This window comes from Nycticebus coucang, chromosome 5 (assembly GCF_027406575.1).
Source record: "Nycticebus coucang isolate mNycCou1 chromosome 5, mNycCou1.pri, whole genome shotgun sequence".
In the NCBI taxonomy this organism is placed as follows: Eukaryota; Metazoa; Chordata; class Mammalia; order Primates; family Lorisidae; genus Nycticebus; species Nycticebus coucang.
This window is the reverse complement of record NC_069784.1, coordinates 76,298,515-76,442,693: the sequence shown is the minus strand read 5'-3', so window position 1 is coordinate 76,442,693 and position 144,179 is coordinate 76,298,515. Positions and strand designations below refer to the sequence as shown.

The 144,179-nt window shown below is 37.9% G+C and overlaps 1 protein-coding gene and 2 pseudogenes across 2 annotated transcripts; 2 read left to right on the top strand and 1 right to left on the bottom strand.

Annotated features, from left to right (window-relative positions):
• Positions 1-2,362, top strand: part of LOC128585527 (ubiquitin carboxyl-terminal hydrolase 1-like) — a 2,379-nt pseudogene extending 17 nt beyond the window's left edge.
• A 36,635-nt stretch (positions 2,363-38,997) lies between these two features.
• MCHR2 (melanin concentrating hormone receptor 2) lies at positions 38,998-89,568 on the top strand. Its single transcript, XM_053591876.1, has 6 exons — positions 38,998-39,116; positions 65,629-65,835; positions 73,859-74,068; positions 77,584-77,778; positions 86,379-86,498; positions 89,095-89,568. Exons 2-6 carry the CDS (start codon positions 65,648-65,650, stop codon positions 89,393-89,395), a joined length of 1,014 nt encoding a protein of 337 aa, XP_053447851.1. The 5' UTR covers positions 38,998-39,116; positions 65,629-65,647; the 3' UTR covers positions 89,396-89,568.
• Positions 89,569-126,504: 36,936 nt separating this feature from the next.
• Positions 126,505-127,666, bottom strand: LOC128586148 (protein PAT1 homolog 1-like; annotated as a pseudogene). The gene has a single exon (XR_008380191.1). The product of XR_008380191.1 is annotated as a protein PAT1 homolog 1-like (transcript).
• Between the last annotated feature and the right edge of the window lie 16,513 nt (positions 127,667-144,179).

Sequence of the window (144,179 nt, the reverse complement as noted above, 5' to 3'; positions counted from 1 at the left end):
TAGTGAAAATAATGGACTTTCAAGAGGTAGTCCATCTAAGAAAAACAGACTTTCTTTAAAGTTTTTTCAGAAAAAGGAAACTAAGAGAGCCTTGGATTTCACAGATTCTCAAGAAAATGAAGAAAAATCTTCTAAATATAGAGGATCTGAAATTGATCAAGTTGTTCCTGCAGCAAAATCCTCACCTATAAACTGTGAGAAGAGAGAAAACTTATTACCATCTGTGGGACTGAATAATCTTGGCAATACTTGTTATCTTAATAGCATACTTCAGGTACTATATCTTTGTCCCTGTTTTAAGTCTGGAGTGAAGCACTTATTTAATATTATTTCAAGGAAGAAAGAAGCTCTAAAAGATGAAACCAATCAAAAAGACAAGGGAAATTGCAAAGAAGATTCTTTGACAAATTATGAACTCATAATTTACAGTCCTTAATCATTTACAGTAATTTACAGTCCTTAATCATTTCAGTTGAACAGTTTCAGGCTAGTTTTCTCTTAAATCCAGAGAAATATACTGAAGAGCTTGCTACTCAGCCAAGGCAACTACTTAGTACACTCAGGGAACTCAACCCTATGTATGAAGGATATCTACAGCATGATGCACAGGCAGTACTACAGTGTATTTTGGGAAACATTCAAGAAACATGCCAGCTCCTAAAAAAAGAAGTAAAAAATGTGGCAGAATTATCTACTAAGGTGGAAGAAAAACCTAATCAGACAGAGGAAATGAGTGGTTTTAGTGGCATGGAGGTTGACAATGTTAGGCATTTTGAAGAGTGTAAAGAAAAGCTCCCCAAAGGAAATGGGAAAAGAAAAAGTGACATTGAATTTGGCAACATGAAGAAAAAAGTTAAAGTATCCAAGGAACAACAGTCATTGGAAGAGAACCACAGACAAACTAGATCAAAAAGAAAAGCTACAGATGATACAGTAGAGCTTCCTCCTAAAATAATCCCCAAGTACATATCTGAAAACGAGAGTGCAAGACCCTCACAAAAGAAATCAAGAGTTAAGATGAACTGGTTAAAGTCAGCAACTAAGCAACCCAGCATTCTTTCTAAATTCTGTAGCCTGGGAAAAATAATAACAAACCAAGGATCAAAAGGACAATCTAAAGAAAATGAGTATGATCTTGAAGAGGAGTCAGGAAAGTGTGAAAGTGGTAACACAGTTAATGGTTGTGGACTTGAATCTACAGGAAATAATGTTAAACCTACAAATGTTAATGAAGCTAAGCCCATTGACAAAAGTACAGAGCACATTGGTTTTCAGCTAGGGGAGAAATCGTTTCAAGGTCAACTGGTGTTAAGAACTCGTTGCTTGGAATGTGAAAGTTTAACCAAAAGAAGAGAAGATTTTCAAGACATCTGTGTGCCAGTGCAAGAAGATGAGCTTTCCAAAGTAGAGGAGAGTTCTGAAATTTCTCCAGAGCCTAAAACAGAAATGAAGATGCTGAGATGAGCAATTTCACAATTTGCTTCAGTAGAAAGGATTGTAGAAGTTAAATATTTCTGTGAAAATTGCCATTATTACACTGAAGCTGAACGAAGTCTTTTGTTTGACAAAATGCCAAAGTTATAGCTATTCATTTGAAGCGCTTTGCTGCTAGTGGCTTAGAGTTTGATTGTTATGGTGGTGGACTTTCCAAGATAAACGCTCCTTTGTTGACAACTCTTAAATTGTCACTGGAAGAATGGAGCATGAAGCTGACCAGCGGCAGCTATGGGTTATTTGCGGTCGTGATGCATAGTGGCATTATGATCAGTAGTGGGCATTACACTACTTCTGTGAAAGTTACTGACCTGAACAGTTAAGAACTAGATAAGGGAAACTTTGTGGTTGACCAAATGTGTGAAATAGGTAAGCCAGAACCATGGAATGAGGAGGAAGCAAGGGGTGTGGTTGACAATTATGATGATGAAGAAGTGTCCATTAGAGTTGGTGGAAGTACACAGTCAAGTAAAGTTTTGAACAAAAAAAATGTAGAAGCTATTGGACTTCTTGGAGGACAAAAGAGCAAAGCAGATTATGAACTATACAACAAAGCATCTAATCCTAATAATGCTGCCAGCACAATGTTGGCTGAAAGTAGAAACTCTGAGACTAACAGTACTATGGCATCCATGAATTTGATAGCAAAAAGGAGTCCAGTGACCAAACAGGCATTAAAATTAATGGATTTTAGAACAAAATTTCCTATATAGTGCAAAGCTTAAAGGAGTATGAAGGGAAGTGGTTGCTTTTTGATGATTCTGAAGTGAAAGTTACAGAAGAGAAGGACTTTCTGAATTCTCTTTCCCCTTCTATGTCTCCTACATCTACTCCTTACTTGCTCTTTTATAAGGAATTACAGAGTTGAGTGTATTTTCTTTGTGTATATATTAAACAGAACTGCACAAACATGGCTAAAGTTGATTATTACATCAAAGTTTATAGCTTATCTTTTGAAGCTACTGGGTTATTGGTCTCTCTAGGTTTTTATATAAATAGTGAAATTTAAATTACTGAAAACCATGTTAATTTTTAGAATTCCTTAGTAGAGACTAGTGATGCGTTAGCTCCTGGGAACAAACTTGTATAGGTCCTTAATTGAATTATCCAAAATTGAAGCATTTAAACACTTTTGGATTCACACCAATCTTTTGTGTTTGCTTTTGAAAATAAAGTGCTTGTATTTGTATTCTCCATATTATGGAGTAAATATCTACATGATGTTTATAGGTCCTGTGGTTTTTCACCTACAAAGCAGAATCTCATTCAGTACTTTTAATTTTACAAGAGTCGGGGAGCCAAATCTTGGATGGGCTGTGTCAGGCAAAAAGTCTGGAATGTGTGTATTCACAATGGTGTATGTTTTGTGCCTTGAGGCACTTTGAAAAGTGTCGCAGAAAACTTGAAGAGACCTCATCTATCTTCACAAGAATTTTATATGTATCTATGAAGATGATTCTGTATTCCAGTAGATCTCTTTGGGCATGGACTAATTTGTATCTCTTCATACTTGATATTCTGCATGCTCTGTATATAGTACCTCAGGCTTAGAGGTGTGACCTTAAATTTTAACTTTTTTTTTTTATTTTTATTGTTGGGGATTCATTGAGGGTACAATAAGCCAAGTTACACTGATTGCAATTGTTAGGTAAAGTCCCTCTTGCAATCATGTCTTGCCCCCATAAAGTGTGACACACACCAAGGCCCCACCCCCTCCCTCAGTCCCTCTTTCTGCTTCCCCCCCATAACCTTAATTGTCATTAATTGTCCTCATATCAAAATTGAGTACATAGGATTCATGCTTCTCCATTCTTGTGATGCTTTACTAAGAATAATGTCTTCCACTTCCATCCAGGTTAATACGAAGGATGTAAGCTCTCCATTTTTTTTAATGGCTGAATAGTATTCCATGGTGTACATATGCCACAGCTTGTTAATCCATTCCTGGGTTGGTGGGCATTTAGGCTGTTTCCACATTTTGGCGATTGTAAATTGAGCTGCAATAAACAGTCTAGTACAAGTGTCCTTATGATAAAAGGATTTTTTTCCTTCTGGGTAGATGCCCAGTAATGGGATTGCAGGATCAAATGGGAGTTCTAGCTTGAGTGCTTTGAGGTTTCTCCATACTTCCTTCCAGAAAGGTTGTACTAGTTTGCAGTCCCACCAGCAGTGTAAAAGTGTTGCCTTCTCTCCACATCAACGCCAACATCTGCAGTTTTGAGATTTTGTCATGTGGGCCATTCTCACTGGGGTTAGATGATATCTCAGGGTTGTTTTGATTTGCATTTCTCTAATATATAGAGATGATGAACATTTTTTCATGTGTTTGTTAGCCATTTGTCTGTCATCTTTAGAGAAAGTTCTATTCATGTCTCTTGCCCATTGATATAAGGGATTGTTGGCTTTTTTCATGTGGATTAATTTGAGTTCTCTATAGTTCCTAGTTATCAAGCTTTTGTCTGATTGAAAATATGCAAATATCCTTTCCCATTGTGTAGGTTGTCTCTTTGCTTTGGTTATTGTCTCTTTAGCTATACAGAGCTTTTCAGTTTAATGAAGTCCCATTTGTTTATTTTTGTTGTTGCAATTGCCATGTCAGTCTTCTTCATGAAGTCTTTCCCCAGGCCAATATCTTCCAGTGTTTTTCCTATGCTTTCTTGGAGGATTTTTATTGTTTCATGCCTTAAGTTTAAGTCCTTTATCCATCTTGAATCAATTTTTGTGAGTGGGGAAAGATGTGGGTCCAGTTTCAGTCTTTTACATGTAGACATCCAGTTCTCCCAACACCATTTATTGAATAGGGAGTCTTTCTCCCAAGGTATGTTCTTGTTTGGTTTATCGAAGATTAGGTGGTTGTAAGATGTTAGTTTCATTTCTTGGTTTTCAATTCGATTCCAAGTGTCTATGTCTCTGTTTTTGTGCCACTACCATGCTGTGTTAACCACTATGGCTTTGTAGTACAGACTAAAATCTGGTATGCTGATGCCCCCAGCTTTATTTTTATTACTAAGAACTGCTTAGCTATACGGGGTTTTTTTCCGGTTCCATACAAAACGCAGAATCATTTTCTCCAAATCTTGAAAGTACGATGTTGGTATTTTGATAGGAATGGCATTGAATAGGTAGATTGCTTTGGGAAGTATAGACATTTTAACATTGTTGATTCTTCCCATCCATGAACATGGTATGTTCTTCCATTTGTTAATATCCTCTGCTATTTCCTTTCTGAGGATTTCATAGTTTTCTTTATAGAGGTCCTTCACCTCCTTCATTGGGTATATTCTGAGGTATTTCATTTTCCTTGAAACTATGGTGAAGGGAGTTGTGTCCTTAATTAGCTCTCATCTTCACTGTTATTGGAGTATACAAAGGCTACTGACTTGTGGACATTGATTTTATATCCTGAAACATTACTGTATTTTTTGATGACTTCTAGGAGTCTTGTGTTTGAGTCTTTGGGGTTCTCTAAGTATAAGATCATGTCATCAGCAAAGAGGGAGAGTTTGACCTCCTCTGCTCCCATTTGGATTCCCTTTATTTCCTTGTCTTGCCTAATTGTATTGGCTAGAATTTCCAGCAGTATGTTGAATAGTAAAGGTGACAGAGGACAACCTTGTCTGGTTCCAGTTCTAAGAGGAAAAGCTTTGAGTTTTACTCCATTCAGTAAAATATTGGCTGTGGGTTTGTCATAGGTAGCTTCAATCAGTTTTAGAAATGTGCCACCTATGCCTATACTCTTCAGTGTTCCAATTAGAAAAGGATGCTGGATTTTATCAAATGCGTTTTCTGCATCTATTGAGAGGATCATGTGATCTTTATTTTTGCCTCTATTAATATGGTGGACAACGTTTATGGACTTGCATATGTTAAAGCAGCCTTGCATCCCTGGGATGAAGCCTACTTGATCATGATGAATGACTTTTTTGATGATAAGCTGTAATCTATTGGCTAGGATTTTGTTGAGAATTTTTGCATCTATATTCATGAGTGAAATTGGTCTGAAATTCTCCTTTTTGTTTGGGTCTTTTCCTGTTTTGGGTGTCAGGGTGATGTTTGCTTCATACAATGTGTTGGGGAAGATTCCTTCTTCCTCAATTTTTTGGAATAATTTCTGCAGTACAGGAATAAGCTCTTCCTTGAAGGTTTGGTAGAATTCTGGAGCGAAACCATCTGGACCAGGGCATTTTTTGGTTGGAAGATTTTTTATTGTTTCTTTGATCTCAGTGCTTGAAATTGGTCTGTTCAGGAGCTCTATTTCTTCCTGGCTGAGTCTAGGGAGAGGGTGTGATTCCAAATACTTATCCATTTCGTTCACGTTGTCAAGTTTCTGGGCATAGAGTTTCTGGTAGTATTCAGAGATGATCTCTTATATCTCTGTGGGATCAGTTGTTATTTCCCCTTTATCATTTCTGATTGAGGTTACTAGAGATTTTACTTTTCTATTCCTCATTAGTCTGGCCAATGGTTTATCTATTTTATTATTTTTTTCAAAAAACCAACTCCTTGTTTCATTAATTTTCTGAATGATTCTTTTGTTTTCAATTTCATTGATCTCTGATTTGATTTTGGATTTTGTTTTTTTCTACTGAGTGTAGGCTTAGATTGTTCTTCTTTGTCCAATTTCATAAGATCTCTTGTGAGATTGTTGATGTGCTCTGTTTTTCAAATGTAGGCATCTAAAGCGATGAATTTTCCTCTCAAAACTGCTTTTGCAGTATCCCACAGGTTTTGGTAGCTTGTGTCTTCATTGTTGTTATGCTCAAGGAAGTTAATGATTTCCTGTTTTATTTCTTCCTGCACCCATCTGTTATTCAACAGAAGATTGTTTAATTTCCATGCCTTTGGGTGGGGTCCAGAATTTTTGTTAGAGTTGAGTTCCACCTTTAGTGCCTTATGGTCTGAGAAAATACAAGGTAAAATTTCAATTCTTTTGATTCTGTTGATATTTGTTTTGTGTCCCAGGATATGATCAATTTTGGAGAATGTTCCATGGGGTGATGAGAAGGATGTATATTCTTTATCTTCGGGGTGGAGTGTTCTATATGTGTCTATCAAGCATAGTTGTTCTAGGGTCTCATTTAAATCTCTTATATCCTTGTTTAATTTCTGTTTAGGGGATCTGTCCAGCTCTGTAAGAGGAGTGTTAAGGTCCCCTGTTATTATGGTATTATCAGATATCATATTGCTCAGACTGAGTAAGGTCTGTTTCATGAATCTGGGAGCATTTAAGTTGGGTGCATAGATATTTAGAATTGAAATGTCTTCTTGTTGTATTTTTCCCTTGATCAATATAAAGTGACCATCTTTGTCTTTTTTGACTTTAGTTGCTTTAAATCCACATGTATCTGAAAATAAGATTGCAACTCCTCTTTTCTTCAGAATGCCATTTGCCTGAAAAAATTGTCTTCCAACCCTTGACTCAGAGCTTTAATTTGTCTTTTGAAGCCAGGTGTGTTTCTTGCAGACAGCAAATGGTGGCTTGTGTTTTTTAATCCAGTCAGCCAATCTATGTCTCTTCAGTGGGGAATTCAAGCCATTAACATTTATTGAGATAATTGATAAGTGTGGTAGTATTCTATTCGTCTTATTTGGTGAGAGTCCATTGCTTAGTTTTATCTTTTGCATCAGTGTGGAAGTTAGGTTCTGTCCTTTAATTTCTGAGTTCTTACTTTGCTGCTGATCCATTGTGGTGGTCAGTGTGCAGAGCAGGTTGAAGTATTTGCTGTAGAGCTGGTCTTGTTGTGGCGAATTTCCTCAATGTTTGTATATCCGTAAATGATTTGATTTCTCCATCAATTTTTTTTTTTTTCGTTTTTGGCCGGGGCTGGGTTTGAACCCACCACCTCCAGCATATGGGACTGGCACCCTACTCCTTGAGACACAGGTGCCACCTTTCCATCAATTTTTAAGCTTAGCTTAGCAGGGTACAGAATTCTGGACTGGAAATTGTTCTGTTTAAGTAGATTAAAGGTAGATGTCATTGTCTTCTTGCTTGGAAAGTTTCATTAGAGAAGTCTGCGGTCACTCTGATGGATTTGCCCCTGTAGGTCAACTGGCGCTTACTCCTGGCAGCTTGCAGAATCTTTTCTTTTGTCTTGACTTTGGACAGGTTCATCACAATGTGTCTTGGAGAAGCTCGGTTAGAGTTGAGGCGACCTGGGGTCTGATAGCCCTCTGAAAGCAGTGTGTCAGAATATTTGGTGATATTTGGGAAATTTTCTTTTATAATATTCTCTAGTATGGCTTCCATTGCTCTGGGGCATTCTTCTTCCCCTTCTGGAATTCCTATAACTCGTATGTTGGAACACTTCATAAAGTCCCATAATTCTGGCAGTGAACGTTCTGCTTTCTCTCTCTTCTTTTCTGCCTCTTTTACTATCTGAGTTATCTCAAGAACTTTGATTTCTACCTCTGAAATTCTTTCTTCTGCATGGTCTAACCTGTTGCAGATACTTTCCATTGCATCTTTAAGTTCCCTAATTGACTGTTTCATTTCCTTCAGCTCTGCTATATCCTTTTTATATTCTTCATATCGTTCATTTCTTATTTGATTCTGTTTTGGGGTTTCCTTTTGGTTATTTTCCACTTTATTAGCAGTTTCCTTCATTGTTTCCATCATTTCTTTCATTGTTTTCAACATGTGTATTCTAAATTCCCTTTCTGTCATTCCTAACATTTCTGTATAGGTGGAATCATCTGCAGTAGCTACCTCATGGTCCCTTGATGGGGTTGTTCTGGACTGGTTCTTCATGTTGCCTGGAGTTTTCTGCTGATTCTTCTTCATGAGTGATTTCTTTTGTCTGTTTCCTTGCCCTAATTTTCCTTTCACTTCCTCTTGCTCTGTAAGTTCTCGTGCCTGTGGACTAAGGGTTACAGGACCAGAAGGGTGAGAAGGATGAAGAGCAAAAAAGGGATGAAAGAAAGGAGGACCGAGTGATAAGAAAAAAAGAAAAGAAAAATAGAGAAAGGAGAGGGGGTGGGTTAAATGACTATTGACAAAAAGAAGAGAGGCACAGAAAGAGGGAGACAGAGCAATATAGGTGTACAGTAGGGTACTTTGACACAACCTTAAAAAAAAACCCACCTTCTGGGAGTGCCCAGTTGGGTGGTTCCCTTGAGGTCAGCAGCTCTTTGCTAACCTGATCAGACACAGTACCTCCCCTCCACCAAGTAGAGAGGAAAGACAAAAATGCTATAAATCAAACCAAAACAGAAAACTTTACGGGATAAAATTGGGTGAAAAACCAAATAATAATGGTAGAAACACTAGCAAAAATGAAGTTCTAGTTATTGAAAAAGGCAGCAATGGGAAATTATAATTGACCTAGAAAAACTGAGAAAGGAAAAGGATCTGTATGGAAAAGGTTTGAAATTAAAAAAGAAAACAACATCAACAACATCAAAATAAACAAAAAAAAACAACCAAAACAAAACAAAAAAAACACAGCCAAAAGCAAAGCAGTATGTATATGTTATTGAATATTGTCTGGGCAATACGTGGTCTTCTGGGGTATGAGATGTTAATCACAGTTCTGATACGACTGGAGGCTGCTGATTTCTCAAACCCCAGCAGGTAGACACCCTAAATCTCTCTTCAGCCCACTTAAAAGGCACTTTGAACTTGTAAACTTGCTGAGCAGAAGCTTTCCCAGGAAAGTGCTTGTCGCTGGAATCACTGCTGAAGTGGCTATCCACTTACCCAGTGTGCCAAAACCGGTCTCACTCTGCCCCTGAGGGTTAGGGCTGCAAGGCGGCTCAGACCCCACCCTTAGGCTACTTGGTTGCTTGTTTACCAGCTCCCACCCGATTCTAGCTCTGCGACCCTGAGGGCAGAGCTTGCCGTGGCAGATCGCTCACAATGGCTCCCTGTGACCCACTATTAGCTCTGTCTGGCTCAGCGGCTCAGACTGGGGCCCTAGACAACAGCCAAAGTTCTCCGCACTCCTGCTCAGGCTCTCACCAAGGCAGTTCAACTGAGCGCCAAATCCAAAGACACCAAAACAGTTCACAGGTAAGGCCTTTCTGGTTTGCAGTCTCGCTGCTACTGAACTTACAGTTGCAGGCGGATTTAGACGGATTGAACACACGCGACCACTTGCCATTTTTCCACTGTTTTAGTCCTCCTCTTGGTGTCCAGAAGTCTCTCGCTGACTCCCTATATCCTCACAGGGGTGATGATAGGCAGATCCCACCAGCCAGAGATGCCTGGAGTCCTATCTCCCCAGACTCACGGTGCCCAGATGCAAGGAAGCTGTTACTCGGCCGCCATCCTGCTCCACCTCCCAACTTTAACTTTTTTTAAAAAACCAAGAGGTCAATAAAATTTAAACTGCTTAAAAAAAAAAAAAAAAAGAAATGTCCAGTCTACGCCTATTTTCTTAAGTGTTCTGATCATGAAAGGATGCTGGATTTTTTCAAAAGCTTTTTCTGCATCAACTGAGAGAATGATATGATCTTTTTATTTTATTTTATTTATGTGATACATTATCTTTATAGATTTACATATGTTGAACCAATCTTGTAACCGTGGGATAAAATCAACTTGATGATAGTGTATAATTTTTTTGATGTGTTGTTGAATTCTGTTTGGTAGGATCTTATTGAGTATTTTTGCATCAATATTCATTAATGATATTGGTCTATAGTTTTCTTTCTTTGTTAGGTCCTTTCCTGGTTTGGATTTCAGGGTGATATTTGCTTCATAGAATGTGTTAGGAAGTATTACTTCTTTGTCTATGTTTTGGAAAAGGGTATGTAATATAGGTACTTGTTCCTCTTTAAAGGTTTGGTAGAATTCTGATGTGAAGCCATCGGGTCCCGGACTTTTCTTTTTTGGGAAATTTCATATAGTTGATGCTATTTTAGTTCTGGCTGAGTTAGGAAGGTGGTGTGTCTCCAGGTATTGTCCATTTCCTTCAGATTTTTGTATTTCTGAGAATAGAGGTTTTTGTAGTAATCATTGAGGATTTTTTGAATTTCTGAGGTGTCTGTTGTTATTTCTCCTTTACAGTTTCTGGTCAACAATATTAGAGATTTTACTTTTCTGTTTCTGGTTAGGTTAGACAAAGGTTTATCAATTTTGTTAATCTTTTAAAAAAACTAACTTTTTGTTTTGTTGATTTTATGAATAATTCTTTTGTTTTTAATTCATTTAATTCTGCTCTAATTTTGGTTATTTTTTTTTCTTCTGCTGGGTTTGGGTTTGGAATGTTCTTACTTTTCTAGTTGTTTGAGATGACCCATTAAGTTGTTCGCTTCCTTTCTTTCTGTTTTCTTGTTGAAGGCTTCCAACATTATAAATTTCCTCTTAGGACTGCTTTTGCATTATCCCACTGGTTTTGATAATTTGTGTCTTCATTGTCATTTTATTCTAACAATTTGGTGATTTCCTTGTTAATCTCATCTTTGACCCAGATGTTACTCAGCATAAGGTTGTTTTAGTTTCCATGACTTAGTTTAAGTATGAAGATTCCTATTGCTATTGAGTTCAACTTTTATTCCATGATGGTTCCAAGAAGATACAAGGAATAATTTCTATTCATTTAAATTTGCTGAGGTTAGACTTGGGTCCTAAGATATGATAAAAAGATATTAGGCTTGGCAGGATGACTCATGCCTGTAATCCTAGCACTCCAGGAGGCTGAGACAGGTGGATTGCCTGACCTCACAAGTTCTAGACTGCCCTGAGCCACAGTGGGACTTCATTTCTAAAATAATAGCTGAGTGTTGTGGTGGACTCCTATAGTCCCAGCTACTTGGGAGGTTGAAGCAAGAGACTCACTTGAGCCCAGCAGTTTGAGGTTGCTGTGAGCTATGACACCATAGCACTCTACCGAGGGCAACAGAGTGAAACCCTGTCTCAAAAAATAAATAAATAGGGCAGCACCTGTGGCTCAAAGGAGTAGGGCGCAGGCCCCATATGCTGGAGGTGGTGGGTTCAAACCCAGCCTCGGCCAAAACTGCAAAAAAGTAAAAAATAAAAAATAAATAAATAAAATAAAAAGATATTGTATTGCCTTATAACCTATGAGGGAGAATCTGTTTAATATATACTATAGTGATTAATCACATCGCTGATACTTATTCTTACTGCAAAAATATAAAAGTAACAAAAAAAAACCCCAGAAGAACAGCACAGCTCTTTAAAGAGAGATCCTTGCTATTCTCTATAATTATTGACTTTTCTGTAAATAAAAATAAAACTGTTGATCTCTCATCCACTTCTCTGTTGATTAACATGGGTGACATTTAGACAGATTCCTTGGTCCAGCAACATATTTTGACAACCAGGAAGAGTCAGACCCAGGTATCCACCAACAGAAACAAATATTTAAGTTAATTGAACTGTGGGCCTCTTGAGGGCAGACAATGGTGTTCTATGATAGCTGCTGAATTAGGTAATTAATGCTAATAATTTAATAATTTAATTTTCATTTGGCTATTGGTGTCATGCAAACACTGAATTATATTGGTATAATGAAGGAATTTTATAAAATTCCAGTTAAAATCTGACATCTAAAATAGCTTAAGGTAGTTAAAGCTTGATAAGTTTCCAAAGACATATGTGCACTGAAGGAAATGACAGGAACAATGCTATCTATGGATAAGTCAGTAATTAGGACAAAGTTTAATTTGTAGCTATTAAATATGGTCTATTTTCAAGCAATATGGAAAAAATATTTTTAAAAAATTAATCTCTTGGGCAGTGCCTGTGGCTCAGTCGGTAAGGCGCCGGCCCCATATACCAAGGGTGGCGGGTTCAAACCCAGCCCTGGCTGAACTGCAAACCAAAAAATAGCTGGGCGTTGTGGCAGGTGCCTGTAGTCCCAGCTACTCAGGAGGCTGAGGCAAGAGAATCGCTTAAGCCCAGGAGTTGGAGGTTGCTGTGAGCTGTGTGATGCCATGGCACCCTACCGAGGGTGATAAAGTGAGACTCTGTCTCTACAAAAAAAAAAAAAAAATTAATCTCTTCTACTTCAACTCTTTGATCTTCTAATTATATGGCATTTCCTGCTCTGATGTTTCTATTCAACAAATTATTAGACTCTGCAGAGTCTTATCATTATCCTTTCATTTTATTTTTCACAGTAGCATTTTTTCCTTTTTTTGCATTCATCAGAATTAACATGCTATTTTTAAAAATCTAGCTAAGATAGCAATTCTGGCTTTAAATTGATCCTATCTGGCTTTTAAACAATACATTAGCTATTAATTTCTCATTAAACTTTTCATAACAGTTGCAATAAATTTCTGTGTCTTGGTTCTCAAAAGCACCTACAGAACAGCATGTGCTTCACTCTCGCCTTACTTGCCTCCTGGTTCATAAGTTGCACTAAGACTGTTTAAAGTCAGCCTGGACTCAAGGTTCCATGTTGAAGTTCTTCATCTGTAATTTTCTGTATGTTCGATCAATGTCTGCTAATTGAATTGAAAGAGGGTGCCCAAATTTCTCTCATAAAGCAACATGCAGCATTAAGCCATATGCAGAAACTTATCAAAGTCATATGAAAAAATGTGTAATGTGTTTATTTTGTTAGAGGAAAGCAGTCTAGAATACCCCTAGAGGAAAATGGCAGAGGACTTTCCAGAGTTGAAGTGGGATCAGCTACAAATCATTACAGCTCGTCACCACAGGCTGAAAGAGAAGAGAAACTGCTTTAAAAGATGCATGGGTGAAAAGTGGCAGGGAAGCTGAGGAAGCTCCTGTGTTTTGGTTGTGGAGGGACAGATGGGTGACATATTCTGCCTCTGTCTAGGCAGACAACAAGGCTCAAGAGATGCCCATCTAATGGGTTAAGCAAAGCATCAGGATCCCAGGTCATTAGCTTTCTTTATAAAGGACAAACTGTTAACAATCACATGGCAATCCAGTAACTTGGCAGTTTGGCTTCAAATTCAGGACAGTGTCTAGGGTCAAGAAAACATACCCAGCCCACAAGTGAGAACTGACCAATTAGTAGATAAGATCAGATCTTAAAAACTCCACTATTTAAATTATACACTCTGAAAGTGAACTCACCCTAGCCAAACTGAAGTTGAACCTAAGGAAGAAAAGCAGACCAAGGGACTTGGCCTTTTGGTATTCTCTTTCTCAGACATACAGGATACCAGACTCAGGACTAGTTCTGGAGATCATTAGATCCTTAGTTGATCTAGAAAATTGAATTCAATATAAGACAATATTGAATATTGTCAAAGACAATAAAAAATAAATATGATATACATACAATAGAATATTTTGGAGCTATTAAAACGTATCAACCTAAGTTTAGCAACTGTCTTTAATTCAAGAATTATTTCTTCAGCATTGACTATGGTTCCAAGAACTGTCCTAGACAACTGGATACAGCATGAAGAAAGATAAGGTCGTTGCTCATCTGAACCCTATAGTTGAGGGAGGAGACACTAAAAAAGGAAATGATTTGGGATACTAATAAGTTCTGCAAACAAAACTAACCTAATAGACAGTGAAAAATTAGGGAAATTTTTCTCAGGGAAAAATTAGAATGAGAAGTTAGGGATGACCTCTTTGAGGAAGCAATTTTGGACCTGGACTTGAATGAGAAGAGGATGTTAGCATTGTGAAGATCTGAAGGAAGACAATGGTAGGCAAGGGAAACAACAAATGCAAATATGAGATTGAAGTAAATTTAGTGAATCTGAGGCATAGGAAGAATTCTGGAGAAGCCAAAAGGTAATGAGAAGGAGAGTGGACATTAGCCACTAAGGCCAAGGAGGTTAGTACCTTATCATGTTATGGCATGTCCAACTTAGTTTGAAATGTGTACTTTATCATAAATTCTTAATAAAAAGTTGTGATCAAGGGCATGGCATAATCTAATTTATATTTTGAAAAGGTCATTCTGTCTATAGTATGGAGAGTGAGCAATTTTTGTAAAAATCATAAAAATAACTTAGAAGAAATTTATTGGTCTATGTTACTGAAAAGTTTAAAGACAGAAAGGGATTTAGGCATGATTTCATTTGATATTGAATTCTATTTCCCTAAGATTTCAATGGCTTTGCCGCCTTCTTTTTCAGGCAGGCTGTACAAAATGACCACCAGTCTGCATGGTACCTCTCCACCCCCTGCATTCTCTTTCACATCCAGGAGGAGAGAATACCATGGCTTCCTTTGATCATAACAAATGACATAGCTTTAAAAGCACCGGGTATCAAAATTCTTTGTTGAGATAAATGTCAGGAGCTTACAGTTAGTCCTGGGTTGTCTGAACTAATTACTATGACAGTAGGGCTTGGATTTTCCTGATAGACTTTAAGTCTTCAGGGCTTTCCCTGGAGATGAGGGTGAGATCAACCCCACGCAAACCACATACATGCCCCAGTACAAAGAGGTGACTGGACGTTGTTAAGACAGTCACCATGTCTGCTTCAGAGAGGAAGAACAAAATGAGCAGAGCCAGACAGAACACTTTTAACATGGCTGTTATTTTGAGAGATAAGAGCAAGTGACTTGATCTGGGAAGTGGAGGCGGAAAAACATGAATAGGTAAAAGGACTCACAGCTGGATTGGAACTGGGGAGTTCTTGTCACATTTTTAAGGGTGAAACCAATTTAAAAACTGCCTCTGTCCCATGTTTACTCCAGTTCCTCTTCCAGGCCAAAGAAAGACTGGAAGAACAACCTGAGAGGCAGCCAAGAGCCCAGGCTGCTCACACCAGAAAGAAGGCTTTGTGTTTTTCAATTCAAATCCATTCCAGGTTGCAAAGCCAACAAAGAAGTCAGGTGTGAAAATACTTAATGATTGACATTTGCTGCTATTTTTAAACCACGGAGGAAAAAAGTGTGTGTCATGCCTAGAAATTCTTGATCATGCAGCCTTAACCCTTTTACACCCAGCTAACTCAGATTATTTTCCTCATGGTCTGGATCTCTATCTGAGGCACAAATTCCTCCCATTGTCCTCTTCAGACCCTTCTTGCTATGTTACTATCATAGGTTGGAGCCTGAATGAATTAGTGACATTCCATGTGCCAGGCTCTGTCCTGGGATTTGCAAATATTGCCTAATTAATTTGCATAAGCACGTCTGTAAGGTAAGTACTATCCCTACCCCAAAACTGAAGCAAGGAAATAAAAACATACATTGGGGAAAAGAATCTATTCAATAAATGGTGCTGGAAGAACTGATTAGCCACATGTAAAACACTGAAATTCAACCCACACCTCTCACCACTTATGTATGAAAATTAACTCACAATCCATAAAAGATTTAAATCTAAGAATTGAAACTATAAAACACTAAAAGAAAGAGTGAGAAAAACTCTGTATTTTATTGGCCTAGAGAAAGAATTTATGAAACAAACCCCACTGGCAAGCATAGCAACAACAAAAATAAATAAATGGGACCTGATCAAGTTAAAAAATTGCCGTTAAGCAAAGAGACAATTTACAGAATGAGAGAAAGTATGTTCATGGTACAAATCTGACGAAGGGCTAATAATCAGAATCTACAAAAAACTCAAGCAAATCAACAAGAAAAGATCAATCAACCTCATTAAAAATTGGGCAAGAGACATGAACAGAAACTTTTCTCATGACGGCAGATGAATGGCCAAAAATACATGAAAAAATGTTTATCTTCCCTAATCTTCGAAGAAATACAATCAAAACCACTTTGAAGTATCACTTAACACCCATGAGAATGACTCACATGACAAGATTCCAAAGCAACAGAGGCTGGTGTGGGTACAGAGAAAGGGACACTCACCCACTGTTGGTGGGATTGCAAACTAGTACAACCTCTGTGGAAAGAATTTTGGAGATTCTTCAAAGAACTTTAAGTATACTTTCCATTTAATCTGCAATCCCATTATAGGTATCTACCCAAAAGAAAAAAAGTCATTTTACAAAAAGGACATTTGCACTAGTGTTCATAGTAGCACAATTCACAATTGCAAAGATAAGGAAACAAGCCAGGTGCCCATCAACACATGAATGGGTTAATAAATTGTAGTATTTGTATATCATGGAATACTATTCAATCATTAAAAAGATGAAGATACCGGGCGGCACCTGTGGCTCAGTGAGTAGGGCGCCGGCCCCATATGCTGAGGGTGGCGGGTTCAAGCCCAGCCCCGGCCAAATTGCAACCAAAGGGTGGCCGGGCGTTGTGGCGGGCGCCTGTAGTCCCAAGCTGCTCGGGAGGCTGAGGCAAGAGAATCGCGTAAGCCCAAGAGTTGGAGGTTGCTGTGAGCTGTGTGATGCCATGGCACTCTACCTGAGGGTGGTATGTGAGACTCTGTCTCTACAAAAAAAAAAAAAAAAAAAGATGAAGATACCATATCTTTCATAACAACCTGGATGTATTTGGAGAACATTCTCCTAAGTGAAGTATCACAAGAATGGAAAAACAAGCACCACACATACTCCTTACTTAATTAGAACCAGTAGATTAACAATCACATGCTCATGTAAGAGAAAATCTCAATTGAATTCAAGTAAGGAGGTGGGAGAAGGATTGGGTAAATTCCCACTCAACAACTACATTACACGGGTATATTGCACACTTCCTGGGTGAAGAGCACAGCTACAACCTGGACTTTACGCTTACAGAAATAAACTATGGAACCTAATTGTATGTACTATATTAATCTGAAATGTTTTTAAAGGTGAAGAAATTCAGGCTGTGTGGGCTAGAGATCATGAAGGAAACTAGTTTCTGAAAGCCCCCTTTGTGCTGCTTTGCACAATTCTGTGTTATACCACTGACATAATAAAATGAAGATTGTTACATGAGCAATAACAGTAAAACTTAGATTCAGTATTGTACAGTGGTTCTCAACCTTCCCAATGCCACGATCCTTTAATATGTGTGACCCCCAACCATAAAATTATTCTCTTTGCTGCTTCATAACTATAATTTTGCTACTTTCATGAATCAATGAATTAAATATATGATATGCAGAATGTATTTTTATTGTTACAAAGGGGTCACTACCCACAGGTTGAGAACCTCTGGTATACAAGATCACGCCCAAATTATAGGGTGGAATTAGGATTCTAGCCCTGAATTTTGAGTTTTGTTTGTTTATTTATTTGTTTTTGTCTTTCAGGGTGGGAATGCCCACCCAGCACCGACTCAGCTGGGAAAATGTTGTGCTGGGCTTGGTGGATGTGGAGAATGAGAAGGCTCCTCTAGGAAGCCCACGGAGTGGCCCCTGGAAAGACTCGAGAGTGTCCCAGGACTTTCTTGGAAGATTTTCTGACCCAACAAATACACTTTCATCCTTCCTCCACCCATGAATGTGGGTCATATACAAACACAAGTAATACTACATTTTGTATAACTTCACACATTCATCTTCTCCTTTGACTCTTCAGCAACTCTGACAGAGAAACACAGTCAACATTTTTATTCCCTCTCTACATAGGAGGAAACTAAATCTCAGAGGCGAAGGGACTGATCCAATACTACTTGGTGCCAGAAGGGATACATTTTACCTAAATATATGCAAATATATGCTACAAGGTGAGACTTCCATGTAACCAAAGAAATTGGGTAATTTACATTTTTTTCCTCCTCTAACAACAGCATAATGAGTTAGGTAGTTACTTTGTGAACAATGTTTTAAAGAAGGATGAGCATGTAAGCAGCATTATAATTATCATAAAACCTATCTAAAGATCCCCAGATTTCCCATCTGCAAGCAACATTGGAAAAGGCAGTGCTTTGATGTGACTGGCTCTGAATGCTAATGTAGTTATTGTTTTCTACTCCCATGGACATCCTGGGACCCACTGCTCCAATGCAAAGGTGCTGGGGAGGTTGTGTGAGCCTCACACTCCTGCTGTTTGTCAAGGGAAGCCTTAAGGTCACAGTATTCTCCACTGGGCTGGCATGGCTTTTCTTCTCACCCCACAGGGCTCCACACTGTCATCTGTCAAGAGCTTCCTCCAAATTTCAATGCAGATGAAATTCACCCATACCATGTGTGACAACCAATTTGAAAACAGCAATATGCACAGAGCAAATTTAAGTTCATTGGTGGAAAAGGCATTTATTGAGCGTCTACCTTTTTCTGCATAAGATGCTAAAAGATGGTTGATTTAAGTATAAATAATAAAGCAGGAAACATACCTGCTGTTTTATTTTTTTTCTCAGCATCTATTGCAGTAAAGCCAAATAAATGCTATTCACTTATTCAATAAAACAAATCAATCAGTTTAAATGAAAGGAGAATTGATTTGAATTGATGGCTATGCCTGCTTTATTCAATGCCAAAAAAAAGCGTAGTTAATTTCCTACCAAGAATGACAAAAAGAAAAAATGATGTTGTGTAGAAAAATTAATAGTAATTAAAAATACCTCTTTATCACTCTAGCTATTCATTCGCACAAATAATAATTATTATATAATTATAGATCATTTTACTTCAAATGTCAAATGTACTCACATGTAATATTTGTTGAAACCTAAATTAAAATCATATTTTACATGTATGAAATATTTATTGTCACATGTAGTTATAGTGCTTCAGAAACTACTTGATTAAGATTTTACATAATGTTTGAGGAAAGAAGAAATTATCAACAAATTTTAAGTGATTACTTTTTCATTGAAATAGCTGATTTTTTCCTTAATCATTCTCTATGGCTGGCATTGTCACCTAAAGATTCAGCCCCCTTGGAGCGGCGCCTGTGGCTCAAAGGAGTAGGGTGCCAGCCCCATATGCTGGAGGTGGTGGGTTCAAACTTGGTCCCAGCCAAAAACTGCAAAAAAAAAAAAAATCAAATAGTAGACAAATCCAGTATATAGGACATTCTGCAAAACTCATCAGCAAAAGTTAGTGATGTGAAAAATGAACAAAGAGAGGTCAAGTATTGTTCCAGATTTAAAAAGATAAAATACTTTACCCAGGGCAACAACTTGACACTCAGTCTCAAAAAATAAATAAATAAATAAATAAAAGAGACAAGAGAGACATGGACAAACAGACTGCACAGAATTCATTACATACATGACTTTTAAAATGGCTGTAAAATAACCCATTTGGGGAACAACTGGGGAAATTCATGTGCATGTTTGACAATATGAAATTATTAATTTTCTTAGGTGAAAGAAACATGGGTGCTACTTATGTTGTTCTTTCGACTTTTTCTGCAGATTTAAAAAAATTCAAAAGAAAAATTAGGAACCCAAAGAAGAGTAACTGGGAGAGAAGCAACACTCGTCTCCGCAGCTGGTCTGTGCTGCGCAGCACCTGGGAAGGGTTGATCCAGGTGTTAAAGGTCCACGTACCACACACAGGAAGAGCATTGCTGCCAAGCTCTGCTGCTGCTTACTTTTCATTGGTGACAGCATCACTGGGTACTGGACAGGCCGGGATGTACATTCATTTATTTATCCCTTCAACTAACATGTGCTAAATACCCCTGCTAGATGCTGAGGTGCAGTGATGAGCAAGGAACTGCTGCTTGTCTGCCGGCTGCTCAAGGATGTCCATGTATTGAGTGACTGTAGAATTTATCCCCATGAGAGTGTGTTTGAAAATGAGTGTATTTGAATTGTTTAACAATTATTAAAATTATGTAATTTAAAAAATTGTTGGGCAACACATTGTTGTTACTATATTGCTGTTTCTACTTCATTACACTGGCAGTTTATTCAGAACTTTTTACAAATAAAATTACTTCTTTAAATTAAAAAGGACATACTTTTTTTAAAAAAAGGACTTTGTTATATTGACTGTTTAAATGCTTTAAAAATGAAACACTCAAAACAATTCTTCGTGGTACATATTCAGTTACATGTTTGCATCTGACTCTAAAACGTTGTTATTATTATTTTATTTATTTATTTATTTATTTATTTATTTACTTTTGAGACAGAGTCTCACTCTGTTGCCCAGACTGGAGTATGAAGCTATCAGCCTAGCTCCTAGCAACCTAAGACTCCTGTACTTAAGCAATCTTGGCCTCAGCTTTCCAAGTAGCTGGCATTACAGGTACTTACCACAACACTTGGCTAATTTTTCTATTTTTAGTAGGGACACTTTTGCTCAGGCTGTTCCCAAACTCCTGAGCTCAAGAAATCCTCCTGCCTTGGCCTTCCGGAAGGCTAGGGTTACAGGTGTGAGCTACCGCTCTCAGCCACAAGAATATTTTCTTGAAGAATGCAGTTTTTCAATAAGGTATTATTATTTTTAATTGGTCATCAAATTGTAATCTGAAAATTGCTATTTTGTTAACACCTGAAATATAATATAACACTTTATATTATATACAATATAATAATAAAAGGATATAGTATTTTTTTACTTGCTAAAATGTCTCCATATTTGTTGAGTTTCCTGGTAAATCCAGAGCCAATCATGGAGAATATTATCAATTCCAATTTTTTCTCATTGAAATGTTATGTCACCTTAAATATTTATAAGGCAATAGGCATTGCTTTTTGCCTTTATTCCGAGTAAATCTTTTTGAAAAATTATTTTGGTAATAAAAAAAGAGCTTGTTAAAAATACATAGCCTGTTTTATTATTTTTTGCCAAATATAAACCTTATAAAACCTGTTTTCTCAGTATTTTTCAATTCCAGTTGACAGCATAAATTACGCAATTAAAAATAGGAGCTCCATCAAATTTTTTATCCATAAGTCAATTTATGGATAAAAATTCAAAATTTAATCCTATGCACACTTTTTGAATTCTCCATAGTTGCTTCAGTTCCTTACTGTTTTTTAGGATAAATTTCATTATCTTTCATATTACAGACTTTCTTTTTTAAAATAAATGTTTTCTTATAGAATAATATTAACATTACATAAAAACATGAGGAATAGTAAAGAGAGTTCCTGTGTACCCTTCATCTAGTTTCCCCATTGTTAACATTATGCTTTAACCCTAGTGCACTGTCACAACAAAGAAAACAAAACTGGTATGTTACTTATTAACTAAACTCCACTTCTTTCCTTTCTTTCTTTTCTTTCTTTCTTTCTTTTTTTTTTTTTTTTGAGACACATTCTTGCTCTGCTGCCCTGGGTAAAGTGCAGTGATATCACCATAACTCACAGCAACCTCAAACTCCTGTGCTCACGCAATCCTCCTACCTCAGCCTCCAATAGCTGAGACTAAAGGTTTGTGTACCAACATCCAGTTAATTTTTCTAATTTTAGTAGAAATGGGATCTCGCTCTTGCTCATGCTGGTCTTGAACTCGTGAGCCTAAGTGATCCTCCTGCCTCTGCCTCCCAGAGTACTCCCACAAATGTAAGCCACCGTGTGCTGCCTAAACTCCATTCTTTATTGCAATTAATTTTTCCCTAATGACATTTTTCTGGCCTGGGATCTTGCTCTCACACAGGGCACCACATTAGATTTATTCATCAAATTGCCTTTGTCTCCTCTAGTCTGTGACAGTTTTCTCAGTCTGTCTCTGTTTACAATGGTCTGGGCAGTTTTGAGGAGTACTGGTCAGGTATTTTATAAAATGTTTCTCAATTTTTATTTGTCTAATGTTTTTATTATGGTGTACTGGGGTTATAAATTGGAAGGAAGAAGAGCACAGAGGTGAAATGCCTTTCTCATTACATAGTATCAGAGGGCACACAACATAATGTGACAGTTCACAGTGATGTTAACACTGCTCATTTGCTTAACACAGCGTTTGCCAGATTTCTCTATAATAAAGTTATGATGTTTCTTCTTTTTCATATTCCATTCTTTGAAAGCGAGACACCATGGACAGCCTATACTCAAAGAGGAGGGAATTAAGCTTCACTTCCAGGGGAAAAAGCCATTATCTATATATATAATTTGAAATTATTCTATAAGGAAGATTATTACTTCTTTTCACCTACTTTTGTATTTTCTCAACATATATATGTGTGTGTGTATATATATTTATATTTTGCATATTTCAAAATGTACATATTTAAATTTATTTATATGTGTGTACATATATATATAATCACATGTAAATCTCTCATCAAACTATTCTATGAATAAAATGCCCAAAAATCTGCTTTGGAAGCATTTATTGAGTTACTCTTATTTAAAAAGAAAGACTGCACTCAGGTCCATATTTTGATTTTTAAATACCATTCTTCAATAAAATCAGTATTGTATAAATATTCAGTATATGTAGCACATAACTATAAATCAGTACATACATATTCAGGGCAGACTCATGTGTAATCATATTATCCTTTCAGTATAATCCATATTATTATCATTTATTTTGGTTTTCAAATTGTTCTACTGTGACTATTGGGACCCCTTTCAGATCAGCTCTTTTGTCCCTGTGGCACACATCCATCCTTTTATTTTCAGGATTCTTCTTTTCTTTCTGGGGCTACAAATGCTTCAAACTAATCTTATGTTTTCCCTGCCTCAATCCTAGCAGGAAGTGAGAGTCCTTAGGTCAACCATTTCTCCAAGAACCCCTGGTTCCTTTCATTAGAGAATGGTGTTCAGAAATCAAAACATGGCAGCTGAGTAGAAGCTTTTTTTTTTTTTTAATGATTGCAACTGAGTGAATACTACCAAAGCTAACTTTATTGACACTACATTCACAGGATAGCTTCATGGTAGATAGATTTATAGCTGACTTTTAATGCAATGAAAGGTTAAAACATTTACAAAAAAGGTTGATTGCTACTGCAGAACACTAGTTTATTTGTGAAGTAGTTTTTCAAAGGCACAAACATTTCTAAGTCCAATTGATGATGGGCAGAAAAGAGAAAATATAATTCATCATGTCAAACTTTTGAGACAAACTGTGTTATGGTCTATTATTTTACTTCCAGGAAACACAGTTGACAGCATCCTTTCTGCTTCACCCATTCAAGTTTGAATTTGTTCGGCTTATTAGTGCTGCAAGGAGGGCTTCATTTGTTTCCTTTTGTACAGATTTTATATTTTTTGTCTTTTGTGTATCTCAAAACTTTTGTAATGATCCACATATTATTCAACATCCTTCATGGTTGATAACTTAAGGCATGTGAGAGGTCACATGGGGTTGTATAGAGAAAAGAAAAGAAGTCTCTTCTTCCAGCAACATTTAAAGTTCTTCAAGGGGGCCTGAAAAAGAGTAGGCTAAGTCACAGAGAGAAAACAAGGAAAAAATAATGTCACTAAATTCATATTGGGTAAACAGTTTAAAATGGAGGAAGTAATAGTGCCCTTGCAGCAGAAGGGTCAAAGAAGATAGAGACAAAAAGAGTACATTGCCTCTGAGCACATTGAAGATATGGATGGTGCCGACCACAGGGGAGTCAGTGGGATGTCTGGGACAGAAGACAGAGGGCAGGAATTGGAGGGGGTATGAATGGTGAGTGAGAAGGGGCTGACAGCAAATGCAGACACGACATGAGGAACGTGACTGTAAAAGTAAGAAGGTAGGTCATTGGCCTGATGGTATAAAAGCCAAGTTTTACATCATCATTATTTTAAAATAGAAAATTGGAAACAGTATGTTTAAATTTTAATTTGCAAAAGGATATAGAGATGGACTATTTAATGGTGCAGGAAAATCAGAGGAAAACTGATGAAGTTAAGTCCCCATGAAGGTAGAAGGACATGGGGTCCAGGGAAAGTGGAAAGATAAGGCTCAGGAAAAGGAAGGGAAGCAGTTTCATTATGACAGCAGGTAAAACTATGAGAATGGAACAACTACAGGTAATTCTGTTATTTGGGGGAGCAAAAAGTCCAAGGAGTTACTTCCTGATCTTTTCTATTTCTCTATGAAGAAGGAGATAGTTTTAGGAAAGAGTTTAAAAAGTTTCCAGGGAGAATAGGTGACAAAGTAATTTGGGGAACAGGTATTTAGAGCCTATAAGGATGGAAAAAAATACCACTTGTTCAGTGTGATGGTTCAACTGGAAAGGAAAACCAGTGTTTGTATACCATGGAGATAATCAATATACTTTCTTTACCTAAGGAACAGCTCAGCCCAGCCTGTGAACTTAGAGGAGGTAGAGAGTTGGGTTGGTCTAGGGATGAGGCCCCTTCATGTAGATCTTCTATTAGTCTTAGCTGCAATGACAAAAAGACTTACAGTGGGGGTGGTGCCTGTGGCTCAGTTAGTAGGGTGCTGGCCCCATATACAACAGGTGATGGGTTCAAACCTGGCCCCACGCAAAAACTGCAAAAAAAAAAAAAGAAAAGACTTACAGGGGCTTCCACAAAAAAATGTTAGTTTCTCTCTTACATAATAGTTGCAAGATGAAAATTCCAGGTTGACCAGAAGGCTTAGATTCATGAGTTTACTTAGGGACCCAGGTTCCTCCCCTACTGTCCTCTTCTGTGTAGTCAAAGTTGAGTTACTGGTGCATCTACGTTCTAGCTTATGGGGAATAGAAAAAAGGAAGTCCAGAGCAAGCTATTTTTGTTTCAAAAGAAAAGCCTAATTTATAGGCATCACTTCCACTCAACATTCCATCGGTGAGAACTTAGTTATATGATCACCCTTAGCTAAAGAATGCTGGGAAACGGAGAAGAAAAGAGGAATGGCATGGGGGGGAATCTGCAATCTTACATGGGCATCAAACAAGGACAAAGATGTGCATAGAGGGAAGATGTGATGCTTGATTTAACATGCCAACTTAACTACGCTGAGGAAAGTCCAGATTGCTAGTAAAACATTATTTCTGGGTGTGTCTATGAGGGCATTTCCAAAAGAGATTAACATTTTAATGGGTAGACTGAGTAAAGAAGATCACCTTCACCAATGTGTGTGGGCATCATCCAATCCCCTGTGGGACTGAATAAAGCTAACAGGTCGAAGAGGGGTGATATCATTCTTCTTGTTTAATCTGAGACATCTATCTTCTCCTGCCCTTGGACATCAGTGCTTCTGGTTCTTGGGCCTTTGAATTTATTTTTTTTTTTGCGGGGGGGGCCTTTGAATTTGGACTGGGACTATACCACTGGCTTTCCTGGATTTTCCAGCTTGTAAACAAGATAAAAAACAATCCCACATCCTCAGAGAGATTGCAGAGATTAGTGCCACTTGAAAGATTCAGGGCCATATGATCCAGCAGGTCCAATGCTCTTGAAGTGTCATTGGCAGATAGAGATGCTATTTGGAGTCTTTGAAAAACCCATACCGGTAAATTTTAGTTTAGGTCTTTAGGATTTTGAAGCAAAGTTCTGCCATCATCCTGAGACAATTATTCTCCTTTTAAGAGGCAGCTCTTCACTTAGAATAGAATAGGGTTTTAGTAGGAACTTAATATTTGACCATTGGCCACTAAGACACCATGTTGTCCCAGCTGCCTATCATAAGCTGGGTGTTGTTTGACCCACTGAGCCATAAAGATGGGCATGCACAGCTATGCTCCATCATCAACTGAAGTGGTAAATACTTGATCAAGCACAAGTAGGCCCTGAAAGGTCAAGTTGCATATACTGCATGTAAGTGCTCTAAATAACCATGGTCCCCACTTATTCTGTACTGTCTTCTTTCTACCAAGCTTAATTTATGGTCTTATGGGGAATTCTCTACAGTCTGTTGACAGAGAAAGAAAAAACTCAGGCCTGGCCTATAGATGGCTCTGCATGGACAGTTATAGCATTATAGCCCCTCTCTGGAACATCCCTAAAGTACAGTAGCAAAAGGAAATTCTCCAAGGGGGCAGAACTTCAGGTGGTGAACCTGGTTATGTACTTTTCTTGAAAGGAGAAATGGACATGCATGCAATTATAGACCAATTCATGAGCTGTAGCCAATGTTTTGGCTGGATGGTCAGGAACTTGGGAAGAACATGATTGGAAAAATGTGACAAAGAAACTTGGGGAAGAGTTATATGGATAGACCATTCTGAACAGGCAAAAAAAAAAGAGAGAGATTTGTGTCCCATGTGAATGCTCACCAAAAGATAACTCCTACAGAGGAGAATTTTAGTAATCCAGTGAATAGGTTGACCTATTCTTTGAATACTGGTAAGCTTTTTTCCCTATCCCCCACTGCCATCATACAACAGGCTCACAAACAAAGAGATGGAGGTCATGCATGAGCTCAACGTGGACTTCCACTCACCAAGGCCAATCCAGATGTGGCCACAGTTGAGTGCCCTATCCGCCAGGACCAGAGATCAATTCTGAGCCTCTGATATGGGCCCATCCTTCAGGATTACCATCCAACTACCTCAGATCAATTCTGAGGCTCTTATACAGCCCCATCCTTCAGGATTAGTATCCATCACAGAAGGGTCAGCATTTTGTCTACTAGGATAAAAAATTATTCTGGATATGGATTTACCTTTCCTGAATACAATGTTTCTGCCAAAACTATCATCTGTGTGATTACAGAATGCCTATCCACTGTCCTGATATTCCACACAACATTACTCTGATCAAGGAACTCAATTCATAGCAATGGGCTCATGTCCTCACCAGTGTAGGTTGTCATCATCCAACCCCTAAAGGGCTCAAACAGAACAAACAGGTGGAGGAATGGCAAATTCACTCCCTCTGTTTGAACTGGCGGATCCATCTTCTCCTGTCCCTGGACATCAAAGTGCCTGTTTCTCTTAGGACTCAAACCAGGACTTATGACCAGTTCTGGTTCTTCAGCTTGCAAATTCCAGACTGTGGGATTTCTCAGCCCCCCAAAACATATGAACCGATCTCTATTACAAATCTCCTCCTACACAAACACACACACACATTCTATTTTGTTTCTTGGGAAAACATTAATAAATAAGTGTTTCATGATGGACCATACAGCCTGTACAAACTTAAGGTGTGGTCTCTGAGAAAACACACTTTTGCAGTAACAGTGAAGGACAGATAGGGTGTATGGGGTTAAAGAATAGAGTTCAAGATTTTAGAGGTGGAGAAGTTCTGGGAAGTAACAAGTTCTTGATTTGGCCTGGAAACTGTGTGGCTGATGTGTGAAGTTGGGGTCAAGATTATTAAAGGATACTGAGGACATTTTCATTATATTCAGGTGTCACCTAACTATGGGCCTGAGCTAGTGTCATAAACCAGAGTAAGACATTTATCAAAAATTACAACATAGCCTCTTTTTCAGTAAGCAAAATCCATATCTCAACCAATATGATTGACAAAAAAACCCTTATAGGTACTAAAATTTGAACGGATAAAGAGAAGTTTAGGGTCATGGGTTTGGGTATACCCTGACCTCTTGATTTGGCACTAAGTTGTCACTGCCACCAAGTGGCCAGCGGTGAGAACTGCATCGGATGCTTCACTAAATTGTCAATGAGATAATATTTGCCTTTCTAAAATTCAAAAAGACTTAATAATAATAATAAAAAAGAAACAGGAAAAAGGGAAGAGGGGAGAGAGGAGAGGGGGGATATGGGATGAGGGAAGGTATTTGGGGGGACTTCACATAATGTATATGATGCAATAGTACATTTCAAAACTATTAAGAAATGAGTACAATTGTGAAGGATGTGTTACTTAGTTCAATGTAAACCTTTCACCTTGTATATTGAAGCAGTACCCTGAACCCCATAAATGCATCAAGGTACAAAGTTATGATTTAATAAAAAATAATTTTAAAAAATTCAACTCTCAAATTCTGGGGGTGTCTACAAACTCTCCAGGGGAATATTTGTATGAAACATGAAACCTGACAATCCATTAAATAAGGAATTGCATAAAAGATATAGCTTGTTAGAAGATCTACTCTAGCACATTCACAATTTTTTTCTTTGACATTTTGGGAAAAGGTTATTATCACAATAACTGCAAATATATTAAAACTCCAAAACATTGAAAAAAAGAAAAAGTAAGAATATTTGATGATACCATCTTTATGAACAGATCAGAGTTTTCAGGCCCTTGCAAACTTCTCAGCGTGGATGGACATTGTAACACAGCAGACCACGCTGATATACACGGGAAGTATCCTGAGCATGGCCTGCTCATGCACCTTCGTGTGGGGTAATGGAGCTATTTTTACTAAATACATTAGGACACTGTGTGCCTTTGAAATACCTAGTTCAAAGACAAAGAGGTGAAATTGGTCAGGATTGAGAAGCGAACACCCTTCTTGACTGTATTGTGGCCCTCCACTAAAACTAAGAAAAACATGAAGATTGGGGGATGAATAGCTACTTTCATTTATTCAACAAAGTCAACAATTATCTATTGAGCACTTACTATGGCCAGGTAAGTCCTTACTACATAAGGAAAGCTCCATAGTGCTTACCATGCTCTGATGGAGACACAGTAAAAATCAAAAGAGGCCCAAATCCTTACCCTTCTAGAGCTACATTCCAATAGAGTGAGACAGATATTGTCACCCTATGTCACAGAGAAAGAAGCTGACACTCAGAATAAAATTGATAAAGTGCAATTTTAGGCAATGGTCTATCCTATAACAAAATCCATGCTTGTTATTTTTACACAACAATCAGGGAAGTGCAACTTCTAACTCCATTATAAGTCCAAGAATTCTGCCATAATGATCATTCCAGAAGACTTTCTGGTACACCCAATATCTTTGTCACCTAAACCCCCTCCCCTTAAACTTCCTTATGAGATTTAAACTTAGCTTAGTGCCTCCACACTCCTCTGTGACTGTATTTTTATTATGCTGTTTATTACATTATGTTGAAATTAATCTGTATGTGTATTTGTCTCCCTTGCAGAGCTGCGGGCTCCTTATGGCAGGAACTGTGTCTTACTTATCTTTATGTCAGCATTAAGTTCAGGCTCTGGAAAAAGGTAGGAACCAAGGGTACAGAATTTGCAAAGGTTCGCATCTGGCTAGCCCCCTCTGCCCACCTCACACCCATTGTTGTGCACTAATAGATTCTTAATGAATTCTTGTTGGCCTGAATTTGTTTGACTTCCGTCTGTAAAGGGGAGATAGAAATGCCAAAGGAGAGAAAGACAGACTTAGAAATCTGACCTTTTGAGTGGATATATTTTCTTTTTTTTTATGAGTATGCTACATCCAAGTAGACTGAAGGACGGACCACTCTGCTACCACCTATCTTCACATGGTGATTTGAAGGTGATAAAGTACTTTCCTATATTTAATCACATTTGTTTACCTCATGAAGCAGACAGGGTAAGTTTTATTTTCCTCATTTTATCCATAGTGAAGGTGAGGTTCAAAAATATTAAATGACCGTCCCCCAAGCATACAACTTACAGTGGTCTTTAGACTTGATTCCCATCATCTCTTCGCTGCTAGGCTTCTGTTCTGAATTTTAATATCAATTCTGTTATAAACATGTTTTTAGTCTGGAATTTGTCAAATACCTTATACCTTTTTTACTACATAGTGAAGCTATTTTTGCTCAATACACATGGACACAGTGTACCTTTGAAATAAAAAGATGACATATCCCAAGATCAAGAAACAGTAAAACTGTACTTTCTCTTCAATCTCCCCCCAATGGCTTTATGGTGGCTTATCACTAAAATTGGGTAAATTAAATTATTTTCTGAGTATCTGAGTCGATAAAGTAAAGGTCATTTGTATATTATTAAAATAAAAATTAAAAAATGTAAGTGTTGTAAATATAAGCATTTGAGGGCGGCGCCTGTGGCTCAGTCAGTAAGGCACCGGCCCCATATATGGAGAGTGGCGGGTTCAAACCCGGCCCCGGCCAAACTGCAACCAAAAAAAAAAAAAATATATATAAGCATTTGAACACTTAACTCTCAGAGAGTGAATATGTTTATGTGTGTGTCGGGTTATAAAATTCATTTGATGGGGTCATGAAATGGTAAAACCTCAGAATTCTAAGCTACTTCCACCCAAAAAGATATTTATGGCACGTCACAGGACATAGAGTGGTACCCACGTGTCTACTCTGTTTTCAGCTCTTGTCTAATCTCAAACACAAAGGGAGTGAACTATAACACACCCATTCCTTCCCACAGGGTAAACAACACATATATGATAGGTGGCTGCCCCAGGAGCTTATAACATTGGCTTTGGACACGATTAATAGTCACATCGCATTAATTGAAATTGTCCCAGGTAAACGGAGATACAAGGTAAGCCTAGTAATAAGAGCATGCATTTCTCAGAGTGTTTTGAAAGGCAATTATTGCTACAAACTCTGAAGTCAAAGTGAAACTTGTGCAAAATAATTAGATGAAACTGAAAATGAGTCCGGGCATTTCCATATCAGTCCCAGAAGCACTACAGACATAGCAGAGGGTTATTGAATCTGAAACAGCAGGAGAAATAGAGACTGGATTACACAAAAGACAGTTCATTTAAATTTGTTTCATAAGAGATTTTCATAATCTTAAGGATGGAGTTAGATATTAACCTCTACCTTCTCTTTTTATATTACATACAGTGGATTATAATTATGCTTAAGGTAACTATTTAGTGTACAGGACATCTCATTCCAAAGATTAAAGTCAGTAGTTCACAGTGAATCTTTGTGATTATCTTTCTTAAAAGCCAAATTAAAACACCTCTCAAGTTTTTCCAAAGGATCAAACTAGGTTGTATAGCCTAACTCACTAACCAGTCAAAATTCTGCTACCTAATGTGAACAAACCCATAAAAACAGACAGTAAGAATACTGAAATAACATGTGTTAATTTTGTCGGGAAGTAGAAGCAAATAATTTCTTGTTTATTTTCACCACAAGATTACAAAGTCCTTGTTGGCAGTAATGATATCTTGTTCGAATAACTACTGGTGTGCAGTAGATGGGTTGGTTTGTTGGTTGGCTGGCTGAATGAATTGGTTTGTTGGCAGCCAGATGGCGGGTTGATTGATTGTTTGGCTGGCTGACTAGTCAATTGATAAAATGAATGAATGGATTAACTGGCAGTGAAGCAATGTCTCCAGGGCAAATTGAAAACATTCAACCCTTTAGCTTTTGGATGAATTATTATAGAGAATGTTTTTTATGTTATGGGTAGATTTCTAAAATAAATGAAATTGCTGCTTTAATATAATTTGTTCAATTCCTAGATGTTTGAAACTAACTTTTGCAATTATTATTAATTCTAAAAGTTTCTAAAATTTTGGATTGTGTAACTCTATTATACTACAAAATTCTAAGAAAAGCAAATTAAGGTTATAAGCAGCTAATTACAGCCCTCTAAAGTAGGAAATTATAACTAACCCCTTTAAGTTGTGAAATCCCAATTTTAACAGAGACCTAACTTATAGAATAGTTTCCCTAGTGTCTAGGCATTTTGTTTTGGGGAATGGATATCATTAAAAAGCACCGCTTAACTGTAAACAAAAGAATAATTATGCTTATTTTACTTTTTAGTTAGCGGATGACATCTTACTATAGACCAGCCAACTAGAGCCAAAGAAAGTGGGAAGAAAAAAGTCCACCTAAGAGAAGGAAAAAGAATAAAAGATCAGCTGATTTTTCACTTTGTTTTGAGACATTTCCTGATATAATTATTTATGCTTACTGAGACAGCTTACATGATAATCTACGACCATTCTTCCAAAACTTGGAAAGAAAGAAAGTAAAAATTTTTGCACAGACATCATTGCCGATGGCAGCTTTTTAACACAGACATTACCAAAGGTGAGTTTTGAAGATAAGCATCTGTATATGTTTGAAATAAAGGCATTAGCTAAAACCCCTTAGAGGACATAAATGGATATCAACAATGACTCATAGTTAAGCAAATTAACTAAAAACTGTGTTGTTTTCTACTTGTTTCCTGAAACCCCTGTTTTTTGTTGTTGTTTTTTTTGTACTTCAGAAGCAGCCCTAAGCCTTAGCCTGGGGACTAAGTTTGAAAAAGAGTTTTCCTTTATGTGCTCTCCATTTCTCAAAAATGAGGAGAAAAGGAATGAAGCTGTGTTTCAGATTATTTATTCTCATTTTTAGCACCAACATGCCTTCCAAGTAACTTTGGTAGTACATATTAGATATGTGATTAAAAACATGAATTTAATTAAAATTGATCAACATAATTCATTGGTCATTTATTTTAAAATAAATGATCTTATGCTTGAATTTAAAATCACTCTAAAATATTGCTAGCATCAGACATGGAAAATAATTCTTTTTTTTTTATTATTATTATCGGGGATTCAATGAGGGTACAATAAGCCAGGTTACACTGATTGCAATTGTTAGGTAAAGTCCCTCTTGCAATCATGTCTTGCCCCCATAAAGTGTGACACACACCAAGGCCCCACCCCACTCCCTCCGTCCCTCTTTCTGCTTTTCCTCCCCCCACCCATAACTCAGATAGTAAAAGAGGCAGAAAAGAAGAGAGAGAAAGCAGAACGTTCACTGTCAGAATTATGGGACTTTATGAAGCGTTCCAACATATGAGTTATAGGAATCCCAGAAGGGGAAGAAGAATGCCCCAGAGGAATGGAAGCCATACTAGAGAATATTATAAAAGAAAATTTCCCAAATATCACCAAAGATTCTGACACACTGCTTTCAGAGGATATCGGACCCCAGGTCGCCTCAACTCTAACCGAGCTTCTCCAAGACACATTGTGATGAACCTGTCCAAAGTCAAGACAAAAGAAAAGATTCTGCAAGCTGCCAGGAGTAAGTGCCAGTTGACCTACAGGGGCAAATCCATCAGAGTGACTACAGACTTCTCTAATGAAACTTTCCAAGTTAGAAGACAATGGTCATCTACCTTTAATCTACTTAAACAGAACAATTTCCAGTCCAGAATTCTGTACCCTGCTAAGCTAAGCTTAAAAATTGATGGAGAAATCAAATCATTTACGGATATACAAACATTGAGAAAATAATTCTTAATCATTTAGAAATTTAGAATCATACCAGACAAGTCATTGATGTGAAATTCAGCAGCCATGAGAGGGTAAATGGAAACTTACCTAATAAGCAAATTTTTAGAGTGTTTAATTGATTGGTAAAGGTTGAAAATTACTGTCAATTGTTTTAATTACTTATCCCAGGTTTCATAATAGCCAGTTTAGTATTTAGGTAAACTATCCTTAATTTTTTTACAAAAACATCCAAAATGCATGTTCTACTAGATATTATTGTGATATAAAGATAGAAAAATTAAATGAGTTTGAGAAGTAATGGGTTAATAAAGTCTTTCTCAGAGCCTTTAATATATCAACATGGGTTATGACTTTCAAAAGAGTTATGTGTGTCCCAAACTCTTCTGACCTTTATGTTAGTTCTCCGATGCCACAATAATTTTGGATGACAAACTATACCAAAACTCGGGAGCTTAAAGCAATCATTTATTCTTTTATTTATTTTTTATTTTTTACATATACATGTGTTTATTAGGAGCAATCATTTATTCTTAACAGAGCTGAAGTTTGGAGCTGAAGTTTGATCTGTAGATTTGGGCATTCCATGCTTCTCTTAACTTTCTCAGCCCAGTGGGCTAGCCAGGACATGTTCTTCTTGAACAATGTCAGTGGTAGAAAAATGACAGTGAAAATACACATTGTCCATTGTCTCAAGTACTAGTCCTAGAAACAGCATACTGTCTCTCTCATCCACATTCAAGTGGACAGAACAAGTCACATGGTCAAGTACAAAGTCAAGGAGTGATAAAATATATTCTGTCCAAGATAAGGCCATTGCAAGGAGTAGACCCAGGGAGGGGCAAAATATCTGGGATCAATAATTCCCTCACAGCCATAAAATCCTCTGTTTATAGATCATCTCGAGACTAGTGTTCTACAGAGCACACTTTCTAAAATCAGTGTCTCTAAAGCCAGTATCTCCTATTAGTGTCTATGTCTATACCAGTGGGCACAAAATGACATCAAACAGTAACTTCCTGAGTTGTTGCAACCTGAGAGATGTTTTAAAATGCCATAATCTAAATGGGAACCCACTTCTAGATTCCTAGACGAGGAAGATTCTTCTTCTTAACAGGACTTTAAAATCCCTCCTGTTCTCACAACTTGATGAAAACTCAGCCCCTGGAGTAAAAGTGGACTCAGTGCATTCAATTCAGAGAGAAATCATGTTGCAGAGAGACTCAGCCAGAATTCTAAAAATCACTAAGCCACTGTAGACAGGAAGGAGGAAGATCCTTTTATAGGAGTGGGTGATTAAGACTAAGTTCTCTTAGCCAAGCACAGGGGAGGAGGCCAAGGGGAAGGAATGTTTGAGGAATGGTTTGAGTCTAGCCTAGGAAATCTAGTAAGACCCTGTTTCTAAAAAAAAGGAAAAAGAAAGAAAGAAAGAAAAGAAAAAGAAAAAAATACCCCGTTTCTCAAAAAATGGGGTGGGGGGAAGGTTAGTTCTTGGGGGCTGTTCTGTGAGGAAGTGCAGAGCCGAGACGGCAGCAGGTAAATCACAGAGAGAAGTAGCATCACAGCCCAAGCCAGCCAAGCAGTTCAAGAACAGTATGTGTCCTCAGAAGAGTAACATGCCAGGTGAATGCTGAGATCTCCCTAAATAGTCCCTAATGAGGAGGAATAGACACCAGGACCCACTGTACGCCCTCTGCAATCCATGGTATGCACATGTGTGGAATACAATGAGTTATTTTCATCAGCATGTAGAGTTAGTAGTGGTGCTAATTTCTTTATTTCTTTCTTTATTTTTTTTTTTTGTAGAGACAAAGTCTCACTTTATGGCCCTCGGTAGAGTGCCGTGGCCTCACACAGCTTACAGCAACCTCCAACTCCTGGGCTTAAGTGATTCTCTTGCCTCAGCCTCCCGAGTAGCTGGGACCACAGGCGCCCGCCACAACGCCCCTGGCTATTTTTTGGTTGCAGTTTTGGCCGGGGCTGGGTTTGAACCCGCCACCCTCGGTATATGGGGCTGGCACCTTACCACAGGCGCCGGCCCGAATGGTGCTAATTTCTTTGTTTATTTTTTTTGCAAAACCAAAATTAATGATCCCCACCAAAAATCCAGGCTGGAGTACAGTATCATGATTATAACACACTGCAGCATTGAACTCTTGGGTTCAAGCAATCTTCCTGCTTCACCACACCCACCTAACTTTTCCATATATATATATATATATATATATATATATTTTTTTTTTTTTTTTTTTTTAATAGAAACAAGGTCATGCTGTGTGGCCCAGGCTGGTCTTGAACTCCTAGCCCCAAGCGATCCTTCCACCTTTGCCTCCCAAAGTGGTAGCATTACAGCGTTGTATCACCATGCTTGGCTTGAAAATCCTTGGACCAGAAAAGTTTATCTGATAAAAATAGTTAAAAATCTATATGTATCCTGAGTGGGACACAAGCAGGTCAGCAGCAGCTCCTGTATTGCACACCACAGGTAACTTTATGTGATTTGTCTCATCACCCCTACACCCTTGCCCATCTCCCTCCTCCCTTACCTGCCCCCATCTTGTCCACACAGTTTTTGGTTCAGAAAAAAAGGCTCCAGTGTTAGAAGGGCAGGGTTTAATCAATGTTCTTATTCCCCTAGTGCTTTCTGAAGACCATGACCTCATAAAAGAGCTCAAGGCTCAGGGTGAGAACTGGGTGGGATTCTATTTCTGGATCAGTTTCTATTTTACTGTCTATGGTTTATTTTGGCATTGACCTCAGTTTCCTTGTTAACAAGGGTAACACTCAACCCATGTAACTCCCAGAGTTATTATAAACAACATATTGATACTTTTTAAACTATATGTAAGAGTAGTGCCAAAATATAAGATGAGGCCACATATTCTCCATCAATAGCTATGGAAATTGTAGAACATAAACAAGAATGCAATTAAATCTCATATTTTCCTAAATAATGGTCTAAAGCACAGGCCTTTTAGTTTCCAGTACCCCATAAAACACAATTCAACATATTGGGCTGGAAATACTAAGCCACTGCAGGAGATAGACAGGCTGATCTCTCTACCCAGCATAGAGATTGGGGTGTGGGGAGGGTACTCATTATCAAGACCACCAAAGATGAAGGGAACAGAGAGGTGCCTATCCCTGCAGAGAATCAGGTGTCTGGAGCTGAGCGCTTTCAACCTCTGATTGGCAGCTAGATTAGGGAAGATGGTTTGTTTGTCCTCCAGGGATGAAACTTATTTTCCCCTCTCCCTTTCTAAATGTGTTATCACCATTGTTGAAAACTCACTACCCTATGTTCCTGATTACCCAGCCATTGCCTTTTTACCCAGTCTTTCTGGGGTCTTGGAATTCTTTTAATTCGATCTTTAAATTTTGTCACCTTTACATTGTTGTATGCATGCTTTGTTTTAAAAACTACTAAAAGGTTTCTGAGGAATCAGAGGATTGCTGCATTGTCTCAAGCTGCAACTTGGTGTGTGAGTCATTGTATGCCTCTCTAGGCTACCCAGACTTCATGCATTAAGTTGCTGTAAAGTCTCCTTATTTCCCTACTGATACAGAATTCCACCACTCAGGGCTAGACAGGGTGCCCCCATTCTCTAGGCCCAAGTGAACTCAGAAGTCAGACCCAAGCAGGCACAAACAGACTGCCTTTTTGGGACACATTCTCTGGGCTCTGATAAGATCATGAACAAAGCATCCTGTGATGGGTTTTTGGGTGGTTCCACCTTGGGTAGGAGCACACACCCTAATCCCTTCTCAGGGACAAAGACTGTAAAGGACAAACTGCCAGCCACATGTAATCCTCTTAAAATTCCTAGATAAAAGAGCCCACATGGAGAATCCAGACAGAGTTCTTCAGTTCTTTCCCTCTCCCAGAAGCTCTGGTGCTTTTTTGTATTCCTTTCTAACTTCTAATAAAAGTCCTATCTTAGCACTGATCTGTGGTCCGTGGGTTCATTCTTCAAATCCCCAAGACCAAAGACCTACTGAAGAGTGAAATTATGGTATCACCAGCAATCATTGCCCTTGTCGACCCCCAATCCAGGGTCTCCAGGGAACCCCTTCGACAAACCACAGGATGGCAACAACATATTTCATGTAAAGTAAACAATTAGATATAATTTGATCGTTGCCATCATCATCCTCATCATTATCAATCACTGGAACAAAAATTAAAGTAGCAAAACTACCAGTGCAGATACTTGTCTTTTTAAGATACATTGTCTACAAGTGGGAGCACAAGACAAGCCACCCTGGGTTTACTTGGAAAAAACTCAAAATATGCTCAGAAATAGGTAAGTTGAACAGGAAAATAAACTTCAAGAATTTAACCTTACATTAAAAAATGTAAGATGTATGAATTCATAGTGGACTGCATTGTTATATTATCAGAGGAATGGCAAATGCTTTCCCAAGAGGATGTCGTAGAGGTTTAGATAATCAGCCTAAAAGATGGGTCAAGTGTTTGTTTTACTTTCTTCAGAGATGCTTTGAAATCTCCCATGTTGGGCTCTAAATTGTAGCTAAATTCTATCTCCCATACTCACCTCCATTTTTTTTTTCTGAAAGAAAATTTAGAGCTCGTACTCATTTAGAGACATTGTCTTTTTGCATGAACACTAACTATAAGTTTTGAAATGTACGCTCATCAGTTTACCCTTGGTTCTTAAAATTCTGATCTGTTGAATTTTGAAACCAGTTTCTCCAACCTTTAACATTTTTCTGATTTATCCAATTAAATATGAAATATATTTCAGCATGCCACTGTGACCACTGTTGTTATATGTAGGTAAAGGAAAGAGTCCAAAAGATGCTATAATGACTGTTATTATCATAGGTGCCACTTACGTACTACCTGCCAGACCTCTGGCTTTGCATATGTCGAGCCAGTAAAGCCTCCTGGGATCTCTAGGAGGGAAGCTTTACAATTCTGGTTGTGTGAAAGGAGAAAGTGAGGATTAGCCACAGTAAAGAATCTACCCCCGGTCATGTGTCTAACAGTAAATGTTGGTGCTGGGATGGAATGCAAGGTGGCCTGTCTTCAAAACCCTATAAGGCTCCCTTGGCTAAAAGTTGAGTCCAGCTTCATTTAAGTAGCAACTAAGCAGAAACTAAGGCCCGACAGATCTGAAGTGGCTAGAACCACCAAGCAATGTGGCTGGGTGGAGTTAGTTTAGGGAATACCAAAGAGATTTAATCAGGCTCAGCCAAAGTTCATTTAAAAAGAAAAAACGAATAAGAAACTGTTTCCTTGACGGTATTAGTACAGGTTTCTTTATCCTTCCCTCCCTTCCTTATATAACCTATGAGACATCAATAAACATTTGTCGATATACAAAGAAGGTCAGCTTTCTATTTCTTATTTCTATTTCAGCCAAAAAACACCTACAGATGTTCACAGGAACACTCGGGGTGGGGGACAGCTCCGGGAGAGCGGAGTTGCTGTAGGATTTTATCCCGAAGGCGCCCCCAGCCTCTGGAAGAGAGCAGGGCCCACAGCGGGGCGCTGACTGGGCGCAGCGCGCTGTGTGTGGCCGAGGTAACCCGGCAGGCTGGGGCGCGCGGCCTTTCCCGGCTCTTCGCGCTCCCTTCAGTGTTGAGACAGGGTCGACCCCCGACCTGGGGCTGCGGCGCGCGCTGCGGACCGCCCCACTCTGTCCGCAGCCCCGAGCTGTTTGGCCAGGAGGGCTGTCCTAGGAGGTCTGCAGCCCCGCCCTGCGGAAGGGCGTCCGGGCGTCCGGCCACCGGGTCCCCGTGCCCGGGAAGAGGAGAACAAGCGCTCGGGGGACGATTCCGCGGACCGCCGCTGCCCGGCCGGGGCGCAGACCGTAGGCGACCACGGAGCCGCGGGGACAGTCGCGCCAGCCCCGCCCGCCGTCCCTCCCATGGGGCGGGATCACCCGCCGGTGTCTGGCTGTCGGAGCGGCTCCCCTGCAGCCTCAGAAGGTACAGAGTGTGATTCTGTGGAGGCACCTGCGGACCGAGCGGGGCGGGGGGCTGGCTGGCTTCGTGCTCTGTGAAGAAAATGGAAACGCAGGTGGGAGAAGAAACGGAGTGGCTTTGGGGGAAGCAGCGGCCGCGTCCGGGAAAGCTGGAGCGCAGGGCTCCTGCATCCCGGGGCTTTAGGAGAGTAAATAGGCTCCAGCAAAGCGGCGAGGGCGAGGCACGGGGAGAGATCAGGAAGACAAACGCAGGTCCCCTCTCCCCCAGCAGGTCCCCTCCACCGCGTCCCGCGTTCATGCCTTCGGGCGGCCTGCGGCGGAGCCCTGGGTTGGTCCCAGCGTTGGTGCACTGTCGCCATCTGAGAACTGCGGAGAGGGGGCGAGCGGGAGCAATGGCCTTTTGCAACGCCTTTGAGAAATTCTTTCTTAAGAAGTTTTTTCTTTAGCAATATAAAGGAAATGTACTTCTTGTACTTTTTAATGACGCTTTGTCCCAAAGCCCAAACCTCTTATTTGAGGTAGGATCTTCTTACTAACCCCCCCCCACCACGAAACTACTAGTGAAAAATCAGGCATAAACATGAATCATTTGGGTTTGAGGAAACGTGCAACTATTTCGCTGCAAGCCCAGTGCAAATTTGGGAGTGACATATTTTCAGTGAATGATCTCTAACTTTTTTACATTGTATGTTCTATTAAATAATAACCTGTTTGTTGTTATTGAAGTGGGTAGAGATGTTGAGGGGGTGCTGGCTGTCTGGGGGTGATTGGGTTGAGATGGATCATGACATCTGTTTAATGTCACAGTTGAATGGATCTTTTGCAGAGCAGCCGGGTCCTCATGTATTGTCTGGTGGCTATGGCAAGATAATTACAAGGGCAATATTGCTCAACTTGTAGCCTAACACAGATTGTTAAACTGCACAAAGCAATCCAATTCCAAGAAAAGAGTTTTTCCATCCTGGGGAGTAAAGTACCAACAAGGCACCGGCCACCTAATGCTTCTGAAATATTAATGCATATTGTTAAACAGAGATTGAACAGGGGAAGAAAAATCACCAGGCACTTTTAAAAGAAGCTAGGAATTGTCCTCTGGGTCCAAAATGCTCTGAGAGAACCAATTTGATTTTGAGAATCAGCTGGGCTCTCCTTAAACACCAGAAATGGATTTTGAGGGGAGGCCTCCTGTTGTGTGGTGGAAGCATCTGTTTTGACAGACAAGCCCACAGCACTTGACACAAATGATGGGCTGAATGTGTAGGGGGCAGAATTGTCCTTCCTGCCCCCAACTCCCTAGCTTACCACTTAAGTCTTGGCTCTCACTGCCAATGACCTTTGGCTCATTGGACCTTATGGCCGGGGATGGTGTCTAGTCAGGGACCTTAGAAATGTGGTATATTCTCAGCTCCCATTTCATAGGATATGCTCTTGTGCCTTGAAGATGCCCAGATGCCTCTGCTTTCCACTGTGACACCACTTCTCCCACAATGACACACACTCCCTCACCCGACTGGAAAGAACCAAAGTGTTGGGGACCAGCCCCAAACTACCCTGCAAGTTCTTTCCCAGTGACTGGCAGAGACAGCAGAGGATGAAGGAATATGAATAGTCAAGACACAAAGAGAAAGATTTTTTAAAGAGCTGGGTTGGGAGACTGACCACCTCCAAGCAAGTTTGAGGACCAGTGGCAGCCCCTTGCTCCAAGCTAGCTCCATTTATATTACATACATTAAATGAGAGGAGGCTAAACCCTTAAGTCATGTTTCTTATTGGGCTTGTGTTTTCTAACCAAACTATTTCTTTAACTACCTTAGTTGCATTGATTTACTTTTATCACTCTACATTACTTTTGATCCTAACACAAACAAAGCCTGGGACAGGAACACAGTCCAGGTGCAGGATGTCAAGGCTGACCCTAATTATACTGTGCACACAAACTCTAAGATAAGTGATTAAGCCTCTGGGAAGCCTTGTGGGCAGCCGGTGCCATCCTGAGAAATAGGAGGGGAGAGGCACCTTCCCCTCACCTCCCTGAGAGACTTTTTCTCTCCTATGAGATCAAAGTATTAGTGCTGTTTCCAGGTTGCCCTTCTCTCCCAAAGCCCTCTACTCACTCCCTTTGAGAGAGCAGTCTTGAGAGAGCCTTGCCTCCCAGTGCCCAAATATCTTGGGGCCCGAATCCCTTGCCTTGGGGAGGGGTAAAGCCTCAGTAGGACAGTCTTCATGTCTTAAAGGGCCAGGTTTTCAGGCTGTGCATTTTGCAACAGATTATAGATTTCTCCGTATGGATCCTGTGGTCTGAATGTGCCCATGCTTTTCTCTGATCCACTTCTCCCCTGTCTCTGTTCCCTTTGCCCATCATCTGCAATCATTTTCTTAATTCTATTTCTAACCTGTGTATAATAAACAATTGAATATTGGTTTTAAGCTTGTTAAATCATTATTTCTAGCAATGCAAACACATCAAGAGATGACTCTTCCCTTAAGTATCCAAATTCCCGCCCACACCAAAGATTACCATCTATTCAGTCTTGGATTTATTTACGCCCAATCCCTTGCACATTTATTTTTAACATCCTCAGAAGTGAAATGCAATAAATGCAAGTGGGGAGAATTGAGCAAAGCCGGAGATAGGAAGTAAAACCTTTATGCTTCGGAGTTGAGGAAAATAAAAAAATCTTTTATCAAGAGGCTGTTTTGTTTTACACGACATTTGTGTATATCATTTAATGAAATCTTCACAATAACTATGTAGAAAGTGTTATTTCCATGTCATCCATGGAGAAACAGGCTCAAAAAGATTGTTGACTATCTAAAGCAGTGATTTTCAACCTATGTGCTGTGACCATCTTTAAAATCATTAAGCTATTTTGAAAGAAGTTCCAAGCATAGTAAATATATTCTTTTTTTCCACTCTAATTTTTTCTTTCTTTTTTTTTAAAATCAACATAATTTAAGTGTGCCACAGAAGTTTGACTATAGAGTCAAGTGTGCCATGAGATAAAAATGTTTGAAAAACACTGATCTAAAGTCATACAGCTAGAAAGTGCCAGAGCTAAAGATTAGGCTCTAATCTGTCAGATCTCTACAGGAAGGTAGGTGTTGTGTGCTGGCAGGGGCTGGAGAGGAAAGCTGGGCAGCTCTGACCTCCCTCTCCATCCATCCCCCAGCTTCCCTGAGGAGGAGGTGTGGCTAAATCTGCCAGAGGCTATGTCTCAGGAGCCTGTGCACACACCAGAGTTTCCTACAGAGGTGCTGGGCCCCATCGTCAGCTCTGCCGCCTCCTTTCCCCAGATTTCATCTCCATTACTGCACCTTCTCCTTCCCTTGACCCTAATGTGTCAAATGCTAGGGTTCCAGAACCATAACCTGAGCCCTTTCTCTCCAGTGGAGGGTTGGAGTACCACCCTTCTGCCTCATGCCTGGATTCTTCTTTGTCTCTCAACCCCAACATGATTGGCATGTCATAAAGATCCCTCCAAAGAAAGCAGGAGATGCATATTTAAGGTGCCTGCTAAGCATGGCTCCAAGGCATGCAGAATCCGGGCCTGGTGCTTCCAATTAGCTGGTCCCCTGATAAGGGTGGGAAGGGGGAGAGGGAGATGAATGGGAGTCCTTGGGCAGGATCTAGGATTGCGGCTCCTGTATCTTGGGGAAGGGCAAAGGGAAAGAGAAAAAGTGGAGACAGAGAAAGGGAGAGAGAATTATTCAGGGAAAACTTCATGATTATTAAAAAAAAAATTTATTTAAATAGATGGTGTAGAATGAATGCTGATGAAATGACAGTCTTTTATAAATTCCTAATGACTTACAGCTAATTACCAGGCAGGACTATACCAATTGTGTATTTCATTAAAGATGGTTCAGAATAACTTCACAGTATATTTTATTTAATTAAAATAAAATTCTTAACTCTAGACTCCCAGGACTAATAGAGTTTCTCTTGAATCCAGCATTTAATATGATTATCAGATTACCCATTGACATAAGCACAACATGCATGTAGGCACTCACACCCCCTACACACACACACACACACACACACAGTAAATAGTGTGTTTATCCTGTGACTCTTACATTCTGAGAGACCTAGATGGAAACCATGCTTCATAAGAAGGTGTTTTATCTTTGGAAATGTATAGTAAGCATGTAAAACATGGAAAATTAGTTTTGAAGTATTAATATAAATGCATATAAGTTATATATCATTGGGTTGCAAAGCATTGAAACAATTGAAGTGTAATCATCTGAGTCCTACCTTGTCTTAAATATGCTGGACATCCCAAACCTTCTAAAAAATTGGGCTACTGATTTAACAATATTATGATTACTTGGTTTCATTAACAAGGAATTTAGTTTTTGTTTTTTAAAGGCTTTCATGCGAAACATTTTTAAAAATATTTTTAAAATCATAGTATTGCTACTCCTTTTAAAAAAATCTAGATGAATTTTTTCTCCAAATAAATTCTTCAGAAATTTAAAAGAGAACCTTCTTTTGGGGGGGAAGATTATTTCACAGAATACAACAAAAACATCTTTTCTAACAGAAAGGGTATAAACTTGCATGCTATTAAAGCATCTCATCACATAAAAACTGCCTAAAATGTTTTCTATTTTCAAAAAGTAGAAGAAGAATTTATAATTTGTTCTTTATAGAGAACCTCTATATCAGAGTCACATGTAATTTTCTGAAAATATAATTTGATCCTTTTCAAGCAGCAATGATAATCTATTAATGCAACAACCACATAGATCTTCAGGAGCGGTTAGGGACCCTAAAGAGAGAGGAAACATTTCGGGGACCCTTGTTCCCACCATCTTTTCAGGGTAGGGGCAAAGGCCAACCACAGAGCTTTAGAGGCAGTCCGAACTGGGTTCAGTTTTTGGCCCTACTACTCATTCACAGAGTGACTTAAGCTATGTCCTTATCCTCTTAGCCTCATAATTCCTCTTTTGCAAAATGAAAACAATACTACTAATAGTAGTATCTGCCTTTGCGTGTGAGGAGCATGGTCCAGTACCTGACCTATTACTAATAATCTATAAATTTTGCTTTTATGATGGCCTTTGTGTCTTCCTTTTCTTCATGGAAATCTAGGCAGTAATTTTAAACGTGGATATATTTCTGTAAATATGATCTTGGGGTCTCTTCAGCCATTGGAAATGCATGTTTTTAACTGGTACTTAATATTTATTGGTCTCACTGGAGTCACAGGTGTGTTTGTGAGTGTGACTGTCTCCACGTATGTGTGTAAGTATCCATCTAGCATGGACAGTTCTAGCATGAAGACTTTAAGTATTTTCACTGACTCTTAAAGACCTTGATAATTTAACATTGGTCATTGATAAAATCCAGGGTTCCATTCATTACATGGAAAAGTTATGCCTAATGGTAGCAGCTTATTCCCAATAGCAAACTGCTGTTATAAGATGCATGCAAAAACAATGGAATGATTTGTCTCCTCCCAGCACATTCTAGTCCTCCTTGGTATTTGAGAATGGTAAAAGTAAGAAGCAGACTGATAGAGGATAAAGGGTAGGGTGTTTCTCTTCTGTGTCTACCTATAACAAATGCTGTTGGTCAATCGTCCCCTTTTTCCTTTTGCTGAGTTTGGGGGGCTATGTGCTTCAGGTAAGTCTGTGACCCTTTTTAGCTATGAGCTGGAGGAGGATCTAGAGTATTCTAGAACAATCATTCTAATTGCATTTCTCCCACCAATGATTGGTTTTGCAGTGAGCACGCAGCACAATTCCAGCCATTGATACTTGTGGGAAAGTCTGAAAAAGAGGTCCCTGGGAAAGGATTGCACATTCCTTAAAACACCCACCCACGATGGTTTCTCCTGGCCTTTCTTGTGCATGTATGAGGATGTGGTGTTTAGTGCTGCTTCACCCATCTAGTATCCCTGAGAGGACCATCCTTGGAAAAGGCTTATATGATTCTAAGTGGAGAATCATATAAGCTGTAGTGGAGAAAGTTGGAAAAGAACTGGTGTAACCATTAGGCCACTGACATGAGCAATCTTGCCAGTAACACCCTATTTTCCCTATGGAAGTCCACCCTATGGACCTCTGTTATGTTTAAGCTATTTGGGAATGGGCCATCTGAAACTGGCAGTTGAAGACATCTCAAATGATTTACACACCAGCCAAGAAAACCAAATCAGAAACGTCTTGGAAGAAACACATACCTTGGGAGATCAAATGAATTAAATACTCTGCTGGAGTCTATGGCTGACTTTGTTCCAAGGGTGCAGATTATTTCTAATGATTTTCAACTTAGCCTGCTGTTTTAATGCCTTTTTTGAAAAAGAGGTTAACGCTCCATGGGCTTATTAATCTCTTGCTTCTTTTTATTTTATTATTGGTCTGCCAATATCTTATCAAGAAATATGTAATCTTTTGTCCCCACATAAAAATTTTAAAATCACTTTTATTTTTACATGCTATATGCTAATTATTCTAGTATCTTTCATATATTTATCCTTTTTTGTTTCAAAAATTAAGGGAGTGCAAATATTTTAGGTTACATGGCTTGCTTTTGTAATGCTTGAGTACCAGATATTAACCCAGTTAGAATAGCTTTTGTTAAAAAGTCTAAAAACAGTAGATGCTGCTGCAGATGTAGAGAGAAATGGAAAGTTACCCATTTATTCCTATTTCATTATGTTTCCTTTTTACCTCTTAGTTTTTATATTTTGCTTACTTTTTCTGTGTACTGTTTTTATCTTTTTTGCTTTCAATATAGTTTATCATTTAAATGTATGCACATACTTTAGGTGAAGGAACTTATCCCAAATTACACAGACAATAGGTGATAGAGCTGGAATTTAGACCAAAATTTGACACAAAATTTCACAATTTCTGTGTAAATTTTGTCAAATTCCATAACCTAAAGCTAAAAGAATGGCAGTGACTATGGAATGTATTTAACTGTAGAACCAATCCTGAATCAAGTATAGAGATTAGGATGACATGCTATCTGCCCTAAAAAACTTTAATCACATCCCTATCCAAAATTGGAAGAGGAAGAGAGAAAGAAGGTGTTTCAGGTGTAAGAAGTGGGAGTCAAAGAACTCACAATAAGTTGACAAAACAAGTATTTTAAGTATAAGCATTAAAATGCACAAAATTAGAAATATTAATTTAGTGACCAAAATTGAGAAGTGGAGGGCCAAAAGAAAAGAAGCAAGGAAGGAGAAATATGATAATGTTATCATTTCACATATTAAAGAACTAAAAGATAATGTCTAAAGAATTAAAGTCTAAAAATAGTATATACAATTACAAGTAACCTGTAGAACAAAAATACATACCTTTCTAAATATGACTAGGAAAAAAATATGAACAGACAAAGAGGGAAAAATATAGAGAAATACATATATTTCTCTTTCATATATGTGTGTATACATATGTGTATATGAGTGTATGTGTTTACACGTAGCAGGATACAAAATATAAAAGACTTCTGGACTTCTTTGTTACGCAAGATAATAAATCCCCTTTTGGTTTAGGTCTTTTGTTTAGGGATTTTGAAACTTGCAGTCAAAGGCATCCCAAATGATTTACCTACCAGCTAAACTCTTCTTTACATAGCTCAAACCAAACATATCTGTTATTATAATAGATAAAATAAAGGTAAATCCCACCCCTGTTATAAGAAAAGAATTTCAACTTGGCTTATAAAGCAATATCTAACTCTATGCTGTAGATGAGACATATGTCTTAAAGTGGTTTGGAAAGGTGGAAAAATAAAAATATGTGCAAAGTTGTATCAGATAAAGCCAAACAAATGTATACATTTTTAATTACAGGAGAGTGTGATGTCAAAAAAGGCAAAGGAAGAGTGTGTTAACACTCACAATGATGTTAGATGTCACCAGGAAACCAACTAAAGTAAGGGCAGAGAAGAATTCCTTAGATTTAGCCAGCGCCGAGATTGTGTGACCTTGACAACAATGGTTTTATTGGCTTGGTGAGGTAAAAGCTAGTGCATGATAATTTTAGTTTTGGGTTTTTTTTTTTTTTTTTTTTAACAATTTGGGTCAGGCTTGCTTTAGAAAGTTCAGAGTATGGAGCAGGTCTATCTAATAAAATAGCATAGGGCCCTAGTAACAAGAATGATGGCTGTTGTGCATATTCTGCTAGCTTAGATGGCCTTTTGAGACCTAATCCTATTCCTGATGTCCTCTATAAATAAACATCTAAGTATGAGGACTTAGTAGCAAAAATAGTTCTTTTCCAAGAGGGATCACTTATAGCTCTGGCAAAAGCTACATACACCTTGAGAAAGACCACCCTCAATAAGAGGGCACCTGGATTGAGTCCATAGGGAAGAATCGAAGCACCTGGTGCCAATTTCTACTTGTGTCAGCATCTGGTAAGTAGGCTTCCTTCCCTAACATCTAATGTTTGAGTTCTCTGTTCAGTCAGCCTGCATTGGAGGTTTAGAGAGAAATGGGAAAAGCCACTTTTCCACCAAGAGTTCATCTAGCCAACCCAGATGGCCCCTATAACAGCATCCCAAGTGCAATTGTTCTTCTATATGGATGTTACATTGCTGACCAGTCATCCTGAGTGGAATTGGGGAAAGGTGGGCCGAAGTGAGCCAATAACTGAGGCTTAATTTAGGAGGCAGCTTTGAAATGCACCATAAAAGACTAATGGACCATAAAAGAAGGAATTTTGTTGAAGTGGGAGAGGGGGCTGCCATAGCTGTAGGGAGAAACCCTGAAGGAAGCCATGGACTCTGAAGAGGAGACCCACAGAAGGTCCAGCTGAATGGAGCAGGGTAATAAATTTCTTTTCTGTTTAAGCCTTTTGTGTTGAGTTTTTGGCTCAGTGAGTAGGGCGCCGGTCCCATATGCCGAGGGTGGCGGGTTCAAACCCAGCCCCGGCCAAACTGCAACAAAAAGATAGCCGGGCGCTGTGGCGGGCACCTGTAGTCCCAGCTACTCGGGAGGCTGAGGCAAGAGAATCACTTAAGCCCAGGAGTTGGAGGTTGCTGTGAGCTGTGTGATGCCACGGCACTCTACCAAGGGGCATAAAGTGAGACTCCGTCTCTACAAAAAAAAAAAAAAAAAAGAGAGTTTTTGAGAATTGAAATCAAAGGCATCCCAAAGGATTCACCTTCCAGCTAAAAGATATTAACCAGCAGTCTCTTTGCAAGGAAACTAATTCTTCTTTCCATAGCTAAAACCAAACATATCTGTCATTACAATAGATAAAATAGAGGTAAATTCCAATTAAAAACTGAAATACTAATGCCAATAATAATAATCAGCCAAAAAAAAAAAAAGCACTAAGTTTGATGACCAAGGTAAAGACTAGCAGCTAAGGAGAACTCCAGACGTGTTTTTACTATAGTAGATTTCTGATTATCAAACTAAACTGTCTCATTTTATAAGCGTTTGGTCTATTGGAAAGAAATGAAGATTATTTAAGGATTTTTAATGATTTTTTTTCATTGTTAAATTCACAGCCCTCTCTTGACATCCACTCAAATATGTAATAACTTTTTATCATAAAACTTGCAGCAGAAATGAATGCTAAAATTTTCATGCAACCCTTCTGGGGTTGCACTATCTGAAGTCTGAATAGAAATGTCTTTTCTCTGATGTTTTTGAAATTATTTTTATATAATCAGTACCTGTCAGTAGAACACTGAATATTGGCAGAATAAAAAAATTCTCCCACAGAAGCATGAATCCTATGTACTCAATTTTGATATAATGACAATTAAGGTTATGCGGGGCAGAGGAAAAGCAGAAAGAGGGATGGAGGGAGGGGGTGGGGCCTTGGTGTGTGTCACACTTTATGGGGGCAAGACATGATTGCAAGAGGGACTTTACCTAACAATTGCAATCAGTGTAACCTGGCTTATTGTACCCTCAATGAATCCCCAACAATAAAAAAAAAAAAATTCTCCCACATTCTGATTACTATTTAATATATCATTCCCAATTTTTAGGTCATCCATAGTTTGATTCAGCCCTGAAAATCTCCATATAGATGGTATTTTATGTTGGCAGTAATATCTGATCCTTAGAAAAGTTATATCTAGAAAATTCTCTCTCTCTCTATCACACACACACACATTTTTGTACAAAATTTTCAAGTCCATCCTCATTGACTAAATGGACAGCTCTTCCCTCCTCCTCAGAGGGTAAACGGATAACCTGTGTACTTCTATACACAATTGTCTTGACCTCCTATAGCGCCCCCCAGGCTCTCAAAACTGGACCTGACTGGGTAGTAGGAATAGCTTCAGTCTCAGCCTGTCCAGATCCTTCCCAAGCAAGATAATTTTTACTTAAAGTGAGCACGGTCCAGATTCAATGGAGTATGTTGGCCCTCTTTTGGCCCACTTTGCTCATCCCTCACATATGAAACTGTGGTGGTGAAGAAAATGTATATACCCAGGCAGTAGTGTTTAACAAGGATCCATAGCTGATTGAGTATAGTCTGCTGGTGTACTTTTAGAATGTTTACTTTCTCATTAATATACGGGCAAACTGTACAACAGAATAATCAGTATAGATGTTGAAGTGATCGAATCAACAACAATCTATAACAAACATGAAATTGTAATTACCATGTTAATGAAGCTACTTAAATTGCACTAGTAAAGTTTCTACAACTCTCACTTCCAAATAAAAACTTGTAGATCATTTGTGCAAGATGCTAAGCCACTGAAATGTTAAAAATTTCTCCTTTTTAACTTAACCCATCTCTGCCAAGAAGGAGCCTACATTTTTTTCCAGAAATTTTCTTCTTTAATACATTTAGAACTTTTCCTCATGTAATTCTTTTCAAAATATTTGAGATAAATTAGGATCAATTAAAAGGTATTAAATTAGCTATAATATAAATAATTATTTTATAAATTGTTACCACAGACATTTTCTAAAGTCAGCCTTCCAAAGCAGCCTTGTGTAACAGAAATATGAACCACAAATGCAAGCTGCACATGTAATTTTAAATATTTTAGTAGCCTCATACAAAAAGTAAAAAGAAACAGGCAAATATATTTTATTTAATCTATTCTATTTACAATGTTATTTCCATATGTAATCAATAGTAGCTAATTAAGGATTTATTTTACATTTTTTACACTTAGTCTTCAAAATTAGGTATGCATTTTTTGCTTACAGTACATCTCAATTCAGACAAGCTACATTTTAAATACTCAATGGCCATACGTGGCCAGGGGCTACTGTGGTTGTAGGGAAAGTTCAATGTCATACGCATACTGTCTACTATTATTAGGTGAAAGGAAAAAAAATAATAAAACATGGCTCCTGCCCTCAGTGAGGACAAAGTACAAGAATTCCTTCAGGCTAGCAACTTTCCTTGGATGTACAGGGCTACTTACATGCACCTTTCTGCCAATAGGAGATACTCTCTGCTCCCACCTGGCTCTCATCTGTCAGAAAATGGGCATCACGTGTTCATTTTATTAAAACAAGGCATTTTACTACCATCAACAAGAAAACTGTTTTAATAAATATATCAACTTAGGATGTCTACAAAGTAAATGATTTCTCTCCACCTAGCCACCCACCCTCATCTTGGATATGGTACCTTTGAGCATTGCACAACCTGCACGATCATATTGGGCCACTCACTTATTCTCTTGGCCTAGTCTTGGCCATGGTACCTTCTGCTTCCCCCAATTCTTTTCCTGCCCACAGCCCAATCAAAATCAGAACAGGACTCCTATTTTACAATAGAATCCTGCTTCAGAAAGTCCACGGTAGCCCTGCTTGCAGCTCAGATTGTGAAGCAGAATACTTCCTTCCGAGTCCTAACCTTCTTTCTCTCTTCCCCCGATTGCTGCCTGCTATCATCCTCTTTCAGGGTGGCGTAATGGATGACCTGTACTTCTAAAGAGCTTCATAGTTTCTTCCAGACTCCAAAACCTGGGCAGGATCAGGAGATTTTCTATTAACACAACCCACTTTCAGGGAGGATTTAGAAGGAAGTCCTTCATTCTATATTATGCATTTAACACAATACTTTGCTTTTCTTGGGGGTTTTCACATAAGCACCATTTGTACTATGGAGATGAAAGTTTACATTCTCTGTTAAAGCATCATCAAGCAATTAAGAGGAGGAGCATCTTCCTGTAGTGCTGAAATGTCACTGATGCAGTGGAAGCCTGCCTTGCCTGTCAGAGAGGCCCGTCCATCAGTTGCCCCTTCTTCCTTCACATTCCTCGATACCTTTGCTACAGCATGTTGGAGTTTCTGCTTGATTCCTTGTTTTTCCTAAGGGGATAAAGAACCCACATCTCCTGATCATTAAAGTGGTTTTTGTCTTGCCTATTCAATTTTGGGGTATAATTCTTGAGTTTACCTAAATTAGAAGTAGTTACAATCAGATTGTATTTACCTCTAGAAAAGTAATGATATGGACAGAGATCGTACAACACGATAAATTATACTCATCATCTAGCAATCTTTATGGTTGAATTACTTAGCAATAGCCTTGTTTTTACAGTAAGTCTTTTTAGTTACAAAGCTGAGAAAATAGCATGACATTTTGAATTTCTTATTCAATACTTTGCTACACTTTTTAAACAGTGAAGATAAGTGGAACCAATTCATCCAAGCCACCATGCCCAGGGCCCACCATACTTATTGCACCCAATGGAAATGTTTTCTTTTTTTTAATTCAGAAGGAAAAATGAATACAATCCAACTTGTACTATATTACTTTGTATACCCATGCACTTGTTCAATATAAGTTTTAATTTTTTTATGGAGGAAGAGGCTCACAAAGGCAAAAGTATCTAGAGCTGTGAATGTATTAACACATCCCTACTCTGGATGGTATTACAACCCTTGTGGACAGTCTTAGAGGCAGTCTGTTTTTCCTAAGCAAAGAGCACATTTTCTTCAAAATTTCTCTCCATCTATTTATAAAACTTCTCTGGCAAAATGATGAGCTGGAGTTTTCATAAAATTTAAAGGGTCTTAGAAAAACAAGGGATAGAACACTAAAATTTCAACTAGTGCGCCATGAGCGGATCTAAGGTATGCTGTGAAAATTTTTAAAGATCATTAAATTACTTTCAAAATAAGTTCAAAGCACAGTAAGTGTATTCTTTTTTTTTTTTTTATCAACATAATTTAAGTGTATCGCGGAAGTTTATAAGTTCAAGTGTGCCGTGAAATAAAAATGGTTGAAAAACACTGCACTGGCATAGAATGTGAGTGTCTAGACTCTTTAACTTGTTTTCAAATCTGCAAAGAACATTCCTTTCTAGTTAATACAGTTCAAGGTCAAAGGAGACTTTGAACGTGCTAATTAAAATGTTAGATATTGCTTGAACAGAAGAAAATTAATTTTATCCACACGTTTTGAGAGTGACTCACGAATGAGTGAGATAACACGTCAGACCCTTTCAGCTCCTAATTGCTTATTATGAGTTAAGCAATTACATCAAAACAAATCCACTAAAACAAAACTTCATTATAAAAGAAGTAGAAGTTAAAGGAAAATCAATGGGTCGGGTGAGTATTAGCATTATAGCCCCAATAAGCCTAAGATTGCTTTTGATGTTGTGGAATGTGTGAGTTTACGGCAAGGAGCCAGCAAGTGTTTGAGGCAAGAATACTAGCAAAGGATACGAATCCCTAAAATTAAAGGCAAAGCTGGAATTTGAGCTGCAAGCCCAGATCCCAGTCAGCACCCCTTATCTTAGCAAAGCACAGGCAGTCTGTGTGCAGAGGCTGGATGGGAATGGTACATAGCAGATGCCAGAAGATGAACTAAAGGAAAAAGTGGGGTTTTGAAGACACCAGGAGATCAGGTGGGTGCAGCTGCAAACATGAAGTAGCTGGAAAGTGCTGTCAGAAAGCTACAGGTGATGCTTCATGAACGTTGACAGACTTGACTAGCTCACAAGGAGCCACAACTGCGGTAGCTTCTTTTGAACCAGGGAATAGGTAGATGGTGGTTTGAGGGATGAGCTGTGGCACAGCTATAGCACCTTTGCTCCTTCACACCATCAGTCATCCTCCCTGGCATCCTCTCCTAGAACACTAATGCCACCTGGAGATGCTCCCAAAGCAGCACATAGTTAGTGCCCAACAGATTACAGCTGTTTTTTTATGTAGACTGAAGAGAGACATAAAAAGCTTGAGATTTGTGCAAAGTCACATAGTCTCCTAAGGCTATAGATTCTACACTGTGAGATAGATATTATATGATCACTGTCATTTGATGAGATAATTCAGATTATGCAACCCACATATGTAGAAGAAAATTAGTATAGAGGTTTGTTAGGCAATTAATAAAAATACTATGCTGTTTTCCTGTATGTTTTGTTTTCGGGTATTTGCAGCATTTTTAAGTTTATAATGTGCTGTCATATCTTTTATTGCCTTTGAATTTGTATGTGTAGCTTTGTATTTTTCTTAAAGACCTCCCACAGTTATACAGTCTAAAGGGTCTCACAAATGCTGCTTCTACCCTATCTGCTTACCCACACGCAACTGTGAGATTCAATTCCTGAAATCATTCCAGTGAAGAGAAAGTTCTCTCCAGTTGATTACAAAAAGTATTCAAATGAAGGAGGGTAAGAATGTTTGGAATAAAAAGTGAAATGCCCTTCTATCAGTCAAGGGTGAGCATAAAGTTCAGTTGTTTAGGCTTTATTGATTATAATGTTTAGCCACTACTTATCCAAATTGGTGGGTGAGAGGCAGAAATTAAGTGGTGGTTATGTCTAAAGTACAATCATACCCAATCTGACCATATTTTTGTATCATTAGCACCTGCTCATGACATATTCCCTATTGGATAAATTCTACGAGTCTTTTCTGCCCAGCTTCTCCTTGTCACTTAGAAATATTTGAGCAACTGAGAAGTAAAAAGTAGAGTGACCCCTAGAAGGTTTTCTTTCCAGCTATGACAGGTGACCAAGCCTACTTCTGTCGATAGGTAAAGATAGGTCATGGGGGTGAGCCTCTTTCTTCTGGTTCTTTTCACTGTCAGAAGTGTTTTGAACTGAAATCTATGTTTCTAAACCTATTTTCTATAGATTAAAAACTAAAAAGTGGGATACTTAACCTCAGCCCTGTCTTGGCTCACAATTCTTATTCCTACAGTTCTTACCATCTCATCCCCATTCGAGGGTTCCATATCCCAGTAAACAAACTCTAGTGAACAATGATAATCATGATGATGATTATGATAATGAGTGATAATAATTGAACACTTACTAGATCACCTTATTCTTAGTCCTTTTTTGTATTATCACATTAATCATCAAAACTCATGATGAAATAGGTAGTGTTATTATTACTGTCTTACCAATGGAGAACCTGAAACTGACAGAGATTACTCAACCAAATTCTTTGCAGTAGATGCTGTAATGTTTGTTGAATGAACAAAATAAAATATAACATGAATAGGGGTCATTAAAATAGAGATTTCCCAAATGCATGTTCAATAGAATGAAAGGGAATGAGATCAGGTAAAAATAATGAGATCCTCCGGTTATGGGACATAACTTGGAGAACAGATCTATACAACTCGGATCCGCAGGTGTGTATGTGGGAGGGGTGTTGACAGGTAAATGTAATTGTTCTATTTGGCACTTCATGGATTTTGACATATCTTCAAAATGGTTTCCCTAGTTATTAGAAGCAGGCTTTTTTCCCAGATGATATTTTGTGATATTTAACTTGCAAATAGTAATGAGGGAAGCAGACATAAAGCTGGCTCATCAGCTCATTTAATCTCATCATTGTGACTGTTTACTGAAAAGAGTTCAGAATAATTATTTTAGGGTTTATTTTTAAAAATAATAAAAACTGTGTGAAATTATTATTGTGATATAAGTAAATGTATCATCTGTTAGTTCTTGTGATTTATTCTCTACATTGTGTTCTTCTTTGCCACATGTTTTGTTATCACTTTCAGACTTCTTAACACTCTCTTTTTGCTTAAAAAAAAAAAAGTCCAATGTTCTTTAAATTCATTCCTCCTTTTGCTTGTCCTAGCAATAATGAATAAATTGTGTATGTATGAAGACCTCAGTGTATATAAACGATGTGAATCAGAATAATTAAACTGACACTGCCAGTCTTCTTTCAACACCAGCCTCACAAGCATAAATTTCCTTGTTTTTTTTTTTTTAAGGAAAAAATCTTGCTATTAATACAAAAAAGGTATTCTCAACATTTATGACCATTTTCTGGGGTCATAACTCATTGCAAGTGTCAAAACTTGCAATTTAGGAAATGAGAAAAAGTTTTATATTCAGGAAAGTTTTAAGGGAAAGTACTTTTTTAAATACCCAACATGGATGAGTTTACCTCAGGGGTATCTTTTGATTAAATATTAACAATATCTAAAATATGAACACAATTCAAATGCTAGCACTTTGACTTTTCAACAGCTAATGTTTAACAACCATCAATGAAATAGTACTTTGTTTCTGTATGTTTAACTAATCAATGATCTATTAAAAACACAGAGATAAGAATATGGTACTTTCTGAGTCTTATGAAGCACCAAATATTGTTGGCCACTAGCTCTTCAAATTTAGGACTTGTATATCTGGAGGGGATCCAGCTTGCAACCTGCCACAGTTAACAAGGCAAGATGAAAAACAAGGAGGTTATTTTTCTCAACATGGAGTTTTCATTTGATTGATGAATTTCCCAATTTGAAATGATTTAAGTGAATTGGTAAAGCAAGAAATTTCTTATAAATATGACAGAAGCATTCATAAAATTTTAATTACAAAGAATTTCCACCAATACACCTTGCCTTTACTTCAATCTAATATTTACAGGAGATGCTAAATGTAAGGTTTAACATCAAGGAAAAATGGTGACTTACAAGGTGAAAGAGCTATTACTTCGTTAGACATGTAAGGTTATAGATTAAAGGTCACAGTTTACTGTGAGTTCTTTCCACCCATAGTATTATTTAACAATTCTCTTCTTTTTCCACTCTTTGAAGGGCTCATCTTCCTCAGAGAACTTGAGACCTGGGAGGTTGATATAGCAAGAAGTATAGAGAGGTGGAAGGATGAGGCTGAAGAGCTTTGGAGCTGAGATTTCAATAGCCTGGGAGTTGGCAAAAACAAATGAACTCTCTGCAATTTTTTATGGTTAAACATTAAAAAAAAAATAAACATGTAGCCAGCCACATAGATTATACTCCCAAATCTTTGATGTGAGGCCATTAGTCTTAGAAACATACATAGGGAGCTATCTTCCTGTGGATTATATTTGGAGAAAAGATATTGAAATTCATAAATGATTTAAGAGATCATGGAAATTGTTATACATAATTCATTGAGAAAGGTTTGCTTATGTCTTAAAATTAAATCATTTTTAAAAATGCATATGTCCCCAAAATCCACTAATTTAAATATATAATCCATGTTTTCTTTTTAAACTTTTAAAAGTATGTTTAAAAACTGTCATAAAAGTTATTTTTTCTCCCTCTTAGATTTTATAATTGCAAAACAGTAGATTTTTTATGTATCCTCCTACATCTCTCATAAACATGAGTATTTCATGATCTAAAAAACGAAAATTAAAATAAATCACCTTGACTTTTTTTATCAGATCTTTGTAGTGATTTGGAACTGACTTTTTCAAATGCCACATGTGTTGTTTTTAAACAACATCGAGGTAACTGTGAATATGATTCTTCCATATGAAAACCTACAATGAGTCCAGCCAGTCATATGTAGGTATTTTGTCTGAAAATGGCTTTTTGCTAAATTTTTGCAAACATTTTGGTATCGAATTTCAGCATAACAGAAACAATCAGTTTAACATATGTTAGCTGATTTTTAAAGTTTAAATTAACTGCATAGAAAAGTAAAAGAGAACAGAGGCAGAGTAGGAAAATTAAGATGAAGATGAGCATTAATAAAAAAAAGAACAGAGTTTTAGATCATCAGCTTGAAATCATTTGATCAGCTGTTAGACTGGTTTTCACATATATTTTTACTGTTAAGATATAGCCATGCGTGAAACACTGGCTACTGAGGACAAGAAAGCCACACATTGCTGGCTAGTCTGGGCTCATCAGAGTCCACCTTAAATCTCTTACCAGTCACACCCCACCTTCTCTTCAGAGTTGGCCCTCAACCTGACCTTTGTAGCTATCACTCCTTTGCTTTTTGTGTATTATTGCCATTAATACATTCATCTGTAATAATACAGATTATAATACAGTATATAATAATAATAATACATTATTACATTCATCTGTATAATAATAACAGGTTAGCTTTGCCATGGTTTTGAATTCTATCATAATGTAATCATACTGTGTGGATTTCTGCTTTTTGCTCATCATTGATATTTTAGATCCATCCAGGTTATCCTGTGTACTCATAGTCTGTTCCCTTCCAATGCTGTGTAGTATTCCATTGGGTGAATATGTTACAGTCTATTTATCCATTCCCTTGTTGATAGGCATTTTGTTAATTTCCAGTTTAAGACATTTAAAATAAATACTTTTGTGAACATTCTGGGGCACTTATCCTGGTACATATAAATGTATGTATCTCTAGGTATATCACACCTAAAGTGAAGTATATGGGTCACACAGCAATATGTATCTATTCAACTTCCATAAATAGTGCCTGCTTGTTTTCCATGGTGGTATGTCCATTCATACTCCCAACAGTGGTGGGAGTTGCTATGGTTCCATATCCTCACCAACACTTAGAAACTCTCAGACTTGAAAATTTTTACGAATCTGATAGGCATACAGTGGTATCCAATTTTGGTTTTACTTTATCTTTTCCTTATCATCAATGAAATTGAGTATGTTTTAATATGTTTATTGACCAGTTGGATTATCTGTTTTGTAAGTGCTTATTGAAGTCGCTTGACATTTTTCTGTTGGGGTGTCTTTTTCTTACTGGTTTGTTAAATATTTTATATACTTTGAATAAGAGCCTTTAATTGATCATACATCTCGGAAATATTGCACTCTGAGACTTGATGTTTGGCTTCTTTAATGATTTCTTTTTTCAAGTCCCATGTTATTTTTTATTTTTCATAAAAATATTTTAGCAATAGGCCATTGAATGGAATATTCCACCTAGAATATGAAATAATTTACTCTGTATCATTTCTCAAACATCTATTTTATCCTCCACATAAATTTCTTATTGTAATTTTACAAAACACATAGGAGATCTACCCTCTAAACTAATTTATAAGTGGATAGTATGGTACTGTGAACTACAAGCACAATGTTGTATGGCAAATGTCTAGAACTTTTTCAACTTGTTTGCCTGACATTTTATCCCCAGCGAACATCAATTCCTCATATCCCCCTCCCCTAACTCCTGGAAACCACCATTCTACTTTCTCCTTTGATGAGTTTGATTAATTTAGATACCTCATATAGAATAAATTATATTGTATCTGTTCTGTGACTGGCTCATTTCAGATAGCCTAGTGCCTTCACAGTCCATGCATGTTGTACCTCATGAAAGAATTTCCTTTTTGTAATGAATGAGTAATAATCCATTCATTTGAAACATTTTGTTATACAATTATCCATCAATGTATATTTGGGTCATTTCTACCTTTTGGCTTTCGTGAATAATGCTGCAATGAACATGGGGATACAAATACCTCTTAAAGATTCTGATTTCTATTCCTTTGGCTAAATATCCAAAAATGGGATTGCTATATCACATGGTGGTTCTATTTTTAATTTTTTGAGGAACCTCCATACTATTTTCCACAGTGGCTGCACTATTTTTTCCACAGTAGGCTGCACCTACTAACAGTGCAGAAGGGTTCTGATTTTTTCACACCCTCAATGCTTCTTTTGGGGTTTTTGTTGTTTGTTTTTGGGTTTTTTTTTTTTTTTTGAGATAGAGTCTCACTATGCAACCTCAACCTCTTGGGCTTAAGCGAGTGTCTTGCCTCAGTCTCCCAAGTATCTGGGACTACAGGCTCCCACCACAACCCGTGGCTATTTTTTGTTGCAGTTATCAATAGTCTTTTAACTGTCCTGGGCTGGGTTCAAACCTGCCAGCCTCAGTGTATGTGGCCAGCGCCATAACCATTGTGCTACGGACACAAAGTCGTATTTCTTTGTTTTGTTTATATGTAGCAGCCATCTTTACAGGTGTGAGATGATCTATCATTGTGGTTTTGATACATTTACATTTCCCTGGTGATTGGTGATATTAAGCATCTTTTCATATATAGCCATGTATATGTTGTCTGTTTAAGTTACTTGTCTATCTTTAATTCAGTTATAATTGAACTCTTGCTGTTGAGTTGTAGAAGTTTTCTTATGTATTTTGAATATTAGTACTTTATCAGATATATAGTTACGGTTTGCAAATATTTTCTAGTCTGTAGGATGCCTTTTCATTCTGTTGATTGTTTCCTTTCTTATTCAGAAGGCTTTTAGTTGAATGTACACCCACTTGTCTATTTTAACTTTTTTTTTTTGAGACAGATTTTTAAGACAGAGTCTCAATATGTCACCCTCAGTTCAGTGCTGTGGCATCACGGCTCACAGCAACCTCAAACTCTTGGGGTTAAGTGATTCTCTTGCCTCAGGTTCCCAAGTAGCTGGGATTACAGGTGCCCACCACAATGCCGGCTATTTTCTGGTTGCACTTGTCACTGTTCTTTAGCAGGCCTGGGCCAGGTTCCAACCGCCAGCCTCCATGTATGTGGCTGGCACCCTACTCACTGAACTACAGCGCTGAGCCTATTTTTACTTTTGTTATCTGTGCTTTTTTGTATCAAGAAATCATTGCCAAGAACAGTTTCATAAAACTTTTCTCCTATATTTTCTTCTAAAATTTTTACAGTTTAAGTTTATACACTTTAAATCTTTAATCTACTTCGAGTTTTTTTTTGTATATGGTGTTTAATAGGGGTCCAATTTAATTCTTTTACAGGTAGGTATACAGATTTTTCAACACTATGCATTGAAGAGACTATTCTCTTCCCATTCTGTATTTCTTGAGACCTTTGTTAAAAATAAGTTAATCAAGTTATCAAGTTAAAATAAGTTAATCAAGTTAAATAAGTTAAAAATAAGTTAAGGCTTAATAAGTTAAGCCTTCTTATCCACGGCTTCACTTTCTAAGGTTTCAGTTACCTGCAGTCAACTGAAATCTAAAAATGTTAAATGGAAATATTCCAAGCCAAACAGATTTTAAGTATTAAATTGTGCACTGTTCTGAGTACTGTGATGAAATCTTGAGCTGTCCAGCTTTATCCCACCCAGGACATGATTCATCTGTTTGTCTACTGTATCTTCACTGTGTATATTACCTACCTGTCAGTCACTTGGTAGCCAGCTCAGTTATCAGATCAACTGTGGCAATATAGCATTGTTTGTGTTCAAGTAACTTTTTTTTTTTTTTTTTTGCAGCTTTTGGCTGGGGCTGGGTTTGAACCTGCCACCTCTGATATATGGGGTTGGTGCCCTACTCCTTTGAGCCACAGGCACCACCCACAAGTAACTCTTATTTTACTTAGTAATGGCCCAACATCCCAAGAATAGTAATACTAGAAATTCAGATATGCCAAGGAGAAACCATAAAGTGCTTTCTCTAAGTGAAAAATGGAAAGTTCTCAACTTAATACAGAAAGAAAACAAAAAAGTATGCCAATGTTGCTAAACTCTGTAGTGAAAATAAATCTTCTATCTGTGAAATTGGGAAGAAGGAAAAAGAAACGTGTGCAGCTTTTGCAACTCAAACTGCATAAGTTACAACCACAGTGCATGTGCAAAGTGCTTAGATAAGATGGAGATGGCTTTAAATTTATGGGTAGAAGATATGAGTGTAAACTTGTTCCAAATTTGACTGACAGCAATTGGGTTTTGATACTGTCTGTGGTTTCAAGTATCCACTGGGATCTTGGAACAAATACATACATCCCCTGTGATTAAGAAGGGGCTACTGTAAATGTGTGGTTTCTTCTCTGGGCTCTCTATTCTGTTCAATTGGTCTATATGTCTTTCTTTATGATAGTAACACACTAGTTTGGAAACAGGAAATGTGATACCTCCAGCCTTGTTTTTCTTTTTCAAGATTGTTTGGCTATTTGAAATTTTTTATGCCATATGCATTTTAAAGTTGTTTCTTTTTTTTCTGTAAAAAATGCCATTGGGATTTTGATAAAGATTATGTTGAATCTGTAGATCATTTTGGATAGTATGAACATTTTAACAATATTGTCTTCCTTTCCATGAACATGGGATGACTTTCCAGGTATTTGTGCCTCCTTTAATTGTTCAACTATGTACGGTAGTTTTTAATGTACAAGTCTTTTGCCTCTTTAATTAAATGTATTCCAAAGTACTTTAGTCTTTTTGATGCTGTTGTAAATGGGGTAGTTTTCTTAATTTTGTTTTCAGATAGTTCCTTGTTATTTTATAGAAATGCAACCAATTTTTGTATGTTTTTGTACCTTATAATTTTATTAAATTCACTTAATAGTTCTAACAGTGTTTTGAGAAATTTTTAGTTTTCTACATTTAAGATCATGTCATCTGAAAACAAGAGGAATAGCTTTAGTTTTTCACTATTGAGTAAATTGAGGTAATTTACTTTCCTTTCTAAATTGTTGAAAGTTTGTATCACAAAAGGTGTTGTTGTATGTTGCTAAGTGCTTTCCTACATCTATTAAGAGAGTCGTGTGAATTTGATCCTTCATTCCATTAATGTGGTGTGATACATTGATTGATTTTTATGTTAAACCATGTTTGCATGTCAGGGAAAATTTCCACTTTATCATAGTATATAATTTTTTTAATGTGCTCTTAAACTTGGTTTACCAGTATGTCATTAAGAATTTTTGTACCTACATTCATCAGGGATACTGGCATATAAGTTTCTTTCCTTGCAGTGTTTTTTCTGGCTTTGGTGTCAGGGTAATGTTGGTCGTATAAAACAGTTTGAGTATTCCTTATATCCAGCTTTTTGTAAGAGTTTAAGAAGGATTGATATTAATTTTTCTTAAATGTTTGACAAAATTCAATAGTGAAGGCATCTGGCTTTTCTTTGTTAGAAGGCTTTTGATGACTGCTTTAATCTCCTTACTATTTATAGGTCTGTTCATATTTTCTATTTCTTCATGATTCAATCATGGTAAGTTGTATGTTTCTAGAAATATATCACTTTCTGCTAGATTATTCAGGTTTTTTGGTGTATAATTACCTGTAGTAGTCTCTTATGGTCCTTTTCATTTCTGTGGTATCAGTTGTAATGTTTCCTTTTTCATTCATGATTTTGTTTATTAGTGTCTTCTTTGATGTTTTCCTTACTTAGTCTAACTAGCGGTTTGTCAGTTTTGTTTATCTTTTCTAACCACCAACTATCAGCTTCATTGAGCTATTGTTTCTCTACTATTTATTTTGTTATTGATGCTCTACTCTATATTATTTCCTTCCTTCTGGTAAGTGGGTCAGTTTGTTCTTTCTTTTTTACGTCCTTGAGATATAGAGAGAAGTTGTTTATTTGAGATCTTTCTTCTCTTTTAACGTAGGCATTTTTTGCCATAAACTTTCCTATTAGAACTATTTTTCCTGCATTGCATAATTTTTGCTATGTTGTTTTTTCATTTTAATTTGTCTCAAGATGTTTTCTACTTTCCCTTTTATTTTTCATTGACCCACTTGTTATTCCAGAGTTTGTTGTTTTATTTCCACATATTCATGAATTTTTCAGTTTCCCTTCTGCTGTTGATTTTTACTTTCATTCCATTGTGTTTGGAAAAGATACTTGGCATGATTTTCATGTCCTTAAATTTATGAAGATTTGTTTTGTGACCTAACATGTGATCTATCCAGTAGAATGTTTCTTGTGTGCTTAAGAAGAATGTATATTCTGCTGCAGTTGGGTGGATTATTCTGTACACATCTGTTAGGTCCATTTGGTGTATAGTATTGCTCAAGACAGTACTATTTCTTTATGATTTTCTGTCTATATGTTCAATCTATTATTGAGAGTTGAGTATTAAAATCTCCTACTCTTGTATTGCTGTTCACTTCTATCAATGTTTGCTACATGTTATTACGTGTTCCAATGTCAGGTGGAAATGTTTTTATAATTATTGCTTCTTTTTGACAGATTAACCTCTATCATTATATAATGTTTTTTCTTTCTTGTGAAAGTATTTGACTTTAAGGTTATTTACTTTGATATGAGTATGGCTAACCCTCCTCTTTTTTTGGTTACCATTCACATGAAGTATCTTTTTGCCTACTTTCACTTCTAATCTACATGTATCTTTACATATAAAGTGAGGCTCTTATAGACAATATATATAATAGTTGGATTTTGTCTATTTTTATTATTGTTTTCATCCATTTAGACATTGTATACTTTAATTAAATAATTTAATTCATTTACATTTAAAGGAATTATTGACAGGGGCAGACTTACAATTGGCATTATTTTGATTGTTTTCTCTCTGTCTTATGGCTATTTTCTCCCTCTTTCTTATTCTCTTCTTTTTTATTTTTACTTTATTTATTTTGGTGGGGGGTGTGGCATACTTTGATTCCTTTCTCATTTTCTTTTGTGTATCTTCTATAAGTACTTTCTTTATGTGGTTACCATGGGACTTACATAAAATATCTTATAAAAATAATTTTTAAGTAGATTACCATTTAAGTGCACTCACATGCCAAAACTCTACATTTCATTTTTAATTATTTTCCCCACATACACACTTAAAGTAATTATTTTGATGTTACAGATTATTTTATATTGTGTATTTATTAACATATTTTATAATTGTAGTTATTTTTATACATTATGTCTTTTAACCTCTATTCCAGAATTAAAAATGATTTACACACCACCCCATTGCAGTATTATAATATTCTGTATTTGTCTATATAGTTACCTTTACCAGTCAGCTTTATAATTTTCTGTGCTTTTGTGTTCTTTATCATCTTTTCATTTCAACTTGAAGTATTTCCTTTAGTAGTTCTTATAAGACAAGTCTAGTGGTGAATTTCCTGGGCTTTTGTTTATCTGAGAAAGTCTTTATCTCTCTTCCATTTTCAAAGAACAGCTTTGCTGGATGTAGTATTCCTGGTTGGCAATTTTTTTCTTTCAGCATTTTGAATATATCATTCCACTCTCAGCTTGACTTGCAAGCTTTCTGCCAAGGCAAAGAAAGCTTGCAAGTCAAGCTCTGTCAGTGGATTCACTGATAGAATATATGAAAGATTTTTTTGTACATGATAAGTCATTTTTCACTTTCTGCTGTCAAAATTTTCTGTTGTCTTTAACTTGTGATAATTTAACTATAGTAGAACCTCTATAATAGACCACCTCCTTACATTACCCACTCCTTAACTTGACCAAATTTGCATAGATCAGACATGCACTACACATTGGCCACCTCTGTATATTGACAAGTTTGTTACACTACCTTGGGTGCTCAACCTACAGAGGTTCTACTGTATTATGTTTCTTGGTGTGGACTTTTTGAATTTACCCTGTTTGAGATTTATTGATCTTGAATCTGTATGTCCACTCCCATCCCAGATTTGGGAAGTTTTCAGCCATTATTTTTTCAAATAAGTTTTCTGCCCCCTCTTGCTCTTGTTCTGAGACTCCTACACTATCTATATTGATCCTCTAAATGGTGTCTCATATGCTTGTTAGGCTTTCTTTGTTCTTTTATTCCTTTTCCTTTTTGTTTCTTTTCCTGGATAATTTCAAATGACCTGTCTTCGTATTCTTTGATGCTTTCTTCTGCTTGTGAAGATCTGTTGTTGAAGCTTTATAGTGAATTTTTCATTTCAGTTACTGTATTCTTTAGGTCCAAAATATGTTTAGCTCTTTTACCATTTCTATCTCTTTGTTAAAATTCTTTTTGTGTTCTGATAGTGTTTTCATACACTCATTAGGCACATTTATGATGGTTATTTTGAAATTTTCATCAGTTTATATACTTCTTTGGGCCACTTTTCCCTGTTTCTTTTTGTGTTCCTAGTAACTTTGCATTGGTGTCTACATATTTTAAAAATACAGTTTTACAGAATTGCATCAGATAGGGAAATACTTTCAGCACAACTACAGATTCTGGGCACTTCTTAAAACATTTTTATAGATGTTGTGTCTTCTCTGGACTTGTTTGTCTAGATTCTGAATTAGAGAAATTTGTCGATTTCTTTTTATCTGGAGCTCATACTCTCTTTTTCCCTTGGTGTCTCTCTTTGGTACCATGGGTCCTCTGAAACAGCAGCACATCACCTAACTCTTTTCATTCTCCATGCCTATAGAGTACATGTGGTCTCATCAGTGCCCTGATTTGAGCTATCATGCTCTTCTGTAATTTGCTATTGACCCATTTCTTCTGGTAATCTGTAAGATCATTATGAACAGAGACCAATCATGCTACACTTAACCATGGAATCCTATGCTTAGTACAAAGTAATCCCTAATAAATACTTTTTGAATCAAGTGAAGGAAATCTATATTGAGGAACTTGTTAAGTAAATTACTTCTTCTTACTTCACAGCTTTAACCATTGGAAGTACATGGACATGAATTCATTTCACTCATTTTGTTGGAACACCTCTACTGAACTTTCAAACAAATCCCAGAATAAAGAATTTGTTTATCAGACCCCCAGTGTTGTGGATACTGTCATCCTCCCTTCCATGATTGGGATTATCTGTTTCACAGGACTGGTTGGCAACATCCTCATTGTATTCACTATAATAAGGTAAGGACTACTTTTTCTTTTCTTTTTCTTCCATAATTTAGGCAGCCACATTCTTTGTCCAGTCCCTAAATGAGTCGATTCTTCTATAGGATTTTGCTCAGTGAATCAGGTTTTGGAAATACTTGCTTAAAGCAATTAAAGAAGATTCTACAGATATTTTCACTATGCATTGCAGATCTCTAAATGGTAAAACCTAGACCAATGCTTACTGCTGGATAAGTGAAATTTTACAGCAGCAATTCTCAGTATTAGCTACATAATAGAATCATGTGGGAAGCTTTAAAGAATCCTGGTATGAAGTTTCATCCCACATCCATTAACTCAGCATCTCTGATTGTGGAACTTCCAGCAAGGTTTGAACCTGCAATATAACCATTTTATTTTCTGGGCAATAAGAGTTATTCTAAGAAGCTGACTGTTTGAATGATAAATGAAACTTTTTTTTCTCACTTAGGCAAAAGAGAAACTCTTCCTAATCACCTAAAGAGACAGCAAGGTGTAGATAGTGGGCTGTTTCCCTCCACATAGAACATCCCCATATAGACCACATAGAGAAACTGAAAGGCATCTTTCCCACAGCACATCCTGTATTGGCTCCACATCTCTCACCTAATATAGGCTACTTCCTTCTTCTCAAGTAGATTTAACTAGGAAAATAAGAAAAGATTATTTGCTTTCTATAGACTTGAAAAATTAATTTAAAATTATTGCACACATGCCCTATCACTACTTGTTATCTTTGCTATCCTGATTGTTATACATTTAATTTTTACGTGTACTAGTTTTAATCAATACAAGATTAAATTCTTTTGTCTTGGTTTTTGATTATACTTCAAATCACCATTTTAAAAAATGTTGCCATTTTTATATGCTACTAAATGTATTCTAGAGTGCAGGTGAAATAATCCCTTATCAAAAATGCTGGGGACTGGATGGCCGCCTGTGGCTCAGCAAGTGGGGCACCAGCCCCATGTACTGAGGGTGGTGGGTTCAAACCCAGCCCTGGCAGAACTGCAACAAAAAAATAGCCCGGCATTGTGGTGGCTGCCTGTAGTCCCAGCTACTCAGGAGGCTGAGGCAAGAGAATTGCCTAAGCCCAGGAGTTGGAGGTTGCTGTGAGCTGTGACGCCATGGCACTCTACCCAGAGGATAAAGTGAGACTCTGTTTCTCCAAAAAAAAAAAAAAAAAAAAAGTGCTGGGGACAGAAGTGGTTAGAATTTTATTTTGTATTTTTCAAATTTTAGAACATTTGTATATACACAATGAAATATCTTATGAATGAGACTGACATCTAAACATAAAATTTATTTATGTTTCACATAAACTTTATGTACATAGTCTAAGATCAGTTTTATGTAATAATATTAATAGTTTTTTGCACAAAACATAGTTTTTATTCATTGAACTATCAGGAAGCGAAGGTATCATTATCTCAGCCACCTATGTGGACAGTTAGTCATTGTTTGCCATCACTGTCATTCTTGACTTTGAATGTAGATGCTACCACTAAGTAATCATTTTCTTACACCTACACTAAGTACTTAAAGTAAAAAATATTACATACCATTAATACAGTGAAAAAGTTATGCAATCAGGATATATAACTAAGTATCACAATAGCATCACCAGAAAACTCATACCAACCATTAAGCAAGAACAGCTTAAGGGGGCTTACAGGGACACTGAATACTGCTGTGCACCTACATTTTGATCATGACCTATCACATGATGTCAGGTATGAAATGCTTCACTTGTCACATCATGTCAGTACTCAAAAAGTTTCAGACTTTGAAGAATTTTGATTTCAGATTAAGGATGCTAAACCCATGCTACCTAATAGATGTTTTCAGCATTATTTTAAAACATAACTCAGAATCCCTGAGAATAACGGTATACTTTCCCCAGATGGTGTCCCATCAGCCATCCCACTTTCAAACTTTTATTGTTGCTATCTCTGTAGCATCAATACAACATGTAGTTACATGTAGAGGACCAATGTTATGTTTATACCATTCATAACTGAAGATTTATTTAATACATAGGATTCTACCCTTACTGAATTCAGGCATTCATTATTGTGTCCTATATAGCCATTTGCAAATATCAAGCATTTAATTTTTTTTTTTGCAATGTGAACAGAATTTATTTCAAACTTTTTTTTTTTTAACTTCTGGAAGCAAGTACACTCAGTGGGTATTTCCAAATACTTACTGCATGCCCAGCATTGTCCTTGGGCTTATGGAAATACCAAAGAAATATTGCGACATCTGATCTTGTGGAGATGGTAAGGTTTAAAGTCATGGAATAATTTTAAAAATAATAAAAGATATTAAAGACAAGAAGATGAAAATCAAACAAACAAAAAAAAAGATTGCTCAAATAAGTTCCAGGTAAGAAAATGGAAGTAATCAAATATTGTCAGGGAGCCTCAAGGAGGCAATAGTGCTAAGTAAAAAGGTGATAGCCAGAGAGTCGAGAATGTTTCTAGCTCATCCCTGTTTGTCTGTTATACCTGCCCAATTCTTTCATCCTCCCCTTATGCCCCTCAGTATTTTTGCCCTGCCTTCCTACAGGTACATATAGTGTGTCCTTCCTACGCCCAAGAGTCTTGGCCCCATCATTGAAAAACTAAGTTCTTAAGCTGTTAGCCCTTCAGAAATCTTTACATTTTTACAGGGGACATTTATAAGCAAAATATCTTCAGAGAGGAACTTTAGGTTTTGTAACAAGTTGTTAAAGAGATATTTGGGGCTCAAGAAACTTCTTGGACCTCTTAATTTACAACAATAAATAACAACCTAATCCCATCTACTCCTATGGAGACAAAGTTGGAATAAGGAATAAATGCACAATGTGAACTCTTTATAATTCACAGAAACAGATTCTCAACATAAAACCAAGAGTTTCAATTAAAAAAACCTAAGCCATCATAGTAACCAATTTTTTATAATTATTGTGAGAATCATTTTTTCACATAATTGCCATTTTATAGATTTGAAAGTATATATTAGATAAAGGAATGTTATTAGAGCTTTAAGGTAAACATTTTAATTTTTCAAAAAGCATTGGGAACAAATTCATTTTATTTATTTATTTATTGCTAGAACTTTAATATTATCTTTGCACATTGCTCTCCAAAAATATATTAATCTTTCTAAAACTATTCAAAAGAAACTTACCTTTAATTTGGGGGGGGGAGGCCTGGAAATTTGTCTTTTTTTTTTTTTTTTTTTTTGCTAATTGCTCTTCAAAATTTTTAAGGCAGTTTGTGTTAATGTTTTCATCATGCCTTGCCATAATCTTTTATTTGTTTCCTTTTGAAAAGACAACTGAATTAAATAAAATATTAAAATAATTAAATGTAGATACATTTCAATAGGATTTAATGACTTTCCCCTTGTGACAAATACTTGTGTCAAAGACAATGAGCATCAATAGGACTAAAAGTCAGTAAGATCATCAATGATACTGGAGAGTAAGCAAGGAACTAATTAATTTGTGTATTAGGAGGGTGGCTAGAAACTAGTCAGACTAGATCATTACTAACCTGCTGTGTGTTAAATTCATATCATAGGAAGCCAGCTTAGAAAATATAGGAGAAGACATGGACCAATTATAAAATTTTCCCCTTACATTCGCAGAAGGCAGACTAATGAAATCAATCCCATTACTTAAGTAGTCTCCAGAGGCACAGTGGAGATGATATGTTTTGTCAGACCCTCACTTCCACCTCCTGCTCACCTCTTTCTTCTGTGTACTGACAAGGCCCCTTCAAATGGGCAGAGACTCTCTAAAAGGTGCCCTATCCCACAATAAATAAAAAGTTCCCATTCTGTCACTTCCTGCCTTCGTCTCCCTCTCAAATCAACTAGTTCATACTAAGTCACAAATTACTAAAACACTTCTCTTTTCGACCCTTCCAATAGGGTCTACATTTTATACAGATGCCGTTACCATTACCATTTAATTGTGGAATTCTGTTGCTGAAATAGGCAGGGAGAGGGCATGTTTTAGAACCGAGACCTCCTTCCTTTTACCACTCAGCTTAAATCATAACTAATGACTCCCTCTGCCATTCCCAGAGTGTTAGCATATGCATGTTCTTATTGGAATTGATTCATACCCTTGGCTGCACACATATCTTGCATTTAGGATACAAATTATGCAGCCACATCTGTTCAAATGAACTGAACCCTCCTTGGTGTGGTTCAATTGGCCAATGCACCAAGCTAACCTGGGAATCTAAAGAAGTTGAACGAGTTGCCCACGGGCACAATAAGTGAGGTTGGGCATAGACATGTAAATAGATTTCCCAGGTAGGTTCTCTTTCCAGTATATTACACTATGCATCTGGTGTATGGTTGGCAAATAAGTGACTCTAAACTGTCTCATCTTTATCTGTCATCTGTAATCACACGGATCTGCCCTGTAGTAACACCTGTGTGAGGATTCAGAATTCTCAGCACAGTGCTTCAGGAAATTGAAACTAATCCATTGATGTTGGTTTGTAATAGGAATTTAATTCAGCCAGAGTTAAATACTAAACAGGATGGTGAGGCAAGCCAGAAATTAACAAGAGTAGCAAGACACTTCTACAATCTATTCTGTCCCTGCTCCTCAAGCTAAGCTGAGAAAGGGAGAAAGTGACTTTATAGATCCCAGGAGTCAGGGCCACCTGTGGGAGCTGGAGCCACAGTGGGACCTGGGACCATAGAGTGGGGTGATAGGAGAAGCTGGCACCATGGAAGGGACGCGGTCACTGTCTGAGATGCCAACAGAGGAAAGAATTATTCTTGCTTCTCCCCTCCAGTTCCCACCAGCGCTTCCTATTGACCAAACTTAGTCAGCAGCCAGCTGGCAAGAGGACTTGGGAACCAAGCTCAGGCAGGGTGGGGAATGGATTTGAGGGACAAGCTGGCAAATGACCAGCAAAGCAGTCTGCATGCACGGCGTAGCATGTTAGGATTGTTAGTTTTACTTAATCCATAGTATACACTGTTATTTTTAACTGCAAAAGTTGAATGAGGTGTTCATAAAAGTTTTGAAAAACATCAAAAATTACCAAGAATAAAGTAAAAAAATCAATCATACTACTACTATGAAAGAGATCACCATAATCATTTGACATATTATTCCTGCATATTTTTAAATAAATGTTTTAATAAATTTGGAGTCATGACGTGTATATATATATATATATATATATAGTCAATATTCTTTTTTTTTCCTTTAATAGTTTCTCCCATTTGATTAAATATTCTTCAAAGATTTGTAACAGCTGTACCAGGTGTGGTATTGTGGAATACCATAATTTATTGTATCATTCCTTCAGTTAGTGAGCATTAGATATGGCCATGTTAGCCAAATGGAAAACATAATAGCCAGAATTACCACAAGTCTATGATTTTATTTTAAAGGTTTTCGTCATAAAAGACAGAAATCTAAGGACAGATGATGGAAGGAAATCTGAAGATAAATTAGACCTGAAAAAGGATATAAGTTATGTAGTTAAAAATTTTACAATTCCCATTTAATTATTTTTAATTTCTATACTGTCATTTTCAGTAAAAAGGCAATAATAATAAATTATAATAATGAACATAATATAATGTGTTATTTACATTAGCATTTCAAGCCTAGATAAACGTATCATTTGCTTCAGAATTTTCTTTGTGTTATACAAAATATTGTCTAGAAACATTTCTATTTATTTTTTTAATTACAACTTTATGGCCTGCACTGTCCTCAACAGTAGAATTACCTTAATTTATCAGTAAATGATGGGTACCTATCTAGAGGAAAGCAAGGCCTATGGATTTAATTGCTACAGGGGAGATCTATGATTATATTCCAATTCAAGGGCAAACAGCATCTATTTACAGGCTAAGATTTGTGATTCTTTTTCATAGTATGGGACTCTTTCTACCTGACCCCTTTTACCCATCCCCTCACTAACTCCTCTCTATTTTTTGCTCCCAATAGCCTGGAGAGGACAGGAGATGAGAGGCTGAGTAGTCACTTGGCTCTTCTTTAGATCGACGTGATCTATCCCTCAGGCTTCTCTCCCTCTTGGTCCTTCTGATATGAACCACCAGGCTTTCAAGAGCAAGGAATGAACCTGCTAGAGTAGCGGCTTCAGCGGTGACTAGAGTACGGTTGCTCAGTGTCAGAGCTCAGTGGGGATAACCTCCCCACACAGTACGTGTAGCTGCAGCCTGAATGAAGTATAACCTCACCCAGTCTGTTGTTTTACACAAGGATTTGACAGCTTAGAAATGATGAAGTTCACAGGTGTACAATTTGTAACCAGTGAATAACAATGATGCATGCTAGTTTCCAAACAGCAGTAAACTAGCAATTGTGGCATAACCTTAGGGTTAATTCTTATGTGTCCTTTAAATTCATATTTAACATCAGTGTAGATGCCACTTCTGCCAAGAAATCTGCCTTGAAAGTCCCTTGGAGAGAGGAAGGGACTCTTTCTTTGTGTTCCTTGTATGGGCCTCTAGCTTTCTCTCATTAAATTGTCATGTGATCATTTATACATGCTTGTCTAGACATAGCACCTTGATAACAGGACTTCTAGATTATTTAGCTTTATAGCTCTACAGCACAGACATATAACTGGTACTCAATCAAATGTTTGTTGAATTAATGAACAGCATGTCCCAAATAAAGATTATATCTGTTCATTATTAAATGTGTCAGCTCCTTGAAGATAGGAACCAACAGAATTTTAAATTTAAACTTCTGTTGCAGGAAAATTCTTTCACCTATAGGTGAGAATGCCATAACCAGATAGCATTGCATTCATTTATGCCCCCCCACCCCCACAGACATCCCCACAATTTGCAGGTTACATAAGATCATTTCGGTGCAGTCTCTCAGTTCACTCATTTCAAATTTCTCTCCTCACTGTCTGGAAGTCAGGGTCTTCATTAATAGTCTCTGCTGTTGGATTAGATTTTACTGAAATGCAGTAGAACCTCTGTGAGTTGACCATCCAAAGGACTATAACAATGTGGTCAACACACAGAGGTGGTCAACATAAGGAAGCAGGCCTCCTGTACTGACATACATGTGTGGTGCATGTCCAGGCTATGAAAATTAGGTCAACGTAAGGAGATGGTCAATGCAGAGAAGTGGTCAACTATGGAGGTTCTACCATATTTCTAAGTAATCATTGAAATTTTAGCAGTCTCTCAGCTGTGGTAAAAAATATATGCAGTAGATAATAGAAATCATTTATTTTTATTGTCCAGTTGTTTTAGGCACTAAGAATGAGTAAAGTCTAAGCCTTTTGCCTGGGTGTATTTAAAGTTGTTATGATGTGTTGCTGCATAGAAAATTACTCCAAATGTAGTGGCTTGAAGCAAGAAATATTTATCTCATATAGTTTCCAAAGGTCAGGAAAGGTTCTGGCTTTCTCATAAAGATGCAATTAAACTGTCCATCGGGGTTACAGTAATCTGAAGACTTGGCTGGGGCTGATGGATCTACTTCCAAGGTAGCTCATTTACATACTGGGCAAGATGGCGCTGGCTGGGTGTTGGTTGGAGCTTCAGCTCCTGTCTCCCTAGACCTGTGCGTAGTCTTGAGCTTCCTCACAAGATAGCAGATGACTTCCACCAGGGAGACTGATCCAACAGACAGCAAAGAGAAAGCCCCACAATGCATTTGTGTCCTAATTTCAAAGTTACACACTGTCATGTCTCCCACAGTCTGATTGTTTGAAGTAAATTATTAAGTTCAACACTCAAGGACAGGGAATTAAGCTCCATCTGTGGAAAAGAATCTCAAAGAATTTGTAGGGATATTTTTAGACCTCCACAATTAGTTATCAAACAAGCAGCACAAAATGTTTAAATATGGACAAAATGAGGCATTCCTCCGTGCATTCCCTCAGATTTTCCTTTAACTGTTAAAATTCGTTACAACAATTAAAAGCTTGTGGGAGGTGGCATGTATGGAAGAAGGTGCATACGTTCAATGTTAATTCTCATTTCCCTCCATTTCTTTCAGGTCCAGGAAAAAAACAGTCCCTGACATTTATATCTGCAACCTGGCTGTGGCCGATCTGGTCCACATCATTGGAATGCCTTTTCTTATACACCAGTGGGCCCGGGGAGGAGAGTGGGTATTTGGGGGGCCTCTCTGTACCATCATAACGTCTCTGGATACCTGCAACCAGTTTGCCTGTAGTGCCATCATGACTGTAATGAGTGTGGACAGGTAAGTGAAGAGACTTTGAAATATCTTGCTATAATTCAGAAGCACCTGCGCTTCCTCAAAGTCATTCCAATCTAAGCAACATCAGTGCTGGTTTATAATACAAAGCTCTTCTTCCTGTTTGTTTCATTGGAGGACTCATTACTGAAAAATATTTTATTCAGTATTTGCAGAGGTCTATTGTTTAATGGAAAACATAAAACACTAAAATGTCCTTTTTTTAATCATTCTTTTGGCCTCAGTTTTGTTTGCAATTCACTGCAAGGAAAAAAGATCATCAAATGATGAAATGTCACACTCCAGAATGAACGAACTCCTTCCACCACATCTGCTGTAAGGAAGCTGAGGCCCAGAGAAGTGAGGGGATTTGCTACCAACACACAGAGATTTCGTGTCAAAGCTGAGAACTGGCAGGTCTCCCCACTCCTTGTTCAGGACCATTTCTAGTCTATCCACTGTCTCACATACTTGGTATTACCTGGCAGCTCTAAGGAATCAGTAAAGTAGATACAGGTTCCTGTAACACTACAAAATAATTGACGAGTATCAGGAAGACCATCTTTCACAATTACTCTTCTGATGGGTTAGTGTAAATGCTGCCATTTTACATCTTTGGAAATTTAGTCCACTGTACCCTGGGGTGTACAATAGCCCTTTTCACCAGCCACGTAAGCAAACATTATCTGAAAAAATGGTGACAGGGAGTACTTATGGAGCCAATGAATGGTGGAGAGCCCAGTTCAGACCCAGACCATCTGACTCTAGAAACAACAGCTAGTTTGTAACTGCCCCACTCTCAGGCCTCTCTGGGAAGCATGCAAGCTAGGATGTGCCCCATATCAACCAGATGCCAGGACCTCCACATCAGGTCCTAGCAGCTCTTCCCAAACAGAAAGGGCCAAATGATAACCATAGTATTCCCAATGGTGCTATGGTATCTTTAAGACCAACCCACTTAAAATCTTTATCTCCCTCTTCCTTAACCCAGCCCCAACTCAACACATTTGATAACCCTGCTCTGATCCACTGTTCCTTTGCTCCAGACGTATTACATAATTCATTTCATGTCTGTGTGCTGTTATTTGTGAGTGTGTTGTTTACTATCTAGTTCCCCCTACACCTCAAATGTAAATTTTTCCAGGGTCTTTGTCTACCCATATAGCCTGGATGCCTATGTAACAGTGCCTGAGCTATCTCCTTCACCTTCCAAGTGACCTTTCAGGTGGGGAAATCACAAGCCTTTCTTTAAATGAATAAACAAAGGAACGAACAGCAAGGTTCATTTAATCATTCGCTCTGACAAAAATGAATTGGTAATGGTAATATTTTATGCATTTTTATATCCTACTGATTTTCTGCAAGAAAGTTTTCAAAATATAGAATGTGCTTCTGTATTAATGATTAACACCACATTTTCAAATCAATAAACTGTATAGATCTGGTTAGCTCAGCCAGTGCTGTGTCCTGCAAAAAGCCCAGTGAGCATGCCATGATTCCAACACCAAGGAGAGGAGCCTGTACAGACCGGGCCTCCAGTAGAAAAGCAACCTAAAATATAAGTTATACCAATAGTAATCCTACTCTTGGGAATGATAAAAGCTTCTCTATACTTTGCACCTTGGAAGTAGGAAAATATTGGCTTTTTTGGAAAAAAAAAAAAAGAGGTATTTGTGCTTCTTATGTAAGCCTCATACTGCAAGTAAAGTGATCATGAATTTTCTGCCTTGAAACAGACCAATTGTCTATAGTTTTTGATGTTGAAAGATTTATTTTCTCTATGTACATGTAGGTGGATGTGTGTGCATACACACGTATGTGACACGCACTCAAATAGCCTTTTTCTTTGTCTTGTTTTACTCCAATGGACACAGTATGCCACAATTTTATTTTCTATTTAAGATATTCAGGCCCTTTCCTTCTTCCAGCCCCAGAGAATCAGAAGATTCTACAAAACTGGACCTTTTCCTCCCCATCATTTCCTATAATTCTAACTCTTGTATAGAGCGTGAGGAGTGGGTCTCTGAGAGGGAGACAGTTAAACAGGGACCTGAAGGAAGAGCAGGGGAAGTGGAGGCACATCCTGCCAGGGAGGTGGAATAACGTGTGTCTGACCCTGAAAGAGGGAAGAGCTTGGAGGAAGTCAAGAGAGAAATGGCACAGGCTCCAACTCGAGCCCCAGGTAGGGCCAGGCAAAGAAGGATCTTATGGGTCATGGTAAGAATTCTGAGTTTTATCTGAATAGGGATGAAAGCCATGAAAAGGTTTCGGCTGAGGAGGGCTGCTTTCAGAGAAGACTTCCTAATTGCTTGATGCCACAATTCCCTTATCCCATAATTCCAGTTAGAATGATGTCTGGGCTGCCCTGCAACCACTTCCTCACCCACTTGTTCAGCAGGGTGGGCTTTCTCTCCTCAGCCACAGGGAACGCACATGCAATGTGCAAGGGAGGGTGGCTGAGGAGCCCTGGCCAGAAACCCTTTCCTACATGCTGGAGGTCCCTTCACTGAATACAAAATGTTCTATCCCTGGTACAAAATTGAAAGAGCAAGAGAACAGGAAATCTTCCATTCTATGAGTCTTCAACAAGTAGCTCTACAAAACCTTGAAGAAAATCAAGTGACCATTTCTCCCATTTGTTTAATTTCCTCTAGTACTACCTTGTCCCCACTCTAACCCCAGCAAAGATGCACTTTCACATGTAGCCTTCCTTCTGAGTCGAGCTCTCCTTTTCATCCTCCGGCTTGCAGTTAGCTCTGAAAAATTCTTCTTGCACTTTCTGGAGAACCAAACCAAATATATTTGAAACATCAGGATTTCAAGGGTTATTAATGATTATGTATTTTTATTTCTGGATTTAAAATGGAAAAAAGAAAAAAAAAAACCCTTTCCTATGAAAGTAGCCCATTGCTTTGGCTGCTAGCCTAAGTTCCCTGAGGAATTTGCATTGTCTCTACCAGTCACACGTGTTCATCCCCCACTGTGATTTCTGTGAAGGGAACCTCCAAGGACCCAGGGACCTTATGGTAAAGCAATCTAAGCAAAATATTTTTTTCTAAGTGCCTGGACCTCATACTTCTGGGGGACTCTCCTATCACCCCCACACTTTCCTCCTTCTTGCTTCCACATGAGTCAATCCTGTTGGGGAGAGGGTCTCATTTCCTCCTGCAGGAAATCCTTGTTCAGAGGCTGATTTTTTCCAGAGCTCCACTTACAGGGGAAGGACCTTTGTAAAGAAAGTGTGCACTGCAGAATTTTACGTTACCAGTGTGGTCATAGAAGTAATATCATTTCAGTGGGTGTTTTTCAGGCTTTCAGGGTCAAGAGTCATTTTCTCTACAGGTACCAGGCAGCTGTTAAGAAATAAAACTTTCTTTTACATAGAACTCTCTTTTGCCTTGATGCAGGTGTGCTCTGGAGAAGATAATAATACTAATAATTTACTCTTGTGGTGAACCTTTCATCCTGAGAGCTCAGAGCTTTTATTGATTGTTACAAGCCCTTTTTAACTGGCTTTGCAGGTACTTGGCCCTTGTCCAGCCATTTAGACTGACGAGGTGGAGAACAAGGTGCAAGACCATTCGAATCAATTTGGGCCTCTGGGCAGCTTCCTTCATTCTGGCATTGCCTGTCTGGGTCTACTCAAAAGTTATCAAATTTAAAGACGGTGTCGAGAGTTGTGCTTTTGATTTGACATCCCCTGATGATGTACTCTGGTAAGTTGTTAAAACTTAAGAAAAAATAGAGTTGTACTAAGTTGTGAAGTACTTCACCCTCCTTGTCAACAAGTGAGCAGCCTTGAAGAGAGTCCTTGTGGATCTGCTCCTCACCTGTCTCTCTGCTTTGTTTTGTCCTTTATGCCACCAAGGTGACAGTTTAGATTTAAGAAGAGAGTAACCTTTAGGCAAAGATTTTAAATTTAATTGTGTGACCTGAATGGGCGCAGATATAGTTAAATATGGATTTTCAAAATCCATGGCAACCAGATCCAGTAGAAATGTAGCAATCAAGGGAAGGGAAGAATTTCTAAAACAATCCAAGAGTTACTCAGACTCAAACCTCATTAATATGCAGTTGTAGTTTGCCTAAACTGTGTCACCGCACCCCCCCCAAAAAAAATCTGTTCATGTTGCCTATACCCTGTGTCTGTGAATATGACCTTATTTGGAAATAGGGTCCCTGCAGATGTAATCAAGCTAAGATGAAGCCATACGGGATTAGGGTGGGCTCTAAATCCAGTGAGTGGTGTCCTGTGGAGAGGGGGATATTAGGTAGGAAAGACACAAGAGACACAGAGGACAGGGCACATGAGGACAGGCCGAGAGGGGAGTGATGTGCCTACAAGCTAAGGCAGAAACCACTAGAAAGGCTAGGAGACAGGCAATGAGCAAATTCTCCCTCAGTGCCTCCAAAAAATATGAACCCTGCTGGCACTTTGATTTCAGATTCCTAGCTTTCATAACTATGAGAGAATAAATTTCTGTTGTTTTGAGACCTGTAGTTTGTGGTGATTTCTTACAGCAGAACTTAGAAAACTAGTATAGCAGCTAGCAGCTCATTTCTTACATTTTGATTTGAAAAGAAAAAGTAAATGAAAAATTTGTTATTTGTATTTTTGGACATAGTATTGGGGTCTATAACTAAAATTTTGAGTACCTACAAAGGGCTGATTACTGTGTTAGGTGTGTTTACATGTGCTATTTCAAGTCAGTCTAGCAAATTCCTTTTTCCCACTCCATCAGTTATCAAAAAGATTTGTAATTTCTTCCTCATATAGACACAACCCAGGAGAGATGAGGGTAAGGACCTTCAAAACTACAAATCCAATTTTAAAAAACTTCACATGAGTGCATGGCCTAGTTCAAGCTGCTATAAAAAGTTAGTATAGACTAGGTGGCTCATGAAAACCAGATATTCATTTCTTATAATTCAGAGTCTGGAAATCCAAGATTGAGGTGCCAGCACAGTCAGGTTCTGGTGAGAGCCCTCTTCCAGGTTGCAGACTTCCAACTTTTCACACTACCCTCACATGGCAAAAAAAGAGAGAAAGACAAAAAGCAAGTTCTCTTGTGTCTCTTCTTGTAAGAACACTAATTCCATTCATGAAGGCTCCACCTTCATAATATAAGTATTTTCCAAAGGACTGACTTCCTCATACTATCATATTCTCTGTATTAGAGAATATGGTTAGAAGTTCATCATAGCAGTTTTGAGGAAACATGAATATTTAGTCCATAAAAATACAACATAGATAGGATTGGACTTCTACTTCCAAAATGGAGAAGCAAGCTGGCTTCACTCCCCTACCCACCCACCAAGAAAATGAAAAACAAATATAAAGTGATTATTAGCACCAGCAATATTCAAGAACTCAAATATGAAGATGAGAAGCAGATGGCAAGAGACTTGGGCTTCCACATCCATGACACACCTCCCACATTCTGCCTGGTGCCAAGTGTGGAAAATTTTCCCCAAGCCAGAGTAACTACACTGGAAAAAGTGAGATCAAGGTGGACAATCAGCTTCCCCATCACCTTGGGTTCCTGGGCAGGAGAACAGCTGCTGCCTTAACCCACAGGAAGCATCACAAAGTTCTGTAATATCCCTAAGGACAGAAAAAGATGAAGAGCAAGGGAGGACTAGAAATTCTGCCCAACTCTAGAAATTCTGCCAAGGGCAACACCAAATCAGAGTGGCTGTTCAGCAGCACCACTTTGTAGGAAGTATTCTCCATAGATCCCCTGGGTACAAACCTCTAGCCAGCCTTCCAAGAGTGCCAGGATATTCCCCTTGGGAACTCCCCCATTCTGAATGGACATTGCTGCAATTTTTTACTGCATCCAGCTAAGTAATCCATCAAATATGAAGGAGAGATAATATTTCTGAGACAAATAAAGCTGATAAAATTCACCACCACCAGACACATCGTACAAGACATCCTAAAGAGAGTTCTTCAGTCTGAAAGAAAACAAAAACACTAATGTGCCAAAAGAAAACATGTGAAGGTATAAAATGCTTAGATAAAGTTAGTTACAGGGACAAGCCCACAATACTGTAATACTGTAACTGTGCTGTGCATCCACTCATGATTCTGAAGTCCAAAAGACAAATCTATCAAAACCAGTAATAGTTACAACTACCTATTAAGAGGTAATATAGGGCGGCACCTGTGGCTCAGTGAGTAGGGCGCCGGCTCCATATGCCGAGGGTGGCGGGTTCAAACCCGGCCCCGGCCAAACTGCAACCAAAAAATAGCCGGGCGTTGTGGCGGGCGCCTGTAGTCCCAGCTACTCGGGAGACTGAGGCAAGAGAATCACTTAAAGCCCAGGAGTTGGAGGTTGCTGTGAGCCGTGTGAGGCCACGGCACTCTACAGAGGGCCATAAAGTGAGACTCTGTCTCTACAAAAAAAAAAAAAAAAAAAAACAAGAGGTAATATAAAGATATGTACATTGGGCGGCACCTGCGGCTCAGTGAATAGGGCGTCAGCCCCACATACCAAGGCTGGCGGGTTTGAAACAGCCCCAGCCAAACTGCCACAAAAAAAAAAAAAAAAATAGCCAGGCATTGTGGGGGGCGCCTGTAATCCCAGCTATAGGCTGAGGTAAGAGAATTGCCTAAGCCTAAGGGCTGGAGGTTGCTGTAAGCTGTGATGCCACGGCACTCTACCAAGGGCAACAAAGTGAGACTCTGTCTCTAATAAATAAATAAATAAAGATATTTACATCGAAACAGCTGAAAGTCAAAATTTGGGGGAATGGACTTAATTATTTTTCATTTTTTCTTTGTGATCTAAGGTAAGCTGTCAACTCTTTAGAATAACTTATATCTATAAGACATTTTTATCAGCTTCATAGTAATCATTATATAAAAACCTATAATAGATTCACTAAAAGTAAAAAGCAGAAAAGTAGAACATACTGTCAGAGAAAATCACTTAATGGCAAAAGAATACACAGCCAGAAAACAAACAACAAAAATGGCAGCAGTAAGTCCTTACCTATCATTAATAACAATGAATACAAATGGACCCATTTCCATAATTAAAAGACACAGAGTGGTTGAGTGGGTAAGAAACAAGACTCAACTATATTCTACCTACAAGAACGCCACTTCATTTAGATAAACACACATAAACTGGAAGTTAACGAGTAGAAAAAAGATAATTTCATGCCATTGGAAGCCAAGAAATAGAAGGGTTAGCTACAGGCCAGGGTCCGTTAAGACCTGTGGATCTGGTGGCCACTGACTGAAGAAATGTAAGGTTAGAAATGACAAGAAAGAAAGAAGACAAGACACACAGAATAGAATTTTCAAAGGTGGGAGCACAGGAGACCACTGCCTATTTGTGGAGTTCTGACGGTAGCTCCAAGTGTCAGTTCTACTCAGCTTTTATTGAAGGCTATTTGTACATTAGCCCAGAGGGTAAGCTGAAGAAGGGAATACAGATGCCAGCAGTTTCTGAGTGAGCATATCGGCTCCTATTGTTTCTATAATCAATAACCTTAAGGGTCTGAGCAGCCTTGAGAAATCCAGAAACTGAGCCTTATGTAGGGGCAACCTCCTGTCTGTGGTCACAACCACACACATTCTGAGGGGGATATTAATAGAGTGGAGTAAAATGCCACTGGCATCAATATCCTTTGAAGAATCAGTGAGAGAAAGGAATTTTCCTCTCATTACCACCACAGAGGGTCTTCCTCTGCAATGAGGGATATAAGCCCTCCTGCCCATATTTCAGGGCTCCAGCTGTTCCCTTATCTCTGCCCCAGCCAAATACAAATCTCCACAATGGAGATTTGTTTTGACTATTAACCGGACAGGGAACCCTAATTTTTTTTTTTTTTTTTTTTGCTAGGCCTTGCACACAGCTTCCTCTGTGGCCATTATTCCTTCAGAGTGTTCACAAACTATATCCCTAATAGGTCAGAGTTCTAGGAAAAGCAGGAAATAAGAAAGTTATAGCAGCTGGTTTAAGGGTAAAGTAGCGGACTTTCCTTTGTTCCACCTCACTTAGCTTACTTATTTCCCCTTTTTCTGGGGGTGTTTTCCCTTGCCAAGAATGGGGTCTTTGGTCCCCATTGTTCCTGCACTATACTTATATCAGGTAAAATAGACTAAAAATCAAAGATTGGAAAAGGCTATGAAGAAGGTCATTATATAATGATAAAAGAGTCAATTCAGCAAAAGGATGTAACAATTATGAATGCCTATGCACCCAACACCAGAGGTCTGAAGTTTAAAACAAAAACTATTAGATATAAATAGAGAAACAGATTGTAATATAATAATAGTTGGAGCCTTTAAAGCCCCCTCCTCAGTAAAGGACAAATCATCCAGACAGAAAATGAACAAAGACTCATCAGAGTTAAACTACACACTATACCCGATAGGCCCCACTGACACTTAGAGACCCTTTCTCCCAATTGCTACAGAATATGCATTCTTTTCATCAGCATGGGGAACATTCTCCAGCATAGATCACATCTTAGACCACTAAACAAGTCTGAACAAATTCAAAAAGTAGAAGTTATATCAAGTCTCTTTTTTGGCCACTATGGAATAAAACTAGAAACTAATAACAAAAGAAAACTCAAAACTACACAAATACATGGAAATTACATAAGCTCCTAAACAATCAGCAGGCCAATGGAGAAATTAGGAAGGAAATTTGTTAAATTCTTGAAACAAGTGAACATGGAAATACAACGTGCCAGGATCTATGGGATACAGAAGAAAAAGAACTGAGAAACTTATAGCAATAAATGCCCATATTAAAAGTAGAAAGACCTCAAATTAACAATCTAACAATGCACCTTAAGGAACTAGAAAAGCAGAAACAAATCAAACCTAACATTGGTGGCAGAAAAGAAATGGAAGATCAGAGCAGAAATAAATAAAATTGAGATTAAAGAAAAAAAGAATAATAAAACAAAAAGTTGGGATTTTTTGTTTTTTTAAGAGAAAAAAGCTAGACTAGACCTCAAATTAACAATCTAACAATGCACCTTAAGGAACTAGAAAAGCAGAAACAAATCAAACCTAACATTGGTGGCAGAAAAGAAATAGAAGATCAGAGGAGAAATAAATAAAATTGAGATTAAAGAAAAAAAGAACAACAAAACAAAAAGTTGGGGATTTTTTTTTAAGAGAAAAAAGCTAGACTAAGAAAAAAGAGAGACGACCCAAATAAAATGAGGAATGAAAAAGAAGACATAGTAACTGAGACCACAAAAATACAAAGAATCGTAACATACTATTATGAGAAGTGTACACAAAAGCATTGGAAAATCTACAAACTGATAAGTTCCTGAAAATATACAACCTACCAAGATTGAACTATGAAGAAATAGAAAACTTCAACAAACCAATAGCAAGTATTGAGATCAGAACCATAATAAAAAGACTCTCATCAGGGTGGTGCCTGTGGCCCACAGGGGTGGGGCACCGGCCCCAGCCATATACTAGAGGTGGTGGGTTCAAACCCAGCCCTGGCAAAATAAAAAAACAAAAAAGACTCTCATCAAAAAACAAACTAACTAAATAAATAAATAAGTAAATAAATAAATAAAAGCCAGGTCCTGATGAGTTCTAATAAACATTTAAAGAAGCACTAAGTTCTACTCAAAACGCTTCAGAAAAAATTAAAGAGGAGAGACTACTTTCAAACTTATTCTATGTGGCCAGGATTACTCTGACACCAAAACCAGAAAAGAAAATAATAAGCCAATATCACTGTTGAACATACATGCAAAAAATTCTCAATAAAATGTTACCAAATCAAATCAACAAAACATTAAAAAGCTCATCCCCTACGATCAAGGGGGATCCATCGCCCAGATCAGTAAATGTGATATATTATATTGACAGAACCAAGAACAAAAACCATATGACTATTTTAATAGATGCCAAAAAAGCATCTGATAACATTCAACATCCCTTTGTGATAAAAACTCTCATCAAACTGTCTATAGAAGGAACATACTGCAAATAATAAAGGCCACCTATGACAAACCCACAGCTCCCCTTGTACTGAGTAAGGAAAATTTAAAGACTTTTCTCTAATGTCGAGAACATGACAAGAATGCTTATTTTCACCATTTTTAATCAACATAATACTGGAAGTCCTAGCCAGAGCAATTAGGCAAGAGAAAGAAACAAAGGGCACCCATAATGGAAAGGAAGATTCAAATTACCCTTTTTTGCCAACAACATGATCTTATACTGAGAAAAACCTAAAGACTCCACAAAAAAATCTGTTAACAGTGATAAACAAATGCAGTAAAGTTGCCCATTACAAAATCAACATATGAAAGTCGGTAGCATTTATATACCAACAGTAAACAATCTGGAAAAAAAATCAAGGAAGCAATGCCATTATAATAGTTCCAAAGAATATAAACTACCTAGGAATTAATTTAACAAAGAAATGAACAATCTATACACAGAAAACTATAAACCACTGGTGAAAGAAATTGAAGGACATAGAAAATGTAAAATTATTTCATGCTTATAGATTGGAAGAATTTTTTTAAAACGAAAATATTATACAAAGCAATTTACCAATTCAATGCAATCCTTATCAAACCACCAATAATATCCCTCACAGAAATAGAAAAAACAAATCCTAAAATTATGTGGAACTACATAAAACCTTGACTAGCCAAAGCAAAACTGAGCAAAAAGAACAAAGTTGGTAGCATTACACTATCTGTCTTCAAAATTTACTACAGGTCAGGAGGGGTGGCTCAGGTCTGTAATCCCAGCACTCTGGGAGGCCGAGGTGGGTGGATTGCTTGAGCTTATGAGTTCGAGACTAGCCTGAGCAAAAGCAAGACCCATGTCTCTACTACAAATAGAAAAACTGAAGCAAGAGGATCTCTTGAGCCCGCGAGTTTGAGGTTGCCGAAAGCTATGACACCCCGGTACTCTACCAAGGGTGACAGCTTGAGACTCTCAAAAAAAAAAAATTACTACAAAGCGATAATAACAAAATCAGCATGATATCGGCATAAAAACAGATATATAGACCAATGGAAAAGAATAGAGATATAAATACACACATTTATAGTCAACTCATCTTTAACAAAGGCACCAATACTTGAATAACTATATACAATGAAACCACACCGCTATCTCACCACACATAAAAATCAAATGGATTAAAAACTTAAATCTAAGATCTTGAACTATGAAAAAACTAAAAGAAAACATTTGTGAAATGTTCTAGTGCATTGGGGTGGGCAAAGATTTTACAGGTCAGACCTCAAAAGCAGAGGCAACCAAAGTAAAAAGAGACGAAAGAGATCACATCAAGCTAAAAAGCTTGGGCACAGCAGAGGCAACAATCAGCAAGGAGGAGACAGGCCACAGGATGGGAGAAAATATTTAAAGGACACTGACTTGCTCTTTACAAATTACATGAATGTATTAAATTGTTACATGCAAAGAAATAAATAACAACAAAAACAAAAACGATGCACTCTTTTTACACTGACAGCAGTGTCTACTTCTGATATTTGGGCTGATTATCAGAGTGTAGTCCAAGGTTGCGGTCTCTGTTCTTCATTCTAGAATTAAGTCTTTAAGGTGAACTGAGACTGGAACTATTGTGCTGCATTCAGGGTCCCTCCAATCCTAGGTGTTCCCTCTGCCACCCTCTCCACACCCACCCCATCTGAGCTGGCCTCCTTTTCCCAAGACCAGGGTCCTGCCAGGAATGAGGACACTTAGCATCTGTGCAGGAATGCAGTTTGCTCACCTGAGCATTCCCCCCAGACTCCCGCCTCCTCACAGGGGCTCCTGTGTGCCACTGAGCAATCATGTGGAGCCTCGGTTACACGCATGGACTCTGGAGTCCAACTGCTTGCTGGGGTTCAAATCCCACCTCTGCCATTTAAGTAACTGGATAATCTTCGGCAAACCACTTAAGCTCTCTGTGCCTCAGTTTCTTCTGTAGCATGAGGGTGGCATCATATGCATGGGGTTAAGATTCAATAAGCTAAAATACAGAAAGTCTTACAACAGTGCTCACTACATAAAAATGCTACCTGATGTTGCCAGTTGTTATTAATAACTCTCATGATAATTGTAAGTAGCCATATGTGTGGCCTGGCTAGAGAAGACACAGCATCACTGTTAGTGAACGGTGAAGAGCAGGACTTCTCTAGGACAAAGAACCCAAAGATCCCGAGCTTTTCCCCAAGGACTTTATCCTGAATGATCAAAAACATCAAAAAATCATGCCCCAAAGATTGTGAAATCCATTTCCCGGCGCAGTGCATGTAAGACTGATGGCTCCTCTCTCTCATTTTACAGGTATACACTTTATTTGACGATAACAACTTTCTTCTTCCCTTTACCCTTGATTTTGGTGTGCTATATTTTAATTTTATGCTATACCTGGGAGATGTTTCAACAGAATAAGGATGCCAGGTGGTAAGTGTTTGCCTTATATCACTTTGTTAAAAGGAGAGTGTACAGTGAAAAATCAAGCTGGGGGAGGGAGGAGGTAATGGGTAAGTTCACACCTGTCAAGTGCAGTGCCCACTATCTGGGTGAAGGGTGCACATTTGACTCAATCTGCGTAAAAGCAAAGCATATAAACAAAACATGTGTAGCCCCCAATTTTCTGAAATTTAAAAATAAAAAATAGATAAAAATTTTGAAAAAGAAGAATTTTTATATATTTTAAGACATCTACAGCAGAAACTTAAGCAATAATGTCTTGAAACATACTACATTTAAGGATATAAGCATTGACAAATGTGTACAGCAGGCTTTCTTAAAAATAAGACATGTTCTGAATCAGCTAATTAAGGATCTCTCAGTGGTAAAAGGTGAACTCACTGGTGTAGGTTTCAACGAAAAACAAACAGAACTTAAAATCCTATTCATAGAATAATTTTTATATTGTCATCAAATATTATTTAACTGGGTTAGGAATACATTTTTAAGACTTGTATATGTCTGTAAATATCTAAAATGTTGTGTCCAAACATTTAATTTTTGTGGTTTTTATTTAGATAAGAAGAGTTTCATTAATATTTGAATTAGAGAAGAAGGGTTTATTAACATTAGGAGATTTATTAGAAGTAAATAAAACCAAAGACTTAACTAAATACTTGGAAAGGACCTTTGAAGATATTTGTCTCTAAAACTGCATAAATAAATCAAAATTCTTTTCAACTTGAAATTGTGTGTACCAAATTGTGGAAATGAGCAAGTCAGTAATTAGCCAGTTGGGTAAAAAACACTTTAAACCTTATTAACACTTGACTTTTAATTAGATTTTTATGATTCTTTTAGACAGGAAAGCTTGCTGTGTTTCCTGGCCCACTATTTGTTGTAACACTCTTATTCTGAACAATTTAACTATCATTAGTCAAAATTTGTGATAAACTGTAGAAACAAAATGTTTATATAGTCTATTGTTTCACGGCTATTTTTTCCCACTTAAGGTCTTGAAATTCTGTGGAAGCCTTAAATTATTAAAGGGTGGTCTATTTGGCATGGGGGAAGGAAACTATCACGGATATAGAAAAGCAATTAGCTTCTAAATGCATCACAGGGAGCCAAATTGGTGAGAAGGTTGAAATGGAATCATATGGAATATTAAGAGACCAACAGCCAGAGAGGATGCCTGCGCCTTTTTAAAACAGTTCTCCAAATCATATCATTTTGCTCCTAACACTTTTCTCAGAAATGCTCAGAGCTTCTTATGAAACAAAGCTCATACTCCCCAGTTATGCCTCAAAATGCAAGAAGTTAGCGGAAGCCTGGTGCCTACTTTGATAAACTGCAGGAGGGTCATTGTCTTTGAACGACTTTCAGTCCCCATACTTTTTTCCATATTATTCCCAAAGCTTATTCAATGGCTTCCACTGAGTCCCTGGGGAATTTCTATTAAATATCTAAATATAACATGATAATTTTTGGAAATTTTATTTTAGAATAATTTTAAATTTATAAAACAGTAGATAGTAGAGATACAGCACAGACTGTGCAGAAAAAGTACAGATTTGTACAGACATCGCTAAGTGTTTTCTTCCACCCCTCCCTCAGTCTTCCCGTTATTAACATCTTACATTACCATGGTGTGTGTGTCTCAACAAAGAAAACAACCCAGCTTGGTGGCTCACGCCTGTAATCCTAGAACTCTGAGAGGCTGAGGGTGGATTGTTTGAGCTCAGGAGTTCAAGACAAGGCTGAGCAAGAGTGAGAGAGTCCATCTCACACTTAAAAACACACACACAACAGCATTAGGACATTACTATGAACTGAATTCCACCCTTAACTGGACATTGCCAGTTTTCCATTAAAGTCCCCTATCTGTTCTCGATTCAATCCAGAATAACACATTGCATATAGTTGCCATGTCTTCCCGGTCTCCTCTGGTGTGATAGTCTCTCACTCTTCCCTTGTTTTTCCATGACCTTAATAGTCTTAAGGACTACTGGCCAGGTACCCTGTAGAATGTTCCCAATCTGGCTTTGTCTGATACTGTATCATGATTAAGCTGTAGTTATGGGTTTTTGGAAAAAAAATCGACTCCTCATCACAGCATGTCAGGGATCAAATGACAGCTACCTGGCATCACTGTCAGTGTTACCCTTGATCACTTGGGTAAGATAGTGCTTGCCAGATTTTTCCATTGTGAAACTGTTTTTAACCCCTTTCTCTATATTTTGGGAGTGAGTCACTAAGTCTAGCCTGCCACCAAGGGAGATGAGGAAAGGTGGGAATTAAGCTCCACCTCCTGAAAGACTCATGTATATTTATTTCATACTTTGAGTTATATTCAATACTTGGTTATTTATTTTGTTTCTCAGAATGTCCCATCTTTGAGAACTTAGAGAAGTTTTTTAACAAGAATGAAAAATAGTTTTTTTTTTGCAATGTAAGTGTCATATAATATTGAGCTTCGTATTTCACTGCAAAGCCATTATGAACTGTCCAAAAAGCTCTAGGAAGGCAATGAGCCATGATTTCTCTGGGTGTTTATGTTCTGCCTTTCCGACTATTGCCTTTGCAGTTACAATCCCAGTGTACCAAAGCAGAGGGTGATGAAGCTGACAAAGATGGTGCTGGTGCTGGTGGGGGTCTTTGTCCTGAGTGCTGCCCCCTATCACGTGCTGCAACTGGTGAACTTACAGATGGAGCAGCCCACGCTGGCCTTCTACGTGGGCTACTATCTCTCCATCTGTCTCAGCTATGCCAGCAGCAGCATTAACCCTTTCCTCTACATCCTGCTGAGTGGCAACTTTCGGAAACGTCTGCCTCACGTTCAAAGGAGGGTGACTGAAAAGGAAACCAACATATGGAAAATACCCTGAAATCGGGCTCTTAGGAAAATCCACAAATCACCAGGACTGTGTATGTCGCTGATATCATTAGAAAGGGCAGATGGATCAGTCTGCTTGCGCCAATTCTTCTTATGTATGTGTGACTCTTAGCAGCATGAACAGAAATTTAACCGTCCAAATGCCATGAATTTAACGTGCTAACTTTAGCAAAATGTAAAATGTTGATTTGTGTTGTGGATAGGGAGTGGGATAGTCTGAGATGCCCAACTTCGTGCTTGTACATGTTATTCCAGCATGTTTTAAATAAGTCACTAATAAAAGTGGCCATCCATGACCCTTGAGTCAAAACTCCCCCAAGAACCTGACCTTGCCAACCACACCATGGCCTCCCAGTAACAGTGCCCTACAGTTTCCTAAGAGGGGAACATATCACAGGGAGGTTTGAAATTTGGCCATCTTTTAATCCACAAAATGGCAGTTTCATATATTCTGATCTGATACTTTTATAACTAGGCCCCACCTTTAGAGCGACAGTTACCATCAATCGCACACGTGTAGTGAGTCCGAGATTGCATGTAACAACGCTGTGAGGAAATCTGTTTTCTAAGGCTCAGGAAAGTTAAGTGAGAGGCCGAATGCTCCATTTTCCCCTGCCAGTGGGGCTGAAATCCGGGTCCGCTTGCTTGTCTTCTCTACCGTACCCCTTGACAAGTTGTTATCCTGCTGCAGGGAGCCAGCAGCTTGGGCTTTCCTTTGCTTTCTCTCCTACAGTCCAGCAAAAAAAGAACTGAAGCCTCAAAGAAATGAGTTGATGATTTCAGCATATTCTTTGGGGTTTAGCTTTGTTCTCCTACCTGCTAACTGAAGAAACCAGTGTCAGCATTTTAATAATAGTACTTCACTTCAGGAATTTAAACATTGTTAAGAAGCAGTCCCTTTAGGTTACCATGTCTGTTTGTTCCAAGGTAGAAAAAGTAATGAGCCCTCAAATTCGTAAGTATTCATTACATCTATCTTTTCCTCTTTTGGATTGTACAAAACATGCTCTTTGATATAGTCAGGAAAGAAAAAAATGCTTTTACAGCCTGAATTCTCAAGAAAAACAGCTGTCATTATTTTGTCTGTGAATGGAATCTGTAAACCTCTCTCCTTCATCTAAATACATAAAATTGCTTGCTTTATGAACAACTGAAACCTATTTTCAATCAGCTCTTTTTAGAAAAAGAGTCACCAAGACCAGCTTTTTTCATGACTTAATCTCCATTTTTATATCTCAATTGTATTTGAATCAACTCCTGTTGGAATCAACCCGAACACACGAATTGTAACCCCATGCACTTCACTCGAGATGTTTTAGGCACCACTTTGGAACCAGGTAGTATCTAAATGCACATCTGGATGAAGGTCATGAAACAAGATGAGAACTACAAACTAAACTGGGACATATTCTTTCCAGAGCTGAGGTCTGCAGACCTACACACAGGCTGGGTGCTCCTCTACTGTTACAATCAACAGCTGGGTCACTTCACAGCTGCAGGTTCAGGGGCCTTTCTTCTCACTCTTCTAAGGTGCAACAGTCAAAACTCAGTGAGTAGCACTGACTTTAAACACCCAGCACAATGGGTCAGAAACATGTTATTGCTTAATAATTGAAAAGCAATTGTTTGCATCCATTGTCTTTTTAAATACAGAAAATATTGTGATGTTGAAGATTTAATTGTTTTTAAACCAACAGACATTTTTCTAATACCACTCCCCTAGTTCTCAAATAATTGGTCAGTGAAATATTTTAATTTGTTTTTATTAAGAGCTATATAAAAGCTTTAGCATTTAGTCACAGTAGAAAATAAAAAAGGTGACTATTGGATTTATTTTTGTGCCTTTATGTAGTTTTCTATGCAGAAGCATATTTACATGTAGATTTACAGAGGTGGTTTGGACAGAAATTCTCTCTGTGCTTCCTGTGTTTGGCAATGACAGGCATAAATGTTTACCTTCAAGTGAAGTTAATGATCACTTCTACATATCTTATTAATACTTGGATATTTGTCATCATGTAAAATCATAATTGTAGCCCTCCTTTATGCTTATTCAATTTTAGGCGCCTGATTTAAACTTTGATCATCAATTAACATATGTGAATGAGTAAAAACTGCTTGCATATTAATTTACTTCTGGCCTGTAACTTCTACATTGAAGGTTTTCTTGTATAAAGGATTTCATATTTTCTTTATATTAACAGTTTCTCCTGAAAAAAAAAGACCAAAGATTTTTGGAATTAGTAAAATGTATCCTAAATATGGCCAATAGTTTGAAGATTATCATACCAGATGCTCAGAAATCGAGGCCCTTGTATTATGTTTGAAGTTCCAGGAATTGGTGCTTCTCGTGGGTTATAACACCATAAGGTCATGGAACCTTGGATCTTAAAGATATTTTAAAGAATACAAATGTTAAAAATGAAAAAAATGAACCATAAGTAGATCAAATTTTTAACACGATCTAGTGTGTGTCCAGAGTCCCACATCTAATGACCAGCTAGAAGCCAGCCCTGAGTTTTCTACCGAACCATAGTTCCTCCCTTGTGAGACAGCAGAAAAAAGCTAGCAGGAAATTACAGGTGACACTTAATGCCTATAACAAATACTTGAAAGTGTTTATTGAGTAAAGCAATATTGTCTGATCATACTTTACAGGTTGCAGAATTACAAAAAAAATAGCTGACTCTTATAATTTGCTTGGATTTCTTATCAGGATGGCAGAGATTAATTTTCCATTCATGTCAAAAAAGAGTTCTATGGAATCAGGCCAAAGCAAAATAGAAAAATTACAATTTATTTTTCTGTCGCCGGTATTTTGTTGACACCTCTCTGCACCAAAAATTTAGCTCATTACATAGGAAGTCTCCTCTCACCTAGAGCTAGCAACAGTGTTACAGTTACAACTCCTTTATGATGGCATTCTAGCTGGGACAGCATAAAATTCCTTCATTTGCTTTTTTAGCAGTTAGCTCAAATATAGCTGCAGTCCACTCAAAGACTATGTGTAAGTGGTCTCTTGATGTCTGGCATTTGTAGGTATACCATTTATCATATATTAACAGAACATCCTATGTCCAATGTAGTGTGCTAAATCTAAGAATTTTTTTAAATGCCTAAGACATGGTCCCATCTCAAGAACTGAAAATCCAGGGTCTCCTCTGCTTCTAATAGATCAACTGTACCCACTTCAGTGTACCAGAGAACAACCTACAGTGCTTTTTCCATTCTAAAATAACTTAATAACTGATTTAATTTAATAACTACTTTAGGAAACAAAAACACAATATTAACCATTCATGTTAACAGTGTGATATACTCTAATTTCAGAAGCACACATGGAAAAATGCTTATCACAGAATTGAGGGGGGGAATAGTATAGACAGCGCTTGACTGCATTTCCTTCTAAGATTACATGCACTCATCTCTGTCACCCCATGAAAGGATTCTTCATTGAGTGATTCCATTGCTACCAATAAATTCAACTGAATTGAATTGAATCAAATTGAATTGTTAAATTCAAACACAAAAATAAACCATACCAAAGGGTTAAAACTCTTAAACATCTCACAAAATGTTTTACTTTTCAGGTACATGATTGATTAAAAATGTGAATAATTTTGAAATATCACAATTACAGCAAAACTACAAAAACTTGCTACCTTAACAACTGAAAAACTTAACATTGCATCCCAGAAATAAAGCTTTGAGTTCCTTAGGAATGAAAAGCTTTATTCCAAGGGCCTGGTGCAGTGGCTCACGCCTGTAATCCTAGCACTTGGGAGGTCAAGGTGGGTGGATTGCCTGAGCTCATGGGTTTGAGACCAATCTGAGTTAGAGCAAGAACCCCATCTCTAAAACATAGCCAGGCATTGTGGCGGGTGCCTGTAGTCCCAACTACTCAGGAGGCTGAGGCAAGAAAATCACTTGAGCCTAAGAGTTTGAGGTTGCTGTGAGCTAGGATGTCACAGCACTCTAATGAGGGCAACAAATTGAGACTCTGTCTCAAAAAAAGAGACACCATTTATTCCACCATTACTGGGAAAGTAATTCTGGGGTACTACTTCAAAGGTACTGTCTTCTATCAGAAACCTATTTGAAAGTATAAAGTAGTACCCTAATCAAAAGTGTAAAATAAAAAAACATACTCAACATGGTTGTTGCTGAGAATGTAGTTGGTTCTTGCGGTACATTAAATAAAATGTGTTCTTCTTAATGTACAGAACTGAATACATTTGCTGTTTCTCTGAAAGACATTCAAGACAAATGTCTAATAGACATTGCTAATAGATGTAATTAATACTGAATGCTATTTAATAATGGCTATCTAAAATGTCGCAAGTAGTTTTCTTCAACCAACTACATTCTTTCCAGGAAGAAGAAATAAGGAACAGGGCTCTTCTCCTCAGCTTTCAATACTGTTTAGAAAACCGAGGATTTCCTGGTGTCAGTGGCCTTGGTTTAAGCTCCAGCCTGGTCAGTTACTAGATGGAAGAGCTTGGTAGAAACCGTTAGCCAAACTATTTAACTTTTTAGACTATGAGCCCAATGAGGGTAAATTGACAACCCCAAATCACATAGTTTTTTTCCATCAAAACAACAACACAATTTTAGAACTCCTGACTCTTAGGCCTTCTCCACTTCCCACCATATCCTTCCCCCTCCCAGGCTGTTCTCAGAAAGTAGGGCACCGTGGATTAAATGCCAAGAAGTTCCATACAATGAGAAACTTTCTGAGGAGACCAGTATCATAATCAGATCTGTGCTCTTGGAAGTAGCTGACATTAAAGTGTTGAAAAAATGGGAAGCATCTGAGGCTTAAAAAGCAGTAGGGTATCACAATGGTCCAGGTAAGAGGAAACGATGATTTCCACCAACACAATGACAATAAAGTTGCATACATTTAGCTCCCATTTATTGAGTGCATACAGTATAGTAGGCATTGTGCATAATCTCATGTAATCCTCACACCAACCTTTGGAGTTATGTACTATTGTTGTTCCCATTTTATACATGAGCAACCCAGGGCTTGGAAAGGTTAAGTAACCTGTTTATGGTTACTCAGATAGTAGGGGGCAGACTCAGGTTTCAAGCCTCCCTCTGATACTTATCCTCTATGCCAATGCTTCTCAAAATTCACAGTGGATGCACGTCACTTGGGGATATGGTTAAAATACAGATTCTGACTTAGAGGGTCTGGGGTACAATCTGAGATTCTACATTTCACCAGCTCCCAGGTGGTGCTGATGCTTCTGGTCCATGAACCACGTTTTAAGCTACGAGGAGTGCCCGGGGAAATGGAAGGAAGGAAAGAGATAGAAGAAACCTTCCCCAATAAAGTTGCTTACATGGAATGAGGAAGACAGAAAAAGAGGAAATGATTTTGAGGTTTCCAGCCAATGGAAAAGGTACTGATAGACATAAGACCCCACGAGGAGGACCAGCTACCGTCTATATTCATTAAATGGAGTTTCTGTCCCTTTGTTCCTAAAAAAGTATTTAAAAGAAAAGGAACTGAACCCATGTTTTTTAGTGATTATCAACATCGGCTACTAGTAGAAGTTAACAGTGCGTACGTGGCTACTTATTTATTCAACTCTGCTGTTTATTAGCAACTCACCCACATGATAATTTCTCTGGTTTCATAAAATCATTATCAACTCTCTCTAGTTTTGTACCATTACTTAAGATCGACGTTGAGATGAAAACATACAATACAGACATCAGGAACTAAGTATTGCAGAGAGAGAACAGGGAAGTGGAAGAGACGAGGAAACCACAGCAACAAAGCTGGTAGACCTGGGTTTGCGTCCTGCCACTGCTGCCTGCTACCCAAAAGACTTTGGGCAGCTTCTGTAACTGCTCTAACCCTCCGTTCCCCATCCATAAAGTAAGGATCATAATATCACCTACTTCAAACTGTTTCTGTAAGACATGAATGCTTGAAACACTTTGAACACTGCCTCGGTAGTGTAAATACTCAGTTCACTTAGTAGCATTATCATCTTCATTATCATCAAGAGGCCTTGCAGCTTTGACCTCTGCCTGACCTCTGCAGGATGCACCGTGTAGGCAGCCCCATCCAGCCTTCTGGGGGTTGAGAGGCCACATGGGGGAGAACTGAGGCCCCTGAGATAGTCCAACAGCACTGCCAGACACTGAGTGAGACCATCTGGACCTGAGTGAGTGACCCACGTGTAACCAGCAAAGGAACCATCCAACCAATCCAGAATTGTAAGGAATAATAAATTGTTGTTTTAAATCACAAACTTTAGGGTGATTTGTACTGAAGCAATAGATAATGGTTTTTGTGATTAAGAAAAGAAGTTGTCAATCTCTAAGGCAGTTGTAATGCATCTTGACTCATTCATTCCTTCCTTTGTTCTAGCATATTCCATCAGACTATGCTAGATGCTCAACAAATACTTATAGAACATTTATAGAATGAGTATAAAATATCGGTTGCAGATCTACCTTGGTGAAAAAACATTTTCCTCCCCTTACAGAGTTAATAGTCTGGTTGGTATTAAAAACACTAACACACAGATAAGTCTATGATTATAAGTTGTAATAGGTGCCTCTAGGAGAGGATAACAGAGGCAAACCTTTGCTAAACTGGGCAATTTTTCATCAGTGCTGAGAGCAACTGTGTAATAAATTCACTTCCAGCAATTTTATTCTAAAAGAGATAGCTATCGCATCAAACTCAAAATGTTTAAAGTATGTAGAAACTGTTGTTCTATCTCTTTTCTATTTAAAAAGGTATATATAAATAAACTGTCTACAGAGATGGGGAAAACAGATGGATTTGAAAATTCAAGCTCACACTGAATGTAATTAACTTGGAAAAGGAGAGAAACCAATGATGTCTGACATTGTAGGGGCTGGGAGGCTGGCAAAGGGCTAACTTATTTTTAACACCACAGTAGTCTCAGCAGTAAGAAAAATTCAAACTTGATTAAAGTCTCCAAAGAGGTGAAAGAGCAGATGAAGAGCAGGAAAAATGTGGCTATTGGAGAGTAATTAACATTTTGACCCAGTTGCTAGCCTCAGTAGGTGTTTGCTGCTTTTTTACAGAAATCAGGATTCCCAGGTCGTTGCAAAGGAGGTCTCCGGCAAGCATTCTGGGTGTTATTTACAACTTGATTCTGAAAGAGGTACACCTGCCAAGAGCTTCTTCAGCAGGAATGGAGGGCTGCCGTCTGCACAGAGGGGAGCTGATTTACACGTTTGAAAGGAGCACTCTGCGGTAATTGGAGCAGTGGGATAACAAAATGGCATTGGGCCTTGAGGGAAAGAATACTTTGCGGCTTGAAGACAGTCACATCCCAGGTCACGGGAATTGAGACTTAAATATAGCCTGATATCTAAAGTCTTTCCCAAGACCATTCCTCTACTCATCTTACAATTTGGTCAGTCCTATTCTTGGGATAAACATTCACAAATCCATGCTTGTTTATGTGCCTTTCCTGCCACCTGGAATACCCTTTCCCCTCCACCTAACAAACTCCTACACATTAGGGTCCATTTAAGTATTATTTCCTTCCAGCTCCTCCCCCAACCAAGCCAAGTTCGCCACCTCTCATTAGCACTGACATAATATTTGGGGCTCTCTTTTATAGGATAACCAGTCATATCATTTGTGTAGTTGTCTCACCTTCGCCATGATAAGCTTCTCAAATCCGGCAGGTATCTGGCTCTGCTTTGTAGGAGTGATGTCTAAGTATCCATCACGTAATAGGTAGTCATAAAGCAATCGATGGAATGAATACATGAAAGAATTGATGAGAAAGCAAAGGAGTCAAAGACGACTCCAGGAGATGTTGGAGCATTTCTGTGTCTGTCGGCTTCCCTGTGTTGTGTATATATTTATTCATATTTACATCCATATTCAAGGTTAAATATGGGTATGGAAAGATATCCATCTAGAAAAACAAATAGATTTTCCTTATAAACTGTAAAAAAACTTTTATCATTCAGGTGCCGTACGAATCTTGTTAAACCTCATCTCTTCATTCCTTTATCCTAAATGTGGTGAACAGCTCGGGCATACCGCTTGCTACTACTATCCTCACAGGCATATTGCCTTTATTTGGGTTTTAGCTACAGTTTTCTAAAAGGCAACTTTTTAATATTTAATATGAAAGATATAAATAAGTGAGATTAAAAAAAAAAGATTTAATATGGCTTCAAATGCCTAACTGTGAATCTATGAGAAAGGTATTTAATAAATAACACAAGAGCTTAACTTAAAGCCTGCCTATGTAAACCAGTTTCTAAACTTCAAAAAAGCACAGTGTATTTTAAGAACATTTGAAAGTTCAAAGAATAACCTTTTCAAAATTATATAATTCGATTAGAGAGCATGTGAAAAATACTGTTCTGCCTTCTTTGTTTTCAATGAATCAAATTCTCATTATCAAATTCTCTGATAATTCTTCTTCAACAGGCTCAATACAGATTCTCAAAACAGCTGTTTCCACCGGTGTCTTCTCTACAGGAATACTTTCTCTCTTGCTTCCATAGAATTATTAAAAATGGATGGGCATTTGAAAAACAAATACATTCCTGAAGTCAAGATGTGTTTTTAAATAATATTCATTTTTGTCCCTGAATTTATAAAAGTGTAAAAATACTATAGAAAATTTGGAAAACACATAAGTAATATGGCCATCAGGGAGAACAGCATGGAGGTCCCTCCAAAAACAGCAAATGGAGTTGTCATATGATCCAGCAATCTCCTGCTGGGCATTTATCCAAAGGAAAGGATATCAATGTACCCAAGAGACATTTTCACCCCCATGCTTATTGCCCCACTATTCACAATAGCCAAGATAGGGAATCAAAGGTTTGACAACAGATGAATGGATATGTCTATATACACAATGGGATATTATTCAGCTATTAAAAAAAGAATGAAATGTGGTCATTCACAGCAACATGGATGGAACTGGAGGACTTTAAGTGAAATAAGCCAGAAAGAGAAAATTAAAAACCACATGTTCTCACTCATGTGTGAAAGCTAAACAAAGTTGATCTCATAAAAGTAAAATATAGAACAGAGTATACTAGAGGATGGGTAGGTAAGGGAAAAGGAGAGATAGGGAAAGATTTGTTAAGGGATATAAAATGACAGCTAGCTAGGAAGAATAAGTTCTAGTGTTCTATACCACTGCAGGGTGATGAGAATGATATTGCATAGTTTCAAATAGCTAGAAAGAGGATATTGAATCTTCCTGATACAAAGAAATACTAAATCCTTGAGAAATGGCTATGCTAATTACACTAATCTCATTTCAATACCTTACATGTATCAAAATATCACTATGTATCTCATAAATATTCACAAAAATTATGGGTCTTTTTTCCTCCTATGTTGGCCTATAGTTGTTAATCTGCTAGTTTCAAATTAGTATGGGGAAATGGGGTGTTTGTTTTTCCATTCTTGAGATGCTTTACTAAGGAGAATGTTCTTCAACACCATCTAGGTAAATACAAAAGATATTAAGTCTCCATCATTTTTATGGTTGAATAGTATTCCATGGTATACATACACAATAGTTGATTAATCCATTCATGCATTGATGGGCACTTGGGTTGTTTCCACATTTATGTAATTGTGAATTGAGCTGCTATAAACATTCGAGCACAGATGTCCTTATGGCAAAATGATTTTTCTTCTGGGTAGACACCTAGTAATGAGATTATGGGATCAAATGGAAGGTCTACTTTTAGCTTTTTGGAAATTCTCCATCCAAAAAGGCTGTATTAGTTTGCAATCTCACCCACAGATCCCTTCTCTCCACACCCACACCAGCATCTATAGATTTGGGACCTTGTGATATGGGTTTTCTCACCACAGTTAAGTGACACCTCAAGGTGGTTTTGATTTGCATTTCTCCACTGCTTAGGGATGATGAGCATTTAAAAAAACTCAAAAAAAAAAAAAAGGAAAAATAATCTTTCCTAATTCCGCAACCTGAGATAATCATTGCTAATATTTTATTATAATAATATTTCATTACACAGGTAATAAAAATAGAAAATGTATATGTACAAAAGCAAAAAATAATAATGAAAATCACAATGTTTTTATATTGTTTTTTTCTAAGCATATATGTTATTTTGACACAATTGGACCATGGTATATATATTTTTAAATAGAATTAAATTACTCCTGGGATCTTTATTTGTTGTTGTTGTTGTTTGTTTGAGGTTATAACTAAAATTGCAGTGGGCATTTTTCAAGTAGTTATTTGTCTGAGTTTTTCACTATTTACTGGGAACAGATTCATAGAAGAAGAATAAATAAATCAAAAAGTACATATTTTTAAAACTTCTTAATGCATGTTACCAAGATACTTTGTGGAAAATTTGTCACCTTGTCACCTGTCACCTGCAGCAGATAACAGAATGTTTCTCATCTCCTCAATACTCTTCAGTATTACTATTTTTCTTCTCTACTATTATATGACAGGTCACAATTATTTCTCAATAATGATGTGCATTTCTTTGATTTCTAAGTAAAATTATGCATTTTCACAAGTTAATTATCCATTTATATTTCATTTGTTGTGAATCTAGCTCCTTGAAGACAGGGTGTTTGGTTTTCCTAAGACCCTCTCAGTCTGCCATATAATAAATCATTCAATAACTATTAAAGGTAAAAATGGTAGTTCCATATACTTCAGATTTTTTTCTATTTTTTAATGTTTTTCTCATTGATTTTTAAGTTCATACACTAAATGTTGTAATCATTTTCCTTCGACTTCTCATTTTCCTTTTAATCTTATTTATGGTGTTCTTTGATAACAGTATTTCATTTTTTTTTTCAAAATGTAGTAGGCTTTTTAATGCGATAGCAAATGGTACTTCTTTGTTATACTCTATATAGTAGCTTTTTTTTTTTTTTTTATTGTTGGGGATTCATTGAGGGTACAATAAGCCAGTTACACTGATTGCAATTGTTAGGTAAAGTCCCTCTTGCAATCATGTCTTGCCCCCATAAAGTGTGACACACACTAAGGCCACACCCTCCTCCCTCCATCCCTCTTTCTGCTTCCCCCCCCATAAACTTAATTGTCATTAATTGTCCTCATATCAAGATTGAGTACATAGGATTCATGCTTCTCCATTATTGTGATGCTTTACTAAGAATAATGTCTTCCACTTCCATCCAGGTTAATACGAAGGATGTAAAGTCTCCATTTTTTTTAATAGCTGAATAGTATTCCATGGTATACATATACCACAGCTTGTTAATCCATTCCTGGGTTGGTGGGCATTTAGGCTGTTTCCACATTTTGGCAATGGTAAATTGAGCTGCCATAAACAGTCTAGTACAAGTGTCCTTATGATAAAAGGATTTTTTTCCTTCTGGGTAGATGCCCAGTAATGGGGATTGCAGGATCGAATGGGAGGTCTGGCTTGAGTGCTTTGAGGTTTCTCCATACTTCCTTCCAGAAAGGTTGTACTAGTTTGCAGTCCCACCAGCAGTGTAAAAGTGTTCCCTTCTCTCCACATCCACGCCAGCATCTGCAGTTTTGAGATTTTGTGATGTGGGCCATTCTCACTGGGGTTAGATGATATCTCAGGGTTGTTTTGATTTGCATTTCTCTAATATATAGAGATGATGAACATTTTTTCATATGTTTGTTAGCCATTCGTCTGTCATCTTTAGAGAAAGTTCTATTCATGTCTCTTGCCCATTGATATAAGGGATTGTTGGCTTTTTTCATGTGGATTAATTTGAGTTCTCTATAGATCCTGGTTATCAAGCTTTTGTCTGATTGAAAATATGCAAATATCCTTTCCCATTGTGTAGGTTGTCTCTTTGCTTTGGTTATTGTCTCCTTAGCTGTACAGAAGCTTTTCAGTTTAATGAAGTCCCATTTGTTTATTTTTGTTGTTGTTGCAATTGCCATGGCAGTCTTCTTCATGAAGTCTTTCCCCAGGCCAATATCTTCCAGTGTTTTTCGTATGCTTTCTTGGAGGATTTTTATTGTTTCATGCCTTAAGTTAAAGTCCTTTATCCATCTTGAATCAATTTTTGTGAGTGGGGAAAGGTGTGGGTCCAGTTTCAGTCTTTTACATGTAGACATCCAGTTCTCCCAACACCATTTATTGAATAGGGAGTCATTCCCCCAAGGTAAGTTCTGGTTTGGTTTATCAAAGATTAGGTGGTTGTAAGATGTTAGTTTCAATTCTTGGTGTTCAATTCGATTCCAAGTGTCTATGTCTCTGTTTTTGTGCCAGTACCATGCTGTCTTGAGCACTATGGCTTTGTAGTACAGACTAAAATCTGGTATGCTGATGCCCCCAGCTTTATTTTTGTTACAGAGAACTGCCTTAGCTATACGGGGTTTTTTCCGGTTCCATACAAAACGCAGAATCATTTTTTCCAAATCTGGAAAGTACGATGTAGGTACTTTGATAGGAATGGCATTGAATACGTAGATTGCTTTGGGAAGTATAGATATTTTAACAATGTTGATTCTTCCCATCCATGAGCATGGTATGTTCTTCCATTTGTTAATATCCTCTGCTATTTCCTTTCTGAGGATTTCATAGTTTTCTTTATAGAGGTCCTTCACCTCCTTCGTTAGGTATATTCCTAGGTATTTCATTTTCTTTGAAACTATGGTGAAGGGAGTTGTGTCCTTAATCAGCTTCTCATCTTGACTGTTATTGGTGTATGCAAAGGCTACTGACTTGTGGACATTGATTTTATATCCTGAAATATTACTGTATTTTTTGATGACTTCTAGGAGTCTGGTGGTTGAGTCTTTGGGGTTCTCTAAGTATAAGATCATGTCGTCAGCAAAGAGGGAGAGTTTGACCTCCTCTGCTCCCATTTGGATTCCCTTTATTTCCTTGTCTTGCCTAATTGTATTGGCTAGAACTTCCAGCACTACGTTGAATAGTAAAGGTGACAGAGGACAACCTTGTCTGGTTCCAGTTCTAAGAGGAAAAGCTTTCAGTTTTACTCCATTCAGTAAAATATTGGCTGTGGGTTTGTCATAGATAGCTTCAATCAGTTTTAGAAATATGCCACCTATGCCTATACTCTTCAGAGTTCTAATTAGAAAAGGATGCTGGATTTTATCAAATGCTTTTTCTGCATCTATTGAGAGGATCATGTGATCTTTATTTTTGCCTCTGTTAATTTGGTGGATAACGTTTATAGACTTGCGTATGTTAAACCAGCCTTGCATCACTGGGATGAAGCCTACTTGATCATGATGAATGAGTTTTTTGATGATAAGCTGTAATCTATTGGCTAGGATTTTGTTGAGAATTTTTGCGTCTATGTTCATGAGTGAGATTGGTCTGAAATTCTCCTTTTTGTTTGGGTCTTTTCCTGGTTTTGATATCAGGGTGATGTTTGCTTCATAGAATGTGTTGGGGAAGATTCCTTCTTCCTCAGTTTTTTGGAATAATTTTTGCAGAACAGGAATAAGCTCTTCCTTGAAGGTTTGATAGAATTCTGGAGTGAAGCCATCTGGACCAGGGCATTTTTTAGTTGGAAGCTTTTTTATTGTTTCTTTGATCTCAGTGCTTGAAATTGGTCTGTTCAGGAGGTCTATTTCATCCTGGCTAAGTCTAGGGAGAGGGTGTGATTCCAAATATTGATCCATTTCCTTCACATTGTCAAATTTCTGGGCATAGAGTTTCTGGTAGTATTCAGAGATGATCACTTGTATCTCTGTGGGATCAGTTGTTATTTCCCCTTTATCGTTTCTGATTGAGGTTATTAGAGATTTTACTTTTCTATTTCTAGTTAGTCTGGCTAATGGTATATCTGTTTTATTTATTTTTTCAAAAAACCAACTCCTTGTTTCATTAATCTTCTGAATGATTCTTTTGTTTTCAATTTCATTGATCTCTGATTTGATTTTGGATATTTCTTTTCTTCTACTGAGTTTAGGCTTAGATTGTTCTTCTTTTTCCAATTCCGTAAGATCTCTTGTGAGATTGTTGATGTGCTCTCTTTCTGTTTTTCGAATGTAGGCATCTAAGGCGATGAATTTTCCTCTCAAAACTGCTTTTGCAGTATCCCACAGGTTTTGGTAGCTTGTGTCTTCATTGTTGTTATGCTCAAGGAAGTTAATGATTTCCTGTTTTATTTCTTCTTTCACCCATCTGTTATTCAACAGAAGATTGTTTAATTTCCATGCCTTTGGGTGGGCTTGAGCATTTTTGTTAGAGTTGAGTTCCACCTTTAGTGCCTTATGGTCTGAAAAGATACAAGGTAAAATTTCAATTCTTTTGATTCTGTTGATATTTGTTTTGTGTCCCAGGATATGATCAATTTTGGAGAATGTTCCATGGAGTGATGAGAAGAATGTATATTCTTTATCTTTGGGGTGGAGTGTTCTATATGCATCTATCAAGCATAGTTGTTCTAGGGTCTCATTTAAATCTCTTACATCTTTGTTTAATTTCTGTTTAGAGGATCTGTCCAGCTCTGTAAGAGGTGTGTTAAAGTCCCCTTTATGATGGTATTATCAGATATCATATTGCTCAGACTGAGTAAAGTCTGTTTCAAGAATCTGGGAGCATTTAAATTGGGTGCATAAATATTTAGAATGGAAATGTCTTCTTGTTGTAGTTTTCCCTTGACCAATATAAAGTGACCATCTTTGTCTTTTTTGACTTTAGTTGCTTGAAATCCACATGTATCTGAAAATAAGATTGCAACTCCTCTTTTCTTCTGAATTCCATTTGCCTGAAAAATTGTCTTCCAACCCTTGACTCGGAGCTTTAATTTGTCTTTTGAGGCCAGGTGTGTTTCTTGCAGACAGCAAATGGATGGCTTGTGTTTTTTAATCCAGTCAGCCAATCTATGTCTCTTCAGTGGGGAATTCAAGCCATTAACATTTATTGAGATAATTGATAAGTGTGGTAGTATTCTATTCGTCTTATTTGGTGAGAGTCCATTGCTTAGTTTTATCTTTTGCATCAGTGTGGAGGTTAGGTTTTGTCCTTTGATTTCTGAGTTCTTACTTTGCTGCTGATCCATTGTGGTGGTCAGTGTGCAGAACAGGTTGAAGTATTTCCTGTAGAGCTGGTCTTGTTGTGGCGAATTTCCTCAATGTTTGTATATCCGTAAATGATTTGATTTCTCCGTCAATTTTGAAGCTTAGCTTAGCAGGGTACAGAATTCTGGGCTGAAAATTGTTCTGTTTAAGTAGATTAAAGGTAGATGACCATTGTCTTCTTGCTTGGAAAGTTTCATTAGAGAAGTCTGCGGTCACTCTGATGGATTTGCCCCTGTAGGTCAACTGGCGCTTACTCCTGGCAGCTTGCAGAATCTTTTCTTTTGTCTTGACTTTGGACAGGTTCATCACAATGTGTCTTGGAGAAGCTCGGTTAGAGTTGAGGCGACCTGGGGTCCGATATCCCTCTGAAAGCAGTGTGTCAGACTCTTTGGTGATGTTTGGGAAATTTTCTTTTATAATATTCTCTAGTATGGCTTCCATTCCTCTGGGGCATTCTTCTTCCCCTTCTTGAATTCCTATAACTCGTATGTTGGAACGCTTCATAAAGTCCCATAATTCTGACAGTGAACGTTCTGCTTTCTCTCTCTTCTTTTCTGCCTCTTTTACTGTCTGAGTTATCTCAAGAACTTTGTCTTCTACCTCTGAAATTCTTTCTTCTGCATGGTCTAACCTGTTGCTGATAATTTCCATTGCATCTTTAAGTTCCCTGATTGACTGTTTCAGTTCCTTCAGCTCTGCTATATCCTTTTTATATTCTTCATATCGTTCATCTCTTATTTGATTCTGTTTTTGGATTTCCTTTTGGTTATTTTCCACTTTATTAGCAATTTCCTTCATTGTTTCCATCATTTCTTTCATTGTTTTCAACATGTGTATTCTAAATTCCCTTTCTGTCATTCCTAACATTTCTATACTGGTGGAATCATCTGCAGTAGCTACCTCATGGTCCCTTGGTGGGGTTGTTCTAGACTGGTTCTTCATGTTGCCTGGAGTTTTCTGCTGATTCTTCCTCATGAGTGATTTCTTTTATCTATTTCCTTGCCCTAATTTTCCTTTCACTTCCTCTTGCTCTTTAAGTTCTTGTGCCTGTGGACTAAGGGTTATAGGACCAGAAGGGTGAGAAGGTTGAAGAGCAAAAAAAGGGGATGAAAGAAAGGAGGACCGAGTGATAAGAAAAAAAGAAAGATAGAGAAAGGAGAGGGGGTGGGTATAAGGAATATTGACAAAAAGAAGAGAGGCACAGAAAGAGGGAGACAGGGCAATATAGGTGTACAGTAGGGTACTTTGACACAACCTTAAAAAACCCCACCTTCTGTGGGTGCCCAGTTGCGTGGTTCCCTTGAGGTCAGCAGCTCTTTGCTAACCTGATCAGACACAGTACCCCACCTCCACCAAGTAGAGAGGAAAGACAAAAATGCTATAAATCAAACCAAAAGAAGCAAACAGAAAACTTTACGGGGATAAAATTGGGTGAAAAACCAAATTATATCGGTAGAAACACTACCAAAAATGAAGTTGAAGTTATTAAAAAAGGCAGCAATGGGAAATTATAATTAAACTAGGAAAATTGAGAAAGAAAAAGGGATCTGTGTGGAAAAGATTGAAATTAAAAAAACAAAAGAACATCAGCAACGTCAAAATAAACAAACAAAAAAAAAACCAAAACAAAAAAAAAAAGAAAAAAATACACAACCAAAAACAAAGCAGTTTGTATATGTTATTGAATATTGTCTGGGCAACACGTGGTCTTCTGGGGTATGAGAAGTTAGTCACAGTTCTGATACGACTGGAGGCTGCTGATTGCTCAAACCCCAACAGGTAGACACCCTAAATCTCTCTTCAGCCTACTTAAAAGGCACTTTGAACTTGTAAACTTGCTGAGCAGGAGCTTTCCCAGCTTTCTCGCTGGAATCGCTGCTGAAGTGGCTATCCACTTACTCAGTGTGCCAAAACCGGTCTCACTCTGCCCCTGAGGGTTAGGGCTTCAAGGCAGCTCAAACCCCACCCTTAGGCTACTTGGTTGCTGGGTTACCAGCTCCCACCCGTTTCTAGCTCTGCGACCCTGAGGGCGGAGCTTGCCGGGGCAGATCACTGACAATGGATCCGTGTGACCCACCGCCAAACACTATTAGCTCCGTCTGGCTCAGCGGCTCAGACTGGGGCCCTAGACAACGGCCAAAGTTCTCCGCACTCCCGCTCAGGCCTTCCTATTTCCTGGTTTTTCCTATTACTATGTTTTGTACTTTATGAACTACTTGTCCACTCATTCTAAAATGATTTTAAGTATAAATATACTTTACAGTTATTGTTGGGCAGACAGGGTATTTATTACTTCTGTTGGTGTGTTTAATTTGCACAAAGAGATTCATTGCCTCCTGAGAATAACTTAGGGACTGACTGGTGTATTCTGGCAGTCGTCGAGAAGTGAGGATGTGGGAGGCGGAGCAAGATGGCAGCCGAGTAACAGCTTCGTTGCATCTGGGCACCGTGAGTCTGGGGAGATAGGACTCCAGGCATCTCTGGCTGGTGGGATCTGCCTATCATCACCCCTGAGAGGATACAGGGAGTCAGTGAGAGAGGTCTGGACCCCAAGAGGAGGACTAAAACAGTGGAAAACCGGCAAGTGGTCACATGTGTTCAATCCGTCTAAACCCGCCCGCAACTGTAAGTTCAGTAGCAGCGAGACTGCAAACCAGAAAGGCCTTACCTGTGAACTGTTTTGGTGTCTTTGGACGTGGCACTCAGCTGAACTGCCTTGGGGAGAGCCTGAGCGGGAGTGCGGAGAACTTTGGCCTTTGTCTAGGGCCCCAGTCTGAGCCTCTGAGCCAGACGGAGCTAATAGTGTTTGGCTCTGGGTCACATGCAGACATTGTGAGTGATCTGCCCGGGCAAGCTCTGCCCTCAGGGTCACAGAGCTGGAATTGGGTGGGAGCTGGTAACCCAGCGACGAAGTAGCCTAAGGGCAGGGTCTGAGCCGCCTTGCAGCCCTAACCCTCGGGGGCAGAAGGAGACCAGTTTTGGCCCACAGGGTAAGTGGATAGCCACTTCAGCAGTGATTCCAGCGACAAGCACTTCCCTGAGAAAGCTTCTGCTCAGTAAGTGAACAAGTTCAAAGTGCCTTTTAAGTGGGCTGAAGAGAGATTTAGGGTGTCTACCTGCTGGGGGTGGAGAAACTAGCAGCCTCCAGTCGTATCAGAACTGTGATTAACATCTCATACTCCAGAAGACCACGTGTTGCCCAGACAATATTCAATAACATATACATACTGCTTTGTTTTTGGTTGTGTTTTTTTTTTTTTTTTGGTTGGGTTGTTTTTTTTGTTTATTTTGATGTTGTGGATTGTTGTTTTGTTTTTAAAGTTCAACCTTTTCCATAAAGATCCTTTTTCTTTCTCAATTTTTCTAGTTTAATTATAATTTCCCATTGCTGCCTATTTCAATAATTAGAACTTCATTTTTGTTAGTGTTTCTACCGCTATTATATGGTTTTTCCAGCCAATTTTATCCCATAAAGTTTTCTGTTTGCTTGTTTTGGTTTGATTTATAGCATTTTTGTCATTCGTCCCTACTTGGTGGAGGTGGGGTACTGTGTCTGATCAGGTTAGCAAAAGAGCTGCTGACCTCAAGGGAACAACCCAACTGGGCACCCGCAGAAGGTGTTTTTTTTTTAAGGTTGTATTAAAGTACCCTACTGTACACCTATATTGCTCTGTCTCCCTCTTTCTGTGCCTCTCTTCTTTTTGTCAATATTCCTTTGACCCACTCCCTCTCCTTTCTCTATTTTTCTTTTTTTTTTCTTATCTCTCGGTCCTCCTTTCTTTCATCCCTTTTTTGCTCTTCAACCTTCTCACCCTTCTGGTCCTGTAACCATTAGTCCACAGGCACGAGAACTTAAAGAGCAAGAGGAAGTGAAAGGAAAATTAGGGCAAGGAAACAGATAAAAGAAACCACCCATGAGGAAGAATCAGCAGAAAACTCCAGGCAACATGAAGAACCAGTCCAGAACAACCCCGCCAAGGGACCATGAGGTAGCTACTGCAGAGGATTCCACCTATACAGAAATGTTAGGAATGACAGAAAGGGAATTGAGAATACACATGTTGAAAACAATGAAAGAAATGATGGGAACAATGAAGGAAACTGCTAATAAAGTGGAAAATAACCAAAAGGAAATCCAAAAACAGAATCAAATCAGAGATGAACGATATGAAGAATATAAAAAGGATATAGCAGAGCTGAAGGAAATGAAACAGTCAATCAGGGAACTTAAAGATGCAAGGGAAAGTATCAGCAACAGGTTAGACCATGCAGAAGAAAGAATTTCAGAGGTAGAAGACAAAGTTTTTCAGATAACTCAGACAGTAAAAGAGGCAGAAAAGAAGAGAGAGAAAGCAGAACGTTCACTGTCAGAATTATGGGACTTTATGAAGCGTTCCAACATACGAGTTATAGGAATCCCAGAAGGGGAAGAAGAACGCCCCAGAGGAATGGAAGCCATGCTAGAGAATATTATAAAAGAAAATTTCCCAAATATCACCAAAGATTCTGACACACTGCTTTCAGAGGGATATCAGAACCCAGGTCGCCTCAACTCTAACCGAGCTTCTCCAAGACACATTGTGATGAACCTGTCCAAAGTCAAGACAAAAGAAAAGATTCTGCAAGCTGGCAGGAGTAAGCGCCAGTTGACCTACAGGGGCAAATCCATCAGAGTGACCGCAGACTTCTCTAATGAAACTTTCCAAGCAAGAAGACAATGGTCATCTACCTTTAATCTACTTAAACAGAACAATTTCCAGCCCAGAATTCTGTACCCTGCTAAGCTAAGCTTCAAAATTGATGGAGAAATCAAATCATTTACGGATATACAAACATTGAGGAAATTCGCCACAACAAGACTAGCTCTACAGGAGATATTTCAACCTGTTCTGCACACTGACCACCACAATGGATCAGCAGCAAAGTAAGAACTCAGAAATTAAAGGACAGAACCAAACCTCCACACTGATGCAAAACATAAAACTAAGCAATGGACTCTCGCAAAATAAGACAAATAGAATACTAGCACACTTATCAATTATCTCGATAAATGTTAATGGCTTGAATTCCCCACTGAAGAGACATAGATTGGTTGACTGGATTAAAAAACACAAGCCATCCATTTGCTGTCTGCAAGAAACACACCTGGCTTCAAAAGACAAATTAAAGCTCCGAGTCAAGGGTTGGAAGACAATTTTTCAGGCAAATGGAATCCGGAAGAAAAGAGGAGTTGCAATCTTATTTTCAGATACATGTGGATTTAAAGCAACTAAAGTCAAAAAAGACAAAGATGGTCACTTTATATTGGTCAAGGGAAAAATACAACAAGAAGACATTTCAATTCTATATACCTATGCACCCAATTTAAATGCTCCCAGATTCTTGAAACAGACCTTACTCCGTCTGAGCAATATGATATCTGATAATACCATAATAACAGGGGACCTTAACACTCCTCTTACAGAGCTGGACAGATCCTCTAAACAGAAATTAAACAAGGATATAACAGACTTAAATGAGACCCTAGAACAACTGTGCTTGATAAACGCATATAGAACACTCCATCCCAAAGATAAAGAATATACATTCTTCTCATCACCCCATGGAACATTCTCCAAAATTGATCATATCCTGGGACACAAAACAAATATCAACAGAATCAAAAGAATTGAAATTTTACCTTGTATTTTCTCAGACCATAAGACACTAAAGGTAGAACTCAACTCTAACAAAAATGCTCAACCTCACCCAAAGGCATGGAAACTAAACAATCTTCTGCTGAATAACAGATGGGTGAAGGAAGAAATAAAACAGGAAATCATTAACTTCCTTGAGCATAACAACAATGAAGACACAAGCTACCAAAACCTCTCGGATACTGCAAAGCAGTTTTGAGAGGAAAATTCATCGCTTCAGATGCCTACATTCGAAAAACAGAAAGAGAGCACATCAACAGTCTCACAAGAGATCTTATGGAATTGGAAAAAGAAGAACAATCTAAGCCTAAACTCAGTAGTTGAAAAGAAATATCCAAAATCAAATCAGAGATCAATGAAATTGAAAACAAAAGAATCATTCAGAAAATTAATGAAACAAGGAGTTGGTTTTTTGAAAAAATAAATAAAATAGATAAACCATTGGCCAGACTAACGAGGAATAGAAAAGTAAAATCTCTAGTAACCTCAATCAGAAACGATAAAGGGGAAATAACAACTGATCCCACAGAGATATAAGAGATCATCTCTGAATACTACCAGAAACTCTATGCCCAGAAATTTGACAATGTGAAAGAAATGGATCAATATTTGGAATCACAACCTCTCCCTATACTCAGCCAGGAAGAAATAGAGCTCCTGAACAGACCAATTTCAAGCACTGAGATCAAAGAAACAATAAAAAAGCTTCCAACCAAAAAATACCCTGGTCCAGATGGCTTCACTCCAGAATTCTATCAAACCTTCAAGAAAGAGCTTATTCCTGGACTGCAGAAATTATTCCAAAAAATTGAGGAAGAAGGAATCTTCCCCAACACATTCTATGAAGCAAACATCACCCTGATACCAAAACCAGGAAAAGACCCAAACAAAAAGGACAATTTCAGACCAATCTCACTCATGAACATAGACGCAAAAATTCTCAACAAAATCCTAGCCAATAGATTACAGCTTATCATCAAAAAACTCATTCATCATGATAAAGTAGGCTTCATCCCAGGGATGCAAGGCTGGTTTAACATACGCAAGTCTATAAACGTTATCCACCATATTAACAGAGGCAAAAATAAAGATCACATGATCCTCTCAATAGATGAAGAAAAAGCATTTGATAAAATCCAGCATCCTTTTCTAATTAGAACACTGAAGAGTATAGGCATAGGTGGCATATTTCTAAAACTGATTGAAGCTATCTATGACAAACCCACAGCCAATATTTTACTGAATGGAGTAAAACTGAAAGCTTTTCCTCTTAGAACTGCAACCAGACAAGGTTGTCCTCTGTGACCTTTACTATTCAACGAAGTGCTGGAAGTTCTAGCCAATACAATTAGGCAAGACAAGGAAATAAAGGGAATCCAAATGGGAGCAGAGGAGGTCAAACTCTCCCTCTCTGCTGATGACATGATCTGATACTTAGAGAACCCCAAAGACTCAACCACAAGACTCCTAGAAGTCATCAAAAAATACAGTAATGTTTCAGGATATAAAATCAATGTCCACAAGTCAGTAGCCTTTGCATACACCAATAACAGTCAAGATGAGAAGCTAATTAAGGACACAACTCCCTTCACCATAGTCTCAAAGAAAATGAAATACCTAGGAATATACCTAACGAAGGAGGTGAAGTACCACTATAAAGAAAACTATGCAATACTCAGAAAGGAAATAGCAGAGGATGTTAACAAATGGAAGAACATACCATGCTCATGGATGGGAAGAATCAACATTGTTAAAATGTCTATACTTCCCAAAGCAATCTACCTATTCAATGCCATTCCTATCAAATTACCAACATCGTACTTTCAAGATTTGGAAAAAATGATTCTGCGTTTTGTATGGAACCAGAAAAAAACCCGTATAGCTAATGCAGTTCTCTGTAACAAAAATAAAGCTGGGGGCATCAGCATACCACATTTTAGTCTGTACTACAAAGCCATAGTGCTCAAGACAGCATGGTACTGGCACAAAAACAGAGACATAGGCACTTGGAATCGAATTGAAAACCAAAAAATGAAACTAATATTTTACAACAACCTAATCTTTGATAAACCAAACAAGAACATACCTTGGGGGAAAGACTCCCTATTCAATAAATGGTGTTGGGAGAACTGGATGTCTACATGTAAAAGACTGAAACTGGACCCACACCTTTCCCCACTCACAAAAATTGATTCAAGATGGATAAAGGACTTTAACTTAAGGCATGAAACAATAAAAATCCTCCAAGAAAGCATAGGAAAAACACTGGAAGATATTGGCCTGGGGAAAGACTTCATGAAGAAGACTGCCATGGCAATTGCAACAACAACAAAAATAAACAAATGGGACTTCATTAAACTGAAAAGCTTCTGTACAGCTAAGGAGACAATAACCAAAGCAAAGAGACAACCTACACAATGGGAAAGGATATTTGCATATTTTCAATCAGACAAAAGCTTGATAACTAGGATCTATAGAGAACTCAAATTAATCCATATGAAAAAAGCCAACAATGCCTTATATCAATGGGCAAGAGACATGAATAGAACTTTCTCTAAAGACGACAGACGAATTGCTAACAAACACATGAAAAAATGTTCATCATCTCTATATATTAGAGAAATGCAAATCAAAACAACCCTTGTATATCATCTAACCCCAGTGAGAATGGCACACATCACAAAATCTCAAAACTGCAGATGTTAGCATGGATGTGGAAAGAAGGGAACACTTTTACACTGCTGGTGGGACTGGAAACTAGTACAACCTTTCTGGAAGGAAGTATGGAGAAACCTCAAAGCACTCAAGCTAGACCTCCCATTTGATCCTGCAATCCCATTACTGGGCATCTACCCAGAAGGAAAGAAATCCTTTTATCATAAGGACACTTGTACTAGACTGTTTATTGCAGCTCAATTTACAATCGCCAAAATGTGGAAACAGCCTAAATGCCCATCAACCCAGGAATGGATTAACAAGCAGTGGTATATGTATACCATGGAATACTATTCAGCCATTAAAAAAAATGGAGACTTTACATCCTTCGTATTAACCTGGATGGACCTGGAAGACATTATTCTTAGTAAAGCATCACAAGAATGGAGAAGCATGAATCCTATGTACTCAATTTTGATATGAGGACAATTAATGACAATTATGGTTATGGGGGGGAAACAGAAAGAGGGAAGGAGGGAGGTGGGTGGGGCCTTGGTGTGTGTCACACTTTATGGGGGCAAGACATGATTGCAAGAGGGACTTTACCTAACAATTGCAATCAGTGTAACCTGGCTTATTATACCCTCAATGAATCCCCAACAATAAAAAAATAAAATAAAATAAAAAAATTGATGGAGAAATCAAATCATTTACGGATATACAAACATTGAGGAAATTCGCCACAACAAGACCAGCTCTACAGGAAATACTTCAACCTGTTCTGCACACTGACCACCACAATGGATCAGCAGCAAAGTAAGAACTCAGAAATTAAAGGACAGAACCTAACCTCCACACTGTTGCAAAAGATAAAACTAAGCAATGGACTCTCACAAAATAAGACGAATAGAATACTACCACACTTATCAATTATCTCAATAAGTGTTAATGGCTTGAATTCCCCACTGAAGAGACATAGATTGGTTGACTGGATTAAAAAACACAAGCCATCCATTTGCTGTCTGCAAGAAACACACCTGGCTTCAAAAGACAAATTAAAGCTCTGAGTCAAGGGTTGGAAGACAATTTTTCAGGCAAATGGAATTCAGAAGAAAAAAGGAGTTGCAATCTTATTTTCAGATTCATGTGGATTTAAAGCAACTAAAGTCAAAAAAGACAAAGATGGTCACTTTATATTGGTCAAGGGAAAAATACAACAAGAAGACATTTCAATTCTATATATCTATGCACCCAATTTAAATGCTCCCAGATTCTTGAAACAGACCTTACTCAGTCTGAGCAATATGATATCTGATAATACCATAATAACAGGGGACCTTAACACTCCTCTTACAGAGCTGGACTGATCCTCTAAACAGAAATTAAACAAGGATATAAGAGATTTACATGAGACCCTAGAACAACTGTGCTTGATAGACGCATATAGAACACTCCATCCCAAAGATAAAGAATATACATTCTTCTCATCACCCCATGGAACATTCTCCAAAATTGATCATATCCTGGGACACAAAACAAATATCAACAGAATCAAAAGAATTGAAATTTTACCTTGTATTTTCTCAGACCATAAGGCACTAAAGGTGGAACTCAACTCTAACAAAAATGCTCGACCCCACCCAAAGGCATGGAAATTAAACAATCTTCTGTTGAATAACAGATAGGTGCAGGAAATCATTAACTTCCTTGAGCATAACAGCAATGAGGACACAAGCTACCAAAACCTGTGGGATACTGCAAAAGCAGTTTTGAGAGGAAAATTCATCGCTTTAGATGCCTACATTCGAAAAACAGAAAGAGAGCACGTCAACAATCTCACAAGAGATCTTATGGAATTGGAAAAAGAAGAACAATCTAAGCCTAAATCAGTAGAAGAAAAGAAATATCCAAAATCAAATCAGAGATCAATGAAATTGAAAACAAAACAATCATTCAGAAAATTAATGAAACAAGGAGTTGGTTTTTTGAAAAAATAAATAAAATAGATAAACCATTGGCCAGACTAACGAGGAATAGAAAAGTAAAATCTCTAGTAACCTCAATCAGAAATGATAAATGGGAAATAACAACTGATCCCACAGAGATACAAGAGATCATCTCTGAATACTACCAGAAACTCTATGCCCAGAAATTTGACAATGTGAAGGAAATGGATCAATATTTGGAATCACACCCTCTCCCTAGACTCAGCCAGGAAGAATTAGAGCTCCTGAACAGACCAAATTCAAGCACTGAGATCAAAGAAACAGTAAAAAAGCTTCCAACTAAAAAATTCCCTGGTCCAGATGGCTTCACACCAGAATTCTATCAAACCTTCAAGGAAGAGCTTATTCCTGTACTGCAGAAATTATTCCGAAAAACTGAGGAAGAAGGAATCTTCCCCAACACATTCTATGAACCAAACATCACCCTGATACCATAACCAGGAAAAGACCCAAACAAAAAGGACAATTTCAGACCAATCTCACTCATGAACATAGACGCAAAAATTCTGAACAACATCCTAGCCAAAAGATTACAGCTTATCATCAAAAAACTCATTCATCATGATAAAGTAGGCTTCATCCCAGGGATGCAAGGCTGGTTTAACATACACAAGTCTATAAACGTTATCCACCATATTAACAGAGGCAAAAATAAAGATCACATGATCCTTTCAATAGACGCAGAAAAAGCATTTGATAAAATCCAGCATCCTTTTCTAATTAGAACACTAAAAAGTATAGGCATAGGTGGCACATTTCTAAAACTGATTGAAGCTATCTATGACAAACCCACAGCTAGTATTTTACTGAATGGAGTAAAACTGAAAGCTTTTCCTCTTAGAAGTGGAACCAGACAAGGTTGTCCTCTGTCACCTTTACTGTTCAACGTAGTGGTGGAAGTTCTAGCCAATACAATTAGGCAAGACAAGGAAATAAAGGGAATCCAAATGGGAGCAGAGGAGGTCAAATTCTCCCTCTTTGCTGACGACATGATCTTATACTTAGAGAACCCCAAAGACTCAACCACAAGACTCCTAGAAGTCATCAAAAAAAACAGTAATGATTCAGGATATAAAATCAATGTCCACAAGTCAGTAGCCTTTGTGTACACCAATAACAGTCCAGATGAGAAGCTAATTAAGGACACAACTCCCTTCACCATAGTTTCAAAGAAAATGATATACCTAGGAGTATACCTAACGAAGGAGGTGAAGGACCTCTATAAAGAAAACTATGAAATCCTCAGAAAGGAAATAGCAGAGGATATTAACAAATGGAAGAACATACCATGCTCATGGATGGGCAGAATCAACATTGTTAAAATGTCTATACTTCCCAAAGCAATCTACCTATTCAATGCCATTCCTATCAAAATACCAACATCGTACTTTCAAGATTTGGAAAAAATGATTCTGCGTTTTGTATGGAACCGGAAAAAACCCCGTATAGCTAAGGCAGTTCTCTGTAACAAAAGTAAAGCTGGGGGCATCAGCATACCACATTTTAGTCTGTACTGCAAAGCCATAGTGCTCAAGACAGCATGGTACTGGCACAAAAACAGAGACATAGACACTTGGAATCGAATTGAAAACCAAGAAATGAAACTAATATTTTACAACAACCTAATCTTTGATAAACCAAACAAGAACATACCTTGGGGGAAAGACTCCCTATTCAATAAATGGTGTTGGGAGAACTGGATGTCTACATGTAAAAGACTGAAACTGGACCCACACCTTTCCCCACTCACAAAAATTGATTCAAGATGGATAAAGGACTTTAACTTAAGGCATGAAACAATAAAAATCCTCCAAGAAAGCATACGAAAAACACTGGAAGATATTGGCCTGGGGAAAGACTTCATGAAGAAGACTGCCATGGCAATTGCAACAACAACAAAAATAAACAAATGGGACTTCATTAAACTGAAAAGCTTCTGTACAGCTAAGGAGACAATAACCAAAGCAAAGAGACAACCTACACAATGGGAAAGGATATTTGCATATTTTCAATCAGACAAAAGCTTGATAACTAGGATCTATAGAGAACTCAAATTAATCCATATGAAAAAACCAACAATCCCATATATCAATGGGCAAGAGACATGAATAGAACTTTCTCTAAAGACGACAGACGAATGGCTAACAAACACATGAAAAAATGTTCATCATCTCTATGTATTAGAGAAATGCAAATCAAAACAACCCTGAGATATCATCTAACCCCAGTGAGAATGGCCCACATCTCAAAATCTCAAAACTGCAGATGCTGGCGTGGATGTGGAGAGAAGGGAACACTTTTACACTGCTGGTGGGACTGCAAACTAGTACAACCTTTCTGGAAGGAAGTATGGAGAAACCTCAAAGCACTCAAGCTAGACCTCCCATTTGATCCTGCAATCCCATTACTGGGCATCTACCCAGAAGGAAAGAAATCCTTTTATCATAAGGACACTTGTACTAAACTGTTTATTGCAGCTCAATTTACAATCGCCAAAATGTGGAAACAGCCTAAATGCCCACCAACCCAGGAATGGATTAACAAGCTGTGGTATATGTATACCATGGAATACTATTCAGCCATTAAAAAAAATGGAGACTTTACATCCTTCATATTAACCTGGATTGACGTGGAAGACATTATTCTTAGTAAAGCATCACAAGAATGGAGAAGCATGAATCCTATGTACTCAATTTTGATATGAGGACAATTAATGACAATTATGGTTATGGGGGGGGAACAGAAAGAGGGAAGGAGCAAGGTGGGTGGGGCCTTGGTGTGTGTCACACTTTGTGGAGGCAAGACATGATTGCAAGAGGGACTTTACCTAACAATTGCAATCAGTGTAACTGGCTTATTGTACCCTCAATGAATCCCCAACAATAAAAAAAAAAAAAAAAAGAAGTGAGGATGTGAAACATCGGAGAGGAAAAGTTTTTCTTTACAAGAAATCTTTTTTTAAAAATTTATGTACAGTAAATGGACATAGTCTCAGGGTACATGTGATAATTTAATACATTCATATAATTTGTAGACATCAGAAAGTATACTTGAATGTCTATCACCTTAAATATTTGTCTTTTTAGAATGCTAGACACATTTCAATGCTTCTTTTCTCTTGTTGGATCATGTGGTAGTTATAGTTGTAGTTTTTTGAGGAACCTCCACACTATTCTCAATAGCGGCTGTACTAATTTACATTTCTACTAACAATGTACAAGCGTTACCCTTTCTTCACATCCTCACCAGCATCCATTAGCCTGTCTTTTGATAAAAAGCTATTTTAACTGGAGTGAGACAATATCTCATTGTAATTTTGATTTGGATTTCTTTGATGATTAGTGATGGTGAGCATTTTTTCATATACCTGCTGGCCATTTGTATAATCTTCTCTTGAGAAATATTTATTCGGTTCTTTTGCTCATTTTTAAGTGAGATTATTTGGTATTTTGCTATTGAGTTTCTTGAGCTTTTTACATATTCTGGTTATTCATCTTTTGTTACAAATATTTTCTTCTATTTTGCAGGTTTAGTCTTAATTTTTTTTTTTTTTATTGATTGTTTCCTTTACTGTGCTGAAGCTTTTTAGCTTGATGTAATCCTAGTTGTTGATTTTTGCCTAGGTTGCCTGTGCTTTTGAGGTCTTAACAAAAAAAAAAAAAGAACAACAACAAAAAAAACTTTGCCTAAACCAATGTCCTCAAAGCATTTTCCCAGTGTTTTCTTCTAAATAATTTCATAGTTTCAGGTCTTAGGTACCTTATCATTTCTTTGCTGTGTTATAAGGATTCTTAATCTGGGCAAATCCTTTGAGTCTATAATATTCAATGTGCACTTTTCTTGGTAGAGTCTGAAAGGACCTGTGCTGCCTAAATGGTTAAGAATCCTTAAAAATTTTCTTTTTTTGAAATTGTTGGGGATTCATGGAGGATATAAAAATCATATTACATTGATTGCTTGTGTCAGATAAAGGCCCTCCCATAATAGTGTTCTGCCCCAAATTATTTAAAGAATTTTCATTTATGGTGCTATCTGGATTCCATAGTCTTTAAACTTTAACAATTTTTCTGCAAAGGCAAAGTTTGACACCTTAAGAAATGGAGAAGAATAAGGCTAAGGATTAGTGATTTAAGTTTTTAATCTGAAGAACAAATTCAAAACAAGCTTTTCTGAACTTGCTACCGTACTGAACCTGCACTTTGCCAATGATAGATTACAACATTAGGTGCTAGCTTTACATTGATGCCAGACCACGTACATGTTACTGGAAATTCAACAGATCCTAAGGCTAAATATATCGGTCTTTTCACATAATTTAGACTCATAGAATTTCCCAATTGGAAATTCTCCTCTGCACAGTGTCTCCCACAAGCAGTCACCAAGATCTTGACTTAACATTTCTAGGGGAGGGAAACTATTTCCTTCTTGATGCAATTCATGGCAGAATTTCTCCCTCTAGTCTTTACTTCATGAAGATCTAAATTTTCCCCCTATCTTCCTGAAACAACAGGGCCCAGATAATCAGACACACACCTGCAGGAAATCTGCTGAAACAACTTTTCAGGGTTTTTAAATAAATGAGCCAAGACATAATCAAAACAGCATGTCAGCGCTCTATATAGATTCATGCTGAAAGGTTTATGAAACAGTGTGAGGTTTTGAATACAGAGTAGTCTTTAAATATGAAAGCAGAATTTAAGTTATAAAAATCATATAGTGCAGTATGAGCCGTACTGATTTTTAGACATCCTAACTTGGGGAAACAGGGATAGTAGTTAATTTCTGTATAGGAGGTCACTAAGGTATAAGGTCGGGCTATTTCCACAAAACCAGCCAGACATTTTGACAAAGTTAAGCAAGTGGGCAGAAATATTCTCCATTTTTACTTGATTAAATACCCCAGTGTCAACACAGGGAAATATTGAATGCAGTGTGGGGCTTTCCAACACCAGATGGTGACAGAAAACAGACTATAAATTAAATTCCTATAGAACAACGGAAGGAAGACTAGAACGGAGTGTGCCCTTATCTTCTAGTACAGATATGCGTATGAATGCAAAAACTCACATAAAATAACTTCAGTCACTTTTAACACTCATTTGAAGAACAATCTTATTATTTATAAAAAATAGCATATGTACCAGGTATGAGAATTAGAATATTAACTTTTATGCCACTCAAAGTAATGAGAGGAAAGTTCAATCAGAAACCCCAAGGAGGAAGCAGCACTCAATTAGGGTGAACTCAGAAGTGGTTTGTTATAAACTTTTACCACCACCAGGCCCTAAGGAAGAAAAATGTGCTCTAGTTAACCACTTTTCTGAGTCTTGTGCCTTGAGTTCCTATTTTGAATAGGTTCTACAAAAAGTTTGGACATCAAGTTTTTTAATGTTTATCTATGTATTTAGAAAATGTACTAATAGTGTTTTTCAAGCTACAGGTTGCTACCAGAAAGACACAAAACCAACTTGTTGGCATTTAGTCAGATGCTTTTCCTTCTGAGCTTCCTTAACTAATAGAACATAGCAGAGTTGCATTTGCAGTATATGCTTTTTATTTTATTTTATTATTTTTCTTTTTTTTTTTTTTTTTGCAGTTATCATTGTTGTTTAGCTAGCCTGGGCCAGGTTTAAACCCACCACCCTTGGTGCATGTGGCCAGCGCCATAACCACTGTGCTACAGGTGCCAAGCCAGTATGCAGTATATGTTTGTGTGTGTGGCATGCACTTGCACAGACATATGTGTGATATAAAATACATTTCTTGCACTAGGTCAAAGTCAAATACATTTGAAAGACTTTCTTCTATGTGGAGAAAGATTAGATAGACAGGCAGATTCTAATTTGTTTAAGAAACATTATGTTCCTATCGCCAAAAGCCAGACAGGATAATATTTTTCTAAGAAGTCTTTTCTACAATATGCTATCAAAGAGTATTTTGAATTACTTCACTAATCTTCACAACTCTTCTGTGAGAACTGAGCATATATTAAATGATGCCGTCCACTTTACCTCAAGAGAATGCACTTTTACAGATAGTAACTGCCAATTTTTATTTGCCAAACCAAAGATTTTTCAAGAACATAGAATGAGATTTCACAGTGGTGACTAAGAATGAAATGTCAGGAGTGATTTACTTCTGATGAAAACATCTTAGACCCTAGGTCAAAGTACAGACTCAGCAAACATAAAACACCATCTATATAACATGCCTTTTTAACTTTCTTCTCTCTAGAGGCAAGTCTCAGTTATCTATGAGTACACTATCTGCATTATGAATTATTTGTGTAAAACTCCCACACACATTAGGCCTCTATACATATTTCCCATTGCCACAGTCCTTTTGTTGCTGGAATTTCTCTCTAAGCCGAGTCCTTGGTCTAGGGGGTTGAAGAATGAAACTTCAGACCATGCAGATAAGTGACAGGATAGAGTTTATCGATATGGAGAAGGATGGATAAGCATTATAAGCAAAAGAGGGCAAGCAGAAGAGGAGCAATAGAGCCTCTGGCAGCAAAGGGGAGAATCCCAGTGGGAAGCCCCCAGGTCTTCAGTCCAGGGGCTTTAAATGCTCCCTTTTTTATCCTGTGGGCAGGGGGTCTTGGGGGAAATATGTCACAATTGTCCAGAGGTCTGCAAGCTGAAAATAATCCTAAAATTAGCATAGAATGGGGTCCTTACAATTTTTGCCTCAGGTAAGGAAGGGTGAGTGCTCCCTACTCCAAGAAGAAATGCCCAGAACTGGCTGGTTTGTTCCTGACCTTACTGGAGCCTAGAGGATGTGGTCCCGAAAGGGGTGGCCTGTTTGTGCCTAGAGATGGGAATCTGATTTCTGAGCTCACCCAGGCCTAGAAAATAGGGAGGGTCCCTGTCCATCCCTGAGTGGGGGAAACCTGTATCACTTTTGCCTCTTTGACTCAGGTATAGAGTGCTAAATGCTGGCCTAAACTACTGCTAGGAATCCAATCTCCTTGATAACTATATCTTACTTGCCTAATTGAACCTCTGATATTAGCCAAGCCCTCTTCCAACCCTACCATGTACCTGTCCACCCTTAGTAAATAGCTTTCTGCCAAACCCTGCACCCACTCTTTCTTACTATCCTCTTCGCTTTTATCATATTGTCTCACCAATAAATTCCAACACATCACTGCTAAGCATTTGATTGTGAAGCTTCATGGTAAGTTATAAACTTCGTGGGGTGACTATGAGATTCTAGTACAGTAAACTCTGTCTTTAATATTGGCCCAAATACAGCTGGAACTTTTTCTCAGAATGTATAGATATTCTGACAATTCTTAGGAGACCTAGTGGAAAAAAAAATCACTATGAGCATTTGACTATGGTAGCATGCCTAGGAACAAAATTAAACATATCTGACTCTTTTTCATGATTCCCTCAATTGCAATGAACCCTCTAGGCTACAAGCAACTCCACTGATTGCACAAAAGAAAGAGCCTCTTAATTAGGCTAAGTCATAAGAATGTGAGATCTCCTATTTTATATAATGATTGCCCAAAAGTCTTGTTGCCCCATCACCAAAGTGACAAAGAACAGATCTAGATAGTAATAATAGATCACACAACAGAACTTTGGAGCTGGGTAAGAGTGGGAGGAAGACACAGACATTATGTGGGAACAAATATAGGGAAAAGATGATATGATTGGACTTCAAAAAGTTGATAAGAGGTGATGGATAATGAAGTGTATTTAAAAAATGTGGGTGCCGATGACCTGCATTTCAAACTAGTTTCTATATCTTGAGTGAATCTCTAGAAAAAACATTAAGATCTTCAAAGCAAACTGTTTGCCAACCAATTTTCAATAATTCACTGGTTATAATAAAAAATACTTTTTAAGGGACAAATGGGTATAATAAATGGGTCACCTGTTGACCTGGTCATTATTGTTTAGTTAGTCACTTAATTCTGTTGAACATCTGCTCAATGTAGTAAAGGGGAAAATAGGCAAGTGGTTACCTGAGTAGCCAGTCCAGTTTAAACAGTGGAGCCCTTCACTGTCAGCCATCTTCAAAAAATAAGAAAGCAAGGGTTCAAATCCCTTGCATTTATTTCTGTTGCTAGTTCCACCAGAGTGTGAGCAAGGCTATGGGGTGTCCTGTTTATCAGCTATTATGTGGCATAAAAGAGAATGAAATAGCCCCAAGAGGAGAGCTTTTGGCAGAAAGAGGTACTGGAAGCAGAAGAGAACAGCAGACAGGACTGACCACAGTCAGCGGGTGGAGGATGGTCTCCACGTGACTTATAGCATTAGGGATAGGCATATTTTCTTTTCCTTGCCTTCAGTACATTACTTCCCAATCTTTTCTCCAAGAAAAGTTTCCAAGCCATGGACATGGCTTTTGAGAATAAAAGTATTCATATTTTCCAAATCTTTTGGCCCATATTCTTTTAAAATAAGTAGGAACTAATAATATTGCTGCCTGAGGAATCAGAAATCATGCAGAGTCTGGAGAAACAATTGCAGCATTTCTTGGAACTGTGACGTAGATATGAAAGCAGTCGGTTAAGAGCATGGTATCAGAATGGTGATCTCATGCTCTGGAAGTGCCAGTTAGGTCTAGTCAGTTTCATGGCAATGGTTAATCTTAAACTGAAGACAACCACCAGCAAATATTTAATGCATTATTATTTCTGGTCCCAAGAAAATAGAACAAAATAATGAAGAAACGATACTCACCAAGTCTTAGAAATCCTTTCAATATAGTGAAAGGCTTATTTAAAGCCCCATATTGATGAGCTAGGCAGTCAGGGCAAGAACCCAAAAGTCAGTTCATTTACCCAACTTTTACCCAAATGTCCAGGTAACGTGAGTCACCACATGCAGGAAGGTACCTCTCAGAGGATGTCCTGGGTGTCACATACCCTGTTCATTCACCTTCCTAGGTCTTTGGAATCCATTCCACTCGGACAACACATTCTGAGCTGTAGTTTAAAGTCATTCTGGAGGGCACCTTAGTATTTAATTGTGAATTGATTTTCAAGAAGGAAATATACCTTCTGCTATTTTTAAGAAAATTTTCATAGTTTTTATACAGGTTGAGTTTATGAAAGCTACTACTGCCCTACTAAATTAATACATAGTATAGTTGATAAGTTAAACAAAACCTATCTTAAAACCTTAACTGAAAACACTTTTATATAACAGCATTCTAGTAAATACAGTCTATTATGACAAACTTTCTACTCTAGAGATTGTAATCAACAAATCAGAGAACTAGTCAACAAAAAATATCTTTCACTGTTATAGGAAAGCTCTGCTCTGATTACAGACTTAGAGAGACACATGATTTTATAAGGACGGAATACAATTCATTAAACTCAAACACATTAGCCTTTTTAGTGACAGGTATGCAAGTACTCACTAATATTGTTTGCATCTAATTATAAGTGATGGCTGCCAGCATGCTTGTCCACCCAAAGCACCTGTGTCAACAGTCCCTCTTTCTCCGAGGTTCTTCATTTATAGCCATTAACTAAGCATAGCTGTCTCTGCTATAATATGTTTTCTACACAAGATGAGGTAAAGTATATGAGGCTTATCATTTTATGTTTTCACAACCTCTGTTTTTCTGCTTTCATGGTTCCAGGTTCTCAAGATCACCCTGTGACATGGACATAGCAGGAAGGCTATAAGAATAACTGCCACAGGGGTCTCCCCACTCACCTCCTCCAAAAGGAAAAATATACTCCCCCTAAAGTCAAGTTAATCCACAAACACGACATCAGAGCTTCATGCCACCCTCTTCTATTTTCACATGTCTAAATCCTCCTTCTCCCTCCAGACTGGGCCAATGAAGTCTATTCTTACTCCTCAGTGATAACGCCATTTGCGGACTTTTCTTATCCATTATTGCCCTTACCATTTGTGTGTAGCTTTTGTATACTACTTTGGCTTATTTGTCATCACTTACATTCATATTCCCAGGGTCTTATTTTATTCCTTTGCACTTGGCATGGTACTATGATCACAGTAGGCAATCAAAAAATTGCTTGCTGATTTTGTTAGTTGGCAGAAAATATAAGCTTGGAAGTCAGGCTGACTTTATTATAAACTCTGGCTCTCCCCTTCTGAGTCACAGATCTTCTCTATAAAATGGAAGCATTTTACAACAGTAACACCTTCCCTGAAGGTTGCCAGGAAAAAATAGAAATCTCAAAGTAACCAGCACAATAAGTGACGTGTACTTAACACGCGAGAACAGCAGCTCTTATAATCAATTAATCAAAACATAAATCACACTGATAACTATATTGTTATAAAAATTATTGAGAGTATTTAGTAATAAGAAACCTGAGCTTGGATCTCTCTAATTCTATTTCTACTATCCAGTAATTATTTATATTTTTATCAAACAAGATATTAAACTCTTCTGTTGGGGTGAAGAGTGGAGAAAATGGAACTCTAATGTACTGTTGCTGGGAATGTAAAATGGTACAGTGGAACATATATGGTGGTTCCTTAAGAAATTGAAATAGATCTGCCATATAATCCACCAACTGCATTTTTGAGTGCAGACCCAAAAGAATTGCAAACAGGATCTTGAAGAGTTATTTTTACATCAGTGTTCATAGCAACATTATTCACAATAGCTAAAAGGTGGAAACAATACAAGTTCTCATCAGTGGATATCAGTGGATGAACAGATAAGCAAAACAAGGTATGTACATGTAATGAAATGCTTTTGACCTTAGAAAGAAGGAAATAGTGATATATGCCACAACATAAATGAATCTTGAGGACACGGTGCTAAGTGAAATAAATAAGTACCAAAAAACACAAATACTGTATGATCCCACTTGGATGAATAGTCATAATGTAGACAGTAGAACAATGATCGCCTAAGACTGGCAGAAAGGAAATGAAGAGTTCTTGCTTTGTGGGTATAAAGTTTCAGCTTTAGGAGGTGAAAACAGTTATAAAGATGGATAATGGTAACAATGGTATATCATTATGAATACACTTATTGCCACTGAACTCAATACCTGAAAAGAGTTAAGATAGTGAATTTTATGTTTCCCTTTTAGCATGAAAAAGGTGAAAAATATTACAAAGGAGAAGTGATTTTGCAGATGTAATTAAGATGCTTGATCAGTTTTATTAACTTTTAATAAGTTAATAAAGTTATTAATAAGTTAATAAAAAGGGGAGATTATCATGTATCATTCATGGGCCTGATTTGAGTTCTTTAAAAGGGTGCAAGCTTACATAAATAAAAATATTACATGACTTTATTTATATGTAAACCTGAAAAAAAAAACAATTCAAATATACAGAGATAGATAACAAAACCACAGTCACTAGGGACTTGAGGGTGGGCAAGGAAATGGGGAAATATAGTCAGAGGATACAAAGCAGCAGATACATAAGACAAACAAATTTAGAGTTCTAAGGTTCAACACGAGGACTATAGGTAATAAAATTATACTGTGTGTGGGATGAATAGATTTTAGTTGCTCTTGCCACAAAAGAAAAATAGGTAACTATGTGAGATGATGGATTCACTTGAGTACAGTAACCTTTTAACGATCTACATGTGTCCCATAATTGTCGTGTTGTATATCTTAAGTAAACATGATAAAATTTATTTTTTCCATTAAATTCAGTTTTATTTCCCCTCCCCCTGCACCCTCCCAATCATAACTTCTAAAGTGCCAACTTTAGTGAGATGTGGAATTCTCCTGTTCCAAACTTACTGCAGTTTTGTCTCCAGCAAGTTCAGTTTCTGCCGGTCAACATAGCGAGAAAAGAGGGATACTAGGTTTGTGGGTATAGAGATTGGCTTGGCCAGGGCTGCTTGGGGAATCCGTATAAGTTCTCGGGTTGCCATGAACATCACCTCTGTCCACTGATTATTTTGCACTGATTCTGTGGCAGAGTCTGAACTCTGTAGGTCTTCTCCATGGCTCAGGAGGATGAGGAGCAGTGACAGGCCAAACTTATTCTGGAGCACAGCAGTGAGGTGAGGATTGGAGGGTGCTGGTGCAGCTGCACTTTGAGGTAGGTTCATTAGCTGTTGCAGAAGGCTGGTGACAGTCACTGATGGAAGATGAAGAGGAGAAGAGAGAAGGGACTCAGTAAGCATGGCAGCACCTCATCTTGTGCATCCTTCTTGATAAGGAAAGGGAGGTTCCTGGCTGTTGTCATGAGAATGTCAGCTGCTTGCTCTGTGGAGAAGAAAGGAAGAATACGGGCAACCATTCTCTTCCCTTTTTGGATACACATGATCTGTACAAAGTGGTCATCACTTGGCCTCTCTTGTCCAGGCAATTTCCCCCTTAAGTTGTCATACATGCTACGAATTTTGTGCTTTCTCTCCTCCATCAAGGCAGGTCGCTCTTCTTCTAGACTTAGGAGATAACGCCTTTCATAATCCTCTACATCAAGGAGTAAACTAAAGGTTTTCTCAATTATGACAAGGGTTTTTCTTCTCTTGTCTCGAGCCTGTTTTTCTTTTGTCTCATCATCCTCACTCCGAGATGTCACAACAGCATCAATCATTTTTCAGGGATTATTCACACTAGAGACAGTGAGCTTTCCCAAAGAGCCCTCAAACTACACTGGCTTATAGGCATGCTCCAGTTTGGCCACCTGAGGGCCTTAGTGCGCTCCTTTTTAGGGCCATCACCTTGCATTTCTTCAGCAGCTGACAATTTCTCCAGTTTTTCAAAGTAATTCTGGTAATAAAAATCATCCAGATAGGGATCAGTGCTTTGCAGTTGCATCATCTGGATTTTAGAGACCCAGTCCTTTTCACGCTGCAACATGAGATTGGCATATGGATCCTTTCGGAGATGATCCTGTTGACTGCTCCGGTGACTTCCTCTACCTCCTGCACCATTGAGATTCCGATGCTGATTACAGTTCTGTTGCTGTCTCTGATGCAAGAGTCGACGGTGCTGTGGATGCAGGTGAGTTGTATCTGGTCTAAACATTGGAGCCTGAGATCTGTGAACTGTTTCGGTGTTCTTGAACTTGGCACTCAGTTGAACTGCCTTGGGGAGAGCCTGAGCAGGAGTGTGGAGAACTCTGGGCATCGTCATGGGCCCCAGACTGAGTCACCAAGCTGGGCGCAGGAAGCCATTGTGAAAGAACTCGATAAAATTTATTTTTAAAGGGGTAGAGGGGTAGGACTTCTGGGAATTAGATATTTAAAGCAACAGAATGCAACCTTAAAGAAGCATACGCCTACACCTATCTTGTGAACTGCCTATAGAGAGAGAGAGAGACAGTCTCTACAGCTAAAGGCCTCAGTTTTACAAGAAGGAACTGAATGTCTGGAAGAGAACCCTAGGCTTCAGATAAGAATGATCGTGGTTATTACCTTTGATACAGGGTTCCCCCATTCAGAGCTGAACAGGGATCCCAGTTTCCTAGGCCTGGGCAATTTCATGTAAATTTCCTAGGGCTAGCTAATTTCATATAAACTGGGCCTCTTCTGAAGTGGAAGCCCTGGCTCTTATCTTGAGCTGGAGGGACTGCGTTCATTTGTTAATACCTTCATCAACATTGAAGTCTGCTATGTCCTGGCCAAATGTAATTCTCAAGACAAAACAATATATAACCCTTAGAGAAAAGATCTATTCAGGACTTCTCCTTTGGGCCTTTCTGCCCGCCAGAAGCTCTGGTGCTTTTTATTCTGTCTATATTTCTTTCTATCTAATAAATCCTATCTTACCACTGATCTGTGAGCTGTGGGTTCATTCTTCAAATCTCCAAGACCAAAGACCTACTGCAAAAAGAAATTCTGCCAACACCTTGATTTCAGCTTTGTAAGGCTCTAAGCAGAGAATCCAGCTATTCCATGCTCAGACCTATAGAAATTATGAGATAATAAATAAACATTGTCCTAAGTCACTAAAAAACATAAATAAACATTAAACTTGTCAGTCTTGGTCAGCCAATATCTGTGTTTATGTACTATATCTATGAAATTTATAAAGGGAGGATTTTTAATATTTTAATTTGCCATACTGTATTTGTTTGATTATTCCTTGATTTATCATGAGCTTATTTTGTTTTTCTGCAATGAAAGTGACATGTGACTATAGCTTGACAATCATTTCATCTTTGATAAGCCAAATTGTAGTAAGGGCATTTTGTAATCTTTGTCTTAACACCTACATGATACTTTAATAAGGCACAGAGAAAACCATCAGTTTTTCATGATGGAATTTTATTTTGCCTCAGACATTGGCAAGATCAAGTAATTTATTGCCAATGACATTTAGAAATGAGAAAATAAAACTTAGGCAACTTTTGGAATCTTTTGATCCAGAAAAATGGCAAATGGCTCTAATGACAACCAAGGCATGCAAATACAGTAGGTCTATCAGGAGAAGCCTCTATTTCTTCATTCCAAGTATAGATTTCCTATAGGAACAAAATGCATTTTAAAGGCAGTTTCATTCATCAAGTTTCAAATATCTCAAATTAATTCCTGTGAATATGGAAAACTTTATAAACCCACTACAAGATATCACCATAACCTTAATCACATTCCTTGATTATCTTTAAGCCATTCACAGAATGCATATCTCTCCACTCAGCATGACCTTCCTTATCTCACTCCCATCTTCCAGTGCTCATCCTAGCAAATCCATTGTTCCACCTCCACCCTTCCCCAGGCCATAGCTCTGCACTTGGCTAGAGAGCAGTAGGCTATACATTGTATTTGAGTATCCTGAAATTCCCTGATTGTAAGTATGACCTGGATAATAGATACATAAATGATAGATAGATAGATAGATAGATAGATAGATAGATAGATAGATAGATAGATTTTCAGAATTCTTTCCTAAAGATTCTGGTTTAGAAGATTTGGGAAAAAACCTGGAATGTCTTTTAATTTATTTCAGAATGTTATAGGGGTACACACCTATGGGTTACACAACTCGTATTTGTACATTTTAAGTTAGGTTGCAAGTGTGGTCTTCACCCAGAATATGTGCATTCCACCAATTAGGTGTGGATTTGCCCCACTCCTCCTTCCCACTCCCACCTACTTGATTTTTATTGAGTTTTGCTTCCACATATGTCCTAAAGTGTTGATTGACTAGTTCTAATTTAGTACAGAGTACATGTGATATTTATTTTTTCTGTTCTTGTGATGCATCACTTAGAAGAATGGTCTCGAGTTCCATCAAAAGATACTAGATCATCGTTTCTTTTTATGGCTGAATAGTACTCTATGGTATACCTATACTTCATTTTATTAATCCATTCCTATGTTTTGAGCAGTTGAGATTTTTCCACATCTTTGCAATTGTGAATTGTGCTATTATACATATCCAAGTACACAAGTCTTTTAAGAAATGTCTTTTTTTTCTTTTGGAAAATACCTACTAGTGAGATTGCTGACTCAAAAGGTAGGTCTATTTTTAGTTCTTTGAGGTATCTCCATACTACTTTCCATAGAGGCTATACCAGTTTGCAGTTCTACCAACAGTGAAGTAGTGTTCCTTTCTCTCTGCATCCACACCAGCATCTGTCATTTGGGACTTTTCAGTAAGAGCCATTCTCACTGGAGATAGGTGATATCACATTGTGGTCTTCATTGGCATTTCCCTGATGATTAGAAATGTTGAGCATATTTTTATGTGTTTGTCGAACATTGGACTATCTTCATTTGAAAAGCTTCTATTCATATCTTTTGCCCACTTTGGTGTTGCTTGACTTATTTCTTGCTGATTTGCTTGAGTTCTTTTTAGATTATAGTTATTAGCCTTTATCAGATATATGGCATGGAAATTATTTTTTCACATATTGTGGGATTCCTGCTTTTTTCTCAGACTCCAGGTAATAGTTATGATCACATGCCTGATTTGATAGCGTCATCTTAATTTGTAAATGACAAACTCCTGGACTATGTGCAGTACCCCCAAGGTGTTTTTCAAAGTTTGAATGCCTCTAGGTAAGACACACACTTCCCAGTTTGTGTATCAGCCCACCCTTTCTAGCCTTACTCCTTGGGACCTTGCCCATTTAAGTCACACAACTGTCATCTGAAGGCATCTGAGTTTGTGAACTCTGCTTTAGTTAGTATCTATATATTCATGCTTCCCCTTTTGAATATAATTTTAATTTTTTAAAAATAAATAGAATATATAAAATAGAATCTCTATTCAGGAAGTTTTCTTTGGTTGGAGGGGATTATTTTTCTTTTCTTTTTTTTTTTTCTTTGTTTCTTCTGTTTTCCAGGAGGTTGTCATATTATTGTTTTTTTTTTTAAGATAGTGGCCTTCTGGGCAGTTGTCATATTGTTGGTTTTTTAAGAGAGAACTTCCCTAAAGTATTCTCTAACAAACTATATGAGCTTTTAGGGTACATGAATGATATGCTGATAGGCACAGGACTCCAATTTCACCATGACTCAGGGCTGGAACAAGCTGCCTTTTAGATGTACAGTAGTAAGCACCTTTGGCTTAAATTAAGTCAAAGGCAATGACACACAGGCATAATGCAGCCATTAGCTTTCTGCTGAGACAAGGTCCTCTCTCTGTGCACTCAAATGGAGTATTTACTCAGGAAAAAGTGCCATCCACTAGTGTCTACTTCAGTGGAAAGACTAGGTAATCCCCTTACCCTTCATAAATCTGAGAGGATTGAGCCCAGTGTTGCACACAGCCATTTTTCCAAAAGAGTTAAAATGTGCCCTCATTTTAACAATGCTATTTGATAACTTCCAGAAAAGAATGGCAAAGAAGGAGGAAAATGTGAACAAGAGGGAACTTACTGGAGTTAAAATATTATATATAGGCATAGATGTAGATATTAGCATAGAAATATTTATGAGAAGCTTTGTTGAATCAGAGAAAACATTTACACTACAGCATGAGAGATTTTAGCAGATTAGGAATAAGTCATCAACTGAAAGTAAATAATTTCTGGTGAGGATCATAATTTCTCCCTTCCTAGAACTCCCCAAGAGAAATGCAAAGAGCCTGAAATGTTTCAGACTTTCATTTACCCAGAAATAGCAGGAGAATGGATGAAATATATCCTGCGTACTTTCAACAAACATATCCTGACTGTTTATTCTGTGGTGAGGACTCTTCTAAGCACTAGGATTCAAAGATAAAAAGCTACTACTCTCAAAGTTGAAACATAACAATAAAAAATATTAAGATATAATAAGTGCTATGTATTAGAGATAAATGTAAGATGATTCAGGGAACAAAAGACATAATCAACCTCAGCCTGAGAGTAAGAGCAGGAAAGTCATCAGCAAAAACAGGGAAAAAACAGTACTGCTTGGGTAAAGTTTTGATAGTTGAGTAAAACTTGCAAGGCAAACAAAATAGGGCAGGACATGTAAGTTAGAGAGAATACTATGTGCATGGAAGTCTTGGAAAGTACAGCACAGTCAAGTTTATCTATAATTTGGCCGGGCAGGGGCTGGCTGGGAGTGGAGAAAACTTGGGTGGGTAGCTGTATCAATAGGCAGATATCAGGTGATAAATGGCTCATAGGCTAGGCCATCACCCTCAGCAGAACAGCTTTCGACACAGGCACACCTGACTGGGAAAAGGCATGAACATTTGGGCATCAGAATTTGTCCAAGATCTGGAGGTTATCATGAGCATTAATAATAGGTATGTCCTGGCTAGATAGGTGAATATAGAGAATATAGATATGCTTATCTAAAGCAGAAGTTGCTGGAATCTGCAACCACGTGAATACTTAAATAGCAATGTCAACAAGTTTCTGAGGGTTAAATGTGGACTATCATGAGACTTTAAAATTCCTAGGGGCCCAGTCTTGGAGGGCCCCATACTTACATGGATTTTACCTCCAGGAGTCCCACCAGATTCTCATGGTGAAGAACAGAAAAAAAAAAAAAACTCACATAGCCTTTATATCTCACCTAAAGAGAATGGGGAAAGATGATAAGCACTTTGGAAGGTCATAGCCCAGAGGCACAGACTCACCGAAACCTGAGAATATAGGGATATAGTATGCTTTCCCCTCTCCCGCACCTTACTCAACATCAATCAGACTCTTACAATAGTGGATCATGGCAAAAAGAACTTTAAAGCTCAGACTCTACATAAAAAGGAGTCCCTAGGGAAACCCAAAACAAAAGAGGAGACAAAAATAAGGACACTAGAAGAAATGGAAGCTTTTGATATCCACACCTACAACACACAATAAACACATCCTAACTCCTATCCAGATAAGTATAAACCCTCACACTAAAAGTCTATCAGCTCCTACAATCATGTCCAGTTTTCAACAAAAAATTGCAAGTCACAGTAAAATGCAATAAAAAGCACAATCTGAAAAGATAAAGCTAGCATCAAAACCAGACTCATATATGGCATGATATAAAAGTATCAGACCAGGAATTCAAAATAACTATGATTCATATAGTTAATGGAATAAGTAGACAATGTCTGAGCACAGACGGGCAACATAAGCAGAGAGATGAAAACTCCATAAAGAATCAAAAGGAAATGCTAGAAATCTCAAACACTATGACAGAAATGAAGAATGGCTTTGATGGCCATTCTTGTACTCATAGCCTTAGTTGACTAGACATGGCCAAGAAAGGAATAAGTGAGCTTAAAGCTATGTTAACAGAAACTTCCGAAACTGAAATGCAAGAAAAAATATAAAAAGATGAAAAATAATATTCAAGAACTGTGGGACAGTTAGAAAAGGTATAACCTACACAAAACAGAAAGGTATAACCTACACAATAGCAGGAAAAACAAGAAACAGAGAAAAAGCAGAAGAAATATTTCACGTAATAATGGCTGAGAATTTTCTAAAATTTATGACATAAACCAAACCACAAATTCATAAAATTCATAGAACACCAAGCAGAATAAGTACTTCCTCCCCCAAAATATCTATGCCTATGAATCATGTTCAAACTGCAGCAAACCAAAATCAAAGGAAAAAATCTTGAAAGAAGACAGGAAAAAAAAATATTACTTATGAAAGAGTATAGATAAAAATTACATTGCACTTCTCATCAGAAACCATGCAAGTAAAAAGAAAGTAGAATGAAATATTTAAAATATTAGAAGGGGGAAAAAAAAAAAGTCTTAAATTCCATATCCAGAAGCAATAGATTTTCTCAAAGACAACTATGGCAATCTGCTATTGGTAGATCTGTCTTCAAAAATGCACAAATAACACAAATTCTTCAAAGAGAAGGAAAATGATATACGTTACAAATACAGATCAACATAAAGAAAGGAAGAGGGTCAGAGAAGGAATAAAGAAAGGTAAAATAAAAATCTTTATTTTTCTTATTTTCCCCTGATCTACAGACAACTATTTTTGTTCAAGGTAATAATAACAATCATGTATTGGATTATATGGCACATGAATAAGTAAAATAAATGGCAGCAATATTCGCCTTTCAAGGTATGAGAGGGAGGACTCGGTTAGAAGATAACCTGTACTACCCATAAAGTGGTGTAGTGTTATTTGAAAGTAGACTTAGAGTAGTTGTAAATGTATATTGCAAAGTCTAGTATGTGGATATGCTAAGAGAGAAGAGAAAATGTAATCACATCAAATGCTCAAATAAAAGTAAAAAAGATAAAGAAGAGGAAGATATTTTTAAGAAACCAAAGAACAAGTGCAATGATTATATACTACAAAATAGTGACAAGTACACTGGAATGTTTGCAGGGAATAATTACTATGTATAAGGAAAACTCAGAAAATGGAAACATGAAACGCACATTAATTTGTAGGTGGGAAGGAAGGTACAAGAAAAATATTGTAATTTTAGTGTATTGTTTGATTCCATAAGGTAAAAGCTAATTTTGATAAAAATTGCATGAATAATATAATTACCGTAAAGAGATGAGGCAGGAGATGATGGGATTCTAAAAGATCTGGACGCATATCTGCCCTAATAGAAAGTTGGTAGATAATTCTCAAAAAGGAAACAAGAAATAGAAACATAAATATATTAATTAGAAATGTGGAGATAATGCCAGAAAGCAAGCTAAAAGTGTGAAAGTTGCTTCAGGGAGCAGGTTTTGGTAGGTGTTTTTCTCCAGAAATATTTCACTATTGCTTGATTTCTGAAACAATTTGTATGTATATCTCATAGTTAAAAATAAAGAGTCACATTAAAAGTAGAAGAAGATAGCAAGAGACCAGGGACCAGGTGAATCAATGAGGCTTTTCCAATATTTGATTTCTGCAAATTGGTTTTTATTCGACAGCTTTGTGTGTGCTCCTAGCAGAGTGGAAAGTGGTGGTTTTCAAACTCTGCTCCAAGAGACACTAGAGTTCTGCAGAGGGGTCTTGGGATCCCCCTAGGGCATGGGGCTAAGGCAGAGAATTCTTTTCAAAGTTTTCAAGTGCCTTCACTGACTTAAGTAGAGCAGCTCAGCTTTCACCATCTAACAGAAAGGGAACTTAAAATACCTCCTGTCTCTTCCTCATCTAGAGGCAGTAAGGTGTGTAAACCCCCAGCACAGGCCCAGTCTATAGCAGGTGCTCTGTGAATGTTGATTCTCATTTTCTTTACCATCCTGAAAACACTACAAGTACTGTGTGGCCCCTGACACTAGGAAACCCTAAGACCAAATGAAAGGCCTTTGCTTCTCTGGCTAAAGGGGATGGGAATCAGCTGCCCCCCACCCCCAGCCTCTTCTTTCTGCCTTGAACCCTGACAGGTATAGTGGCATCTGTATGGCTACCACCAAGGAAAGGCCAAGAGAATCACAGGTATGGTGCAGATTTAATGTCTATGCTCTGCTGAATCAATGATCAGATACCATATCAATCAGACTGCTAAGAGGGGCTAGACAGAGTTGCATAGAGGGGATCTTTACAAAGGTATGGACAGGCCTAGCAGAACAATCAAGGGATAAGGAAGCCCAGGAACCAGCAAACGTGAGGAGTCATCACAACCCCCAGCTTGAAAGGGGAGGGGAAGAAGGTCTTATCACAACAGGCCTGAATTTGGAGAAAGGGAAGGGAGGATGGCCCATGGGAGCTATGATTTTAGGTAAAAGCTTCCAACCATGATCCAGCTGGGTCTAACAGAGAGGAAGCTAGGGAAAAATATATCCCAACTTCTCTGTCTTCCCTCCTTGAGACCTGCAGCTGCTGCCTTCCACTGGCCAAACCCAATCAGAAGTCCAAGGGTAAGAGAACCCACATAACACAAGTCAACAACAATAACAAAAAAAAAAAAAAAAAATGGAAAATGGGCATTCCTCCAAACTTTTTATCATACTATCATTTTGTGAAGGAAAGGGTATTTAACTAAAATAACAGAATAAAAGTACTCCTTTAAAATGAAAAAAGTTAGCCTTGTGAAAAAAATCATCCTTATGCTTATTTGTTAAACCTTACTGAGAGCCAGTGAAAACACTATAGTCTGGCTGTGGGGAACCTCTGCTCTTCAGGGGTAGATAGCAGGTAAACAGATTAAGTATTGGATACAAATAATTATTTAAACATATGAAGAAGCAGGACTAACAAAGTATGTTTTCATTCAAGCAAATTATTTACAAAAGCCAAAATTATGCCAAATATTTGCAAAACAACTTTTCTTCTACATGTCGCTTTCTCGGAAAACAAAATTGTAATTTTTTAAAGAATATTATTACATATGTACAACAGTACGAATTCAAATAAAAGCTAAAAGCCAATTTTAATGCTGGGCATCAAAATGAACAGCATGCCTGAAATTCAAAGGGCACAGTCGGCAATAAATTTTCTTCATTATAAAGGCAGTGTTTATCCAGTGGGTGGAAGCAGGTTTGGGCTAGCAGAATTTTCAATAAATTAAAATACAGACTGAAAGCAAATAGAGGAACAATGCCAGAAAGGTCCTTTCCGGAAAGCATGTTTTGAGAGCTTGCACAAATTGATGTTTATTTATCTTGATGAATACATTCTCTTCTGGCCCATCCTATGCTCTCCCTTCTCCCTGTCAAGCAAAATCCACCCATTGTCTCTTAAAAGAAATTAATCTGTGGTGAGCAGTCAGTCAAAGATGTACCATTAAATCATGGCTTCATCCCTGCAAGATCAGCACCGCAAAACAACAAAACATGGTGACAATAAAACTGGTTCCAAAAAATCTACTGGGAAGGCATTTTTATTTATTTTTTATTTTTATTTATTTATTTTTTAGAGACAGGGTCTCACTTTGTCGCCCTCAGTAGAGTGCTGTAGCGTCACAGCTCACAGCAACCTCCAGTTCTTGGGCTTAGGCGATTCTCCTGCCTCAGCCTCCAGAGGCACACTCCGCCACAACGCCTGGCTAATTTTTGTTGCAGCTTGGCTGGGGCCGGTACCCTCAGTATACGGGGCTGGCATCTACTCACTGAGCCACAGGCACCACCTGGGAAGGCATTTTTAAATGTTGAAAGATGAAGAATAATTTATTACTTGAAAATCAGAAGCAAATTATTTAGAATCAATGGTACTATGTATATAATTCAATCAGTAAATATTGTTTTTTGTTTTTTTTGGAAGTTCACTTTGTTGCCCTAGGCTAGAGTTCTGTGTGGTCATAGCTCACAGCAACCTCAAACTCCTGGGCTCAAGCAATCTTCTTGCCTCAGCCTCCCAAGTAGCTGAGACTACAGGCTTTAGCTATGATGCCCTGATACTTTTTTCTGCATTTAGTAGAGATTGGGGTCTCGCTCTTGCTCAAGGTGGTCTCAAACTCCTGAGCTCAAGCAATTCACCTGTCTTGGCCTCCCAGAGTGCTGGGATTACCGGCCTGAGTCACCTGACCAATAAATATTGTTAATAGGCATTGTAACAAGGGCATTCAAACACAGTCCTGGCCCTCCAGAAATTCAAGCATAATACTCAAGAATGTCGTACAGTCCTCCTTGGAGACCACTGAAATAGGCTCAGAGTTGGGGCTGCCCCATAGGCAGATTAGGCCGTGAGGATATCAACAAGGAAGATGAAATAAAACTAAATCATAATGTTACCTAGAGTTTTTTTTTCTTTTTTTTAATTTATTTATTTTTATTGTTAAGTCATAGCTGTGTACATTAGTGCAATCAAGGGGTACAATGTGTGGGTTTCATATACAATCTGAAATATTCTCATCAAATTACCTAGAGTTTTATGCTCCGAAAATTTAGAAATAAATTCTGCTAATTTCGGCATATATATAAATTATGCATCATGTTGAGAATATACGTTTTATTTTGAATCATATGTGGAGGTGACACCGTAGTCCTGAGGTCTTAGGCACTCTAAGTGTCTCTAACATGTCCATGAGTAACTGAAGGTTTTCCCTCTGAGAACTGTGTGGTATTTTGAAAAATTAAACCTTTGTTATCATAAAAAATTATCCAGAATAAGAACTGGTTATGTGTCTATACCATTGATTAATGATTATGAATCATTAGTTAAGGGTATTGTCTTTATCATTCATGGTTACACTGACTTATAAACCATCTTACACTATCTGTTCTGTCTGTGGGTCTTGGATTTCCAAATCTCCAGGCTGATGATAAACAGCAGAAGGCAGTGACCATGCCTCGTCCAGGATGTCTGCATTGTAAGTCAACCCTTCACATGTCATTTTCTACTGATGTCACTCTTTCTTTTTTTTTTAGAGACAAAGTCTCACTTTGTCACCCTTGGTAGATTGCTGTGGTGTCACAGCTCACAGCAACCTCTGACTCCTGGGCTTAGGCGATTCTCTTGCCTCAGCCTCCCGAGTAGCTGGGACTACAGGCATCCATCACAACACCTGGCTATTTTTGTTGTTGCAGTTTGGCTGAGGCCGGTTTTGAACCCATCACCCTCAGTCTATGGGACCAGCACCCTACTCACTGTGTCACAGGCACCACCCTGATGTTACTCATTTTTATTACGCATTTAGTTGTGAGCCATTCTATTCACAGTTATGTCAGTGATAAGCCAAACAGTCACTGTCACTTTGACTTTGGCATATTATTATGTATTTCTTATATAATTGTCTTAAGAGAAAGAGACTATTATTATTCTACTGTCCCAAAACTAAAGAAAGGGGAGGGAAAATCTTTTATTATTTCAGATTAATATGAGGGTACATACAATTAGTTACATAGTTTGAATTTGTAAGGTTAAAGTCTGAGTTGGAGAGTAGCTTCCATCCCTTCTGCAGCTAGCCTACTGGGGACAGATGTGAAAGCAAGGGAGCTCTACATAAGTATTACCAGTGTTGGACTCCATTGCAGGCCCATCAAAGCAACACCCCTAGCAGTGGGCCCATGCATCACCATTTTTCAGAGCTCCTGGGTGATTGTCATGTGTGCAGCCAAGGTTGAGAATCAGCGCGAATGAGGGTTCCTCTACCGCAACTACCCCCCTGTCAAGTACATTCTGATTCAGCATTAGAATGTCACAACTTTGCCTTAGATACTACCACCCAGCATGTTCTCCAAATCCATCTGGCTCTGTATCAATATTTTTAAAGTTAAGAATGGTCACACAAATGCTCTGTTGATGACTTATTCATGTAATGTATTTACATCCAATGTAATGTTCATGAGATAACATTAATGGAAAATTAGAAATTTTACATTACATTTCACGTCATATAACTTGTCTTAACAGAACTTTCTGTACATTCTTCTGTGGAATAAAAAAACTCAACCTACTCCATACCCCTTTTGTTTCATTCCTTCCTCCTAATGCTATGCATAGCCCAGTGCTGAATTCATAAAATAAGTTAATACTGAAACAAATGGGATTTTTCAGATAGTTACACATGGAAATATTTATATACGTGTGTACTTACATGGTTAGTCTAAACACATATTTCTTTGTTCTGACAGCTCCATGGCCCTAAAAGAAGACATATCCTAATAGCAAAGGATACACCTGGTTCCCCAATTTTGGTTTCTGATACAATTCTCTAATTAAAAGAACCACACTTCCTTAGAGAAATGGCTGATTACGGACAGAAAATATACAACATGAGCATGGAACATTATGTAGTTCCATAAAGAAAGGAAGCACTAACACATACACAGAGTGACTGGGGTAAATCAGTCAAAGGAGCACAGTAGACAACCGAAAGAGGTCCCAATGGTCAAAAATGGAGTAGCTTGAACAAATACAAAGTAGTATTGGATTATAATGCAATAAAATAAGTATCTAAGAGCCCATACCATATAAATGAATGTTTTAATAAATTAATAAATGAGGCAGAAGAAACAAAACTCTCATGCAAAATAATTTTAAATAAATTATGTAGACATTACACCCTAAACAAGGGAGAGCATAACTCCTTAAGCATAAGCTACCCACAGTGACTTCCTTCCAAAGAACACAGTATGGAGAAGGGGGAAAGTGATCATGTTAAAGTGGAAACATCTGATAAACAAGGGGATTAGGGTCAACATCAACAATCATAAGGTGTATTGATAGCATGTCTTCTTGAAAGGAAATTTTGAAAATAACACTTTACCCATGATGTCTTCCTCCCAGAAATTCAAAGCCCCAGTCTAATCATGAAAAAAAATATATTAAAAATTGCAATATAGAGGCATTCTATAATGTATGTGACCAGAACTCATTTTGAGAATTTACTTTTGATGTGTAAGGTCATCAAAACAAGGAAAATAGGAGAAACCATCACAGCCAAGAGACGCCAAGGGACACATGACACATGAATATAATGTGGTCATTTCTGATGGGGTCCTGGAATTGGAAAAATAACATTAGGTAAAAACTAATAAAATCTGGAAAAAGTATAACCTTTAACAATAATGAATCAATATTAGTTCATTAATTACAACAGATGTACCACACTAATGCAAGATGTTAATAGTTGTAGGAAAGGGAGAGATATAGGAACTGTCTATAATATTTGGACAATTTTTCTGTAAGTCTAAAGATGTTTTCAAAAATAAATCCTATCGGGTGGTGCCTGTGGCTTAAAGGAGTAGAGCGCCAGCCAAAAACTGCAAATTAATTAATTAATTAAATAAAATAAATCCTATCAATGTTTTTCAGTGACTCAATGCCTCGTTAAGGCTTTCTGGGCCATTAACACCCCTTGTGGAATTACTTTCTCACCTGTTTGCATGAATCTATGCCTCTGAGAATAGGAAAGCAATTTACGGCACAGGATATTGACTCAAGGGAAGAGTCAGCTGGCAACTGGGCAGTGTGAAAGTTCTGAGGAAACTGTGAACCTGGGAGAGAGAAAGGAGACATGAGGAATGTGGCTAAATATCCCGACATTTTGCTGGTGCAGTCCCTGCACTCCCACATTATGGCAACATTATTTACTATGGTCAAGATGTAGAAATAATACATGTCCATCAATGGATAAATTAATGAATAAGATGTGGTATACATACACTGTGGACTACTCAGCCTTAACAAGGAAGGAAATCCCATCATTTGTGAGAACACGGATGAACCTGCAGGACACAGTGTTAAGTGAGATAGCCAGGCACGGAAAGACAAATATCCGATGACTGCCCTCATGCGTGGAATTGTAAGAAGTCACACTGGTAGAGTAAAATCATGGTCAACAGACACTGGATGGAGGATGGGCTGCCATGAGGGCAGAGCCTGTCAAAGGATGCAAAATTTCAGTTACGCAGAAGGAATAAGTTCAAGAGATCTAGCATTCATTACGAAACTACAGTTAACAGCAATATATATTATATATTTGAAAATTCCTAAGAGAGTAGACTTGAAGTGTTCTCAACCCAATATAATGATGACAAGTATGTGAGTATCTTTGTGCAGTCATGTCGATGTGAAGAAATGCCCGAGACTAGGAAGAAGAGGTTTATTGGGCTTGTGGTTGTGCAGCTGTACACAAAGCATGGCACCAGCATCTTTGTCCTGTGAGGGCTCCGTGCTGCCTTCACTCATGCTGGAAGGGAAAGGGGACCTGGTGTGTACAGATAGTACATGGTGAGCCAGGAAGCAGGGGAGGGGTAGAGAGAGAGTTGGTTGAATATGCCACGCTCTTTTTAACACCCAGTTCTCATAGGAACTAATAAAGGAATAACTCACTCATTACCACAAGCAGGGCACAAGCTATTCACTCCCATGACCCAAACATCTCCCATTAGGGCTCACTTCCAACACTGGGGGTCAGATGTCAACATGAGATTTGAAAGGGTCAAACCATCCAAACTAAAGCAGTAAGGTAATGCATATTTTTTCAGTTTGATTTAGCTATTTTACAATGCCTGCATACATCAAAACATCATGTTGTGCCTTATAAATATATACACCTTTTTTCAATTTAAAAAATGGTTTTTAACTGCTCTGAAGCAACCAATGTGAGATATTGCTGGTTATAAAGGCATTTAAAATAATTAATAAACGCTAAGATGACCACACAAATAATCATAGTAAGGGAGTAAGCAGTTTCCCTCCTACATAACCAGCCCAGGGAAATAAATCTTCATTGACAGCCACTTACTAAGTACCTGAGGCTTGCTCACCCTTTCCTCTCCCCTCTCCATCCTGATTGAGTATCGACTGTTTAATGCTGTTCCAGAGCTGACGCCTTTAGCATCTGCCCAGAGTTGCAAGCTTACAACAATCAATTTTAAAATCAACCCCTCCAGGGTCAAAGTTATTCTGCTTAGCAATAAACCTGGAGCCAGTTAAGTCAGGAAAATTCAACAAATATATCGTAGACACTTGCTATTGCAAACATTGCTCGCTGCTGTGGGAGATACAAAGGCAGGTAAAGTGTAACTTGTGCCCACAAATTCACTGTTTACTAGAAGAGATGAGTCGGTCTCAAAGAAAACTGGTGCTGTGAACCTTGGGAACTTTGAAAATTAAGATTCCATTAACAGAAACAAGAACATTGTAAATAAGGTTAGTTTCCAGTGGCAGATATTTTGGGTGCCCTAGATTTCCATCCCAGGAAAGAAGTTAGGGCTAGAACCATAGAAATATCCTCCAGATCCACTCCCTACCATTTCCCACCCTGCTGTCTGATCCAGGAGCTTGATCTGAACCTGGATCATGGCAACCCTGAGTTCCCTTTGCATTCCGCTAGCAGGTGAATTGAGTCAGGAAAGTATGAGGAGATTAGGGTGCTTTTTTTCCAGGTTTTCTCCCTATCAGGTTGTCTCAGCCTCTCCATGTCCCTTACAGAAGACCACCGTTCTCCACGTGCACCCCTCTTTCTTTCTGGCTCCAATAACCCCTCCCAGTCTTGTCCCTTTGGGCTTGACTGAGTCACAACTGCAGTCACGCTAGCCCATGTTCCTGTATGAACTCATGAGGTTTCTCCTCCACTCCACTCATATTTAGATGATGAATACTTTCCCAAGTAAACTCTCTGAGAATTACCCTAATTGGAGTATACCTTCAATTTTCTGATGGAACTCAGAATCAGAAGTTTCTGAATAAATAATACTTTCCCCCAGAAGTGGAGAATGCAGAAAGAAGAGATATCACAGAATCAACAGAGACGAGACCACTGGAGTATCCTTTATACTCACAAAGAAATAAAGCCACAGCAAAGAAGGCCACAAACTGGAAAGGAAAGGAACGGTCCAGAGGTGTGGTCATAGGTCAGTCCCTATTCTGGCCCAGCCACTGAACAGTATGTGGTGATAACAGTCACAAGAATGTGAGTGACGATGAAGATGGCTATTTGAGTTTGGACAGCTGGATCTTTCCAAGTTATACCTCCTCTACTTTCTCTTAGGTTTGCACTGAGTAGACTTAGAGGCTGAGTGCCCCCTTCTCATCATCAGCCACCAGCCACCAGGCACACCAGACCATCTTGCCACACCCTACTACCCAGACTCTGCTTTTGAATTGAAAGGCTTAATCCCCAGCTGCTGAGTCCTGACAGTAAAAGTCCCCAGCTGACAATACTCCACAAAATTTTCTAGGCAATTTTTATGATTGAAATATTACTACACCAATTAAAGAATGTTTCAATGTTCTGTGTGGTAGTTCTGTCTACAAACTGATTTTTCAATCTAAGTGCATGGGATTTAGTGAATAAGGTTGGTGACTCAAAACTACATGAAAACAACACTTTTTCCAGTTGTTTTGCTGAGCAGTATAACAGGAATCTGGGCTTTCACTGTTGTAAGTTAGCTAGAAATGTAAAGTTATTCATTTATGGAATATTTGGTTTCAGACTATGTCTTCATAAAATAAGCATTTATGTTTCTAATCCAAAGAATTTCTGCACTACCAAGCATGCAATATCCCTAAAAACTCTCCCTACTATTTTCTAAGATAAACACTGCTCTAATGTGTTAAAATTTTGCCTTCCATGACACTGATATGTCACTAATATTAGACAAAAAGTAATGAGAAGATTTTAAAGTCTTTAATTTGTGTATTTGTTCATGAATGATTTAGCCTGAAACACATAACCATTTATTAAGTACCTACTTTGATTCGGGG

What these genes read in the sequence shown, in the direction of transcription:
- MCHR2 (XM_053591876.1), top strand. Translation starts at nt 65,648, where the DNA reads ATGGACATGAATTCATTTCACTCATTTTGTTGGAACACCTCTACTGAA. An exon ending in ATTGTATTCACTATAATAAG is followed by an intron (nt 65,836 to 73,858) that starts GTAAGGACTACT and finishes CATTTCTTTCAG; the next exon opens with GTCCAGGAAAAAAACAGTCC. An exon ending in ACTGTAATGAGTGTGGACAG is followed by an intron (nt 74,069 to 77,583) that starts GTAAGTGAAGAG and finishes CTGGCTTTGCAG; the next exon opens with GTACTTGGCCCTTGTCCAGC.